Raw genomic sequence first — 119954 nt, 5'->3', positions numbered from 1 at the left:
TGTTCTGCATTTTTCATTGAGAGCATATGACGTAATTTAGATATATTTTTAAGATGAAAAAATGCGCAGATACTTGTAAAGACGAGGTTGAGGCAGTCGGATCCATCTGCAGAACTTTATTCAGACAGGTAACGAAACAAGGAATCACTGACATGAAACACAAGGAAACACGAAGAAACATGCAGCGTGGAAAAACAAGACTTCACAAAGGGTAATAGTGAGAGTGGGGTATAAATGTGTGTGGAGCTGTTAGTGGAACTAGATGCAGGTGTGAGGGTGATCAGTGGAAACAGGTGTGTGAGAAAATAGGTCCAGGGTGTGTGCGTGAACAGTCCAAGGGAAGGTAGTGCAGAGGTGGAGTGCAATCCAGCCGAACATCGTCACATAACCCCCCCCCTTAAGGAGCGGCTTCCAGACGCTCCAAAGAAGATCCAGGCGGTGGGCAGAGCGAAGACTATCATCCTGGGGGAGGGATGGAGGGCCAGGCCCGTGCAGGGGAACGGGACCAGGACACAGGCAAGGCGGGCCTGGGCCATGGAGCGTGGGTGACCAGGGCGGAGCTGGGCGTGCCGACGGCCAGGGCGGAGCAGGGCGTGCCGGCGGCCAGGGCGGAGCAGGGCGTGCCGACGGCCAGGGCGGAGCAGGGCGTGCCGACGGCCAGGGCGGAGCAGACACAGACGGGAGCATAGGGCTGGACAGGACCAGTGACCTGGAAAGCTAAGGCGAAGGTGGTCGTGCAAAGGACCATGTAGGCGCCGCCTCCATGGCCCTCACGGCTGGCGAAACTTCCGCTGTCTCTCAAGCAAAAGTCTCCATTTGATATTAAAGTAACCTAATTTTTGTCTAGGAGAAACGATTGAGATGTTAAAGAGATCTCATTTTAGATTTTTCTTTCCTCTGAGTGGTTCCAAAACAGTACGACAAAGTTATCCGGATTGTATACTAAAGAATCAGACACACTCGGTCAATTTAAATCTAGACTAAAAACAAATCTCTTTAAACCTAGCATACACATATATAACACATTATCAATTTGTATAATTCAATGTTAGGCTGCATAGATTAGGTCAGCCGGAACCGGGAACACTTCCCATAAATCCTGATGTACTCGTTACATCATAAAAAGAATAACATCTACGCTAATCTCTCTGTTTATGCCGAGGCTTACAGCAGTCAGCCGGATCCAGATCTGATGAAGGACCTGCGCCTGGACACGACAACAACGCAGTCCTGAAGTGTCAACTAGTCTCTCCCCTGTGAAGGCCTCCTTCCCTTCCATTTACCTCAGTACAGATAAAATATTGTCAAAATGATTCCAGTTCACATGGATACTTCTGTATTATGAATTTTTAAGGCCAGAGAGAAAATCTCAAAGTAATTTGTTGAGGTCAATTTGTAAAGAAAGACTACACACCTGCACACATATTTATTCAAACGCGCATACCTAAAGACTGAACACGTAATACGCATGTGCACGCCGTCAGCGTTTTCACAAATTCGTGTTTTTGAAGTTTATGCGGAGATGATAAAGTTTTTTTTTTCCCAAAATATTTCAGCGCTTGCACCTTGGAACCTATTTCAAGGTTTGCGTTCTCGAGCCGCACTGTTGTTGTGCGGATGAGCGGGCCGGAGCGCGTTAGGGGTTTTCTGTTAGAACGGTGTCGTGTTAGTGGCCCCTAAGTTAACTAATGATATTTGCAATGGAAGTGAATCAATCAAAACTCACTTTAGCTGGACAATAACTTTATTCTAGAGCTGCTGTAGAGCCAACTTTAATTTCCTATTATCACTGTAAAGCTGCTTTGAAACAATCTATATTGTTGAAAGCACTATATAAATGAAGGTGACTTGACTGTTACTTTTTTTCTTTTTCTGTGTGTTAACTTGCACTGATTAATTGTTCACCACAAGACTAGTAATGTGCGTTAACAAAGTAAATAGGCTAACATTTTGATATCATGATGACTTTAATGCTAAACATATTTTTAGAAAAAAGCAAAACCCAGTAACCTTGAATTGCTGTAACCCTGGTCTCCCATTCTTTCTATTACAATGTCTAAATAATATTTCAGAAATGTACTTACAGGAAGAGCAATATTAATGACAAGAAGCTTATGCTTGTAAGTACCTGCATCAGAGTTTATAAATAAATTAAACACAAGCGGTACAATAACATTTCATTAACCAGTGTTTATTTTCTAAATAATACATATCAGGAAAAATAACATTGATGTACTTACTGTTAATAATGCTTGAGGATTTCATGAAAATATACAGTACACTAGTCTGCTCTGTGACAAATAATATCACAATATTATATATATAAAAACATACAAACAAACAAAAACAACAGTGGCAAACTGCTCACATCCAAGATAATCATGAAAAATGACAAATGTACAAATCAATTGGTTATTAAAATAAGATTGTGGTAAGTGCCCAAAACAGTGCATTAAGTATATGGAGACCATCAGTGTAAGAGGTCAAGCCTTTTAGGGTTGTATTTAAGATACACCAGGAAAGAACAACAGGTTTGTCATCATGTCTGGTCTTGATTTTTATGTCAGTGCAGTCGCAGAATTATTAGCAAATTTGGAGACCAAACAATGACACAATATGTAGCAGGGCATTGAAAAGAAACATTCTCAGGAAAAAAAATAATATAAATATATTTCAAATAACATGTTACATAGTTGATTTAGATATGTAGGTTTTGAAAAGAACAATAAAAACACACAGAATGAATATTCAAATGACACATATGGGGTACGAAATTTCTCTTACTGCAATAAACTTCATGATAAATACATCTAAATTTCGCTATACTACTCTGATGAAAGTAGCACACAATCAAATTTTTACATCTCAGACTTTGGGAACACGGTTTAGATCATGCAACTGGGTATGAGATTTGAGAAAAACATGCTTGCTGAACTAGAGGAATATTGGCATCAAAAATGTGCAGTCATGTTACTGAGAGCCCTGTACGAAACCTACACAGCTGTGTGGAAATACAGAAGCTATAAAACGAAAAGTTAAATTACTGCAAAAGTCGAAGCTGCTAATCTCAGGATGCAAAGTGACTGTGGGGAGATTTTGCTCTACAAATAATATTATGCAATATACGCTGAAAATGGGTTATTCTTCAAGGAAACACAACACTAGGGAAATCTGAAATATCGCAAAATAGGACATTAATTTGCTGAGGTACAACTTTCTTTGTATTTATGGACATTAGGACGGGCCTCTTTCTGCGGTGAGGATGAAAATGTAGGGACACACATAGGATTATAGAAGGAATCTATACATGAGGCTTTCTATACGTGGCCAAACATCAGCAGCTGAGCCACCACAAGCAGTCTTTCAGTTTCTCTCACCTATTCTACTATTTACACAAAACCACACGAGCCCCGCGGCTCCAGACCGGTTCAATGTATCTACTCAGCAATTGGAAACGGAACCTCTCTGACCAATTTCCCTAAAATATACAAACATATGGAACCTAAAACATGGGTGGAAGTCAATATCGCAAAGGAACACTTTGTACGATTTTCCAAAGGTGACATTTCTATAACATGTTCCTTGTGCATTAGAGACTTTTATTTATTACTCATACAAATTGAGTGGCTGGGAAAACAGGTAATTTCTTACACCAGACCGTTGCTTTCTAACCAGAACAGAGGAACCGACAGAGAAATAAACAGTAGGGGGAAAAAAAAGACCTTTGATCACACCAAGTAACACTGGAGACATACAAAAATAATTTAGATGAACTGTGTAAATATAAATAAAAAAGACAACATTCTTAATAAATAATTATATTATTTACAACATTGTATATTGCTAAGAAATTTAAATTACTAAAATACTGAATAAGTAAGCAGCAAACATTACAGGCATGAGGTACAACAAACAAAAAAAGAAAAAAAGAAAAAGATCCTGTTGTGTTTACAGTAGACTGTTTCACCAAAATTCATTTGATTTGATTTTGTTTTTCATGGCTTCAGAAGAAAAAAGGTAACGTTAGAATGCATTGAGCTTTTCTTAACATTTCCAGAAAAAAAGGACTGTTTGTGTACAAAACCCCAAGATAGAACTGTATCTAAAGCTCAGTAATGGTCCATTTTCAGTGATGTCTGAAACCGGTCGTGATACTGGTTCATAAGATTGCACATATATTGGTATTTGTTCTAGGCACTCTTTCCAAGTGATAATTGAATAAAAGCAGCAGTATTTTAGCATTTACTATGCAATAATAACATACAGTTTAATACTAGGAACAAAGACGTCAATAGAGACTAAATATGACATGATCTTTACATCAAAAGAAATGACAACAGAGCTACTTGTGTACATGAATAATAAGTCATCAGTGACTGTGACGACATGCTCTGTCATCACGTTTATTGTTGCCATGTCTCTCGTAGGTTCGTTTTTTTCTTTTGGATATGCTTTGATGGTAGCTGTGTTTTTAACATCTGCATTTTTAATTGGACTACACACATCTCTCTTTTATTCTAAATGTCTCAACCAAAGACGTGAAAAGAGAAGAAAATAACAATACACAGTATAAAGTACTATTCAATGATGTCATACACTAAACGACTATTTAATTTAACAATTATGATAACCTGTCTGACCATAGCAGCTTTTTTATGGTAAACTTTTTTCTTTTCTTCCTTTTTTCTCTCCATTTCATCTACAAAAGAACGGTACAAAGACAAGTGCAGCAACTGTGGTCAAACATATTAATTGACAAGAGATACAGTTGAACAAAACCACCACATATAAATATACACACAAGGCCCTTCCTACCCTAAACTCTTCATTTCTGCAAAACATAATATTTATTTTCAGACATTAATGCCATAGAAATAACCTCTTATTACGGGCCGACACAACCATTGTTGGGATATCCTGGTTTGATAAGTAGCCTGCTAAAAGTTATCACAATAGTTGATGTTGTTGTTGTTGTTTCCATGCTACATCGCTAACGTAAGGAGAAAGATGCCATTTAGATATATTTTTGAAGAGCTCAGAGAGATTGTGAGGGTGGCTAAAATGCTTCAAAGTCATTTTGATGTTTCTTAGATGGCTATACTTTGCGGATATTAAAAGATCATGTGTTTTATGGGGTCATACTGACTGCCATAAACTACCACACCATGGACTATAATCTCCAGTTTTACACTGGTTTACATACAAATATAAAACTTAACAATGCCTGTTATTACACTTAATACAAAATAGCATATTTGGTATTGTGTTGAACTACAAGCCAGTCATTACATACACAGCTATTATCCACAAATGATGTTGTGATTTTTTTTTTTTTTTTTGCCCACAAAAATAATGAGCACCTCAAAAAAGGGGAGCACTGATGGCATAATCGCCAATTATATATTTCTGTTACAAAAAAACAAGAGGAAAATGGACTGGAGAGGAGGACTATTAATATATTTTCTACATAGCTTAACTGCACTTTTCTTGTCACATATATAATGCTAAACCAGATTGAGCTAGCACAAACACCTTGTGAATGCTAAATTCTTAATATTCAATAATGAAGCCTAAATTACATTCTTTGTGTCAATAAATAACTTTTTTTGTATTAACTTGGCAGTACTTTTGAATGGTTCTTCATCAACAAGCAAACTCAGACTGACTGTCCATTTTATTGGAATGATTAACTATGCCTGGTTAGGTTATGTGCCATGCCAGCCTGTACATAATTGTATTACTCTTTTAGTCAATCATTGCAGTGGCAATTGTGGTTCTAGTAGGGCTGTCAATCTATTAAAATGATTAATCTTATTATGTTTGTCATAGTTAAAATGCATAGCACTAAAGCATTCAGTTCCAAAGAATGTCTATTTGAGTTTGGCAATATGGATGGCGTATCAACATAATGACACCGGACAGAGCAAAATTTATGCAACCATGCTCCTTACTCGTCTCAAAACGAAATTCTATATTCAATCTAATGTTTAATGTTCATTATATTTAACAAACTGTAGTAAATGCGCAGACAGGAAATGCAAAACTGTGAAAATTGAATAGCACTTTATGGACTTAATCTTAATGGATACATTTCACTTTGCTAATAGCTAAATTTCACCGTGAATGCAAATTATATTGGTTAAACGCTCCTTCGGGATTGATAAATAAATTATCCATTAAGAATAATTATCCATCCTTTCATCATTTACTGATAAAAACATGCTCTGCTGGGAACCGCAATCCATTTCAATTAGCTCAGAATGATCCAAAGTTTTTTGAGAATCTCAAAGTACAGACTGAAACAGTTATGTAATTTAATGCATTAACTTTGACAGCCCTAATGTCTATAAAAAATAAAAATAAAATATGCAAGAGGGGAATCTGTTAGTAGATCTACATTCATAAATCTGTTTGCACGTATATGAATGTGTTTTCCTGTAAAGTTGGTCCAACTGCATTTTGACCAGAGGTCAAATCTATGGCAGACTGCACTTACATTAAACTACAAACTGTCCATAGACAGAATTGGCTTGTACGGCCACAGCAGCAAAACTAGCAGCAACAGCTGTGCTAACACAACTTCTTTCACAATCTCTCTCTCACTCTCTGCTGGGGATGTAACTCACTGATTCAACACCTCCTCTGATGATTTTCATCAGATTTGTGCATTTCTTACTGATATACAGGATTTTGTGATTTAGGGCCACAGCAGCTGCACTCGTACATCTTCCTATGCACTGTGAAACATTCCCATCATCCCTCGATGTTTCATGCAGGCGCTGAGGTCGTCAGCCAGATATATATATATATATATATATATATATATATATATATATATATATATATATATACATATATTAGTGAGTAAAAGCAGCTCAAACATTCAGAGGAGTTCAAGCCATCCGTGTGACAAATTTGGATTTGTTATTAAGGTCCATTTGTAGATTTTCTCTTTGATATTTGAATTGATAAATATAAGAACACAGTGAACATTTGATATATGAGGACACATTGAATGGCTAAACTGTCATTGAAACAGTCTTGGAGGTCAGACATGAAGGGGCATCATGAAAACATCAGCGATCCTCTCGTTCATCGATTCACTTTAGTTTGGTGGTCTTGATTTGACTCAATTTATCATCCCATTCTGACAACAGTCAAACATTAACAGCTGCATTTTTTCCTTTCCCCCTTTTTTCCTCTGGCTCTACATGGAAACAACATTGCCATGGTTGCGCTTTACAAATAATGATCAATGAAAGCAAACATAAAACAACAAAACTGTCAGTCCAGGCTTGTTTGAGCCTTAGTTTGACAACATCTATGGTTGCTATTGCCATAAATCATTCATAAAACTTCCACTTCATATCCTTTGCAAAACCTGTTGTTGATGTGTTTGGTTGGTTGTTTGTTTTTGAGTGTCATACCCTCTTAAGTTGTTGTTTGATGAGGAAACAAGGGCATGTCGGAGTGCGGTGTGAGTGGAAAGGCCCTCTTATAAGCAGCATGTAGAGAAGAATGGTTTCCCAGCAGGCCCCCTGGGTGCCACATGGGGTACAAAGCTCAGCCAATGGACCGGTGGCGGACTCCTTTGTTGTTCTCCTGGGCATCGGGGTCTCGGCATGCACAGTCTTCTCGAATGTCACATGACATCGGAAATGGAATCACCTGGTACAGACAAAATATCAAGTGAGTTGAGTTCAAGAGCTAGAGATGAGCACATTTGTCATAATACAACACCATCATGATGACAGAAGGTGTTTTATTAATTAAATTTCAGAGATTCTGATCCAAGAGTGGCTTTAAAGTGATAGTTCACCAAAAAATAACATGTTTTTTCATTCAGTCATCATTTATGACTTTCTTTCTTCTATGGAACATAAAATATGTTTTGAAGAATGTTTGGTCTAAACAACATTGGTCCCCATAGACAGAGTTATTATTTTGTGTGTGTGTTCCACAAGTCACACTAGTTTTGAATTACATGAGGGTGCAAATGATGACAGAATTTGAATTTTTTGGTGAACTATCCTATTAAGTCATTAAGACGCTGTATTTACAACCAAAGCATCTTCTCAATTCCAAAGCATTCTTTTCCAATTGAAAGCGTGCACCATCATCCATCAAAATCTCTGATGACAATATTTTTCAACAAGAATTATATAAATAATCTGTAAATGAGTAGATGGAAATGTCATCAAGGACTACAAACAGTTCAAACAACGAAAACAATGGAACATAAAATGATAATGGTAACATAATTCCTTACATTTGACCTTGGTTGATACTGTCGTGAGATATGTTATGTATCAGTTATCATTATTCTTGCAGTTTTGGCAAATTAGATACAGTGAAAGCTGAGTGCATGCGAGTGTTTAATGATTTGTAGCTGAATAAAGCACAATGTGTTTTCATTCTATAAAGAACATTGCTAGCCTTTTATTTTGTTCTAAATGTTCTACATTTGGGAAAACGAGGATGCGGAACACTGAAGCTGGAGCATACTTTTTTTGGTCAGAATGAATTCCTGTTTGTCAGTGAGAACACCCCATGTGTCCAAAAATATCTAAGGAATATAACTCATTTTTGAGAATCTGATCCACACCTGAGCTTGTATGAGTCAATGTATGCTCATCTCAGTTTGGTTTTACCTTGCTGTCAAACAGAAAGTGCAGTGTTTTCATTCCCTGATGTTAACTATATGTGTGCACTGTCAGATCAGTGTGAGCGCACTGGGATTGTGCGAACGCAGAGTGAAAAAAGAGAAAATGCTAGAGCATATATGCATACAGAGGAACAAGGGATCTCTTGTGTTTGGAGCACTGAGGGAAGGAATGCCCTCTCATTGCCCCTGTGAAATACACAGGCCTTTCCTTTTGGTGTCCCCATCCACTGTAGGGGATTTTCCCAACTGTAAATCTAGTCCATTCATAGTGCCCACAAACTCTGGCTGACAACATTCCCTCCATTGCCACACTCCACATTACAACCAACCAACACTTATCCAGTTGTTAAGTGTGCGTGTGTATGTGTCTTCAAAATGTTTTCGTTGCCCTTAGCCATCCCTGAATTGTTTCCAGGGAAAACAAACAAAACACTGCAAAACAAAAATCTTTCGTGAAAATACTGCGCACCAACACTGCAGTGCAAACGCAAAATGTAGCCACTGAACATTTCATCAGAATTTAGTTATAGCTGAAATCACGTGTCTTGCAGTAGATCAGAGGATCCAAATGAGCAGGGTTATTATAGTTAACTAAAACTAAAACTATATATAAAAACTATATATAAAATATAAACTAATTTCAATATATATATATATATATATATATATATATATATATATATATATATATATAAAGATACTAAAATAAGACAGCAATGACCTTAGAATATGATTTCCTATGAATCTAGGGAACCCCTTCATAAAAAAGAATGGGAGCTCTATATTGTCATTTATAATAGTGCATGAGAAATATTCTGCAGATATTATTAAGAAACAACATAATACAACAAACCGTTAATATAATATTATTATAAACAACAACAATAAAAGCTTTTACAGTATATTTTAATTGTACTAAAGCCAAAAGAAGTAATTAAAATAATATCTGAAAAATATTTATTCATATGCTCTTAAATCCATTTCATTTTACTTTAACATTGTTTTAAACTATTTTTCTTTTTACACTATTTCTAAAATAGAAATATTAAACAAAAATAACATTAAGTCCACAAAAAGAATGTAATAGCACATCTCAACAAACTGCACACATCATTTAAAATCAGTGCAGGATGCAGATGTTTAATACTGAAGGTATCAGAGTACAAATTTGTCCAGCTACAGTTACAATGTTGTTTGCTTCCAAATAAATGACTTCTAAACTGACGTTAGGTGACGCCAATGCAAGCAAACTTACTTTTAATGTTCAGTTCATGCCCCTGAGACTATGACATCTGGATAGTATAAATATCAGCATTTCACGAGAGTCAGACAAACTCTGACATAAGCTTGAAAGAAGTGAGGTTGAGAAGTCTGCAGGAAGCTTTTGACAGTAAGCTGAGCTGTCAGTGCACTTTTACTTCAGCAAACCTTGCAACCGCTGAATGTTCTCACAACATCTGACCTTTTCTGTATTGATGTCATTGGGACGGTAGTAGAGGTACTGTGATTCCTCCAGTAGCCTCAGTAGGAATAAAAGCAGATTTGAGCCATCGCCCACAACTATGAAAGGAGACTCGGGATTGTTTGGTTACACAAACATGCCAGGCGGTACAACCATGAAGTTCAGTGGTTCTCAACTGATTTAGCTTCAAAAGAAAAAAATTGACACTAAATATGAACTAATATGTCAAATAAAAGTTGCAGTCACCGCCAACATTTTTGATAATTTTCTTTTTTTTATGAATATCTGAACATGTCACAGAACAGACCCTCTGCTTAAAAAAAAACAAAAAAAAAAACGTCTTATTCTGGCTTCATGCAATCTTTCTTCTCAACACTTGAATGTGGGTAAGTTTCATAAAAAAAAGCAACACTTTGAGCAAAAAGCTGAGAAAATTGCGTTTTTGTCAAAGACTACGTCTGGATCGGATTCAGAACTATGATCAAAACATAGATGGAGTAGATCACGTCCATCAACACTTCCAAAGCGTGCACAGTCCTATAGCTCGTCCTGGGTCGACATTTCATTCAGTAACATTCGGCAGTTTTGATTTATTTGCGGTTTAATGTTGATGATCAATTTATCTTACATATGCCTATGATTACACATGAGATCGCTTGTTTCTGCAACCTCTGAACGTGTTTTGATCAAGAGATTTCAGTAGTCTTTCAGAATATGCGTAATAGCACTGTTATGCACCCTACTGCATAACAGTGAAAACACGGAAAGCCGGAAGATTCTGTCAATGCTACCGAAATAGTTTGAGACACAAATGAAAACAGAAAATGGCTTTAGTTCACCCAAACATTTTTATTTAGTCATCATTTACTCTACTCACCCTCATGTTGTTCCAAACCTTTATGAGTTTCTTTCTTCTGTTGAACACAAAAGAAGATATTTGGTAACCAGACAGTTGACAGTAACCATTGACTTCCATAGCATTGTATTTACCCTTCTATGGAACTCAACGTGTGCTGTGAACTGTCTGGTTACCAAATATCTTGGAACAACCTGAGAGTGGATAAGTAATGACAACATTTTTGAGTGAACTATCCATTTAAAATCAAACACTGAAATATATTCCTATTCAACTGCACATTGACTTTATAGTTAGAATGTTTGGTTTATAAATTTCTTCTCTGCACAAACAAAGCATTTTTAACAAGTTAATGTAGTCTGCACTTGGGTTGTGACCCACCAGTTCAGATCCTACAACTGACCTACAACAATTTTCCCAAAATCCCATTTCCATATTGCTCATCTGTGCCCTTTACACAATGCAAACAAGGCAATGTAGTTTCACGTATAGGGTGCAATTTTGCAGTTAAGTTGAGGATTTAGATATATTGGGGCATGCATTAGATCTGCGTTTAACAGAAATCTGGAGAACTTTGGTAGAAAATTGTCTCCACTAAACACATCAACTGGGAGCAAATTTAGTTCTCCCGTCATGACCTCACCTTTAAAATGGAAGACCTCATCATTACAAGGCACGGATTCAAATCCTGGTCATCCTCAAGTCCAACAAACTAATAGGATGCTTTGTGTCAATGTTGCTTTTCTGTCTGCTTGTAGTACGTCAGAGGCCCGGGTTAGTTTTTCCTAATTGCTCTGTGGAGCTTGTGAGGGCAGTTATACTCTATTGATGATGCATTTTAGGGAGGAAAATACATTGGCTGACAAGAGCTCTGACAAATACAAGCAATGTATACTAGGAGCTATTGGAACACTGGATTGAAAAACACACAGTCCTTCCAAAAAAACAATGAAAACAGCCCAACAAAGACCCCCGAAAAAACACAAGTACACAGAATTCCAGTGGAAGCATCTCAGTAAGCATACCAAATGTTTTTGTTTTCTAAATCCAATGAACCACCAAAAGGGGGAAGGAAGTTAAAACATCATTACAGTGCTGTCTGTTATGACCTGATCTGCCCCAGATCTACAGATATTCTTTCAGGTCATTGTGCAAGATGATTTCTTTGTGGCCCCCACACAAAATAAAACCAAAATACAGCTACTGTATACAAAGAAGGAAAAAATAATAATATTTTTATGGTAACACTTTACAATAAGGTTCGTTAGTTAACATTAGTTAACTACATTAGTTAACATTAACTAATAATGAACTGCACGTATACAGCATTTATTAATCTTTGTTCATGTTAATTTCAACATTTACTAATACTTTATTAAAATCTTGTTAACATTAGTTCATGCACTGCAAACTAACATGAACTAACAATGAACAGCGGTATTTCTATTAACTAATGTTAACAAAGATGAACAAATACAGTAACAAATGTATTGCTCATGGTTAGTTAATGTTAGTTAATACATTAACTAAAAAACCTTATTGTAAAGTGTTACCATTTTTATTATTATACTAAACGTGTAAAAAGTGTAACTTTAGCACAGAATAGCCTAAACAAGGTGTATTGCTTTGAATATACAGTATTTATTGGAAGGTTTAAATATTCATTTTAAAAACACTACTGACCAGTCCTACCTTAACCATCTGCTACTTTCTCAGACAAGCTTAACTTTACTCTTTTCTAATGTACTGTACACTATTGTTAAAAATGTGGGGGCTGGTAAGATATGTTAATGTTTTTTAAAGAAGTCTCTTATGCCCACCAAGGCTGCATCTCATATGTCATCGACCAGGAAACTATCCACCTTATTCCTGACGATCTCACTGCGTTTTGAATTATGGGTGGCACTTCCGGTTTGGGGAACTTCCATTCAAAAAGGCTGAAACTAATCATTTCAAATCATAAGTTTGCCAAACAAATAAAGCTTATCTGTTAGTTTGATTGGATGAGCTGTCAATTTCCCTTCATGGTTTATTTTCAGGCATCATGAGAATAACATACACTTGGTATTTTAACGTGACATAACAAGAATATCTATGGCAAGAGTTGTTTTCAGTCGCTGCTTTCTTTTCCTCGTGATCATTTTCTTTTTTCCCTTTGCAATCCGCTGTAAAAGTATGAAAAAGGACAACATATACTGCACATTTATGGTCTGTTCTCCCAAATTAAACGGAACGATATATTCCATTAATAATTCACTGGAATGCGCAAATTATCTCTCTCGTTATTTTCATCAAATTCTCACGTCTCTTTCCAGGTTTGTTTTCACAGGTAAATGCGATTTATAATCTGTCAAAAAGACGGAAATCATATTGAAATAGTAACACGTAATGCTGAAGTTAATGAACATTTTTGATTAAGGCAACATAAGTTACGGATATATTACAGATATATATTTAACCAAAGACTCGCGCTTTTGGGGTTATTTGGTCAGTTGAAAGTACCTTGTTGATGCTTTTACATTTTTAAATTTCCTTTTAATGTTCGATGTTTGAACGGTGAGTAGATTAACGTCGTCTTATGGTGACACTTTCTTAAATTGCGTTCATAGAGCGAGCCTTTTCACTGATTGTTTACAGCTTAACGGAAGTTACACCCATAATTTGCGCAAAGCGTCATGGGGCGCAGGAATAGTGTGGATAAAGCATACCTGGGAAAAAAAACCTGGGAACTAATTTCTGAAGCAAGTCGATCACAGGCATGCAGGGAGTATGGCAGGGTGACGCAGCATCTCATTCCCTCTTCAGGGTTACAGTTGTAACCTGAGACGTTCCCTTTCAAGGGAACTCGAGTTAAGTCAAGACGCTGTAGGAATCTTATACCCACGCCGCTGTACCAGCAAGTGCCTGTCTGTGTGAAATCGTTGCGCACACTAAGACGAAAGCACCAAAGCACCTGGAGTGGAACTCAAATCCAGGTTATAAAACCTGACTAAAGTGTGTGGGGAGAACCAGCCTGCCACATCACAAATGTCATGAAGGAAAACTCTTTAGAAGCGACCATACTCCTGGTGGAGCATAGCCATAGGTGAAGGCAGACCTGCCGACTCATAAGCAAGTGAGACAGCCTCAACACTTACTCATCCTCTGCTTAGATGCTGGGAACCCTTTTTCCCCACATAGTGGGGACCTTAGTAACATAACCCGGCCTAGGGTGAAGAAAGGCTTTCACCATACCCAGTGCAAATTCCAGGCAAGAATGGGCTACCGGCAGGGCCTGTAGGTCTCCAATTCTCTTAAGAGACGAGAGAGCGAGAAGGAAGACCGTCTTAAGTGTGAGGAACTTTTCTGGAACCTCTTCAATAGGCTCAAAGGGAGCAGCAGCAAGGGGTTCCACCACGATGGCCAGATCCCATGCTGGTGCTCTCTTGCGCTGGACAGGTCTCAGTCTCAAGGTGCCACAGAGGAAACAAGTAACCAGTGGGTCTCCTTCTAAAGATACACAACACAAAGGAGTGTGGTAAGCACCGGTGGTCACAACATACACTTTCAAGGGGGATAACCCTGCTGTGAAATGCTGCTGCAGGAACTCCAACACTGTACCAACAGGGCAGTTAAATGGGTCGAGCTGGCGCTCTCCACTTCAGCGTAAAAACATTTCTTGTGCAGGGAGCTCTGTATTGGAGTGTGGTCTCAACAACCTCAGTTAAGAGACCTGAATCTATGAGCTGAGTCCCCTCAGGGGCCAGGCCCACAGTTTCCATAACTCCAGACGAGTGTGACAGATTGTGCCCCCTTCTTGGGACAACAGGTCCCTCATGACCAGAATCTTGGAAGCCGTCAAGGAGAGACACAAGGTCCGAGAACCATATTGGGCCAGCCAGAACAGGGCTACTAGCAGAAGACGGGCCCTCTCCAGAACTCCAAGGAGCAGTGTGAATGGGGGAAATGCAGGGATCGTCCATCTCCTTCAAATCATCCGCCTGGTAAGCTTGGAGGATGGCCATAGAAGGAGGGGGCGATATTTTCACGACGGAGCAGACGACGGAGAAAGGTGAGTAGCCAAAGTGTCCTCGACAGCTGGGATGGCGGAATAGCCCTGCTCCACAGAACCAACAAGGTTGGTGAAGTCGGCGCCTGCCGTATTTGTCAGACGAGCGGAAAAAGGCTGTTTCCATGATCTGGAGATCTCGTGATGCAGATCACTGAAAAAGGGTAGCTTTCTCCGCTCTGGCCTAGAATTAGGGCCACTTAAAAATCTTTTGTCGAGTTTAGACGATTGTGACTCGCAGGGCTAATCGGGCCAGTCGATAGCGAGCTTCTCTGTAGCGCGCGAAAGCACTTCAATAAGCTCCGTGTAGGCCGCAGTAGGCCGCGCTTCCTGTCCGCTAGGCGGGAGAACGTCATCAGCTAAAGCAGGCCCGAAACCCTCGGAGTCGGACGTTGCAATGTAAATCACATCTGCCACATCTGCAAAGAAACCGTCTCGCGTGCTCACGGGCTGGGGCATAAATAATCATGCGAAAACATTTCACACACTTACTGTGAGGGTCGTCATGGCGGTAGGCAACGATGAAACTCCATGGCACTTCACCGCAAGGAGAACTGAGTTCCACTATTCGCAGTCACTGAAGTGCAGATGAATAATGCTGATGATAAATCCAATATTTGGGCCAGAAAAACCGAGACTGAAGGGCTTAAAATGGCCGCTTGACCAAGAAATCTGAGGAGCAGATGGCGCGTGCGCCTATATAATGTGAAGACGTAAGAGCGTTGGGGCGGCGCCCGCGCCATCAGCCAATAAATTGCCGTGATTCTATAAGGGCTGCATACAATCGGTACACCCAGAGGGCGTTCCCACTGCGTCTTAACCCTCTGGGGTCGGCAATCACGCCGGCGTGATTTTTGCGATTTTATTTCACATAGCAGCTGAATATACTTAAAATACTCCGTCATTTATGGTCATACAGACTTAATAAATATGAAAAAATAATCTGTGAGATGGCTACATTTGTATGTGTCCACTTACAATCAAAACAAAACGTTGTGCTTTTGTAAAATAAAGAAATTAAACAGGGTGTGCTTTCTGCCTCTCCGTCTCGTGAACTTTTTTTTTTTGAGCACGTCTCTAAACATAAACGAAACTCAGCGAATACTTGTCACACATTTATGAGCTCTATATCTTTATAAACATTTAAGTGTGTAGTTTTAAATGATCTGATTAAAAACGAAAACAAATATTCTCTGTTTAAGTAATTTGTATAAAACCAACAAGATATCCAGTTTCTCTAACGCTTGCTCATTAGTTATAATGTGACCACACCCACACGCGCAAAAGATATTGACATGCAAATCGTCCACGCAAACGCGCTCATTACCTCATAAACAAAGCGACAAACTTCATCAGTCCTCTGCTGTTCGTCGAGTTTGGAAGACACGCTGTGAGCTTACATTGGATTTACATGAGAAGAAGAAGAATGCGATTTGAAGACAACAAAGATTTTAAGGTAAGAAATTATTCTGAATTATATTAGCCATTGAACTGTTGCTCGATGCTTCAGTAAATGTTCTCTGCACGTGCTGTGAGTTTGAGTCAGTCGCGCGACGTGCGTTTGAAAAGCAAAACGCACCAAACATTTTCATGGTTTTTACTCCAATCTCATTTCATAACGTCATATTGATTGTAAACATTTGAAGTAACATATGATAATCAATATATTTTTCTGTAGTGTAGTGTTACTGAAGTGTTCCTTTTTAACGAATAGTATCCTGCTATACTATTGTTATTATTATTTTATTCAGCCCTGCACGTACAAGGCACAACAAACCTGGTGTTCATTATATATATATATATATATATATATATATATATATATATATGTATATGTGTGTGTGTGTAAATCTAAAATATATTCCCAAAATCGTGCAGCCCTAGTTTCTCTTGATATCAGCATGTTCACAGGTTTTTTTTTATTTTATTTTTTTAGGTACCAGTCTTGCTGACTTCCACATGAGACATGGTAAAGTGAAAAATCAAACACCTTGGAAATGACAGGTATGTACTATGTAAATTTGGAATTGCACAAACAAAGGTGTGTGACTGGTTAAGTCTTTAGTTCAGTGTGTTAAATAATGTGACTTTTTTGCCATTTGTTGTGTATCTTTGGATTATGTTGTGTTGTAAATAAATCCAAACAATCAAAAAGCCATTATTTTTTAAATCTCCTCATTCTTTGTGCAAGGTTCCTCATAATTATAGGCCCTGAGAGCTCCTAATAGGGACATTATGGGAGGGTCTTTGTCTTTCTCAGGTATGAAACACTCAATATTCATGATGGTTTACGCACACTCGCTTAAAGCTTTCTTAAGACATGTCTTACCAATTTTAAATCAATATATTGGCTTATCTGAATGAGTAGTCAGGATGATTTTCACATAGTTTTGGAGCAAATATTCTAGGCTACGTGATACAATTTTCAAAAGTCTTGTGAATAAATAATCAGTTTGGGTTTCCCAAGCAGCTTTTTTTTGTGTCATTTTCACAAACCACGCATACATGTTATTATCTCAAAACTACAAAATTTTACATACATGCTGCTGACATATTATTGTAGTAGAGTTTGTGCTGAATACAGTGCAATAAGACTTCAGCCATGAAAATGTCACAAGTAACAGAAATAAGCACAAATGTTAGAGCATGTCAGAACACCTCCAGGACCCAGAAAACCCCTCAGACCCCAGAGGGTGAAGCTACGCAGCGTTGAGTGAACCTATGAAAGAGAACAGTCCTTTCAAATAGTCAGAAAAAAGGTGGAACTAAAGTGTTAGACTTTAGACTGAATCATATCTTTACAAAAATACGTGGCCTTCTCTTTATATTAAAATGTAATTACTTGCCTAATAGATTGCCTAAATGTCATCAGCAGGCTCTTCTTGCCTGGAACTTACTGTATGTTTCACAATCTTTCAAACTTTTCTATGGAAAACAAAAATGTATATAATGATTCCGAATAATATTTTTTTTTCTCTCTACATGGTTTAACATGAATATAATAGGAATTCTTAAAATGTTTGATAAATCTGGTAAAATGTTGTCTTATGAAAAATGTATGTTTGTTCATAATTTCCCCTTTAAAGAATATAATGCAGTGCTCAAAGCAGTTCCTTCCTTCTAGTCTAAGTAAACTTGTAAAATGTCATTTAATTTTAGTAAGAGTAACACCAAAGAACCTGATTTTATCTTAGATGGAATAGGTAAATTTAACAAAAAAAGCAGCATATTCTACAAATTCTTCAGAAAAAAAAAAACTGTTCCTTAAAGCAAATTTTACTGGGCATCTCTTATTTTAGTTTATAGACTGGAAGAAGCCTGGTTGTTAAGTATTGCATTCCCGATAAGATGAAAGAAGTGAATTTTAATATCTTAGATAAAATATTGCATGTGAATAATACTGTGGCAAAATATATGGATGTTGACTGTTCTTGCTAATTTTGTGGGAATAAGAATGAAACACTGATCCATTTATTTGTTCAATATAAAAAGATTTCACATAGGTAAACACCTTGATACTTCCAGATCCTTTTAGTTAAAATATATAATCTGTTACAATAAAGTTACAACTAAGAATTACATTGTTAATTTTTTATTTTGTTTGAAATTTTTTATTCATAAGCAAAAACTCTCACAGCCTACTTTTTCACATTTTTTTATTGAAATTAAAGCTTTAAAAAAAAAAAAAAAAAAAAAACTCTTAGGTTGTTTAAACCGAGAAAAGTGACAGATTCTTGAAATAATATAATAATTGTTGGTAATGCACTTATGCAGAATGGTTTCCTCTGTATATGTTTATAATGTTCTTTTTTTGTGTCAAACTTTACATGAGTATTTTTTTTTGTAATTTAATTCCTGTAGAGGTTCTATCTGTTCTGTCTTTTCTGTTTGTTTATTGTTTGATGCATTATAATAATAATAATAATAAAAATCCAATCAATTTGAACCATTTCATGCATTTTACTGAAAATCAAGCCATTAACAAATCTCCGAAAAGCTTGTCTGAGTTAGCGACAGTAGCCAAGAGATGTGGAGCTTAGTGCAGGGTAATCTGGATAGATGTGATAGCCATTTATTTAGATAATGAAAGAATTGACATTATTATCCCCTAAAACTCTTTAAAATGACATGACAAAGATGAAAATTATGCATTTATTGGCTCTTTAAATACAAAAATTACACCGGGTAGAAGCACTTACCCTGTGGAAGAGCAATTTAGTCAATTATTTGCTTTTGGCAGCTACCTTTCAGAATTCATACAAGAATATTGTAAAAGTTTCTTTTGTTCTCAACTTACAAAGAAGCTGAAACTCCTTTTTTACAGCCCCTTATTAACACAATTCAGGATTGACAATGTATTGGTCAGCAGCTCAGTCTCCAAGAGGAGGATGAGCAGTTTGTTTTATTATTTGCTTGGGTAATCCTCTGGCGTGACAAAGCAAACGGCCCCCTGAATTTATATGTTTCTATATGATTTACAGCTGTATTTAAATGTTAAGAGTCCAGTTCCAACTGCCGTTTCTAAACCTTTCACAACAAGTTGTGTATTCTGCCGGGAAATGCGTCATCACGCTTGCCAATTATTTTTTTTTTTTGGCACTGTGTGTGGGTACAGCGATCCAGAGTTCGCTGTTGTAACTTTGGAGAAGTTACTTCATTCTTTGTCTGTCAAAAGAGAAGTTCACTTTCTCTGGCAGCCAGGAAAACTTGCTCAAGGAAAAAGCAAGGGAGGATCAAGTGAAAGAGGATGACAAGTTCATTGGAAAAAGAACAGTACACAAGCATGCAGAAAAAGCCTTTCTAGGGCTATTTACCACCCTCGAGATTAAACTCACGAATCTTTGTCTTTGTTGGAAAGTGAGGTGAACGTCCATATGGAAATGCTATATGCAACCGTTTGTTGCCATGGCTTTGGAAAAACACCCAAACATATATGTGCGTGCTTCACGTGTCTACAATGCATTGTGGATAGAGTTCACAGAGTTTCCCTCACTTGTGTGGGTGTCCTTAAAATTTTCCCTCCAAGGAGATAATTATTACAACGCAAGCCATATTTGCCCTGTCTGAATATGTAGTAACAATGCAGATTACACACTTTACAACTTATTTATGCACTGTACTAGTTCTTAAAGCACAAACAAGGTACTGTATTGAACTAATTAAATGTCTAATGTCTAAGAATAATAATAAAAAACATACCTTTTTGGTTTTAACAGTAGAATGACAGCAGTCTCCACCATCGTAGCTGCAAAACGCTCGGTTGTTGATGGCATCGCAGTAATTATCACCAATGAATGGCTGGTGGAAAACAGATTAAAAACTGCTTAATAACATGAATTAACTAAATATATAAGCACCAATAACATCAGTGATGAACATAATGTTATATAAATAAACTTTTCATTTGGTCATCAAATAATAGGTGGTCATTCCACCTCCACATCAATAAAATTAACTTTTAAGAAGAAAGAAAGAAAGAAAGAAAGAAAGAAAGAAAGAAAGAAAGAAAGAAAGAAAGAAAGAAAGAAAAAGACAGTCATTCACACTTGCATACATCCACAACTGTGTAAAAATAGACACACAGACTTGAGTCTGTTGCAATTATGTTGCCCTGGAAAAATTGAGTTAGTATTCCCGGGCTTGTGGATGGTGGAGGCCACTTTTAATGGGGAAACTGAAGCCCTATTAAACTTATATGTGTCTCCCTTGGGAGTTACTACACATTTCCATCTTGACAGGCACAAAAGGTTGCCCAACACACCTGTGACCTTTTCCAGTTTGGAATCATCTCTCTGACCCAACCCAAAAGCTTTCAGGGGGCTGCTAATTAACACCCATTGAAACTGGGTCAGGATGAGTTGGGTTCAAAAGTCTGCAGCTCTGACCCGAATAAAAAATGGACTGGTCATATCACTGCGACATTAGAGCAATGAGAGACTTGATATAAATGAGAGCGAGGTGCAGATTAATCGCACATCTTCATACTGAGCTGGGGAACACTTTCAGAGTAGCAGTGCAGTCTTTGGCAAGTAAAGTCAAACAAATATGTAGAAATCTGGTTCACTCTTTTCAATGTCAAGTTAGTTTTCAACAGCTCTTTCACCAAGAAGACAAAGTACTGTATCTGTTTTTTTAATTTTCACTCAGTGATTTGAGGAAGTTGGGAACATGATACCCTCTAAATGAGGTTTCCAGGTTCTTCTAAAATGCAAAAAGAAAACAAATTGCCCTCAAAAACAAAGGTGGTAACAAATCCCTCTTGTCTGTTTTTGTTGGCCCTGTTAAACCTGACTCAGATTAGACTAGACTGGCCCAAAGAGAAAAGGAGAGGAAGACACTATAAGCACAGCATGTTTATTTATGTATTAGACTTCAAAGAGCGTGAGAAGATGGCAGAAACAACTGTTCAAGGCCAGGCTCCAGAGAACAGACCTCCGTGACTGTATAGAGCTTAAAGCTGTGGCTGGGAGATTACCTTGAAATAACTAACATGGGCATAATGTTGTTATCATGCAAACTTACAACAGAGTTCAGCTATGGCGAACAGACACTTAATTGAATAATTAAAATAAATTCAATAAAAACAAATAAATATAATAACAAACAGACATACTAATTAAATGATAAAAATACATACAAATATTGAAAATAAACAATAATATCTTTAATTAAATAATTAAATAATAATAGAAAACTATGTAGAAAAAAGTGAGGTAGGTCTTACCTCGCATCCCTTTATGCAATGGAGGGCCTCTGGGTTAGGGTACCACTTGAGTCCCATGGTGCATACAATATTCTGTAGAAGAGAAAATGACAGAATAACAAAGTTAACAACATTCAACCGTTTCAGATCCACTACTTACATTAGAGTGAATTAACTAAACAAAAAGCAGCCAATGTGGAGATGATATTTTACAACAAGATGGCAAGAGCTAGATGGCAGCCTAAAGAACAACTAATAAACTAGAGTAGACTAGGAACTACAATACATTTTAAACATTATTAAAGACAAGTACACAGTCAGAAATAATCCAATTAGCAATAGTGCAAATATATACAACTGAACAGAAATTAAAATAAAATGTAAAATAACACTGCATTGTTATATTTTTGTCTTCTGTTGCTTTAATGGTTTAAAACCACATTAAAATGTGCACACAGGCATCGATAAGCAGAATCAAAATTTTTATTTTATAACAAGTTCCTGACCTTAAGTATCCGATGTCAGACCTCCAAGTCTCTAAATCTCTACATTTTAATGTACATCTATTGGATTTTTTTCACGCGTTTTAGTATCCAGCAAGGCAAAAGCTTACGTTTTTGAAAAGAAAAGTAACAGCACAGCTTCCTTTAAAAAGCCTCATGATTTGAGGTATCACGGATGTCTATAGCACGTTCAGGATGAGTTACGCGCTAAGGTTCAGCCCACTGGGTCAGGGGTTTGTTCAAATCCTTAGCAAGAATCAATAATAAGCCTTCAGGCTGGCAAGGATTTCAGTTTGAATGTGGAGAACCTTTGCTCTGTTTGTTGACAGATTTCTTTGCCTAACACACAGAACACAAACAAATAAAATCCTCTATGAGCCCAGTGTTCCGGTGGTGATGCTTAAATCAGCTCGGAATCAATGAAAGAGCTCGGCTTGAAGGATTACAGTCTTAAGAGTTTGGCTAAGTAGGGGACTCATTAAACTCCATGAGTGCTACCCAGCTCCCACCCCTGCTGAGGAGAGCGAAAGGGAGGCGGCGGACCCCGGCAGCTCAGCCTCCTGGGTCAGCACAGGTAGAAAGGATGTTTGGAGAGGTGAAATGACGTGGTCTGGGGGAACTCCAGATGCAATGAGGAATGGAAAGGGTGAGCGTAAACAGAACATTTCCAAGAAAGCAAGCGTTCGCCCTGCTGGCCAACTGTGGCCATCCACACACACACATACTTACACACGCTTAGTATTCAGTGTCACACCAAAGACCCAAGCAGCTTGTTTACTCAAGGCTTAATTTAAACCGTCTGCTCCTGAACTTGTGCTTGTTTTTATAGTTTCTCCACAGGCCCAAGCTACATGAGTGCTACCTGCCTTTTATTAAATAGACTTTGTATCAGAGACTGCTTTAAATTTTTTCAGACCTTTCATATTTTCTGCTCTATATGGTCAAGGCAACGTTTCTTGATGGCTCTCAAACTTATAACACCACAATAAACATGAAGTGAAATCGAAGAGCAAATTTGGTGTGACGTCATTTCAAACAAAATCGGGCCAAATCTCAGTTCGTTTGGAGTTCAAACCGCTTGCCAAAGCGACATTTCCAGAAAAGTTTGCTTCGGCTGGTAAACACCTTTGAAGGACCATTGGTCCGAGGCAATTATGCTATAGGTAGGTGTGTTCTGAGCCTCCACCTTCTTTGACATGGAAAACTTCTCAGGTTAATTTCTTCTGTTCAGTACGTCAAGGTCAGACGCAAATAAAAACATTAACACACTGGAAAGCTGACATGTTTAATACTGTAAAGCTGCTTGCTTTAAAGCAATCTATTGTATAAAGTGCTAAATAAATAAACGTGACAACTTGACTGGAGTGGCAAATTGCAGAGCTCCATGATCAGGTACTTTCTTAACTGTTGTTCTCCCAATACTGTAATTTCTGTTGTGTGAATATTTTGTTATTAAGAGGAAAGCAGCACATATTAACATATTCATTTCTAAATGCATATTGTATTATATTAAATACATATTTATTCATACAGCTGCTGAGGTTATTCAAACTTCTTGTTATGCCTAAGTGAAGAATGAAAAAGAACTTTGCCATGAGTATATCGGTGCCGTTAGGAGGACGAGATGTGTACATACAGCAGGATTTTATTCCAAGTCTCATAAAAAAATATTAACATTGATGGAAATAAACTGCTCAGGTTCGATCTCCATCAAATTCCATGAATAAACTCAAAAGACCTTGTCGGGTCAATCCCCCTGCAAGGCTGATTTATCCTCAAGAAAACCTATAATGTGGAGGATTAGGCGCTGGAGGAAGCTATAGCAGCGCTCTCGGATGTGAGCGGTAAATTTGTTTGTCCTTCCTAAAGCTCCACTACAGCTTAAACAATCAAGTAAAGAACCACATGGCACATACCACATCGAAAAAGAATGAAAAGCATGACCACACCAAAGAACATCCACTATAGTACAGAGGAGGAAATGCAAATATGGAATGAATACTCCAGACAACCTCATAACCACTGGCGGGCATGACGTCACCCAAAAATGTCATTCAGTAGTCCATATATAAATGAATGACATAGTAAACGCGGAAATGGATATTCCTTGAGATCTGTCTGGCCTCTGTGACCCTAGCCGCAGCTATTGATATACCATCGAATGAAATCACTGGTTTCCATAAAGATATAGAAAAATAAGCCACAGTTTTGACTCTTTCCATGACGAGTCAACGAGTCGCAAGCTGTTTTGTGGTCGCCGTCTGTCAGTAAGACACAAAGCAAAGACCTTACTGTTGAGGTAAAATCACTTTCTTTCTCATCGTACAGACTCGGAGGACTGTGAGAGCAAGTGTTGGTGAAAGAAAAGACTCATTCAAATGTTACAACTCACCGCCATCTGGAATATGACAATGGTTTACAGTCACCATGTCGTAAAGGTTAAGCAATTTTTGGTCACCACTGACCACAGTTTAAGGTGTGGAGAATAACATTTGGTTTGCCTTTTCCTCATACTCATTGTTTACTCCAGGTCTAGTCTGCAATGCTCTCAGGAAATCAGTAAAAGGAAATATGCGTTATTACTGTCTAAAGCTTTTGTTTGTCTCTACTACATTTTTTGTGACAAAAGCTTTCTGAGGGGAAGTGCCCGAGTATTAGCGATGTCCAAACACATTCATGCATTCATATGGTCATGCTGTTATTGTACAGGTGGGATATTTTATTTGTGAGTCTGTCAATTATTTGCTTTGGAGCAGAATCTCCATCTTTCATTTCTTCCTCCAGTCATGGTGTATTCAAGAAATCAGGTTATCCGGGTCAGGTAACAGAAATCAGGTAACATGCAACCTTTGGTTACAAAACCTGAGGAAACTTTTATATTATTATATTCTAATTGTTTTTGGCTTCCTAAAACACCAGTGTTAATGTAATGTAAACTGAGATACTATATGACAACTAAAAGGAGGGTTGAAGTCAACCCAGGTACAAGTCAATCCACCATAATAAATAATAAATCACCATTAAATCATAAAGAACTGTTTATTTTATTTGACTATAATTTTAGTTTATTTCATACAATGTGGATCTACATTGAAAAGGGCTTTTTTTCAGTGGGACATTTTCTATATAAAGATTTTCTATGATAAAAATACATATGCAATACAACAAATGTGGAAGGAAAATTACTAAAAAGCCATTATCACATTGCAAAGAATTAATATTATTGCAAATAATTCATCTTTAGTTACATTAATCTTTAGTTTTTATATATAATTTAGATATTTAGAATTAAACAAACAATATAATTAATGTTCACTGAAATAAAAATAGTTATTAAAGATTAAAAAATTATAGCAAAACCACCCAATAGGTGGCGATATGCACTAAGAATGTAAATCACCATTAAGCCAAAGAAGAAGAAATAAGAAATATGGTGATTTCTGAATATGGCACTCTGTTGAGAATGTTTTGTGTTCACTGTGAACACTAAGTTGACTGAACTTACTCCCGGCCATGTTTTTGGAACTGATAACCGATAAAGTAAGAAAGATTTGGGTTAATCAACTGAGAGCTCAGGGTTTATATTATAAGTTAGCCCTGCTTTCTGGAATACCCCCTTGCATTCTGAGGCACAGGGAAAAGGGCAAGTGTCACCACTGTAAATGAGCATGTGTGTGTGGTCCAGTCTATTTCAGTTAGGTAAACATAATGATGCATTGGATTTTATAACAGCATGGAGCAATTTATCATCCCCATTTTTGTTGTTAATGATCAATCTGAGCATTAATCTCAAAGCTTTAAGTAACAACTGCCGACCACGCTGGTATGCTTGCATATTAAGGTGTTTATTTTGACTACTTTTAGTGTTAGTTACAACTCTGCACTGACCTTTCACACAGCGGATTATTTCTGAGAAGTTACGTTATAATCGTGTGTTAAACCGCACTGCATGGTGTTAAATAATGTTACTGAATTACAGACATGTTTGAAGCTTCAGCTTCTATTATGACCAGGTCTCAAACATTTACCAATCATATTCAGTGTAACATTAATCGAAAAGATGGCAAAGTTTGAAATCTGAGATAAAACTAAGAAGACAAAACATTTATAAGAGTTAAGTAAAGTGAGCCCACCCAAATCTTACAACGTCTGTGCTCTCACCTTAACTTTGGGTGGGTTCCACCAGTGGTCGTTCATCACAGCTGCAACGCTCATGTTGCTGGGCAAGAAGACCACACGGTTAATTTCAGCGCTGCAGGTCACCTCACACTCCTTTCCTGTTGGGCATCACAAAGAGGTGTTATTTATCAAAACAAACCTTCAAATTCCTATCCCATTTTATTCAGGTACACCACCCTTTTAAGTTTGTGGTCTTCATTGAAAATACAGTATAGAATATATTATAAATATTACAATTTAAAACAACTGTCTTCCAATTTAATATATTTTTTAAATGAAATTTATTTCTGTGATGGCAACGCTGAATTTTCAGCAGCCATTACTCATGTCTTCAGTGTCACAGGATCCTTCAGAAATTATTCTAATAGGCTGATTTGGTGTTCAAGAAATATTTCTTATTGTTATTGATGCTGAAAACAGTTGTGCTGCTTAATATTTTTGGGGAAACCGTGAAACATTTTACATACAGAGATGCACAGAGATCTTTTGTAACATTATACATGTCTTTACTGTCACTTTTGATAATTTTAATGCACCCTTACTGAATAAAAGTATTCATTTCACAAAAAATGTTTTACTGACCCCAAACTTTTGAACAGTGTTGAATAGCTAGCTACTAATATGCGGACATAACTTGGTCAGATTCTCTACAAACCCAAGACAGTAGCTGACCTGAATGATGAAATTTACTATATTAGAATGCAGTTTATGTAAATGGTTACATAATACAGGCCCAAAAAGGCTATTTTTCATTAAATACATATTTAGTCAAAGCTAAGTTATTACAAAAATCTCTCCTAGACTACGTGACAGACTGGTTTAACTATATAATTCTCTGATTCAGAGACAAGAGAATGTGAAAATACATATGAAATAAATCAAAATCCAATTAAATACATGTTGTAGTTTCAGTGGCCCTTGTGGCAATTTTGAGAATGCAGTGCATACGTGTGTGCAATGAATGTTTGGGGCCTAAGAAGAGAAAAGCAGAAAGGCAGAGACCTATGCCATGTCCATCCTTGCAGCTGAGAACGATATTTGGGCTGAGATTCTGCGGGAGGGAACACTGGCCTGTCAGGTTGGGGCATAGACGGAAGGAGCCGGTCCAATTCCCGTCCTTTCTGCATCGGATTACATTGGTGGAAAGACCCTGAAGCAAAGACCAACATTTCTATTAATCGTCATAAAGGAAGCTCACTAACCATCACAGCAAACAAATGTGGTTTCATGAAAGGGTGAAGGCCAAGGATAGGCATGACCTTACGGTTCTGTTTGTCCAAGTATTAGAAGCTGTGAAACTGATGAATGAAACAAAGCAAATGTAAGATCTGTCAGTCTACCAGTCATGCTGCTGATGAACAGCCAGAGGGACGACACAGAAATATTGCAATGCTTAAAAGTGATTGATAGGGTGCGCATGATGAATGGAAAGTGCCGCAGACAGTAATGGGAGGTGATGGACTGAGACGTCGACGGAAGAGAAGAGAAAACGAGGAGAAGAGAGAAAGAGCACGACAGACCTGCTTGCAGCGGCTGTGCTGTCTCACCGTGTGGTTAGCCCTGTTGCAGTCGATCCAGCAGTCGCTGTTGAACTGAAAGCCATTTGTGCACTTGTAGGTACCGTGGAAAATGGGAGGAGGTGGCTCACATGTGACTGCCACACACTCACCCGACTGCCAGGTTCCATCCTCCGTACACTGCCGCTTAAACGCACGTCTGTGGTAAGTCACAGGCACTGACCTGCGGACACATTCATTAACACAAAGATGCATAGATTCACCAGAATTCTGTGCCATATTTTTTGAAAGTGTAAAAGCTGGAATACACTACAAGACTTTTGCCAAGTTTTTTAGCCAGTCTGTAGATGATGGGCACATGTTTCTGCAAGAGTTTGTTGTGTTCGGAAGACTTGAAAGTCTGGTAGTGTGTGACAGTGTTATATTAGGATCACTGAGATACTATTAGAGTTTTTATAATTACTTTGAATTTGTTTTTATTTTTAAATCTTCTGTTTTCATGTTCATTTTAGATTTTTGTTAGTTTATGTTTCTTTTAAAAATGCCCAGTTTTTCTCTGTAACTATTCACTAAGTCGGCAAGTGTATGATGCCTACCCCCGGTTTCACAGACAAGACTTAAGCCTAGTTCCAGACTAAAATGCATGTTTGAGCTGTTTCAACTGAAAGCAACTTGGACTGGCATTTCTTAAAATATGTCAGTGCCATTGTTTTGTCTCAAGATGTACACCAATAATTCCCCCAAGATGCACACCTATAATTAAAATCTGTTCAGATTTTAAAAGTTGTAGTGCAGGGTTCCTTAAATCTTGCCCTGGAAGGCCAATGCACTGCAGAGTGCCAATGCACTCCAACCCTGATCAAACTCACCTAGGCAAGCTAAACAAGTTCTTCAGGGTCACTAGAAAATTGCAGGTTGGTGAGTTTGATCAGAGTTTGAGCTAAACTCTTCAGGGCAGTGGTCCTCCAGGACTGGATTTGAGAAACCAGTGTTGTAGTGTATTCCAGCCATAAAACAGCTTATAATAATTGACTGTTCTCAGAATGAAAGGTTTATGGACTGCACATAAAACTGGATAAAACAGGATTTCATCAGTCTGTCCAGGAATAAAGTTCTTTTGTTTTGACCAAGTAAATATCCATCCATCCATCCATCCATCCATCCATCCATCCATCCATCCATCCATCCATCCATCCATCCAAACATCCAAACATCCAAACATCCAAACATCTTGTCCTATATAGTGTCGCAGGCCATAAATATCCAAAGTAAAATATATAATGACTGTATGTTACACTCTTCTGAATTAAATATTTGGTATTTATTACTTTTGAACGGATAGAAATTCTCATCATAAAGTCAAATATTTTTCTGAGTAAAATAACATGTAAAAAACAAACTAATTATGGTTGGTTTCTTTACACGTTGATAACACACTCGCTTCCTGTCTAAATTGGTTGTTTTTGGCCAGATTAGTCTGAATTTGACATTTAAAGTGGACCAGATTTATGACTATAGTCTAATATCTGGCTACACATGGCTATGTGGGTAATTGACCAGCAGGGTAAATGGCTACAAATTCTACATATCCAGCCCTGAGTATTCAATTGCCACAACATGATTAACTAAATCTGCAATGCAATGAAGTTAATGGTAACACTTAACAATACGGTTATATTTGTTAACATTAGTTAACTACATATAGCTAACATGAACTAACAATTAAAAATACTTCTAAAGTAATCTTAGTTAATGTTCATTTTAACATTTACTGATACATAATTAAAATTAAAAGTTGTATCTGTTAATATTACTTAATGGACTTGAACTAACACAAAACTAACAATGAATAGTTAACTAATGTTAACAACGATTACTAAATACAGTAACAAATGTATTGCTCATTGTTAATGTGAGTTTATGCATTAAATGATGTAATGAAACGGGATCTTATTGGAAACGTTACTAAGTTATTTAGTCATAATTATGCATCCAAGTTGGTTTAGTGGTCTCTCACCTTTTAAGCTTGTCTATGTGGGGCACATGGTAGCCAGGCTTGCACTTGTACTTGCAGAAAGACCCAACTTTGAGGCCTGTTGCATTGCAGCGTTTGGTCTGCAGGACAGCGTTGGGTACTGGAGGAGGGACCGGACAGCGCAGCTCACACAAAGCTTCGGGGAAAGACCACATGCCATCCTCCATACACGTCAGCACGTTATTACCGCCTGCGGAGATGAAAGGACAAAGGTACAGGACAAGTTGACTTGTGAAGATCCAAAGTGAACCTACTTCAATTTGATGTCATATACAGCACTGTCATTTTTCAATGTGTATTGTTTTTTTTGTGGGGGGTTGGTGTCAAAACCACATTTGGCATTTTACACAGCTGACCTCTCAATCCCTAGGGCTTTTTGATTTAGGATCTGTCATGCTCTACCTACCCACAAGCTGAGCTGGCTCCCGGCACTGAAAAGTGCACTTCTTGCCGTAGGTGGTACCCTCAGAGAACTCAAAGACAGCCGGGTGCACATGGTACTTGTCAGGCCGCCCGCAGTCCACAGGTTCACAGGTCACCTGCTTATTCCATTTCCCATCCGCACAGGTGAGGGTCACCGTGGAATCAGACTGTTTAGAGGAAAAAGCATTAAGGCAAGAGTTTAGACATGGGAAAAGAACATTTTGTTTTCTCTGTTAATTCACTGTAACCGCAACTATCCATCAGACCAGACCAGACCATATCAAATAATACACATCTGTTTCAATAACACTTTACAAACTATACAGAGACAAAATAATACAGCTAAATTAAATATGTTTATGTATCTCTTGGTAATAGAAAGCAGTGGGAAGCTAACAGTCTGAGTTGGTGATAATAAATAGCTCAGGTATAGCATATAAAGCTGTCAGAACTGAAGGCAGGGTGAGTCAGAGGTCATTTCTGCTGTTTTACTAAGTCATGTCAGACCTGTGTGATGTCTGCAAATACATCTGTGCTAGTAGCAGAGCCACGAACCGCACACATCCCGGACCACCATAAGAACAAAACAATTAAACTTACAGGGCCGCGTTCTGTTTCAGAAAATTATGTCGATCACTGCCATGACAAAACGTGACTTTATTTAATGTTTCATTAGTGATTTCAAACTGATTTTCTGTCGAAAAAATACTGAACGCGTCCAAGTGCGCCAAGCCCAGCGCCATGAAAATGAGACTGACGAATCAGATCCTCGTTTTCACATGAGAGTAAAGTTACAAATAGTCATGAATTCATGATTGATCATACACTTACGGTAAATTACAATAACCTTTGTGCTGAGCGCTAACATTTATAACATACCAGCTGGTGTTTTTAAGGTAATGTTAGTAGTAGTAGTAGTATTTCCCGCTCCTGTTCATCCACTAGCAATTTTATTTGATCTATTACAAACAGGATAGATTAATTTATTCCAGCATGGGAAATGAACCAGCCATTCTGCATGGAGAGTATGCCTTTCTTCAAACCAAAATAGACACCACATATTTCAAAAGGTGCATGAGAACATGCAAAAAATTATGCAAACTTAGCAAGTGTGAGTCTTTCTTACTTATTCTCCTTTTCTCTGCAGAGGCAATGTCACTGTATCTCCTTTTACTATTTCCAAATGCAGTCCAACAATGAAGACTAGTCTGCCTATAGTTTATTTGGACTATTTGGTTATTCTTCTCTCTTGAGTAACATGAGGGGACATTTACTGACCTATTATTGACTCAATACATAAATCACTGCTTTTATGAATACAAAACGGTGCCTGCATACAAGCAACAAATCAAACTTTACTATGTACAAAGCAGAAATAACAGTCGTGAATTTGTCACCAGGAGTAAAACACTGTATTCTTCTTTTAGCTCCTCAATGAATCTTCAAACGTGTGAACCACGGAGAAGGGTTTATGCTTTTATGGCACGGCAGAATTTTCACAGCCAAAAATATTATTGCCATCTAACATGTGGGTTATAAAATTGTTGTACTTTTTGTGTGTGGTATTAAGTATGTATTAATGAAAAAAGTGATGTTTAACATGAACCATACCCAGCGGATTGGACACAGGCTGTAGGTGGGCATAGAATCCAGACTGTTTCAGTGAAGCACAGAGTAAAACATGCACTTCTCCAGAGTTTTCATTTTGTTTATGACAAGTGGTGAAAGCTGGTTGGTAAAAAAAAAAAAAAAGATGTCAGCTATGTTTATTGAAACAATTTCTGTGAAGCCAAACAGTTTTTGCTGGCAAGGCACAGATTATTGTGGCAAATGTTCTTTAACTTGCATCCACAAAACAAAACATCAAGATGTATGAACAGCGTTTTAGTTGTGTGACCCAGGCCACTTTTCTTCTCTCGTCTCCTTTCTCTTTATTTGAAATTGCAGATTTAAATGGGCTGGAATGTGGTGAGCTTATCTAATGTTCTGTACCCTCTCAGGAAATGTACCAGCACCTAAAACTGAGCAAAGCAGCGGGAAGCATTTGAAATGCAATCCAGACACAGTTACAAAACACTTTTTGCCCCCTTCTTTCCCTCTTCCTTTTTTTTTTTTTTTTTTTTTGTGCTGAAGCTCTTATTGAAAACAGCTCACCATGTAAGTGTGAGTCGTGAATATTTGAGGTGAATATCTGAAAAAAACAACAACAATTTTGTTGGGGGGGGGGGGGGGGGGTGCAAAAGATCAAAAACAAAACTAAAGTAAGCACAACAATAAAACTAAGCAAAACAAAACAAAGAAAAACTAAATTAAACTCAGCAAAGCTGAATTAAAATAAACTAAGCCAAGCAAAAGCTAAAATTAAACTACGCAAAATAAAGTAAAGGTAAAACAAAACTAAAAAAATTAAGCAAAAGCTAAAAGTAAAAAAAACTAAGTAAAAAGAACAAAAACTAAAAATGAAGCAGAAGCAAAAGATAAAAGTAAAAAGGCAGGCAAAACAAACAAAGCAAAATTAAGCAAAGCAAAAAAGTTAGTAAGTAAAAAACGTTAAAAACAAACAAACAAACAAACAAATAAACTAAAAAAAACAAACAAACTGAAAACAGAAAACTAACTAAACTTGAGTACAAGACAAAAGACAAAAATGGACAAAACTAAATTAAGTGAAGCAAAAGCTAACTAATCAAAATAAATGATAACAGAACAACTGTTTATTAAGGTCTCAATTTCACTTCTTCATGTGAGGGCAGCAGTGTAATAAAATACTCTTTTCTTTTTCTTTTTTTTTAACCTCATATCGCTGGCTCAATAAAATCTCAAACAGATCAGCAGTCACAATCTACTCAACATCTCCCCCTAGGGTCAGAGAGGCTGCCGTCTATAATGCCATAGAGCGTGTTAGTGCACATACCTGCCTTCTTTATAAAACCTGTGAGAGGCTACAGAAGTACATAAAAGCGTCATCTAATTTTCCCTGCCCAGACATCTCTGGCTCTCTCAAAGCCATTGCAAAGCTCAATAGCAGTTTAGACACAAGGTTTATTAGCCGACACTGGCTGCATTACAAGAGCAGTAAAAGAAATGACCACAGTCGCAGGGGCTGTGTGGGACGAAAAGGAAAACATAAACTGTTGTGGTTGAACTGAAGAAACACACATGCAGGGGGCTGTTTAAATGCCCACCTGTATGGCATATAATCCGTGTTACATGCACAAACGAAAACACACACAAATACACGTTGCTCCTGCTTGAAGTTATACCATGACAGGCCGTTCTGGTTTACATAGGGGAAGGGGACTGCCGTCACATTGGGGGGTGGCAAGTTGCGGAGGGGGGTGTCTGCGTGCGGAGTTTCCTTCTTTTAAAACTTTACAGCTGCTGATTCCTCCTCCACTGAGTATTTAACTACCACTGACTACTGTGCCTAATTCAACACAGATGCCTCTGTTGGCTTTTCTTCTACACCCCTGCCCCATCCTGTGTTTCTCGCTCCACGTGCGCACACACACGAATGCATAGTACACACGTAAGCAAACACGCTCGAAACACACATACGCACAAACATGCAGAAGCGCTGAAAAAAAAGAAAAAGAAAACAGGGGGTAAAGCAAACCTCAAGCTCTCCATTTCCCTTTGCACTGTTGAAATGTTGTTTGCCTAACAGTGATTTCAGGACATGCTCTGCTTTCAATAACACCTTGGCAAAAACAAGGGGCCGGCGGCCAGGAAGCTGCGGACACAAAGACATGACACTGTAGTGGTGGTTGTTGCTGTATTATCAGCTCACAAAACTGTCCTCCGTTCATGATGGGTTGCGAGATCGTAACCCTCGATGCTTGGCTTGGCTAACAATCTTATAAACACATCTATCTCTGTCTGTCTTTTTTTTTTTTCAATAGGACCATATTGGCATCCTCTTAATGATGTTACGGTAACAGGTTAATGATGAAATGGCTCATTTGTCTCTGACTAAAGCCTTTAGGAACACATATTATGAGCTCCTTGGAGATGACTGATAAGCTGTAATGACTTTCGCTCTGTAAAGGTACGAAGGCTTACACGCAAAGCTTAATATGGTCACATTTTGTAGGGTAAACACTGAAACTGTCATGACACAATTTTCTAAATGACCATTTACAATTAGACATTATTTAATATGCACACCCACACAGTATGTCCAGATCTTTATTATTATTATTTGTGTATTTATTTTTTGCACTGAAAATAGTTTGAAAGAAGCCAAAGCAGGATCAACTGTTGGTTGTCTATGAAATCAGCACTCCTGGAACGCTGCTCAGCCAATCTGATATAAAAACTGAATCTAAAATGTAAATAATAATACTCTTTAAAAGGTAAAATAAAAATAAGAATAAAGAATATATCTTTGACTGAAAGAATATATCTTTGACTGAAAGAGATATTTTATATGAGAGAAAGATAAATGTTTTTTTTTTTTTTACATTTGTACATAATGTATGTTTCCTTTGAATTTGAAGTGTGTGGGGATAAACATTTAAATATATGTAGTAAATTGAAAATAATGCATTAAGATAGGATTAAGATGATATAATTATGAAGCCAATCTGTTGATTATTAACGAGTAGTGGAGAACTGCATCTTCCTACTCCTTTTCGGACATGTACAAGATTATATTGTTTTGTTTTTTATTTTATTTAAAAAAAAAAATATTTGTTTTTGTCTATTAGCTTTTATTGTAGTATTTTTACATGTTCAAAATAAAGCCATTAATTCATTCATATACTATACAATGTTTTAATCTTCTAAAAATACATGTAATGAATGTATTATTATTAATTATAAAAAAATCTGGATAAATTATTCAGCTAATGTTTTTGTTTTTTTAAGCACTGAATGTTTGTCACATATACAGGTCCACGAAGAAGACTAGGATGAAATTAGCTAGTAAACAGCACAATAACTTTATTAAACCGCTATGAGTAGAATAATCAAATCCATAGAAGGCAAGGTAGTGTGCACAAACAACACCAGACAACGAACTGAGGAAACGGAAGGACTTAAATACACATGCTAATGAACTAAAAGGCCAACAGGTGTGATGTAATTATTAACACAATGAATCACCATAGCAACAAATGATGAATGGCAAGTTCGGAAAAGTCAAGACAAAGGAAGCAGGAAAACAAAGAGAAGCAAAATAAGTAATTGTCATTGAGTCATTGAAACCCGAAACAAAAACCAAGACACAATGAAACTGTGACATTGTTGGTACAATTTTTAGTGCAACATATCTACAAATATACATATAACTATACCATCACTGCAGAAGGGCATCAAATCAGTGTTGTTATCATTAACTAAAACAAAAACTATTACAAATATTTTTGTTAATTGAAATGAAGTCGAAATAAAAAAATATAAATATTAGTCGTCTCAGACGACTGTAACCCTGGTTCCCTGAGAAGGGAAATGAGATGTGGCGTCTGGAGTCGACGCTATGGGGTAAACCCTTAGCGTGATTGGTGTCTGAACACGTGTACTAAACACACCAATCTATTGACCAATGCCAGTCTATAATGTCATGAGTGGATTTCCCTCGAGTACAAGAGGGTGTCTGCAAAATATCTCATCAACTCTTTTGTCTGAAGCAGACGTGCAGGCAACCTGATGCATGCAACGAGATGCTGTGTCTTGATTCCCCTTCTTAGGGATCCAGGGTTACAGTCGTAACCTGAGATATTCCCTTTCGAAGTGGAACTTTGACGCGGCAGATTCCTGCCTCACTAGGCTGAGTATACAGACCATAGTGGATATTAAAATAATTTGACACTACAGGTCAATCAGATATAGTCAAGGCTTGTCAACCCCCAAGCGGTTTTGTTGCGGTGCCAACTCACACCAGGAGCATTTCAGAAGTGAAGCTTGCTTCGAACTGGATTCGCGAGACCATGAGATTTGCATGTCTGACGTTGTTTTTCTGAATTTTTTATTCTTCTTCATTTTTGGGGTTCTATCATGGTAAAGTTGGCTAAATACTGTAGTTATGTTTGTCCTGTTTAATTGTTTTTATTGTTATGTTTATTGCTATGTCCTACTTTGTTGTTAATACACTTAAAACTCCAGTTCAGTTATGAATGACAAGGATAGAAGATTTGTAGCTGTGTTTTGGTTGTTTAAAATACATCCTCAGTTATCTTTTATCTATATTTCACATACAGTGCCTGTGCGGCTTGGACGCGGCGTCTGTCAAAAATAGACCAGGCACTTATCTTTAGCCAAGCAGTGGGGAGAGCCGCTTCTGGGCTGTTTCTGAAACGTGCCGCGGTGCGGCTGTTATAAACACAAGTATTTACTTGAGCATTCACAATCAGCTCTGGATGTGCCACAGACATGTGCAGTGTAAATAAAGGGATAGACTGCTTAGTGATTCCACTCCCTAAGTTTTAATTTCTCTAATAGCATTAGAAAAATTCAGCTTCAATGCGCTATTGAAAGGGAAGTCCCGGCCTTATAACCTTTCCCTCCCTCGCAGGGCAGGTAAAACCTAAATGTACCAAGAGCAGAGCTCTAACGCTTATCCAAAGGGAGTACTTGACTACAACCTTTGATTCACCACTACTTCTCAGGGGGAGAAAAGGCTCTCACTTCATCAAAAGGGATGAGAATACAAAAGGTGCAGAGGAAGGGCTCTTGCCACTTCAACTCAATCCCCAATGAAACTGCAGGGGAGCTAAATATCTACTTATGTACCAAGTTGTCTCGTCGACCTGCTCAGAGACCTACAGTACAAGCACTAATTGAGCAACTGCTGTCATAAAAAGCCAGGAGCTATAGTATCTAGCGAACGTACCCGCAGCTCTAGAGATATCTGTTAGCAAGGAGCCACGTGCCAGTGCCCAGGAGGATGCAACGCCTCTCGTGGAGTGTGCATGCAACCTGAGCGGGCATTCACTATCCAAATGGCCATCCTCTGCTTGGTGACAGTCTTTCCCTTCTGCTGGCCTCCATAACAGACAAAGAGTTGGTCTGAGGTCGAGTTCTGTCCACCCTCTTGACAGAGGCTAGTGCAACCAGCAGCAAAGTCTTCATGGAGAGAAGCTTCAAGTCTGCTGATTGCATCAGCTCAAAGGAAGCATCCTGAAGGGCTTGAAGCACCAGGGAAAGGTCCCAGGAGGGAATGGAGGTGGGACCAGGAGGATTTAATCGTCTCACCCCCCCTAAGGAACCTAACGACCAGGTCATGCTTTCCTACTGTTTTGCCATCTATGTGGTCATGATAGGCTGAAATCAGCCTTGGCAGCATGTACTTTGAGGGTGGAGGGAGACAGCCTTCGCTCCAGCCCTTGCTGCAAGAAGGAAAGCACGGACCGTATCGAACATCTTCGGGGGTCTTCTCAGCGAGAAGAGCACCACTCGACGAACAGGTTCCACTTCAAGGCGTACACAGGTCTCGTGGTGGGCGCCATTGCAGAAGTGATGGTGTTAAGTACCTCTAGGGGTAAGTCACCTAGAACCTCCACGTCCCGTCCAGGGACCAGACATGGAGTTTCCAGAGTTCCGGACGCTTATCCAAAGGGAGTACTTGACTACAACCTTTGGATTCACCACTACTTCTCAGGGGGAGAAAAGGCTCTCATTTCATCAAAAGGGATGGGAATACAAGAGGTGCATAGAGGAAGGGCTCTTGCCATAGGGTAAGAATAGGGTCACCATAGGGTCAGAAGGTCCTTCCTCAGAGGAATGGGCCAGGGAGGGACTGTCACAAGGAGCATGAGTTCTGGGAACCATAGGCTCACTGGGGAAATGCATATTTGCGGAGGCCCCGGGGCCAGCTGTGTGCCAGTGCCTCCGTGCCGAGTGTTCCCTCGGTCAGGGTGTAAAAATGCTGGCAGTGGGAGGTAATGAGCGCTGAACGCCCGGTGATCGCCTGGATCTCACAACTCCGAAAACGTCATACATTTTTCAAATAGGCGCTATCTTTATAAATAAACCACAGATTTGAGCTTTAAAAAAACTACATTCTCGACTGAAACACTCTTAAAATTACATTTCGTGACACAATAACAGTAGTATTTTGATATTACGGGGGTTTTCTCCTCTGCTATTGACGCTTGCTGTTGGTGCGAGATGCATTCTGGGATACCTGTCTGTCTCAAGTCCGCACAAGTCACCTCTCGATGCATCCTCTGTAAAAGGGGCGGATCAAGAACACATCCGGGGATTTGAACTGGACTTGGCTAAATGTGAACTTTGAATTGGAACAGTACTTGGGCAGCGATTGATGACGTTTCACAAGTCCACAAGAACACAAGTACAGACAAGAATGTATATTGAGAAACAGTTGTTTCCCCGTTGTACGTGGCACCCCAGCCGGTAGCAGAGGCATCTGTGAATACCACAGCATGCTTGGACACCTGTTCCAAGGGGACTCCTGCCCGCAGGAACAAGGGGTCTGACCATGGGCTGAAGGTCTGGTGGCACGTCGGTGTGATTGTCACCCGGCGAGTGCCGCGATGCCGTCACACTTCTGTCACACCCGCACCAAAGTGGAGAGGTCCTGAAGAGGCTTGTCTCGTTTCACAAAGCTGACTTGACAGGTTTGAAGAAAGCATCAAAGTGCTTGGCTCCGAAGCAAAAAGCTGAAGTGCAATCACCCCAGCCGCTCGTTATATACCCGCGTTGCGAGGCTGAACAGCTGATGCAAATGATTGCACGATAATGTGTATTGGCTTGTTATAGTTTCAATTGAAGTAGATTGGCCTCTCTAGTGAGATTCCTATCAGTCGGCCACGACGTACAGTACGTTGAGACTGACTGAACGACAAGGGAAAGAGAGATTTTGAGAATACATTTTTGTTTACCTACAGATAAATCTTCTATAAATATTTGTGAGTCTTCATTTTCTTTAGTTTGCCTACTCCAGTACTTGTTAAAACTCACTAGATATATTTATTCAGTGCATTGGGCACTTTTTGTGTGAAATCATATTTATTTTGTCCATCAAAAGCATGCTTTCACTTTAATTGAGTGTGAGCAGCCCAGCAAAAATAGACTAAGCGCCGAAACCCCGCTTCACAGTTGCTCACACGACGCTCCTGATTAACGCTCACACGCTGCTCCTGCTCCCGGTGTGAATGCACTCATTGATTAACATGCACGGCAAAAAAAATATGCGCTGCTCACGTACCGCTTACGCTTGCGGTGTGAAACAGCCGTTGCAGGTAAAATTAAAGAATTGATCCTCAACTAGTTTTGTGGTGTTTCTACGTATTTTATAATGTTAACTTCAAATAATACTAATAGTAATTTAAAGATGAGGTAGCATTGGACCTGGACGGGAAGGATAACTTTGGGAGTTGGAAGGGGTGTGTCGTGACAAGGCCTTCTCACACCGCGACACAGGTTTGTGGATCTTTGTGGAGGTTTGTGGTATATATATATATATATATTTGTACATTTTAAATTGCAATTTTAACCAGAAAAATCTCAAATGTATTCCCAAAATCGTGCAGCCCAATAATTTCTCTTGATATCAGCATGTTTACAGTTGTTTTGTTTTTTGTTTTGTTTACAGGGACCAGATGCCACTGCTGAGCCCTGCTGACTTATGAACATGGTAAAAATTTTAAATAAAACACCTTGGAAATGACAGGTATGTACTATGTTTCAATGGCACAAAGGAGTGTGACTGTTCAAGGCTCTGTCTTTAGATGAGTGTGTTCAATAATGTGCTTTTTTCTCCTTTGTTGTGTATCTTTGGATTATGTTGTGTTGTAAATAAATCCAAACAATCAAAAGGCCATTCTTTTTTAACCCTGCAGGAACTACAGGGGAGTTAGGACTCTTCAAACCCTATTCAGAGCCAAAGTACCTTACTTGCGCTCATTTGGCAACTAAATGTGAATAGAGTGCTTCCCAAGAGAGATACTCTTGCTTCCAGACCCAAAAATGAACAGGGAAGGGAGATAAATGAGATTCAGGGAGTAAGGTGCCTTAGTCTCATTTAGCTTGCTCTTACTCTAAAGGTAGGCCCATATGCAACACTGACTGTGGAAGGCAAATGAAAGCAGCACATGTAAAGGTGTGCCCAAGCTAACATCACCTAGGCCTCTGAAGAGGATGCTTCTACAGAGCATTACCGGTCTGGCCTGCTGCCACATACGCCTTCCATACAAGCCACGCGGTGGTTTGGCACAGCTTCGAGGGCAAGGCTGGAGCTTTAAGTGAAGACGGCTAACTCAACCCTGGAAAGAAAAAGGCATGAGCCAAGTATGGTTTCTTCCAAGACTTCTCTACCTCAGTATGAAGGTCTGGCACCAGCAACATGCTTTCTGCGTGATCAGAAGAACCCACTGAGCGAGCTTCTAAATCAAGAAGATAGCTTGAACTCGCCTAACGAAAATGGTAAATATTCACTACTACCCCGATTTCCTCGGCCAGCTCAAATTGCAACACCTACGAGTGTAGTCGTCACGCTGCCTCAGCAGCAGCAGGGCCAGAGCAGCGTGGCACAGGCGATTGTTTACTTTAGGTACACTTTAAATATCTTGCATTTAAATTATACAGTGATTACACTATCCTTACTAATAGTGATATTTAAACACATAGGCTTAATATTAAGAAATATACATTGTGCAATAAAGAAGAACTCCAAATAAAGTTTAATTTTAATTGATCAGTAAGTCTCAAGCAATATGTCATTAAATATATGAATGGGTTTGTAGTATAGTTAGTATGAAATAAATGTAGGCCTATTTTAAATACATTTTGGCATAGGGTTTTCCCCCCACTAGGGCAGACTCTGCATGATTGCCTCTGACATGTTTTCTCATCGTCACGCACCTAACTCGGAAACTCTTAAGAACATCCAAAGTTACCAAAACTCATAATTACGAGTTGTGCTGATGTTCATGTGCATTTTATCACATACAATTTTAGAAACTGCTGGTAGGATACTCTAATTGGTCTATAATTGCTAATAGCCATGTGATCACCTGATTTGAACATTGCAGTTATTGCAGTTTTCCAAGCACTTAGAAACATTTATAGACCAATTAAAAAAACAAAACAAATGGGAGGAATGAGTGCTTCTTTATAGGTTTTAAAAAGCATTGTATCCATCCCATTTGAATCCTTTGCGCTTGAACTATTAAGAAACTAAATAATCATATGCACGTTAGAATTAGTCAGTTCTCTAAAATTCTAAATAGAAGCATTAAAATATATAGGTGTAACTCAATCATTTAAACCAGGTACTTTAGGAATCAAAGACTTATAATATATGAAATAACTTCTGCCACTTGTCAAATGTTTGACACTGATCAAGCTGAGGGCGTTCCCCATAGCGTCAAAGTTCCACTTCGAAAGGAAACTTAAAAAACGTGATTGAAAATTAGAAATGTTGTTTTGGCAACTAACTGAAAAAAAGTTTAAGTACTAAAATGACTAAAACTGAAATAAAAATAAATTAAAAAAATTATGAAAATATAGAAAATATATATAGGGATTATGGGTGCATTTTAAATAGATAAGTGATGGAGAAAGGAGTGCAATGTTATTTCAGGACTCGGTTTTTTCTTTTTCTTTTAATTTTACAGTGTAGTGTTGTAAATGTAGCACTACTGCAGTTCCTGTAACAGCCGTGGCCATCTTTATGAAAACTATCCCCTCTTACCTTACATAACCGGACTAGACATTTCCCCAATGGCCCCTGAAGCCCCCAGCCCTGGACCCCAATGTGCACCGCTGTTAAATAAGCTGAGCCCTCCCAAAAGCAGAGAAAAACTGCCTGCTGCCTTTCCTTCCAAATGCGTAATAACTCACAGGCCAAGCTTCTCAGTCGACTGCGGCTGCTGGCAAAAACCCACCCAACATACAGTAGAGCCCAAGTGCTTACAAAGAACACACAGCACTTTCTCGTCTTTTTTTTACGCTAGTATTTTCCCCTTTCTTTCTTCCCCTTGTTCTCCTTCTGTCAATATCTTAAGAGAACAAGCGCTGGAAAACAGAACAGAGTTGCTTGAGCTGCAAATGGCCCAAAACGTTCTTTGTGAATGGGTGGGGTGAAGGATGGCTGGGGGTTTGTGGAGTTAGTACAGCGCAAAACACTTGGCCAGGTGGAGTGGGGTAAAGAATTGCCATTGCCACCACTGGCCTTTTGTGTGGAAGACCGAGGTCAACGGGTTGCAGTAATCGCTGCCCGTTGCTTAGCAAGGGCGTACTGGGCCGGCAGATCTGCAGTGCCACTGATCCGTGCCTTAATTTAAACAAAGTCCTCGGGGAGTGTGGTGGCGGTTGAGCATGATGCTCCACTGTTTTGATGTCAAATAGACTTGAACAAATTGCATACTGACTGACTACACTCTGACACTTTCTTCACACATTCAAACAGCAGTGAACCAGAAAATGTAAGCTCAATTAACAGATGTGCAAGGCACACACGCAAGACACAAGCAGACCATCATCAACAGGTACGCAGAAACAAGGCAGAGCCTTATGAGACTTGTGAATGGACACCAATGATTTGCTAGACATTTTTATGACATCAGAAGACAAAAATAGTTAACTAGTAAACTGTTCTACGGAATCTGGTCTGGCAAAATATAATTTTTTTTGTGATTTAAACTGATTGTCCGCAACTCAATGAATCACACTTTCTGACTAATAAATTAGCTGAGAGGTCTGTGTTTAACAAGGATTTTCTGACTGGTATTACAGTACACAAGTGTTCAAATGTTTAGGGTCATTAAGATTTTTTTTTTATAGACATTAATACTTTTATACTTTTTTCAAAAATAACACATTACATTGATCAAAAGTGACTATACACTAGTAAATATATTTATGTTACAAAAAATATTTTTAAGTTAAAATAATTGTATTTGTAACACAATTATTTGTAAATGTAATATTACAAAGAACCAAACAGAAGAATCAAATTTGTTAGGAAATTTCCAAAAGCAAGAATAAACTCACTGATATGTAAGTACAAAAGGATGCAGCCATATGCTGAAGGGGGAAAAAAAGTAGTGTGTCTGTGTTAGCCAGACAGTGATTTCTGGAAGGAAACTTCCTTTCCATCACTCACAGATTACTTTTGAGGTTTCTGTTTAGTCAAATTGTTTCTCTAGCCTATTACAATAACAACAGCAAAACCAACAAAAAAACTTCCAGTCAGAGGGAAGGGAGAGAGTGAGAGTAATGTTTATGAAAAATCTACAGCTTCTTTTTTTATTTGAGCCACATGGGGAACACATCCAGCAGTTCCAGGCAGAGAGAAAGACATAAAAACAACATCAAGCCAATAACAAAGCCCACTGGCCTGAGCGCCAGCTATTGTGACCATTCACTTACCGTCTCACAGTTTGGTTAGCAAACCCTACGTGAGCCATAAATCTTTACTGCTACTTTCTCTGTATGTGGTCAGGGCATGAGTCAAAGATTATTGTTTAAATTAATATAAACCGCTGTGTGTGTACGAGTGTAGCTGTGTATGTTTGTGTTGTGTGCTTCTCTATGAAACCTGGTCAAAATACTCTGCAAAAAATGTAAGACATTTTATTGCAGGAAAAACACAGAGTGAGCACACACTTACACACACAGTGTACTGTAACATCCACAAATATAAAACAAGGAATTAACGAAACTGTATTACCTGTGTTTTGATGATATCATCATCACGGTGTATTTTCAGCGTATATCCTCGGTTGCAGGTGATGGTGCAGCGAGCTCCATTGAAGTATCCAGGATTGTTACACTTCATCTCTGCATTACTGACCATCGGCTTCTGACATTCAATGGCATCACACGAGTAATGAACGCAACTGAGGGATTACAGACATTAGCATGTATTATGAGGATATAAAGTTAAATTATCTTATCATTTTTACTGTGTAAAGGTAATTTCCTTTTACACCAATTATATATTTTACTTTAACCCTCTATTGCTTCTATTAAGGTGCGGCCACATTTACCATTATTCTGCAAATTTTTGTGGGGGAAATCCTGTCAATTCAAAAGGAATTGTACAAGCTGGTCACGTGACAGACAGAAAAGCTGCTTGGCGTCACAGGCTGGTTGTATTAATGAATTGCATCATGAAGGAGAATACACTGGAACAGGCTTTAATGATATACTGTATACAAGGTACACATGGAGAAACACAACAAAACTCATTTGTAAACGAAGACGGACATACACTAAGGTAGAACACAGGGTATAAATGCATTGATCAAACAAAGGGAACTAATGAGATAATTATTATGAGACAATACAACAATCAAAGGAAACAAACTAGAAACTGTGTCACATGAAAAAGTAAACTTTACACTTGGACTGCTTCCAAAATCACATACTCTCTTGAGTAAATACTTATTTTAAATAAGCAATTACTTCACAACTGCTAAAGAAGTATGTTCTATATAATGTGAATGTGTGTAGTATGAATGTAATCTGGACATACTACGTTCACCATGTTGTAATTATCATGTGACCTACCAGCGTCAGTTACGTTGCTTCACTGTCATGAATACATGACTTGACTGCCATTCATTCCCGTGGCCTTATGGGTAAAGTGTCCATTGTATGCACACTTTGCCTACTCTTTTATGAGTACTGTGAATTTGGACATATTCCTTTTGTCACATGCTGTTTTTCTACCTACTAGGGAAGTATGCGATTTCGGATGCAGCCTTGGTTTGAAAATGACTACTGTTGCTGCATACTGTTGACAGCATAACATTTTCGTCAATGTGACCGCACCTTTATGAAAGCAAAACTGTGCAACACTGGAAATGAATTAATCAAAACTTTACTAACTATTACATGACAGAAAATGGGGCCCTATCTTAAACTTTTTTGTTTTTAAATGTTACTTAAATGTTAAATGGATACAGCGTTTTACTGTGATCACCACTAATACAATAATATAGATAAAAATAAATAAATAATAATAAATAAATAAAATAGACCAACATTACTGCCATCCGTATCACTTCCACTGTTGCAAAAATTAATTATTTAACAAAAAAACACATTTTGCGATCTCGCATACCAAACAAATAATTTATATCACTATAAATGTGTTTAAATAAAGTTTGCTCATAACAAATGTGAATCATATTTTTAATGGGTGAAAAACAAAAAGCTTTGCTGATGACTGTCAGGATGTAGCGTGACCAAGAAAAAGCTTTCTATTGTTCAAAGTCATCCCTTTATTATTAATCATTTTATTGCCATCTTTCATTCAGCATGTGCTTGCAAAGTGAAGAAAATGTATTCATTACCACACATTGTGCAATAGAGGATTAAAAGAAAAGTGTCATCAACATATCTTCAGGAACTGTCACTATTGCATTAGACATATGTAATATCTGATCTTAGACCACATCTAAGCGCTAGTTAGATATGCTGATGATCTGGCAAAACATGTATTCTCTACACTGTCATGAGAGGGATCAATGGTAGATTATCTACTCACCTTTGGCCCATGGGGTTATAGATTTCATTGCTCTGGCAGCCGCTGATAGTGATGGGGTCAAAATATTGAAAGGAGCGCAGACCAACACCTGAGATGGCCACCAGAGGAGAGCCGAAGCTCACTATAATCGCTTTTGTCCGGTAGAAGGCAATGCTTAGGTCGTGACTCACAGGAATCACCATTGGATTGTTCCGGCAGCTCAGCCTCCAGTCCCCTACAACCATACAGCCAATTCACAATATACAAAACAAAATTCACCTTCCACATTTGTTTTCTAGAAACACTCCGCTTGGAATAGAAAGAGTGTTAACATTTTATTGAGATGAGGTGAGACTGACCAAGAGGGTGGGTTTGCTCCTTAGTGTCCACCAGCTGAACAGTAATGTTGTGTTGTCTCTGGTCGATATCAGCTGTTCCATCAGCGGCCAGATGGATAATGACAGCAGCAGCCACCATAGGATGAGCGTAATATGCCTTTTGAGAGATGAAAATATGCTCACTAACAGGCATTTATATTGCTTTATTGGTGATTGTGACTTGTAGCATTTGCTCCTGGATCAACATCTTTTATTGATTAAATAAGCCTATTCTTAACTCTAGTCTTAAGGCCAGTTCACACCAAGAACGATAACAATGAAGATGTAGATCTACATTTTTTTTTAAATATAAAAGAATAGCATAGTTCACCCCACAACTATAACTGTAAGGGAACAAGATGTTTGCGTTGGATGTTACACTGCTATGACCAGGAATCTATAATGCGCATCCGGACCAAACAATGTCAGCATCTGATTGGCCGAAGCAAGTCGATCACAGGCATGCATGCAGTGTCTCGTATCCTTTTCAGGGAACCATGGTTACAGTTGTAACCTGAGATGCTCCTTTTCAAGGGAACTCACACTGCATTGGAAGATAAGAAGCTATGGGAATGTTAATTCCTACTCCACAGTACTGAAAAGGGCCTGTCAAGTTTGAATCCTGGCAAGCACAATCTAGGACATGAGGACCCAAGACCCCGGTGTCCAAGTCTAGGTCGTAGAACCTCACAATATATGTGGAAATGACCAGCCTGCCACACCACAAACTTCTTGTAGAGATACCCCTGACAACAAGGCTTTGGAAGCTGCATACTTTAGTTTAAATGAGCTCTGACAGCTTTAGGGGAAGGCTGTCCATATGCCTCATATGCAAAAGAAATAGCCTTGACTATCCACTTGCACATCCGTTGCTGGGAGCCTCGTCTATGTAACCCGAAGCACACAAACAATTGATCAGACTTTCGCTACAGGGCAGCTCTGAGGATGCAAACATCCAATGCCCTGCCTGGGCATAATGAGTTTTGGTTCTCCTGGTCTCACGTCTAAAAGGAAGGAGGGCAAAAGGCCTGCGCCACATTAGTGGGGACCTTAGGCACGTACCCTGGTTTAGAGTGTAGAAAAGCTTTCACCATGCCAGGTGCAAACTCCAAACACAAACGGGCAACCAATAGGGCCTGAAGGTCTCCTTCATTCTTTAGGGATGTAATAGCCAGAAGAAAATGTTTTCAAGGTTAAACATTTCTCTGCAACGGCTTTAATGGGCTCAAAGGGAGCTGTCGACAGGCCTTCCACAACAATGGCCTGAGCCCTCCTGTGGCTTGCAGGCCCCAGTCTCAAAGGACCATGAAGGAAAAGTAACACCAACGGGTTTCTCCCCAATGACTCCCTACCCAAAGGGGCATGGTATGCAACTATGGCCACCACATAGACCTTTAGAGTGAATGGGGATAGCCCTGAGGAACCATTCACACAGTTAAACTGGGTCCAGCTGATGATTTTCACACCATGAAATGTGAACTGTCCACTTCAAGGTTTACAGTTTCCTCATGTAGGGAGCTCTAAAGTTAAGTGGCAAACCCACAAAGTTAAGTCGCAAACCCTAAGTTTCCACAATTCTGGTCGGGCTTATAAGATTGTGCCCCCTGCCTGAGACAGAAGGTCCCTCCTGAATGTAATCTCACGCAGAGAGCCATTGAGGAGAGACATCAGGTCTGAAAACCATACTCAGGCTAGCCAGAATGGTGCTATTATTTTTAGATGGACTCCGTCCCGACAGACCCTCCCTGGAACTCCCGGGAGCAGAGCGATCAAAGAAAAGGTATACAGATGCAGCCTTGGCCACGTCCGTCTGCACCATGGCATCCAACCCTAGTGGGGCTGGATGCATGAGGGAGAACCAGATCGGACAGTGGGTTGCTTCTTGAGACACAAACAGATCCACGTCCGCCTGACCAAACTCCCTCCAAAACCCCTTCCTCGACAGGATGTCTGGTCCCTGATTCAGGCACCCAGGGATGTTAGTGACAGCAGCTTGCCCTAGGACCACAATAGGATCTAGTGCACCAATTTGCAAAGGGGACCACAGACGTAGGCGACTACCGATGTGTTGTCTGTCCAGATAAGCACATAATTACCCCTGAGGTCTGGAAGGAAATGTTTCAAAGCCAGAAAAACAGCCATCATCTCCAGGAAATGTATGTGTCATGAGAGATGGCGATCCTCTATGATTGCTCCACAATTTGTGAGGGAAGCATCTGTCATAAAGAGTCTTGTGATGAAAAGGTACTCCCTACATGGGACCCTGGGATAAGAACCAAAGCTTCTTCCACATCACCAAGGTATGAAGGCCCTTGCATTTAACCTTGATCATGCAAAATGTGTTAACCCCTCCTGGTGGTCTTGAGCCACCACTGCTGTACAGCAGGCCAAATGGTATCGCGTTGGACGGAGCTGGCATCAAACCTAACAGTCTGTGATTGCGTTGCTTAGCTTTATCTTGTTTATGGCTAAAAGGATCGATTCGATACGAGCAGCAGACTTGCCTACATCATCGTCGAGTCCCAAACAACTCCTAGAAAAATGGTCCTCTGTAGGGCTTCAATGACGCATCGACGTAAACAATTATGTCGATTACTATGGGACAAACAAAACCAACTAGACAGCCAATTTTGAACACCGAGAGCTTGCTGAAGGCACAGAAGCTGACATTGTTTGGTTTCGGGTGTGCTTTATAGCTTCCTGGTCATGACGTCACATGCTATGGTATGATGTCCCTCCATTCCATTGGACTGATTACGTTCCCATAGTGCCTTAACTTCAGACACAACACGAGTTCCCTTGAAAGAGAACTGCAGCGCATGCTTAGAATAAACAGAATGATATTGTGCGTTGGTATGGACACTAATACAGTTATTGGTATCTCAGTTCATGTTCTTGGTGTGAACAAGCCTTTAGTCCTTACCATTAACTACTCTTACATTTGGAGATAAATTAATTCCTCATGACTCTTCCAGTCATTTGTGATTACAGTATACATATTTTTTAAAATATATATTTTTTTCTTAGAAATTGTGCTTATAAAGAGCAATTTCTCGCTAATGAAATAGAAGTTTTCCATGATTCCTATTGGAAACCTTTAGATTGATAATAATGTTGTATTAGTTTCAAACTCTAACCTGAAAATCTGATTGGTTTATAAGAATGTTGTTTCAGGAATATGTACTACTTGGTGAAATAAAGGAAAGTCACATTATCACACATTATGATTTATGTACTTGATGCGATATTACATAAATCGGTTCAACTGAAAGCAAAAACAGAATTACACCACAATTAGCCATCTCTTACCTTTAGCCAATATTGTGAAGTCCAGTTGTGGTGCTGAGACTGCTCACAAGGAAACCAAGCATACTGAGACACACCATGTGACAGGTCAAACACCTTCGACTGACAGCTCTGAGTGAACAAAGACAAGATATTTTTACTGTTTTTATCTTTCTTATTGAATGCGGCATTTAAATTGTTGAATATTTCACTTTTGGCAAATAACTGAGGACGTGATATGCGTCCTAATTGCATGTTTCCAATAGGAAACCTGTAAAAATGTATAACAGTTTCCACAAAAAGATTAGCAGCACACGCTGTTTTCAACATTGATATTAATAAGAAATATAAGTTTAGCAGCAAATCAGCATATTGAAATGATTTCTGGCTGATGAAAATTCAGCTTTGCCACCACAATATATTAAATAAGAAAACAGTTTCCACAAAAAGATTAGCAGCACACGCTGTTTTCAACATTGATATTAATAAGAAATATAAGTTTAGCAGCAAATCAGCATATTAAAATGATTTCTGGCTGATGAAAATTCAGCTTTGCCACCACAATATATTAAATAAGAAAACTGTATTTCATAATATTTTTGTTTTTACTGTTTTTTTGTATTAAATTGTATTTCATAAAATTTTTGTTTTTACTGTATTTTTGATCAAATAATTACCTAGTTCTGGCATGAAACTCTAGATGGCGCAGGCTGGTAGGTCTAACTCATTTGGTAGCGATCACATTTTTATCTACATAGCGCAGCTGATTGGTTGCTGTTGCATCAGTGACAGACCAGTGAGCTGTGGCTCAACATTCAAACAAATACCGGTAGTGTTGCTGTTAGCAATCTGTAGCGCACTTTCAGAAACCCTCCACCTTCCCCAAGCTCCACCTGTATAGATCTGCTACGGGTGTTAAAGGAGAACTCCGGTTTTTCAATTTTTAGTAAATTTGGAGTGCTGTCAATACAGAGAACAACGACAAAAATCGGTGTTGCCTACACCGTGTTATCCTATTTAAAAAATTTGCACCCTATTGACTTGAATGGGGCAAGTTTTAAACCTGCTTTTATTTCTCTTATCATCCTTGATGTGTCATGTGAAAGATATGAATAAAAATGATGTTATTTCAGCCAGCACACAGACCTGTATTTTCATCCTGTTTTCGGTCGAAGTCCAAAGTAGTCGATTGTCGAGGTCACGCGCATAGGTTTAGTTATGATCACGCGCGTGAACTCGACAATCGACTACTTTGGACTTCGACCGAAAACAGGATGAAAATACAGGTCTGTGCGCTGGCTGAAATAACATCATTTTTATTCATATCTTTCACATCTACTGCAGTCAGATTCACTCGTGTTCACTCTGAAGGAATCACTCAACATGGCTGGGCACTTGTATGACACATCAAGTATGATAAGAGAAATAAAAGCAGGTTTAAAATTTGCCCCATTCAAGTCAATAGGGTGCACATTTTAAAAAGAGGATAACACGGTGTAGGCAACACCGATTTTTGTCGTTGTTCTCTGTATTGACAGCACTCCAAATTTACTAAAAATTGAGCTCAATGTTAAAATTGACAGGAGTTCTCCTTTAATGTTACATGTGCAGCAGCAGCATGTCTAACATGCTCACAGCAATGTCTGTGAATGTATTGGCAGTAGCAAGCATCTGTACTTGCTCTGCAGCAGCAGTGTAGCAGATCTATTCCGCCAAGACCAAATACATTAACATTGCCATATCCATTACCACGCCAATTTCTATTACCATACCAATCTCCTGAGAGTTGTCATGACAGAAATACAATTATATGCTACTGCTTCTATGAAAAGGTCATTTAGACCATCTGAAAGTTTACAATTAGCCCCACAAGTGGCCAGGTTAAAGTGCCACTCCAGATCAGTCTGAAAGCCAGTGAAATCCGGGTGAACAGGGTGAACTGACCTACTACTCTCTTTTCTGAGAACTGTGAGGACACCGCAATATGATTAGAACTGGCCTGAACTCACTAGAGTTTCACGACTGTTTAGTTTCCTGAATTACCCACATGAACATTTTTGACTCTCTGTGCAAGAATTAAGTTCACCAATCATACAAGCTAACAGGGAGGGTTGGATCCAAATGAAAGTTCTGTACACTGCCGGTAACAGTTTTCTGACATTAAGGGCAACTCAGGACATTATATCAACAAAAAAGCTCAACATGACATATGTGTGTATATATTTTAGGGCAGAGCAAAAAAAGAAACTCAAGAAATAAACACCAGGTACTTCTATGCAACATTTGTTTATTGATTTCTTAATTTCCATTATGTCTTGATATAGATAAAAATTCACACATTTTCATGTACAAGCTGTTTTCTTTTATTACTGTAGCTCATTTTTAGATGAATACTGATCTAAATGCCTTTAGTGGCATTTTAACTGAACAGCTAATTCCTAGTTGAAGTCTTCTAAACTTTTCGCCCATGTTTCATGGTGAATTGTGTCGAGTGTATTTCATTTCACTAGAATAATGTGACAGAGAACCTCACTGAACCCCTTGAACCCAACTGTGGGGTGACAGTGTTGCAACGCTAGGTGACACTGGTGAGCTGCACGCTTCCTCACAGAGTGAATGGCACTAATGTTCGATGTCTGTGTATGTGCAACAGCAGCGGGAGCAGATCAGGGCAGCAGTGGTATCGCTTTGCTGTCTCCAACCACTGCACAATTTGACGTCCCCAGGATTTTTGGGGTAGTATATCCAGAGGGTGTTTTCTGCTTGTTCAGCAGTAAAGCTGTACTGGTAACTGTTTGGCCTATACATTGACCTCATTTCCCCTCCAAAAATGTATCTCCCTGTTTAACATCAACAATAACTTCAAACTTCAGGTTTTTAAATTCATTTAAACTTCTACACATACACTCTAAAAAATGCTGGGTTGTTTCAACCCAATTTTGGGTAAAATATGGACAAACCCAGCCGTTGGGTTAAATTTTTACATTACATTTTTAACCCAACGGCTGGGTTTGTCCATATTTTACCCAAAATTAGGTTGAAACAACCCAGCATTTTTTAGAGTGTATGACTCAAATTAAATACAGAATTTGTATTTGTTATTTTCTGTAAATAATTTGTCTGTTTTGCTTCATTAAATGAGAAATTATTTTTCTCTCCCCATAACAAACTTTTTTCCCCGTTTTAAGCATAAACTTCTCAACATTTTGATTATATATATTAGAAATATAGTTGATTTTTTTTTTTTTTGGTGATTTTCAGGTACATTGCAAATATAGATCTTTTTTTTTACTGAAAAATTTTGCAATGTAGGAAAACAATATTAATACAGGTCATTCTTTGTTAGTGTCATCGTTTAATTTTTTTTAACGATTTAAAACATTTCACCACCCGTTCTTACATTTCGTATTGACAATCTTTCTTGACAGAAATTAATTTGTCTCTCAAAGTGGAATCATCATACAGTTCACAGATCTAGAGGTGATGTAATATTACATCAATTAGATTGAGAGACCGGCAATTCACTTCATTCAATACTCTAAGACAGCTCTGCGGGGAGAGAGCTGACTGGAGCAGGGGGATTCATAACATCTTTTTCATCTCTAAATGCCTTATAAAATTTGAATGAAACCGTTACAAAATTAGCTGCAAAACTAGAGAATTCTGATGTAATGCTTAAAAGAGACTTAGAAAGGGAGAAATGGGGTGCAAAAAAGAGAATGAGAGGATATTCGTTTCTGCGCTCCTTGATTCTCTCTCTCTCTCTCTCTCCCCTTCTCTCTCAGTAACCTCAGTGACACTGTTCCCCATTCCACCACCACCCCTCCATTGATTCAAGTACACTACTGTACGCAGTCCGACGAGTCCGTACTGAAACTCTGTTGGCTGCTGTGCCACACAACAAGCGAAGAACATTGATCACCAACTGTTTCACTTAAGCTGCAAGTCTGTTTCCATCTCGAACAGATTTACATTCATATAAAATAAAAAAAACTTGCAAGACCATGAAGCGAAAGTACAAACTCCACACAAAAGGTTTATTGGCAAGACTAACTATTCAAAGTCATTGTAACCTGTGTGCCACCATATCCCATTATGAGCCACAATACGCATTTTCAAACAACAATGAGATTCAAGCTCAACTGTGAAAAATGGGCATTTCTCAGTGCCATAAATCCTTAGGTTGCGCACAGCGTGATAGGAATAGTTTTGTGACATGATTAATTCAGGAGCTTGCACGATTTCGGGCGCAAGAGACTCGCGCTCCACAAACATCATGAGAGGGGGGAGAGGAGGAGGAGAAGTGGCCAATAAAACTGTAAAATTACAAATGTATCATGTTGAAATATCCAGGGAGTAAAACAACACAGTTTTTTAGACGTCCCTCAGAAAGAGCCAATTCTTTAGTACTTCCATGTGTGAAGGTTTAGAGCTATATCTCAAATCTTTCCTTAACAGAATGTGCTTCTCAGCCATTTATTGTGAAAAACTGCACATTTCAATCTGACTTAATCGTCAATATAAACACAATATTTTAGTTCTGAGATTTTTCTGTTCACTACAGTTCATAAATAATAACTCCTCATTTCAATAAGGCACCATTTCTCCTTGAAAGAGCACATAAAATGTGGTCTGTTTTATGTGTTTATGTGTTTTCCTATTCAAATAGGAAGTTTGAATGAGACTTTTAAAAATATCAATTGGCCTTTAGTTTCATTGCAGCCATGCATAATGATTTGCTTCTTGCTATAGTCGATTACAGGTGATATTTTTGTGGGAGGGACATTCTCAATCTAGTGATTCTCAATTTAGTGGAAAATTATGCATATATTTAGTTTGAATTAATTCCAGTTGTATTTAATTTAATATATTGTTTTAAATATAGTTTTCGTTTTAGTTAACGATAATAAGTTAACTAAAACAAAAACTTTTTTGTTAAATGAAATACAACTAGAAAAAAAATAAACTTTATTTTAATAATATTAGACTTAAAAATGAGAAATGTTACTTTTGCAACTAACTGAAAAAAGTTTAGGTTTAATCATTAAAATACCAATTAGATAATACAAATGTAAAATAATAATATTAAAATAAATTATAAATAAAATAGTAAGATTTAAAAAGAACAAAACAAAATTGCTAAAAATCAATGTATTTTAATAAAAAATAAAAAAGAAGTCAATTCAAAATATTAAGAAAAACTACAGTAGTATACAAAATATACATACATAATACAAGAAAAAATACACTGACATGATGCCATCAACATTTTATGGGGTCTTCAACCCATCCTAGGGTGTACAGTATGTGCATATGTGAAGGTATGCTTGTAAAAGTTCATCCCACAGTTTCACAGACGCGTGGCTTAAGCCTGTCCCGGACAAGCAACTTGCACTGACACATCTTAAAATATGTCAGTGCCATTGTTTTGTCTCAAGATGCACACCAGTAATGTTTTTATCAAAGGCATGTTTATACAAGCTTAATGTACTTAAATGTCCAGGTTTTATATAATCCTGGTTTAATATAAACCCCGTCTGTGAAACCAGGCCAGTGTCTCTTTAAGCATACGCAGTGATATGTGGTCTCACCTTTGTCACTGCAGGATATCCAACAGCCACCTCTGCTGGACAGTGCATCTTCTCCTCATTGGACACCTGCACCTCAGTTGCCCATTGATCCAGGAAGCCGCTTGGGGTATAGAGACCACAGTCCCTTACACTCGCCTGTCGCTCAAAGTCCTCACACACACCATCACCGTCGTAGACGTAACACAGGCTGGGCTCATCTTCAGGGGAGAGAGGCAGAGATGAACGGGTATGAGAGCAATACTGAACCACTGCATAAAAATCCCATTTCAAATGCTTAGATAAGCAGACTGTTATAGCTAGTATATCAGTTAATCCCATCCTCAGCCTTAACCCAGTGGTTCTCAGACATGTTCAGGTGGCGGACGATTTGCAAAACAAAATTTTCAGACCACCTAAAACCCTCTACTCATCTGCCTTAAAACAATTATGTACAGTTTTATGTAATGAAATCTTGTTGTATACTACTTTAAAATAGTCTAGCTGCTTTTTTGTTTTGTTTTTTGAAACACTGACATTTGGTACACAGTCACTTGTTATTTTTTTATTGTTATCTGCCTGGGATTAAGATAGTATTTTACTTGGGAAAAAGGTTCTGAAATTATATGAAATTATATGTATTATATGCGTTGTAAGTTTAACAGTTTAAAATATTGATATAAAAAAATTCTGTTTTAAAATGATCTCACTTACTGTAGCCTACATGTTGTCATAAAAAAGATCTGAAAAATGTGCAAATAAATCATTTAGATAATAATCAATTATTGCAATGATAATAATAATAACAACTTTAAAGAAGTGACAATATAATAGGAAAATTTTTTTAGGATTAAAAAAACAGCTGATTTAAGTAAAGGACATTCTTTTTAGATTGTCATAAAGATTGTTTAGAGCACTTATTGTTTTACTTGGCATTACTTCACAGTATTAATTAATGCTCTATTTTTTACTGGCTTTCAAACAAGGACAGTCATAAATCATCATTAATGATGACAGATTGATTATATTTTATGTATTCATGTATCAGCAGCCTAGACACATTTCCAGCAAACTGATCCCCTCAATTAAAATCCCACTGCCATTATCAGGTGAAGGTCTTTTTGATAAGAGGTCTACCCTTTCAAAAATGAGTTTTTTGTTGTTTGTTCTTTGTTTTGTGCCCTGATATGTCCCATACCTGCCTTCGCCCAGGCCCTGAGGTGTCAGCAAAATTTGAACGAGTATAGCTGACACTAAGGGAACACGCTTTTAACTGCACCGTTCTGTCACCTGTTCAGTCCAGCAATCTTTGTAATCAACAGCTACTAGGTGTCAATCAATGCTAACAGCAGTCAGGAAACATGTTTGCAAGATGTTCACTTATCAAATCAAACACTCTTTCCCCAGCAGGCTCCAAAGAATATTAACAAGGACAGACTATGTAAAGTTATAGGCATCCTCAGGCGCACAGCAGCCACAGTACATCATTCAAAGGAAGCCACTATGTGTAAAGGGCAGTAAGATCCATGCTGCACCTTGTCACATCACTTCCTGTACTAAAAAAGAACTATAATAACAATGTGTTACTGCGTACGGTTCGCGTGACACATTAAAAACAATGCTGGAAAATATAAGCGTAAGGCTGACGTAACCATAGATCTTTGCCCTTCTGCTTGATCAGAGGTTTGTCTTGGGGTTCGTTCAACATAAATGCGAGTCGCATTAGCTGAGATAAGATATTTTATTTCTGTCAAGCCTTCTGCTATTTTGGACAAAGCAACCAACCAAAAATTGAGACGTTGTTGAAAGTGACATAGAGAGCTCCAACTTTCCACACAGAGATGTAGAAAAGCAAGTAGAATGTGCTGAAAGTCAGTGGCTATTATTTAAAGTGATAATTCAGCCAAAACCAAAAATTCTTCATTGACTCACCCTCATGCCGTTCCAAACATGTATAGCTATTTTTTTTTTTTTTAATGGAAAGCAAAAGTTTTTTTTGACAATGCACTGGTTGACCTACTACTAACGGCCAAGAAGTGTTCATACGATGGGCACTTTACTATCCCATGAGGCCACGGGAGAGGATTTGTGAATGGCAGTGAAGCAACTGGTAGTTCACATTACAGTGAAAACATGGAGAATTTAGTATGTTTGAATTACATTCAGAATACACACATTTATACTACATAGACTGTACCTTTCTAGCAGTTGCGAAGTAATTACTTATTTAAAACAAGTACCTATTTAGAGAGTATCCGAGAGTATCCAGCCAGGGTATATGGGGTCATTCAGTCAATAATTGTGTTTGGTTTAGTCGATTTTTGAAAAGTGAGTGACACTCAACAATATCATAGACAATACACATTTCATAGACTGAAGATTTCAAGCTTCAAAGTGTCATACAACGTATCCATGCCCTACTAAAAATCCAGCATTGCTGAAGATGGGTTTTGCATACTGGGACCAGCATGCGATTTTGCCAGCTCAGTTTTGCTGGAGAAATGCACGATTATGCTAGTCCTCCAGCTTGACCAGCACGATACCAGCTCTGACCAACATAAACCAGCCTGGACCCAGTGACACCTGCAGCAGTACGGCTGTTACGAGAGGGCGGTAATTAATGGCGTTTTAATTAATTGACATTACAGAGAGTTAATGTTTAAAACCAGGCTCAAATTAGTAAACGCCCTCGAAAAAAACTAAACTTGATTGAAACATTTACAAAAAGATCTAAAATGAAGCATCTTAAATCCTTGAAGCTTTTCTCTGATTGTTTCAGGAAAAGATTCGAAGCATCAAGAGTGTCGAAAACAGTGCCATGTAATTTATACCAGCCATAAACCCAAGAGCGCAACTCCGTTGTTTTATCCATTAAAAACAAATAAAAGCCTGACAATGCTAAATGTTACGTTTTCTGATAATATAATTCACATATTAATGTGTAGCAATAAATTAAATGTTAATTATAATAATACTATTTAGTTGTTTGAGGCAAGTAAACTGTGCTCTAATTATGCTATGGTTTTTATACGGTATACTGTTACTGATAATGTAATATAGGCGTATACAAATTTTTTTAGTAAATGGACTTGAAAATGTTAGTAAATGGACTTGAAAACTTCCATAAACCCAGTAGTGGTCTGGGTTCAAACAGGCAAAGTGAAGCATTCAAGTGATTGGAAAGAAAGTGAGGCTACGTTTTACTGAAAACAATACGCGCTCCAGGACAAAGCCTCGCAATGACTGGAGTAACGTAATTTTTTTTTTTTTTTACAAAGCATCTATCTCCACAATTAGAGTACAGATTACAGTGTAATAAAAGCACAGATTCATGCATCCGATTTTCGATTTCGCATCGATTTGCACCAAAGCAATAATTGATTAAATTGCTTTTAGAAGACAGCCGGGACTGGGGTGGGGAAAGGGGTTTGACTAATGAGCTTTATTTCAAGTTGAAGCCACGTGATATGACGAACAGACTAAAGCAGACTGAAAAGTCGTTATTCATGGAATATTTTCTAATCCAGTGAGCTGTTAACTGTTGCGATTGAGATGACTTCAAGAGCCGGATCAGTCTGCTTTAAAAACAAATCATTCAGACAATGTTTGTAAACATTATAAAATTATTAATTGAAAGATTGCAACTACAACAACATTAACTCATAAAATGTATGTCTCTGTAATTTTTTTTTTTTTTTTTTTTTTTTTGCATTTTATGTAAATTACAAAATTTCATTTTGTGTCAACTGTTTCTTTAAGGCAGCCAAAGATGTGAACTCATTGAACCTACATATCCCCCTAAAAAAAAAAAAAAAAACGGAACTGCCAATTAAGCACTGTCGGGTACTAGTGCAACCTCAGACTTCTAGAGGTGTCCTAGAGGTCAGACAAGACTTCAGCTAGATGAATGTTGGCTACATTCAACAGCAAACTTCAAAAGCCCTTCTTATCTGTCCTTCTTTGCCGTCTCTTTTCTTCTCTCTGTCTTTTTTTACTCCACTCCAGTTTTCTGTCCACACGTTTAGAAGAAAAGGGGATTGTTGCATTACTGCTAACAGGAAGTGCCACAAAGATCCGCTAGTGCTCGTTAGGCAGATCTTAGAGCTCTACAGCAAAGAGTAAAGTCTTTTGTGAGGGGACTTAAATGTCTGTAAGAGGGTCCAATTATGCGGCCAATTGTTTTGACAGAACTGATTAGCTCACAACTTAAAGCACTCCATTAACATCACAACCAGCTAACAAGTTTTGTGCTATAAAGAGAGTACGACAGAACTTCTTGGTCTTTCACACATTGTCAGTGTAGGACACTATGTGACACTGATGACAGGCTGAAGCCATGAGATTGATGGCAGGACACCCGGGTAGAACTGACATCAATAGAGCGCTGATAAGTAATGAGCAATACAGCTAAATGCTGCTGGAGCAAAACATCAATCAAACTGATGCTACGCTTTATATACTTTACTATACATCTACTTTATTGTACTTTCTTGTTGAAATAGTGATACATAAATAAGCATTAAAAGATTATTTAACCCCAGAATTAAAATTCTGTCATTTTATTTACTCCTAATGCCTTGTCATTCTCAACCCATATGTTTTTTTTTTTTTGTGATACACAAAATTAGGTATTTTGAAGAATCGTTATGTAGCTCTTTTCCATACAATGACAGTTATAGAACTGTCTGACCATGTCTGTCAAGTTCCTAAAACAAAGGGGAAAAAAACTAAAAGTGTTCTGAAGCCATAACTTCCCTTTCGAGGGAGCTCGAACTGCGTCGACTAAGACACTTTGGGGGAACGCCCTTAGCGTAACGCATTTGAAGTATGAATGAAACTAATCCAATCCTGATTGGTGCTGCGTCATGACGTAACATGTGACGGCATATACACGGAGGCAACAAAGGGACGCTGGCACACAACAGAGTTAGCTTTTTGCTCTTCAGCAAATTGTCTGTCCTATTTGGTGTTGTTTGTCCCATAAGAATTGTCCCAAATAAAGGTCTGCATTGCAATATGGAATCTAGTGGCTCGGATCTCGCGTTTGCCGAGGCAGCGTGTAGAGTACGGGTCTACTCTGCAATAAAAATTCTGTGTGGGTGCGAGGCATGCACAGTCAGCTCCTGTTGAGAAATATCTCGACGCGCACAGCCGTGCGTCATGTGTTTTAGACTCACGCCCGTTGACTTTCTACTCGAGAGATGAAAGCCAAATAGCTGACTATGGGACACACGCGATCTGTGAAATAATACTGTTTGGGTTACCTGCACAGTCAGCTCCTGAGGGTGCTGGCAGTGTTCATTGAGAAATATCTCGACACATACATCCGTGCGCTGTTAGATACTTTCTTCTCGAGGGATGAAAGCCAAATTTGTAAAGGCTTGCAGCCAGGCAGTGTTCGCGCCCGCACATCGGAAACTGTTTTCAATTATTCCCTGCTGGTCCTCCGCTTCAGGGTGTCGAGAACGAATCCGAAAGAGCCTCCTGTCTGGGGGTCCCTCAGGAAATCGATGTCTGTATCTCGCCGTTAAGTACGCTTCAGGACACATCAGTTTCCAGCGAACGCACGCTACTCTGTCTGCCCCACAGGCTTGCGGCCAGGCAGCACTCGCGTCCGCACATCAAGATTAATTTCGACCAAACCCTGCCGGAGAGCCGTTTCAGGGGATCGAGAACGAATCTCGAATATTACACGAAATCAGTCTCGAGAGGCTGGTTCCTTTAGTAGAATATTTAAAAGTATGGCAAGAAGACCTGCCAAATATTTCTCCTTGGGTCCTGCGCACAATAGAGAAGGGTTACAGGCTGCAGTTTGATTCCGCCCATCGAAATTCAACGGGTTGGTGTGGACTGCAGTTGACCCAGTGCAGGGTCGGGTATTGGAACAGGAAGTAAACTCCCTGCTGGTATAGAAGGCCATATAGCCTGTTCCTCTGCCGGACAGGGAGTCCGGGTTCTACAGCTGCTACTTCATAGTTCCCAAGAAGGATGGAGTGTTGCGCCAATTTTAGATCCAAGGCATTTGAATTGGTCTCTGAGGAGATTCAGCTTCAAGATGCTCACTATTCCCATCATCGTGAGTCAGATCAAATCTGAGGGATTGGTTTGTCACGATATATTTAAGGGACGCATACTTCCACATATCCATCCTTCCACCTCACAGGAAATTCCTGAAGTTTGCTTTCGGGGGCAAACGTTCCAATATTAGGTACTTCTGTTCGGCCTAGCTCTCTCCCCTTACACGTTTACCAAATGCATGGATGCAGCTCTAGCTCCGCTGAGGCTTTAAGGTATCAGGGTACTAAACTATATAGACGACTGGCTTATTATGGCCCAGTCACAAGAGCTGGCAGTTCGGCATCGAGATGTCGTCCTTGCCCACATCCAGAGCCTGGGGTGTTGAGACTCAACACGAAAAAAAGCGTGTTGGCACTAGCCCAGAGAACCACGTTCCTAGGAGTGGTGTGGCACAATTGTCTCCTGCACGGATCGAGTCCATCCTGGCCATGGTAACCAGTATAAAGCTAGGCCAAGCAATCACTGTAAAAAAATTTAAGAGAGTATTAGGGCTCATGGCAGCAGTGTCCAATGTCATTCCATTCGGCCTGCTGCACATGAGGGCCCTGCAGTGGTGGTTGAAAACCAAAGGGTTTTCCCAGAGGGGGAACCCATTCGGCATGATCAGGGTTACGCGGAGATGCCTTCGTTCCCTATCTATGTGGAAAAAAGCTTGGTTTCTGTCCCAAGGCCCAGTGTTTGGAGCGCCATGTCACCGGAAAGCTGTTTCGACAGACGCCTCCCTCATGGGCTGGGGCACGGTAATGGATGGCAGGGCTCTGAGGAGCTTCCTCCCAGACCTCAGGGGTCACCACACAGACAATGTCTCCTACTTGATTCATCAGGGGGTTCTGAGATTGTGCCCTCTATTCAGATTGGTTCATTGTGAGAGGTTCAGCCCAGTGGATGTGAATTTGTTAATGTCTCGAGGGATGTCCCACTGTCCACTGTGGTTTTCTCTCACCCATCCATTGGGGTTGAATGCCATGGTACAGACGTGGCCGAGGCTACTCCTGTACACTTTTCCCACGATCGCTCTGCTTCTGGGAGTTCAGGAGAGGGTCCGTCGAGACGGGATCAGCCTACTTCTAGTAGCCCCGAACTGGCCGGCCTGAGTTTGGTTTTCAGACATCATAACACTCATGGCAGGCCAGCCTTGGCAAATCCCTCTGAGGAGGGACCTGCTTCCACAGGCTGGGGGCTCAATATTCACCCTCGACCAGGCTAGTGGGAAACTTTGGGCCTGGCCCCTGAGGGAGCTCAGTACCTGGAGGCTGGCCTGTCAGCTGGAGTGGTTGAGACTATACTCAGTTCCAGAGCTCCTTCCACGAGGAGATTGTACGGCCTAAAGTGGAATGTGTTTCCACTTGGTGTAGAGAGCGTGAGGTGGACCCAGTTAACTGCCCAGTTGGCTTCAGTGCTGGAGCTCCTCCAAAATCGCTTCTTGGCTTGTTTTCCCCGTCCAAACTCAAGGTGTACGTGGCTGCCATTGCGGCTTTCCACGCTCCTCTAGGTGATGGGGCTCTGGGGAGACATCAGCTGGTCGTACGTTTCCTCCGTGGGGCTCGGAGGATGAGACTTGCGGCTCATACCAGAGTTCCCACATGGGACCTGGCAGTGGTTCTGAAAGGGCTGGTCGAGGCCCCCTTCGAACCTTTGGAGTCGGCTGAGGCCAAGAACCTCCCCTCAAGGTAGCTTTTTTTATTAGCCTTTACTTCTCTGAGGAAAGTAGGATATCTTCCTGTGCTCTCTACATTTCATGGGTGCCTGGAGTTTGCTCCAGGTGACATCAAGGCTATCTTGCATAACAGGCCTATGTGCCTAAATTGCCATCTAATGTGGCACGGCCTACGGTGCTGCAGGCTTTTCATCCTCCACCTCATGTGACGGCGGATGAAGAAAGACTTCATTTGCTTTGCCCTGTCAGAGCTCTCAAGATTTATGTCCAGAGGTCTTCTTCATGGCGGAAGTCAGACCAGTTGCTGGTGTGCTTCGGGTAGCCCAAGAAGAGGCTTCCCGCATCCAAACAGACCATCAGTAACTGGGTCGTTCATCAGGTGCGCAGCTTGCCTTCACCTTTGGCCGTGAGGGCTCATTCAACCAGAGGCATGGCGTCCTCTAGAGCCCTCCTTTCAGGGGCCCCGATCCAAGAAGTGTTCGATGCAGCAGGATGGGTCATACCTTTATCAAATTCTATGGACATTCCTTCTACGCCAGGCACTCTAGTGCTCTCGTCCTAAGTGTACCTGTGCACAGCTTAAAACTGGGACAGGCAGGGCTTGTTGTGGCATAGTGGGTACTCGTTCCCCAAAGTGTCGTAGTCGACGCAGTTTGAGTTCCCTCGAAAGGGAACGTCTCGGGTTACGACTGTAACCCTTGTTCCCTGAGAAGGGGACGAGACACTGCGTCCCTTCGCCACGCCTTCCCCTGCCTGGGAGCGACTTGCTTCATCGCAGAAGCTAACTCTGTTGTGTGTCGTCGTCCCTTTGTAACCTCCGTGTATGCCGTCACATGTTACGTTATGACGCAGCACCATTTAGGATTGGATTAGTTTCATTCATACTTCAGATGTGTTATGCTAAGGGTGTTCCCCAAAGTGTCGTAGTCGACGCAGTGTCTCGTTCCCTTCTCAGGGAACAAGGGCTACAGTCGTAACCCGAGACGCTTTGTTTGAGATACATACTGAAACCTGAACGTCTTTGAACGTCACTGAATAGAAAAAAAGAGCTGAGCAAAGACTTTTCACAAATTTTTTCTTTGTTTTCCCCAGAAAATAAATAAATAAATACATACATGGGTTGGAATGTCAAGAGGCTAAAAAATACAAAGTTTATGGACTATTCCTGTAACATTTCTACCTATAGTTGACGGTCACATACCAACACAGTTGAATAGCGGCTCTTTCTTGCACTGGTTTGAGCAGCCATCTCCATTAGCGAAGTTCATGTCATCACATTGCTCTCCAAGATATCTGAAAGGCAAACGCATTTAAGTTATTGAAAGAGTTATATCACACAATTAACATCACTGCTACATTGCAGCTAGTTGCAAAAAAAAAAATTATGTATATGTTCCTGCATAGACTTGAGGGGAACAAATTGTGTAAGCACTGCATTCAAGTTCATTGCATACAGTAAGCAGTGAGAGGAAACAGAGTGAACTGACTTTTGGATGAGTCCATCTCCACAGTAGGGTGAGCCCAGCTGGTGAGAGAGAGGTGGAGATGGTTCACTCTCTGCTCTTCTAGATACTGTCAGCACATGGTAGGTGTACGTTTCATCAGACTTTAAGTCCCTGGAACACATAAACAAGAGCTATTATTATGTTTTTAAACTTTGCAAATTATGGGGTGGTTTATGGAAGCCTGCATTCCTAAAAATGTAGTTGAATAAAATGTTGCGGAGCCTTATATATCCATTTTTGCATACAAATTTGAAACACTTTTATTCAGCTAGTTTTAATTTAACAAATTAAATTTGATTAAAAAAAACATTTATAAAACGTGTTTTAATATGTTTATAATGTTTTAAGGTTATCAAACCTTTAATAGCAATCTGGTTACCTTGACCTATGTTTGTTAAGATATTAACACTGTTTAAATATTTACAGCTGAGTGATGGAAAATTGCTTTTGAATAAGTGTTTATGGGACAGTTATAGTGTTTGCCATTATATAAGGCAATAAGCACACAGTCTATTTAATTTAAGGGATTTTGTGCAAAACAAACTGTCTCCTTTCATCCTCAAGCACCAACAATTAGATGCTAAGAAAGGATGGCTATTGTAATGTAACCCTAGTACAAAGCGTGCTGTACTCGGCACTCGTCATGACTGTAATACAACACTTCAGGTACATGAAGCGCAAGACTTAGCTGAAACAGCGCAAAGTAAAGCTCCAGTCATCATCTGTGCCGGGATCTACACTGATACATTTGAAAACATATTTTTCTCTACATTTTGGCCTTCTGTCCACACAGAGATGGCATTTTAGTCCAGCAAATACTGAATGTTTTGAAGAAGCCTTCCAAAGTGGATAAATTATAAAATGCTGTTTTCGCATTGTAGAATGGACTGTGAAAATTTAGTTTTTTTTAATACGATGATGCAGGTATAGTCATGTGACGATAGATGTCTACTGTATGTTTATGTGCCAGATATGTGCTAGTCACATTTAGCATTGTTAAAGGGGTGGTAAAATGCCATTTTCACAAGATGTAAAATAAATATCTGATCTCCCCAGAGTGTGTGTCAGTGTGAAGTTTTAGCACAAAATACCCCACAGATATTTTTATATAGCATGTTAAAGTTGTCACTTTTTGAGGGTTTGCAAAAACGCACCATTTTGTGCCTGGCCCTTTAAATGCAAATGAGCTGCTGCAGAGGGCGGTGTTTCAAGAGCTCATGTGTGTTAGCAGCTGCGATTACCTCACGCAGACACACTAAAATGACAGAAACTGTTCTGTCTTTAATGTTAAAACGGAGTCAGACAAAGATGGAGAGACTCAAAAAGAAGTGACAACATGTAGAATGCAACAGGACGTCTCTGAATGGTTAGTTGATGAATTTATGTTGCTGATGTGGAGTTAACTATCTTCAATTAGGATATTCTGTCATGGTAATCTATAAATCGCTCATATAGGAACTGTTGAGAACTGTGAGATGCACACAGAGTGACTTTCTATTGCATGTAAAAGGATGGATGCTAAAGTTTGAGCTGACTCACAAATGCACTCTTATACAACAACTCTTCCTCTTTTCAACATGGACTGCGTGTTCCCGGGGGCGGGGCAGGGTTTATGTACATTTTAGGGTTGCTGATGTCACTAACCCTGGAGGAATGTCGTGTAGTTCCTACCAGCCGTTTGTTGTAGTCCTTTTCTTTAAAAGCAAATATCTTCCTTTGCTTTAAACTTTGAGCGTTGTAACTTTGCAGATGTTGTTTACGCTCAAACAGCAACATTTCACACTAACTAAAGTTAGAAAAGTGAAATCATACTTTACCACCCCTTTAAAGATAAATGTTACTTTTTCCAATATTCATATTAGATTTCTCCAATTGCTGTCCTGCTGTAAAGCACGAGGGCAATTGCGTTTTACGCCATGCATGGAACGCCTATTGAGTGTGACCTGGACGCAGCAGTAAGTCATGGGATATTTAGCTAATAATTAATGGATAACTTTAATATGTCTGGTCTCTTGAAATCCTCTCAGTGAGTTTCTATTATGTTTTACACAATGAAAATGTAATTTTATATTAATGCAGGCGTAGCCTAAGCGCAACATAAAGCAGGGTAGGATTCGGCACACAGACCGCCCAAATATCCCAAGACCCCTCATCGCAAAAAATGCATTTCCTCTCTTAATCCATTTATCTTCATCTCACAATGAAATGCAAAGAATAGAGCAACGGAGACTGGCGGTTAAGAGAGCGCAGGATCAATTGGGCAGGCAGAGGGGGTGGTACAGTACTTTTCTCTCGGACAATACGCCCATGTGTCTGCATTACCAGTCCTTAAATCTTCCTGCTATCGACCTAGGGTCCCCATCGACTTATGGGACTCGGGTTAACGAAAACATTTTAATCGCGACTCAGATCAACCCTTAAACCTCTGTCTGCACATATGCTTCTCAGATCCTTTACACCGCTTTAACTTCCCGCCTGCAGGAACACAAACTTGGAGGGATTGCGCAGTGTGCGGAAAGCCTCACAGCTGGTTCAGGTATATTCGACTCAATCAGCTCCACCATGAGGCTCTAAAACCCCACAAGCTCCTCCAGCTGCAGACTTCCCAAACAGTCAAATATGGGTCAGAGAGCCTCAGTGGTGTGAGAACTGCCGAGTGCCAGAGGACACTTTGCTAGAACTGCACGCGGAGTCTGAGCCAACCCCCAAAGGCAGGAGCTGGAAGATCTTGGCCCGCAATGTGGTCTTGTGGCTGTGTTTTTCTAAGACATGTTTGTTGTGGAGAGGCAGAGCAAAGCTAAAAGAGTACTGCTGCTATCCTTAACAGCCACAGTGACTCCTGAGGTAGACCGTTGGCTTGGCTTCCACAACAGGGAAAGGATATTTTGCCCGTTAAATCGAGTAAGTATCAATTTAGCCATCAATATCTTGTGGCTACATTACGAACTTGCGGCGAGGCTGTTTGTTTGTGAAATCATAATAATTTATTTGAGCAACTGGAGCTTTTGTGCATCACTTAAAACACTCAGAGGAGATCATTCTTAAAAATAAACTTGTTTTATATCAAAGAGACAGTACATGAAATGTTGGAAATGAAATCAGCGTTCAAATGAAAAGTTATAGTCACAAGAGTAACAATTCAGATGTTGCAATCTGTCACAGCACCTTCCTGTTGTCGTGTTTAAGGACGATAACAACATTTTTCAAGCCTCTGTGCTGGAATTTGTGGTAGCTCATGACATCATCACTATTCCCATGCGGGATACCCCACAGTAGTGTGGGAAAACACTGTAGCTACGAGCCCTTCACTCTTAAGTCAATAGGGTGGGAGCGACTGACAATGTTCAGGAAGCACACTGGCAGTTAAACAAGACAGTAACCAGACACTAAAGCAGCTCAAACCTCTGGGTATAAATATGACCAGTTTCACTTCCTGAAATCATAATGGGTTAGTTTCTAACCTCGTAGGTTTTCATCTGTCCAGAGTTTTTTTTTCTTTTTTTCCCAAATTACCATTTGGGTTAGTGATATATAAAGGGCCATTCACAAAGAACACATTCAGTCATAAGCAGTGGAATGAAAAACAACAAAAACAACAAAAAACAAAAAAACCTGCAGAATCTCGAGACGTGTTTTTAAAAGTTTAACTTATTTTTAAAACAAATGTTTGAGATTTTACACATGTACTCTTTGTATTCATGGAATTTTCATTTTGGTTTTGAAACATGTTTATACTATTCTCGTGAAAAGTTGGTGACACTTCATTTTACAGTGTCATTGTTACATATGTTCCATACAGTTACTTTATTAATGACAATAAATTATGTATAAACCAAATCAAAAACTAATCCTAACCCTTTAATAAGTACATGCAGTAACTTAATATTACTCACAACTTAAATTAATGATTTCAGCAAAACAAAGACACCTTAAAATTAAGTTTAACTGAACAGTTTAATTTTAATGACTTTAAAAATGTCCTGTGGAGTAATCATCAAAGTAAAAATATAGGAAACACTTTGCAACTGTGTTTACTAATACTCGAATGAGAGTAAGTTGAAAATGTAGTTGCAAAATTACTATTAATAGAATGTCTAAAGTGAACCATCAAAATAAAGTGTAACCAAAATGAATAGTATTACATGAGAGTACACACATCTTGATCATTTTCAAATCAATTTTTTTTTTCAAATGATTAATTAATAAATATATAAACTATATACATAACATCTTACAAACTTAACTACCTTCAAAATATAATATTTAAAAAATAATTATATTATAAATAAAATATAAAATAAAATAAAATATATTTTATAAAATAAAAATATTGCTTTTTTTTCCTGAATATTTCTGTATGAGTTAGTTTGTTGGTTGTTTTTTCAAGTATTAATAAGTAAAGTATTTCAAATGTTTTTCTAAAAAATTATTTAAAAAAACTATGCCAAATTAATAATTTTAGAGTCTCCCACCCAAAAATCATAAAATGAACTTGAATTCAGAAATTAATAACAAGTGTATCTGGAGAGGTGTATAGTATTATTGTTATTTGTTATACTGTTATTGTTATACTGTGAAGCTGCTTTGATACAATCTGTATTGTGAAAAGCGCTATATAAATATTCTTGACTTGACTTGACTCTTGACTATTTAAAGTCAAAATTAAAGCCTGACTTTAAAGTCAGTTGTTGTTGTTTTCAACATGCTAATCTGAAGTGTGAATTATGAAAATGTCTTTGCACAGACTAAGAAAAGAAATGTCATCTATGGAATGAAAACTGGTATAATTTTTGTGCAATGTGGTCTGCACTTCAATGCAGCTGGACTTTGAAACAAGCTACGCAGAAGAGTGAGATATATAAGTCTGTCTTTTCTGTTGCTTGTAATTGAGCTCTATAGAGGAGCAAACACATACTCCTCAGTGAAACCAGTCTTTCTGAAGGTACTCCTCTCTTTCAGCCCAGATGCTGGAAAAATCATATTATAGTATTTGCTGTATACCTTCAAAAGAAATCAAAGAGATGCAACTCATAATGCTAAGCCCTCTGTGCAGCTGCTCGCTGCTGGAAGTGTTTAGGAGGAGAATGATGATCTAAAAACTTAATTACTTCAAAGGAGTGGAAATAATTTGTCATTTAAAATCAAAATCAGAGTTCACATGGCTAAATAAAACAACAACACAACCTCAATCGTATAATTTACCAAACCACAGCTGTTTGGTCATACCGCAACTCAACCCAAGAGATCCATCAAGTGGTGCTTACTATACGCTGTGTATCAATGAAAGAGAAACATGCTGCTGAAATCCATGACAGCTAAAAATGTGATATTCTTGCAATATTGACCTTCAAGTAGTTAAAACGCAATCTCTTCAGATTACTACAGGAAAACAACAAGACATGTCTTACACGAAATGTCTTGCTTGTGAATAGATACTTGATGAAAATCCCTATAGCTATTCTGAAGTGTCTGCTTTAGTGCCCTGTTAATTTCCACAGAAACTTCATGTATGCATGCAATAGCTTTTAAATCAATTATGCACAATATACAATTACGTTTGTCTGTACATCTACCTTTTCTGTCAAAGATATTAGAAAAGGCAGTATTCTCACAACTATGTTCCTTTTTAGAAAGAAATGGTATCTGCAAGGATTTTCAGTCAGGATTTAGACCGTACCATAGTACTGAGACCGCTATCATCAGTCACAAATGACTTGCTCTTATCATCCGATCGTGGTTGTATCTCTCTATTAGTGTTACTGGATCTTAGTGTTGCATTTGATACCATTGACCACAACATTCTTTTAAGTAGACTTGAAAATGATGTTGGTATTAGTGGAATTGCATTAGCATGGTTTAAATCATACTTGCAGTATCTGACCGTTATCAGTTTGTAGCAGTAAATGAAGAGATGTCTTATCGATCAAAAGTTCAGTATGGCGTACCACAAGGCTCAGTACTAGGACCGTTGCTGTTCACTCTGTACATGCTACCATTAGGATATATCATTAGGAAGCATGACATTAGTTTTTACTGTTATGCTGATGATACTCAGCTCTATATTTCTTCATGCCCTGACGAAACTTACCAATTCACAAAATTAACGGAATGCATAGCTAATATAAAAATCTGGATGACTAGTAATTTCCTACTACTTATTTCTGAAAAAAAACAGAGATTCTAATTATTGGACAAAAAACTTCCTCACGTGCTAACCTAGAATACTGTCTAACACTTGATGCCTGCTCTGTCAAAGTCTTCGTCATCGGTTAGGAACCTGGGTGTGCTCTTTGATACCAATCTTTCATTTGAAAGTCACGTGTCTAGTATCTGTAAAACTGCATTTTTGCATCTTAAAAGTATATCTAAATTGCGTCATATGCTCTCAATGACAAATTCAGAACATTTAGTTCAAGCATTCAAGACATCAAGGCTAGGTTATTATAATGCTATTATGGGTGGTTGTTCAAATCTAGACTAAAAACACATCTCTTTGACCTAGCATACACATAACTGTGTATATCGGAAGCGATAAAAAATTCGGCATTATACATTTTTCAAGGCTTGTACCTAGGAACCTATTTCATGATTTGCGTTCTCGAGCCACTGTTTTGTGCGGGTGCGCGGCCGGATCGCATTAAGGGTTTTCTGTTACTTTAATTTCCTATTATCACTGTAAAGCTGCTTTGAAACAATCTATATTGTTAAAAGCACTATATAAATGAAGGTGACTTGACGTGACATTTGCATATCCTGTACATTCTGAGAGAATGCAGGATACATTTTTAGGTCATGTGTTCTTTTACAACACTTTGTCTTGTTGCTGTGTGACAATCATATTGATAAAATTGAAAATGAACACAGTATGGAGGTTCTCCGAGGCCATGCTGTTTAATCACTATAGCAGCAGTGATCTATAGCGGCTGTTCTTTGGCTGAGATCAGATATTACAGCACATTCCCCTGCCACACTGTAGAGCTCTCATTAGGAAGCCTGCCTCTTTTAGCCAGACACCACTTTGATTGGGGCTGCTTTCACTGGTCACAATGAGTGATTGCCTGCCTCTATTGGAGCCAAACTATGCTTGCACCTGGAGGATGAAATGGCCATGTAATTTTGTGCCACTCTGGAGCTGATAAAACATTTTACAGCCCTTGTTTTCCTGGACGATATGAAAACGATCTCTAGTTAATTGTCACACAGCGATGAAGGATCAGGAGTGTGTGGACTCAGCAAAGGCCACCCATAGAGGGCGGAAAAAAAGAAGAAGGGTGAAAAACAGATAATGGACGATATCTGGGATGACAAGAACAATGGGACTGACAAGAATCATCAATGTAATAATGCTTTTCATTTCAGGTATAGCAAACTGTTTACTGATCAAGCAAACCTCATTAACCTCATACATAAAATGATTACTGTTAATTTAGTAATATTTGTCGTAAGTGTTTCGTAAACAACTCCCACCCTTCAACTAAAGTACATAACATGACAGTAATTATGAGTTTTTCTACTGTTTTTGTCCTGCCACCATTTTTACTGGCTCCGTAAAAATATGATATACATATATACATTGCTATATAACTTTTTAGCAATGTACTATATGTGAAATCAGAAATAATAATATTTAAATGAATAATATTTAAATTGTTCTATACCGTTCAGCCGTCTGGGGTCATTTAATTTTTAAAGAAATTAATACTTTTCTTCAGCAAGGATGCATTGATAATGTTACAAAAGTAAGTTTCTATTTCAAATAACTACTGTTCTTTTTAACTTTCTATTCATCACGGTTTCCACAAAAATATAAATAAGCGCAAACATTTTAAAATTTGTAAAAAAATTCTGGAAAATTGTATCACAGTTTTGACAAAAAACTTGTTAGTAAAGTAAATTATGTCACCTTGGTGACAAGTTAAAGTCACCAAGTCAAAACACATGTACAGTATAAGGTCAAATAATGTAAGATTTAGGATCAGCACAAAACTGTTTTTTCAACTCGACCCCGAGCCATCAGTCTAAACAGAACTTACTGTTGAGCACAGAATTACATGTTCATACCATCCAACTACTGCAGTGAATTCCTTTAGACTAGCCTTAGTGCAATAAAATATTAGTACTCAAGAAAAAAAAAAAAGGTAACTCATACCCATAAGGGGAATTTATACGAACTCGAGGAATCACTTGTTCTGGTACTGAATAATGAATTTGGCTTTTAGCTGAAGTGAAGGTCTTTCTGAAATATCCTGTATTACTCCTCAGAGCAGCTTTCTCAACAGCACTTTTGCTTTGTGTTTATGAATTTCAAATGAGGGGAGTTTTTAGCTGATCCCAGAGCGGTACAAGCCTGCTGATACACTGACTGGTGTACACACCATCTGGTGAATACTGTGCAGCATTAATATATAAAACAATCCTTTAAAAAAAACACATTACCCGAGTAGATTAAGCTGTTGGCTAATGAATTGGGATACCTTGCTAACACAACTTGGACTGTGCAACTACAAACTAAACACAGGTTTAATGTATGTTTGGATATGTCAGTATAAATACTACTTTTTAATTCTGCAACGATTTGTTAAGACTCTTTTCAATTCTAAATATTATTTATTTAAATATATATATATATATATATATATATATATATATATATATATATATATATATACACTGTATATAATATCTAGACATTTATTTGTTACGATGAAAAGACCTTGGCGTCTTTTCCTAATGTACTGCTGCTGCAGCTGTCACCGTCTTCACTGTAGTTTAACATGTCAGCCAACTTTTTGGAAACAAGAAAAGACACCCAAAACAGCCCAAAGTTAGGACAGTGAAGTTCAGCGGGTTCACGTTGGGTCTTGTTTATATGCACTGATTAGATTTTTTGTGAAAGCTAATGTACATTATTGGCAGCCTGCCGACTGAGGTGTGGTCTTGTTCTGCCGGAGAGGCCAGCATTCAGAAACAAAGAAGAAGAAGAAGAAAAAAGACAAACACAATAGATGCACAAAAAGAAACAGAGACAATGCCTGCCTACTAAATGACAAAAGTCTTCATTAATGTATTGTTAATAAGATGGTTTGCCAGAAAGGAATAATGGCCTTATAAATTGGATCCATGTTTCATGTTTATAATTATTTCAAGAAAGTATCCCAAATTCATTGCAGACAAAATACCCTTGCATACTGCACACAACCCATCCATCCATCCATCCATTCATCAATCTATCTGAGGTGGTATCTATCTGTCAGCCTGTCAAACTGTCGGCCTGTTTCTGCTGTCATCAAAGAGGCAGAGGCTCTTCAAACGCTCTCCAACTGTTTTGAGGTCACTCCGAATTTATGAGTATCCCATGAAGTTAAACTGCCTGGGAGCACTTCAGCATGTATCTCTCAGAAGACAACAAGCTGGCTGTGAAATTCTTTGAGCTGACCTGAACCCCCAGCCCAAGGAGTAAAGGCTATGCCTGAAGACCTCACACAAAGTACCTAAGATGTCCATACAACGGCAAAGCACATCAACACATGGCTTAAGCAAAGAAACCATGTGCTAGTGTTCCTAGAAATGTCTTGAATAGTGTAGTGTCATTCAGTCATCTTTTGTTTATGTTGCCACTGTCATGTTGACACACAAAAAGGAAACAAGAGTTCCCCTTTAAGAGTTCATGCATCCAAGTTTGCCATTACAATTGTATCAATACATCAATTAAATGACTAACGATATGTATTGATATAATGCATAAGAATATATATTTTTATACACCTTTAGATGCACCTTTTTTGAAATTTACATTCTACATATTTACTTCATAGCCCGCATTTTCTTCTAAATTCTACAGGCAGAAGAGGATCATGCAGCAACAAAGCGGCACAGTCATAAACGGCAGCCAAAAGAAATGAAGACAATGTATTCTGTTCTGAATTTAAGTCATGGGAAGCGCAGAAGACTGAAAGGTTTTCTTGACTGTTGTCATTGCATTTCTCATTGCACTACCCAGTGATGAGCTGTCATCAAACAATTGATGATCTAATGTGCAACTTGATCCTTTTTATAATTTATTTTTCTAAGGTGTATTTTTTGTGATGCATGTTATGTATATGGGACGCATGATTTACAATTTTCAGAGAGTTATTTACAATTTTGAGAGAATTCAATGAAATGGTCATATTATATTTTGGTTGCATTTTTGAGTTGAAAAACTTGAAGGATGAAAAACTTATTTCAGTTAGTTGTCAAGGCAACATTTCTAATTTTGGTTAGACTAAAAATGAGCACTAAAGTTATTAACTAGAAATTAAATAAATAAAAGCTAAAACTGAAATGAAAACACGAAACTGTCCAAATGCTAAAATGAAACCGTCTCAGGTTACGTCTGTAACCCTAGTTCGCTGAGAAGGGAACGAGACGATGTGTCGATGACGCTTTGGGAACGCCTCTGCGTGATTACGTCTGAAGCACGTATGTCAACTTGTCCAATGGAAAGAATGAGCGTCACGGGCGGGTGACGTCATGACCAGAAAGAGATAAAAGCACATCTGGTTGCATTACTCGCGTTAGCTTCGAGAGCCGGAGCAAAGTCGATCGCAGGGATGCAGGAAGTATGGCGGGGGGCGACGCATCGTCTCGTCCCTTCTCAGGGAACTAGGGTTACAGTCGTAACCTGAGACGTTCCCTTTCGAGGGAACACGCGATGCGTCGATGATGCTTTGGGAACGAGAATACCCATACTTACAAAATGCCAGATGACAAAACTGTCGGCAATCTAAGTAAGAAGCACCTGGGACCCTGGGGCAGCGTCCAGGTCCAGGCTATAAAACCTCCAACTCAAACTCCACATAATAATAAAAAACTAAAAAAAGCATGCGCACGAGCACTCGTTGTAAACGTATTGGTTGCAATCTGAAACATCACCGCTAGATGCCGCTGAAAAACTCCACATAGCCCCTTTAAGGTAGATGGACATAAACCTGATGAAAAGCGATACTGGAGAAACTCAAGTACTGTGTTAACTGGATCCCACTGATGCTGGTGACACCAAGACGTGAAAACTCTCCACTTAAGTCCATATAATTTCCTCGTAGCTGGAGCTCTGGAGCTAAGAATGGTCTCCACAACCTCAGTTGAGAGACCACTCAGAGGCCAAACCCATTGTTTCCAAATCTCTGGCCGGGGGTAAAATATTGTGCCCCCTGCCTGAGACAGAAGGTCTCTCTTGATCGGGATCTCCAAGGGAGGGCCGTCGAGGAGATGAATAAGGTCCGCAAACCAAATTCGACTCAGCCAGCGTGGTGCTACTAGCAGTAGACTTATTCCGTCCTAGCGGACTCTCTCCAGAACTCCTGGGAGCAGAGCAACAGGGGGAAAGGCGTACAGACGTAGGGGCCCAAAGGGGCTGGGTGAGTGAGGGAGAACCATAGTGGACAGTGCGTCGTGTACTGAGACACGAACAGATCTATTTCTGCTTGTCCGAAGAATTCCCATATTTGCTCCACCGCCTCGGGGTGCAGTCTCCAATCCCCTGGCCTCAGCCCCTGCCTCGACAGGGTGGCTGTTCCTATATTCTGGCACCCAGGGATATGCACTGCCCTCAGAGAGAGTATCTTCCCTAGGGAACACAATAGGATCTGGTGCGCCAGTTTGCAGAGTGGACGCGAACGCAGAACCCCCTGACGATTTATGTAAGAAACCACCAATGTGTTGTCTGTGCGGACGAGCACATGATGGCCCATCAGGTCTGGAAGGAAATGTTTCAACGCATTGAAGACAGCCACCAGGCAAGTGCCAAGAGAGATGATGACTCCTCCACAGACCCTGAGCTGAGCGGCCTTCCATTACCGCTCCCCAGCCGGTGAGGAAAGCATCTGTCGAGATCGCAACTCGATGGCAAAGAGCTCCCAACACCGGACCCTGGGATAGGAACCAGTGTTTCCTCCATATAACCAAGGCACTGAGGCACCGCCGTGTGATCTTGATCATACGAAGTGGGTTTCCCCTCAGGGAGAACCCTATGGTTCTGAGCCACCACTGCAAGGGTCTCATGTACAGTAGGCCAAAGGGGATCACATTGGATGCTGCTGCCATGAGACCCAACAGTCTCTCGAACTGTTTCACAGTGCGTGACTGGCCTAGCTTCAACTCTTTTGTGGCTGTGAGGATAGGAGCTACATGAACGGGCAATAGTGTGGCCCGCATCGTGACTGAATCCCATACCACACCAAGGAAAGTGGTTCTCTGTAATGGAGAAAGCACACTCTTCTTGGTATTGAGTCTCAAACCCAATTTCTTCATGTGAGCGAGGAAGACATCTTGATGCCGAACCGCTAACTGTTCCTATTCCGCCAGAATCAGCCAGTCGTCGATGTAGTTCAGAATGCGTATACCCTGCAACCTGAGATGGGGCCAGAGCTGCATCTACACACTTCGTGAAAGTGCGGGGTGATAGAGCTAGACAGAATGGAAGCACTAGATATTGGTATTCTTTGCCCCCGAAATAAAACCTCAGGAACTTCCTGTGTTGAGGGAGGATGGAGACTTGGAAGTAAGCGTCCTTTAAATCTATCGTGACAAACCAGTCCTCGGATCGGATTTGAGTCACGATCTGTTTGAGTGTGAGCATCTTGAACTTGAGTTTCATGACTGCACGATTCAACAGACGAAGATCTAAAATGGGACGCAACCCCCCATCCTTTTTTGGAACAATAAAGTAGCGGCTGTAAAACCCTGATTCTCTGTCAGGCGAGTACATCTGCTCAATAGCTCCTTTCGCTAAGAAAGACTCTACTTCTTGCTCCATTACCAGAGCCTGATCGGGATGTACTAGCGTGAGTAACACCCCATCGTAACAAGGTGGAGGAGAACCACACTGGATTATGTAACCTTTCTCTATTATCTGCAGGACCCATGGAGATATGTGACCCGCCACGGAAACCAGGGACACAAGTCGGCAGCACAACTTACGAGCAAAATGAGAAAGAAGCGTTTTTTTTCAAAACTGGTGATTTTCGCTTTTTTGCAGAATCTGTTAGTTGAGATCACGAAGAAGCCTCTCCATGTTTTAGATATCAATATTGGTATATTCAAAATCGTACATTTTTAGGTTGAAATCGGCTTGTTTTGTGAGATTCTAGCTCGCAGTAGGGGCGTGTCATTGTCTGTGTGTATTTCCATACTGGATAAGCCGGCTTTTGTTTCTTTTGTTATTGCCCCCGCCCTCCAAGGGAACAGCGTGGTAGGACTGGGCGATATATATTGATATATTTTTTAAATGGGATATGGAATTAGACCATATCGCATCGATATAGTTCAAAGTTGCGCTGTGATCCTTGCTGCAAAGCTGCTGCGTGCTTTTGTAGCAGTCTGCGTCTCAACAGCCCAGTGTACAACGCGACAAATACTCACATTAAATGTTTACGCAGAGGAACAGGACACTGCAGTTCTCAAAAGTTCATTATTTGAATGTGCTTTAACGCCTTTCTATGCATGGGGCCACCGGTGATCCTGCATTCGTGTTTTGTTAATTTCATTACTAGTTAAAACATCACACTCTTACTTAATCTGGACAATATTAGCTTTTTTAGGAAGGTTTAAAACTCCAGTTTCGATATTTGACCACTGTTTATGATTAAACTGGTTTGCAGTGACATTATTTCTTAATTTATGCCAGCTAGTGCAAAATAATTAATCTGTAACGTTCGTTATTTTGAATAGAAATCATTACTCATAAAACATTCATTCTCGTTTGCTCCGGTTTATTTGTGTTCAAATACATAAAATCTAAAGAATCCGCCAGGGCAATTATTAGAATGGTGCGCATATTTGGAGAAATAATGAATAATTATCACAATCTAGTAATCTATTTATTCATACAGAATACAAATTTCTATTCAGTTTCCAGTGATTTAAGCGATCTAAAGTGCCAAACTGCGAACGGAGCTAGATATGTGTCTCCTCTTCCTGGATCGCGTGAGATTTGACCTCGGAGCGCTATGATTTGCTGAACAGCTGTCAATCATCTCCACGTGTTCACCTGACCTCTTCTGCATGACGCGTCCTGGACGCGTCCTGTCTATACTTCCTCATTCTGGATATCCATGATAAACAAAACGAAAGTGACATTTCTTCACCGAAACAAGAAGCTATTAAATGCACGATTGAAGTATATGTGTTTTGTGTGTTGTTTTCGTGCGTTTCGGGGTATTTTTATATGAATAAAAAATAAAGGTGAGGCTAAGCATAGCTCATAGCTTCATATAAAATGCTAAAAATGACATATTTCAAAATCTTTTTTTGACTTGAAACCATTTTAAACCGCGACCGGAATATGATACAAATACTCGATGGTGTTTTAAAGTGAGCTTTAAATAAAAGTGTAATATTAATAAATTAAATTGTGTCATGTAGCTGGAGGCTAACGTTAGCTACTTGTTGTGTTGCACCTGCTACACGAGCTTTCTATTCCTTATATGTATATATTTTTTAAAGAATTCGCATTTAAAGTAATAATATATTTTTGGTGTTGTTTGTTTCCTAACAAGAGTAAAGTTAATGGGTGGATTATTCGTGCACATTAGGTGTCAATGGCCAAGCATTATGCCAGAAGAACGGCTATAATCTGGCTGGATTCAAACAAAAGAATAAGGACAAAAGAATAATGAAGATTAAGTCTCATACCGGCAGAGGTGTGAAAGGTTGGTCGATTTAAATGAAAAGAACATGAATGGGGCCAGTTCTCCTCGCCAGACATTAGTCAGAGACTGTAAATGAGTGTTTATTACAGGCAATACATATTTGATGAGAATCTTTTAGCCTTCTCCAAAGTCTCCCCTGATATGGTCTCACAATAGGCTTCACAAAATGCATAATTTTAGATATATCATTCTCAGATTTGAAATGAAGCATGACCACAGTTGTGGCTACACTTTAGTTGTGGTAATAAGTTGCTATCTTAAATTCACATAATATTTTTATACATTTAATAAATATATTCTTAATATTTGTTGTTTTTGTTTTATGTTTGAGCTTATATATCTCAATATTAATAACAGTCTGGTTAATTTTGAGTCTTGAACTGTAAACTCTCAAGGGTTGGCTTTCTAAATATATGTTGGTTATGTGTCTATTCAGAATGACTTCAGAAGCTGCAACCTTTTTATTCTGGGTATGTCATGTATGCATGTATGCCAAAATTGGGGGTGCTGAGGAAGGGAAAGCCTTGCTGGTTAAACATGTCATTCGCTGCTGAAGCGCTGTTCTAATGCGCTTTTCTGAGCACAAACAGCCGACGCGCGCATGCACTAAAAGCCTGTCTAACAGCGCCTGGATACTGGACTAAGTTATCTTTCGAGTCTTTTTGAGCTAATACTGTCAAATACACTCAAGGTTTACATAAAGAAAGTTGGTTATGTCTAAACTGAAAGCAAACCGAGAAAATTGAGAGAAATCTGCGTGTCATATTATGCGTACATATTAGACGCGTTGCTTTCAGGTCTTAAAGAGACAGTAGCCCTGCTAATAGTAACACGCTGCCGCTTGTCCTTAAAGGGATTGTTCACCCAAAAATAAACATTTTGTCATTCTTTACTCACTCTAATGTTGTTCCAAACCTGTATTTATTTATTTATTGTGCTGAACACAAAATAAGATATTTGGAAGAATGAACCAGACAGTTGCTGGTCCCCATTGACTACCATAGGAAATACATATAGAAGTCACTGGGGAACATCAACTGTTTGGTTACCCACATTCTTCTAAATAACTTCAACAGAAGAAAGAAACTTATTCAGGTTTAAAACAACTTGAGAGAGTAAATGATGACAATTAAACATTTGGGGAGAACTATCCATTTAATGTTAATAAAACAACATCACACTCTGCTCTTGACTGAGAACTTTAATAGTAACTTTAATAAGAATCAATGTATAATTTATACAGTGAAGTCCATATTTGGCTTTGACTTTCACTGAACATTTGCTCTCACTTTGAGTAAAAAATATCGGTATATATATCATATATCGATTATTCAGCCTAAATATATCGGGATAAGACTTTTGGTCCATATCGCCCAGCCCTACAGCGTGGTTACTTATTATGCAGCGCTCTAGCGGCTCTATCTGATATCAAAAGAGTTGCCTATACAGTTTTATCGGTAGATGCTAAGAGACATTTATTTATATATTACCTGTTTGTAAACTTTTTTTTTTTCTTTGATGGCACATTTTCCTGACCTTTTTGCTCCCCCATGTGCTTTACAGGGGGTATGGCTTATCTAAATGAGATGTAAATGAGCCCTATTGTCACTCCCAGCAGCAGAGAGAGGCGAGAACTGCTCAATCTTTAGAGGCAGATTTCTCCACTTTTAATTTTTTTGGGTGCCTACCTTCAAATGGCCACAACTTCTCCAAATATTATCAGATTTCCATGTGTTACACATCGTTGGAAAGCTTGGAGACTACACTTTCAGAATCTGTGAATAACTCAAAATGCCCCAGAACCGACATGTGTCCTTACTTTCCGTGACCGGTCACATATATTCAGCAGATTCTTCCACTCTGTCAGAAAATCTACTAAGGGTACCAGTCTCTCGAGACTGGTCTCTGGTGTTATCGGAACAGCCACTTCGGTGACCTGAAGCATACTGGCAGGAAACAACCGAACTGACTTTTTTTTAAACCCCTCAGGGGAGTTAAAAAACGCAATATCGAGTTGACACTGAGCCAAGAGCTCGCTGGAGACCGCTGCGCCCTGAGGCACCAAGGGTGGGAGGGTTGGCAGAACGGTTGCCTGATGACCCCGAAGTGGAACGGGCACCATATAATGAGGTGAACACCACTCCACCCCGGCTGAGGCTGATCTCTTTTGAGCCCGAAAGCCTTCTTCGCCATAAGAACGGTCCTCAGATCTGGCTTAGACTTAGAGGACTTCGGCTGAGAGTGTTGGCTCGGCCCCCATGATTTAGTAGGAGGAGCACGAGATGCAAAACTAACTTTCTGTTGCACACGGTGCGAGGAGCTTGGCTGGGGATGCTCACGCCCAGCATCCCCAGGGGGCTGGACTCGGCGAGGGAGGAATTTTTTTAAAGCCTCTGATTATTTCTTAGTTTATTGAAACTTCTCAACAACTGTGTTCGCAGAGTCACCGAAAAGACCAGAGGGATAAATAGGGGCATCCAAGAGAAAAGCCTGATTTTTTTTTTAATCAGCTAAGGTATCTCTCAGTAGCTACGAGGGCTGCCATAGACCGCCCAATAGCACGAGCGGTCTCCTTCGTAGCCCTGAGAGAAAGATCTGTGGCCCAATGAAGTTCTCACATTTCGTCGGGACTAACTCCCTCACTCTTATCGATATCCCTCAACAGGTCTGCCTGGTAGGCTTGGAGCACTGCCATCGTGTGCAGACAGGCTCCAGCTTGACCTGCTGCAGTATATGCTTTGCCAACTAAATTAGATGTAGTATTTAGGGGTTTATTGGGCAACACGGGAGCCTTCAGGGACGATGCTGACCCAGGAGATAGATAGCTGGCGAGCGTCTGTTCCGCCGGGGGCATCGACCCGTAACCATATTCCTTCAGTCCCCTTATATCTGAATATGTATGCACTTGGGGACTGAAGAGACGTGAAGAATATGGTTTATTCCATGATCTACATAGCTCACTATATAGATCAGGAAAAAAAATAGGGGCCCATGATGGAGATGATAAATTTGACGTTAAAAAGCACTCATCTAACTTGCATTTAGGATGAGCATCTTTTCTCTCTGCTGGCCAGTCAATATTTAATTTGTCAACAGCACGAGTTATCACCTCCACAAGCTCCTCATATGCAGGGGAAATAGATGATGAATCCTCTCCCCTATTTGTGTTTGTGTCACTTTCATCAACACTCAGTAACTCTACCTTCTCAGAGCTAGAGCACCGAAGCATCGGGCACTCTTCCCGGGCGGAAGAAGCCGCTGTGCGGCACCGACACCAGCAAGAGAGCAATGGATCCTTCAGGGAAAGGAGGAGATAAGGCAGAGCCCGTCTCCAACCCCGCCGAGAGATCCATTTGCGAACCCCAGGTGAGCCTTCTCTGTGCTGCCTCGGCAGCAGTGGGTCCAGTGCCCTGAGGTTCGCGAGCCTGTCCATCATCCACGAATGTGGAGCATGCAGAGCGGGAGATGCTCGCAATGATGACAGTCAGTCCCTTCGAAGGCTGACATAGCATGCTCCACTCCCAAACAAACTACACAAAGATCATGTGTATCCCCACTCGTAAGGAAACGAGGGCAGGGAGAAGCACAAGACTTGAAGACTTAGCTGTTTCGCCATGATATATATATATATATATATATATATATAGAGAGAGAGAGAGAGAGAGAGTGACAGACAACAACAAATAAACAGACAGTTTTGACACAGAGCGCTTTTGCTGAGGCACAAAAAAGCTAACGTGAGAAAATGCACCGGATGTGCTTTTATCTCTTCCTGGTCATGACGTCACCCGCTCATTCTTTCCATTGGACTAGTTGACATGCGTGCTTCAGACGTAATCACGCGGAGGCGTTCCCAAAGCGGCATTGACGCATCGCGAGTTCCCCTGAAAGGGAACTTAAAGTATAAAAATAAAAGCTAATTCAAAATATATTTAAAAACGGTAACACTTTACAATAAGGTTCATTAGTGAACTATTAGTTAAAGTATTAACTAACATGAACCAACAATGAGAAAAATATTTGTTACAATAAGTTTGTTAATATCTTTGTTAATGTTAGTTAATAAAAATACAGCTGTTCGTTGTTTGTTTATGTTAGTTCACAGTGAATTAACTAATGTTAACAAATTCAACCTTTGATTTTAATAACGTATTCGTTAATGTTGAAATTAATATTAACTAAGATTAACAAATGCTGAAGTATTGTTCATTCTTAGTTCATGTTAACTTATGTAGTTAACTAATGTTAACTAATGAACCTTATTGTAAATTCTTACCATAAAAACTATAATAGTATATAATTATTACTAAAATAACACTGTATTGTAATGAAACATTAGATTCACACTCTTAATCCTTACCTGTCCACGTATTTCAGAGTAGGTTCCTGAAGGATCAACCCGTGTGGTGAGTGTGTAAACGGTGGCTGGCGAATCAGTCTATAGTGTAGAGGATGACACGACCGGCACAAAGGATTGTCTGGCTTTGAGGCGAGCAATGTGGCGTCGATTTCCAAGTGCTGCTCCATGGTGAAGAACTGCACTCCATACACCTCCTCCTTCACATCTAGCTTCAGCGTTAATGGTGTGTCACAGAATGCATACTGTGGACCCAGCGAGATGTTGTTACCACTAAGGGTCAGCAGAAGGATTTCGTGGATTGCAGGCAGTCCAGTATCCTCCAGGGAGAAGGTTACCCAAACAATGAGGGAATCAGGTACTAGTGGATAGGCAAACTCGAGCTGGAGCATACAGCCTTGGGGTGGGCAGGACGCTGAACCAACACTACTCGAGTCTAAGCCAGCGTTTGGGCTCCAAGTGCTGACACTCGCTTCACAGGCTTGCTCTACATCTGGTGGACCTAAGGACGAAAGCAAAGGATGAAAACCAAGAACATGTCTCAAACTTGGTAGCATACAAAAACAAAAAAATCATTTTCTTTGCCCTTTTATCAAGTTAATCAAATTTATGGTAAAAAAAAAGTCAGCTGTGGTTGCCAGAACTTTACCGTAAAAAAATATGGTAGCAACATTTTAGGTTTCACGGAACTGAACCTAAATGTACGGTAAAAACCCTGTATATCATTAACTGTTTTAACAACTACTTTACCTACCACCCTACTAACTTTAGCTAGACAATAATTTTATTCTAGAGCTGTTGTAAAGCCAAAACAATCTGTTACTTTAATTTCCTATTATCACTGTAAAGCTGCTTTGAAACAATCTATATTATATAAATGAAGGTGACTTGACTTGACACTCTGTTTTGTACATGTACAATATACTGATAACCAACTCAATAATACAGGTGGTAAAATAAATGATGAGTATATTGTATATTTTTATATATTATTTTAAAAGTGTATTTTGTGTTGTGAAGGTCCCAATTGGGACCATTTTTTAAAGTAATTTTCATGTCAAAGTCAAATCTGTGGATTAATAATTGTTTTTAACTGGTTGTGTAAAATAGGCACATACTATTGTAATTCACTAACAAGGTGCACAGTGTCATACACACAAATACAAAACAGTACAACACATGACACTAAAATATTGTAATAAACATTAATTAAATAACATAAGATGTGACATAAAACCAGAATGTCCCATAACTGATAACAAAAACTAACAAGAAACATAATTATTAAAACAATATACAATCAAACATAAAGTCTCATGCAGGGGAAATCAGTTATGGATTATTTGTTTTTAATTCCAAAGTCTGAACATTATTTTACTGTGAATCTACTAAAAATGTCCTGTTAAATCTATTAAAAGTGTTTACCGTATAAGGGAACTTTTACAGTAGCATTTTTTTTTCAGTATTTTGCTGGTCAATTTTTTTTTTTTTTTTACGCTGTAGCGTGCTTGCCAGGGAATTGCTATGGGGATGAAAACCCTTAAACCTAAGAATAACCAATAGTAATACTGATGTTTGCCTTAACAAGAACCGCTAATTATTTACAGATGAACATAAAAGTCTGTAGAAACAATCCTGAAATGAGATCAATTGCACTGCGTTCTGTTATTACATATGATTATTTGGTTCTTGGATTAATGAATGACATTTCAAAAACAAACAAACAGTTTCTAAGACGGCCAAATGATGTTCTTCGGTGAGATGGCAGGCGGTCATGGGGAGAATTCTGGCCCTGGGCCCAGTTTTTCCTTTTTAGAAACTGTCAAGAGGTCATTGTGAGGCATCTGAAGGGGGAGGGGACCGGAGAGGGGGTGAGCTTGACAGGGAGGCCCCACTGAAGCTCTGAAGGAAAATGTGCTTAAAACGGGACCTACAGCAGTGGTTAACAGCTACAAGCTGGCTGTTAAACTAAGTAAAGATAATAATTTTTTTATATAAAAATGATGAGTTTCTGTGGATCATTATTTATTTGATTCCAGCTACCTTTGTTGGCATGCAGAACAAAGTCACTGTGGACAGCTTAAATACTCAAGCAGATGAGAATGGTCCTTCATCCTACATGGGTTGTGTCAGAAAACCTAGGCAACTGGCTTGTTGTCTTACTGCTGTATCAGTGAGACATGTGAATATTTAATTACTACAATAGTGCTTTCTCATTAGAAATGACATCAAAAGTGGAAAACATTGGTAAAAAAAGTACATTTGGTCAAAAATTTACATTTACAAAGAAACTGATCACCAACCGCAACTTTATTTTTATAGCTCAACTGTCACACAATGGAAGACACAGGATTATGGGAAATCAAAGGCAGAGAAGGATACATCTATGCTGCCTTCAAAAATGTATCAGGTTGATCAATCGATCGGTTGTGTCTTTATGCCTTATCCAAATGCAGCTTTTTTAAGCTTTCAGATGCAGCCATGGATTTGTAAAACACCACTAAAAAGATGCAAAAATAACTTTCAATAACTTTTATGCAGTGTGTAATATCAGAACAGCATATAAACTCAAAAAGTATTTGGTTGCATTGGAAATGAAAATGCCAAACCAATTGGCATATGTAAATAAAAATGATGCTAGCCTTCCCTGAAACTTTTTGACCAACTGGTGTTGCATTGATTTTAGTGGACGTATGAAGTTAGTTCTTAGTTCATGTTTCCCAGCAGAGTAACCACAGGTTTAGTGGTTTAGGTCACATCCAGAAAGTTTCCAGATGCTTTTTTACCCTAATATTGAACAGCACATCTAGGTTTTATTATTATTATTTTTTTTTTCTTTTTACTTTTTATTGTTAACTAAACCCAATTAACTAAAGTGTGGATGAATCAGGCTAATATTCTCAAATATTCTCTCGAATTTCCCTGTGGGGAATTCCTGAAGATGCCCAGTGACTCATATTATGTATACCTTTGTATTTTATACCCGAGCTGCTTTTAAAAAAAAATATATATATATTTTTATTTATTTATTTAGTTAGTTAGTTAGTTAGTTAGTTAGTTAGTTAGTTAGTTAGTTAGTTAGTTAGTTAAACCATTCCCTGTTTCTGTCTATTGTAATCAGTTGAGTGTAATCTTTATCATTGTGCATCTTGTGATTAGAAAAATATATAAAAACTAAATAAAATTAAAAAACTACAACCACATTTTTTTCTTGTTTTGTGATTCACGTTGATATTTTAATAATTGTATTTATTTTCATGACATTTATAGATTTTTAAGTGTGGCTTAAGCATCCCATTTTGGGGCCACTGTTGCTTTTATAATTTTGTTTTTTGATCTGACTAGTTCCATGACGAATGGAAGAAAGGTGAGGTAAACGCTTCTTTAGCGTTTATTTTGGTTGACCTCAGTCAAGCAACATTTGCAGTCTGACTACTAAGTTAAATGACAAATGGAAAAACAGTTGGGCAAAATTTTTGTAAATGTTTATTTGGTTGACCTCAGCCAAGCATCTAGGTAACCTCCCTCGCACGTCTGACTCTGATATCACCATTTTTCTAAGGTTGGTATTTGTTGCTCAGTTAGGGCCAAAACAAACTGGAATGTTCTGAAACTAGATGCATTTTCGTAGTATCAAATGCACAAATCCTTGCAAAATGTCTCCCACATAGGTCCCCCATGTACCTCAGCTGCTGATCAAGGGAATATTAGAAGAAATATTAGATGGACATGGGAGAAAGGACAAAGCCAGAAATAGTGCAAGCCATCAAGCAGAACTAGACTTTCCAAAACAAACCAATAAGTTATAATCACAAACAATTGGTTTGTTTGAAAAGTCACATCAAACAAACCAAACATTTGCATCATCTTCAAAAAAAAAAAAAAAAAATCCACTTGAAGATTATGATAGACATACTGGAAACATTTGCCGATCATTAAAGCTTACTGACATTAGCAGTATCTTAGCAATGGAGACACAGCAGACAAATTAAGCATTGAGGTAAGAGTGGGACGGAGAAACAAGTAATTCCTAGCATTCCTTGGTTTTGTGCCTCACTTTCATTCTCGTCTTCTTCATGTTTTCAGTCAACTCATGAGCCTTCTCATGAGCACTAGAAACCACAGTGTAAATATGCATACCAAATCAAGTTGACTTTGCACAGCACTCATCCATCTATTTATTGTGCCAGTGTTGTTCTTTTCTTGAATTCCAGCAACACGATAAGGGCAACCCTGCCATAATGCGTGTTTCCAGAAAGTCAACTAAGGACACTTGAACAGGGGGAAATGGCTTTTTTAACCTAGATGATTGAGGACAGGGGGCATGCATTAGATGAGGTGTGCAATGCAGGTGATTTTCTGAGAGCGGTAAAGGGCAGAGGTTCAAGCCAGCTGCAGGTCGTCAAAGTCAGGTTTTTTATCCGATTGTAAACAGTGGAAAGATGGCAAGGGCAATAGAGTACATCGGGGAATCCATCCAAGTGCAAAGCATAGTTAAAGCGATGTGGCCATGGCAAGCCTGGGCATGCCTTCTCAGCTGACTGCGTGTAGCCACTGCTGGGCCAACTTGGCTTTGAGGGATACAAGCATGCACTTACGGCCGTACCCGCCACAAGTCTGACTCACCCATTTTTAAAAGTAACCCAAATGAAGTGATTAAGTAATTAAACAAAAAAACAGCCGGCCTCTGGAATGTAGGTCTCTGAAGTTGTTTTCAACATTTCAATGTCAAGACCAATTCACTTTTTTTCAAGAGCTTTTGCGGTTCGAGCTAAAATAGTGGGCATATGTCATGGCTGTTAAGCCCTAGAGCTTTTCCTGATTGCTTAGGTAAGTTACACAGATATTTTAAACCTATAATAAAATACAAAAATAACAACCAAATAAAAAAAAAATCCTCAGAATTCAGATAAGAATAGCCTGACTGCCATAAGAATATGGCAGTTTGGCTTCGTTATGTGATACCGGATCAAAGGTTGAACTACGAGGGCAAGATCATTGATACAGCACAGGAAAACATGACTCATTCCCCGTGGTAAAAAACATTCATTTATGTGCACAAAGCTCTATGGACCAATTCTTCCATATGTCCACATTTTTCTAGCCTTAAAATAAACACATGAGAAAATCGAAATTTATGACAACCCCTATGACTAATTTTTTCCACACTTTTTAGTTCTTCTCCTCATAGATTACTTTGCTGTTCCATCCAATATTGGCCTCACTTGGCATTGTGCATTGGGCGCAATGCTTTAATCATTTATCCCACTCAATAAAACTGCACATTAATGGATCTGAACGGCACTCACCAATTAAACACAATTTCCAAGTGTCAATAGAAACAGGTTCCTTTCACTTTGCCAAAGCAGTCAGCTGAAATCCAAACAGGAATCCTCCTAAAATAATTCAAGTAGGCCACTAACAAAACCATTAAATGGCCTGTAAGTCTCCTCATATGCAATGTGAATTAGTATGGCTTAATGTCATAGTAAATTCAACCATTAAAATCTTATTATGCTATTGTTATGTTCCAAAGCATCTTGTGGACAGCACTCAAATAAAATGATAAAAACCAGTTAAATCAATAAAGCAATGGTTCTTAAAAAAAGAAAAAAGATTCTACCTTTGATCTTCCTGGACTGGTAAAAAGTTTTTTTTTAAGGTTTCTGCCTTCAAAAAGTCTGATTTAAAACTGCATATCAGTCAAACCAAGAAGGCATCCGTTGGAAGGCTTTTGGATAATATTTTAGTCTAAAGATTCATTAGTGTTACTGAGTCTTACCTTCGGCTTCACGGGGACTCCAGTGGCCGGAGGGGCCGCAGGGTCTGGGAGAGGACGAGTTCGAGGCATACTGAAGGAGCACCCCAACTTCAGTACATCTGTCACAAACTGATCCCACTTCTCTAGGAAATCAACAGACAGCCAAAGTAGCAACTTAGACACAGCAACACCACAACTTTTTTATAGCCTCTTGATGCCTTTAAGGGTGTTCACACTTGTTGTTTGGTTCTCTTTGTTCTACTGGTCTGGACCAAAAACTAACACATGTGGTTGGCTTAGCATTCACACTGTCACCGAACCTAAAGTAAAAAAAAGGCTTTTATGACGTACATTTTGCGACAGGAACATCCAAAACAATTCTGTGAGCTGGGCTAAATGCGCTCACTATATGTGCACACATATGATAGGACAGTTTTGGTCAGAATTATTGGCACCCCAGGTAAATATGATCAAAGATGACAATAAAAATAAACCTGCATTTTTTGCTGGAGGTCCTGTACATCTTGTTTAGATACATGGTATCATGGATTCTAGCAAATACCAACAGATAAAAAAAAAAAAAAACCTGACGGCCTCTGCTATAATTCTTATAATGGGCCGTGGTTGGATCGTCCATCAGGACAATGATCCAAAACAATGTGTCACTGAGCACAAAATGAAGCTTCTTCCATGACCATCCTAGTTCCCTGACGTGAACCCTATAGAAAGTGAGTGGGTGAACTGAAGAGAAGAAGCACCAACATGGATCTGGGAATCTAAAGGATCTGGAAAGATTCTGTATGGAGGAGTGGTCTCGGATCTCTTGTCAGGTGTTCTCCAAACTCATCAGGCATTATAGGGGAAAACTCAGAGCTGTTATCTTGACAAAAGGAGGTTACCAAAACTATTTAATAAAAGGGTGCACATAATTGTGGACAACGTATTTTCGAGAAAAACATTTATTTCATAATGTGATTTCCCCCCACTTTCAATTATTTTACTTAAATGAAAGGTTAGAGTTTTGCTATTTTTTTAAATAAAAGATCAAAGGGATAAACAAAGGAGATTTATTTTTACAGCCAGCTTTGGTCATATTTACCAGGGGTGCCAATAATTCTAACCACAACTGTATATGATGGAACGGGCAACTTGTGAAGAGATTATAAAACGTGTTAAGGAGTCAAAACAGTGGCAGGAATCCCTCTGTCACACACACAAATAAAGATCTGCTGCGAGGAGATGTGGTTCTGATGCCTGTACCGAACTGTGATGAGAAAAAACAGGTATTCATGAGCATTCTGTCATTTTTGGGTCGCACCATGTCCTGTTTTTGGTATGTTTACATGTCTTTGGTCCATATTGCATTCATATTTCATTCGAAACCCATCTTTTCATCGGTCTCTGTCCGCTTCTTTGGTGCGCACGAGCGTTTCGGATGGCAGCATTCACACTTATTCAAATGAACCGGACTAACAGAGCAATCACACCAAAGTTAGTTTTAATCGAACCAAACATACCAAGTGTGAACACACTCTAAAAATCACTAAAACTGTTGAAAGAAATGCTTTGGTGATGGGAGAGAAATTGGTACATGACTCAAACCTCTCCATCAGCCCACTACAACTTCAATATTTTGATGGCACGTACATTACTGCACTACATAAACTTTAATCGTTATTGACATGATTGACCTTGACTTGTTTAGTATCTCTCCAACAATTTTTTTATTGGGGAACTTACACAATATATTAATTTCTGGAATGAACTAATAAAACCTAACGAAACTCATAAAAAATGTACTATCGAAACAAGTCTTGGAGACACTCAAAACATCACTATCTCATTGTAGTGTACATAACTTTGTATCAGGTTTCTCCTCTCTACAGTGATTATCATTTGTTTAATATTAGGCACTTTCTATTGTACAGGGCGTGAAACTCTTAAATTTTTTTTCTTCCCCTTTTCAATGAATGTCCATGGAAGGAGGTGCTTAACCTTCATTCAATGCTGATTTTCAAGGAGGTCAATATAACTAAATGTTATATATTTTGATTTATTTTCATTTTCTTTGAGATTTATACGAGTACGTTTTTGTCGGGACGTTTTTATATACAGTTTAAAACTTTTTTTTGTTTTGTGATTTTCTAGAAATAAACATTAATATTCAAAATTATGCTAATATTTTTTTAAAAATAAAAAACATAATTAAATAATAAAGTATTTTTTAAAACACCAGAATGGGTAACAGGTTTTTCAAATTTAAACTAAATTAAGATATAAATCAGTAGTAGCTAGCTTTTCAACATCAAACTAAATGTTGTAAACACAAATATTTTCCTAAAATGTTTTTTTTCAGGATAATTGTTTTCTTAATACATTTATAACTTCTCAGTATGTTCCTACACAAAAAAAGTTACTTCTTGGGTTTCACAATTTTAAGAAATGTTAAATTTTTCATAATGGGGAAAATTATGCATTAACATTTTAATACATGTTTTAATAGTTCTTTTCACCTGTCTAAGTAATGGCCAGTGAGGGCAGGGAACCATTCCAGGGTAAGGGAGTCTTGGTCCTGCGCTGTTACTCGAGGAGGTAGAGGAACGGGAGCTGGTTTACTGCCTGGTCTCCAAGACTGGTAGATCAGATCTAGGTAACAGTGCATCCGAGCCACCTGGTTCAGCGTGAAGGAATCTGTGCAATCGTCATCTTTATGGGAACAAAACATAGAAAATCATAGGCAAAGAAATCACAGACAGTACACTAATTTTAAATCCATTTAACAAATTTCCTGTCAGAATCAGCCCAGAAAATGCTAAAAAATACTACAGAAAATCTTTAACTCAACAGACATTGAGGTCCCTATTTGAACGATCTCAGCGCATGGTCTTAAAGCGCAAGTGCACTTAGGGCGAGTCAGAATCCACTTTTGCTAGTTTAACGACTGTAAAAATGGTCAGCGCATGGTCTAAAAGGGTTGTCTCTATTCTCTTAATGAGTAATGGGGGTGTTTTGGGCGTAACGTGCAAGAGTGTAATTTCCCATTCCCTTTAAAAGCCAGTTGCGCTCGCGCCATGGCGGATTCGCTATTTATATAACGGAATTTGCAAGCGGAAAGACTGAGTGCTTCTCCAGAGCGCAAACGGATCTGCTCGTGCGCAAGGTTAAAGCGCGCAAGCAGACCATCTATTCTACGGGACAAAAAATCCACCATATCTTTATGTATACAATATTCATCTTTTACATTGTTATCCTTTTATTTTTAATATTTTTCTAGTTTGTGGGCCCTGTGTGTGTAATAAGCAGAGTGTACGCGCATTGTGGACCCGCCTATATGCGCATATTACTAACACGCTCTTTAAATAACAAAAAACTATTGCACCATTGACTTAAGACCAGGTTTCAGTTGGTCAATGGCGCAATCTATTTCAGTTGCCTCAAAATAGCAATGTGCCAACAATGCGACTGAACACACCACTTTTTTAGACCAGCACGCCCATGGGCGCAAATGTATTTGCTATTTAAACAACGTGGCGCAGGACGTGAAAATGATAACTGTGTCCAGGTGAAACTAGCAAAAAACATTTGTGTCGCGCTTGGCGCTGCATTGCGCCGGGTGTATGATTGGGCCCCGAGAGTTAATATATATGTCTTACCAGCATAGCTCATGTAATTGTTGAAAGGTGTTTTTTTGAAATGACGTCTGCCGCAGGTATCATTGCATGGCTCAGGATCTCTGCAGTACTTGTACTTGGGTGTGGGATTGGTATCTGCACACAGATCTCCAGTTTCAAGAGAGGGCTCAGTCTCCAAGCAGGCATCGTTACAGGACTCCACCTCTGAGACTCCCCTGAAGACATGGTACAGTCCGAGGCTGTGGCCAATCTCATGGATCATGGTGTGAGTGTGGCCAAACGTACCATAAAATGAAGGGTTTAATACAATCCCACCTCAAAAAAGACAGAGCAAGAACAGGTATCATAAGCATCATCTTTTTTGGTACCTGTTCATTTTGGAACGTTTTCTGATGACAATAAACATTGATAGGAAATTACATTTCAGACTCAAACCTGCTTCCCTGTGGGAACACTGCAGCCTTTATACAGTATGTCATGACGATGTGTGCAACCATTGTGCCATAGCTCTGAAATCTTTTGCTGATCTTTTTTGGTCAGTGCTCTTTAAAGTGCCCCTATTATGCTTTTTTGAATATTACCTTTTAATGCAGTGTGTAATATAGCTATTTGTGAATGTAAAATGTCTGCAAACTTTAAAAGATCAAAGTGCACGACAAACTAATTTATTGTCTCCTAAAAAAAATAATCGATTTTGAACTGCCAAAACGAGTCGTCCAGTCTCACTTCATGTTATATACCTACGCTACGTAACAATGTAACAAATTTGCATAATTCCAGCCTATATGGTCATCATTGGCTGCCCGTGAACAACATCTACTTTGACCTGCCCTCACAAATTGTTGTTGTAGCTGAGGCCTGGAAGAGTTTGGTTTGGGTTGTTGACATAGAGAATACACTGTTTTCAGCACTGCAAATCCACTTTGTATGCACTTCAGAAGGATGAGGACTTGTGCTGCAGTTGATACAGAAAAAACTACAGCATCATTACCGTTCATATCACTGTGTATCAAGCGCTGAGGAAGCCTCCAGAGCTGAGATATGATAATAGGCATTTCGTTTCCGACACGCGTTGTAAGCCTCTAGACCAGAGGTCTTCAATCCTGCTCCTAGAGGGCCACTTTCCTGCAGACTTTAATTCCAATCTGCTTCAGCACACCTGTCTTTGTATTTTCAAGCAATCCTGGAGAGCTTGATGAGCTGATTAATGTGTGTTTGATTAGGGTTGGAACTAACCTAAGCAGGACAGTGGCCCTCCTGGAGCAGGATTGAAGACCTCTGCTCTAGACTAATCACAACAAGACTGGGTCATCTGACCAATCAGAGCAGAGTAGGCTCGCAGAAAGGAGGGGTTTAGAGAGACTGAATCTTCAGGGAAAAATAATAATATATTTTTAAACCCTTTGAGAAATTAAGTGATGTGCGTTGTATATTAAGTGATGTGTGTTTGTAATACTATTGTAGGAGTCCTCCAAAAAAAGAAAAGAAACCTTTAATATAGCATAACAGGGGCACTTTAAAATGCTTAAAAACTGCTAAATATATGATGCTGATCCAATTGTTGTTATCTATTTATTAGTGGTCCATGTATTTACCCAAATGTGTTAAAGCTTCTTTATCCCAGGGCCAAGTGCCCACACCAGCCACGTCTTCATCAGATGAGTTAGCAAAGAATATGTTCAAGTGTGTGGATCCATCCAAATTCAAAACCTCTTTCAGCTCCTTCACGTTCATGTAAGCCCTGTTGAAAAAAAAAAACAGAAAAAACATCTCAAAATCAATGGGATGTACGATATCACGATTTTAGATTGTGAATGATTCAAATGCTAAATAAAATACACATTCGATCAGTTGCAGTTCTTGCGCCCCCAGATACAGTCCCTAGTATAGGTAGGTTTATTATTAGGTGTGGGGGTGGGGTTGGGATTAGGCAATTAGGTATTGGCTTCCACAAGGGGGATAATAATTTGGATAAACCGCTCAATTCATATGGATTAGATTTACGATCCCTTTATAAACTTTTTGAGGCATCAAAGTGGTTGTTGCGCAGCTGTCAATGGAGGGACAGAAAGCTCTCAGATTTCATCAAAAAGATCTCCCCCGAAGATGAACGAAAGTCTTACAGTTTTGAAACTACATGAGGGTGACTAAATAAAGACAGGGGTTTCATTTTTGGATGAACTAACGCCTTAAATTGTTGAATACACACAGTCATGTATAATTTAAATGAATGTAAACAGGTCAGATGTGTATCAGTATTTTAGATCCATGCATTCGGTCTTAAAGTGACAGCACCCTAATAAACCTGCTGCCATCTCTCATTAATGTTAATCAAACAACAAAAGACAAAGAGAAAATATCTCACTGCTATTTACAGAAAAACTTCAGCAGCTTTAATAAGAATCTGTGTATATTTAATTCATACAGAAGTTTGAAAAGAAGTCATTCAAAAGTTTGGGGTCAGTACCATTTTTTTATTTATTTTTTTAAGACATGTATTGTTCAGCAAGGATCCATTACATTGATCAAAAGTGACAAAAACATTATGTTACAAAAGGTTCTATTTTAAATAAAGACTATTCATCTATTCATCAAAGCATGCTGAAACAATGTACACAACTGTTTTCAACACTGATAATAATAATAATTAAAAAATAATAATAAAGGTTTATTGAGCAGTAAATCAGCATATTAGAATGATTTCTGAAGGATCATGTGACACTGAAGACTGGAGTAATGAAAATTCAGCTTTGCCATCACAGGAATAAATTACATTTTAAAATATATTCAAAAAGAAAACAGTTCACAATAGTACTTCTTTCTTTTCCCATTTTTAATCAAATAAATGCAGCCTTGGTGAGCATAAGAGACATCTTTTAAAACACTAAAAAACCTTACTGATCTCAAACTGAGTGTTTGGCTATCTAAATGTCCAATTAAAGGGTAAATATAATTACCACATTTTGAGGATTTTTTTATTATTGAAATACAACAGTCTCAGGACAGATGGGAAAGCCCATTCAGAAAATACACGAAGAGCACGTGTGTGTAAATGTTTGTCAAGAGAAGCAGTGCTCTGTAATTTAATGGCCCTAGTGAGGCTGTCACACAGAGTTTGTATTTGGAAGGAAACCTGAGCCCCGCTCTGCAGCCAGCGCTGAGGTCAGAGGTCATTGGCCCTGTCTAGTTAGGAATGCATTGTGTCATTTGGATAGTTCCAAAGACGGCCCCCTTAAAATGCTTATTATTTCACCTCAAACACACTGGGTATGTTATTCCCATGCAAGCCTTTCCCCTGCAGTGATAACTGTCCTGCAAGTCAAACAAAGACAAGCCTCTCTGGAGTGATGAATGCTGGCTTGCTGGAGACATACATTTCCATAAGTACAACAGCATGTAACCATGCATATATTCATATTTGAGTAGACGTATAGTATTTCATATCGCCTCTCTGCTAACCTCCTCTGTCTTTATGGGAGGCCCTGTTTAATCCTCTTTTGAAAAATGCTGGAACAAAAATGAATACAAGCGGTGCTGAGCTCCTACCGCCAACACTTTTAAATGTAGTAAACACCCACCTCCACTATTCAATAGGGGGGAAAACCCCACCAGGTCTCATTCCTCATCTTAAGATCAACATCTGCTAGCCAGTTCACCGTGAGGACCAATCAAACTCAGTATCTGTTGTCATGCTGCTAAACCCAGGGTTAGCCTAGACATTATGAAAATGAATGTATTACTTTGTAGTGCTTTTTGATGTATTAACCTTCTAAGGAAGACACAGGCTTAGGAGACAGGATGACCATTTCCTGGTATTTATTTTCTCGTAAGCCTTATACCATGGCACTATGTCTTGTAAAGTCATCACTCACTGTCATAAAAGAGAAACACTATAAGCCTCATGACAGTTCAAAAGAAAAGTAAGTCTAGTAAACACACGTTTGCATTTAAGTACTAGACCACATTTTCAATCAAAAACCGAATCTACTTATAAAGCACGTTGGTTATTGTACATCCCATTTTTAAAAAGGACAACACTTATCAGGCACAATATGCTCAGTCCGAATCATTTTGGGGGAATAACATTTTATTTCATTGACCCATCTAATACCCCTTCTGTGTGAGTGAATGGAAAGGACAGAGGCGTGATAATGTTGCACAAAATTGAACAACCAAGGCAGAGGGTGTGATGTTCTCTAGGCAGAACATTGATGATTAGTTGTGGTGGTGACGTTACAAGCCAACACAGCTGCCAATGAGATGCAGCACAGCGTGGAAACATCTTGTGTGGTACAAGTCTCAAATAACCTGCCTCATTCCACACATATTCAGAAAACAACTCAAAACAGAATAGAACATTACAAGGAACATTACTGTGTTAATCATTTCAACTTGTTATGGGTAAAGAATGAGCACTTTGACTCTCTTATGAGAAATTTGACAAGTACATCACTGGTTTATCTTGATCTAGAGTCTAGTTTATCTAAACTAGTGAGCTATGGATTAAAAACCCCAAACAAAACAGAATTCATATTTTATTTATCTTATTATTTTAGTGTAGAACGAATAAAGATGTTTGTTGTTAGGATGACAAAGTTTTAAAAGTAAAAATTTTAGGCTGCTCTGCCTCAGCTGTCTTAGTGTTTGTCAATTTCAAAATGATCGAGATTGCCAATCAAATCAAAGAAGGCGGGTCTTACCGTCACAACGCAGCGAGAGTTTGTGGAAAGATGCAATAGATGTAAGTATTAGATAACTGTTTTACAATAGAAATGTTCTGCGACCGACAGTAATAGCCGATCTAGTGTACTATAGTACTCGACGTTCTATGAAATTTCGTCATTTTGAATTGAAAATATGCTGTCATGGTTCATGTAATTAATAACTGAATGTGATGAGACAAAAAAACTTTTGCATTTTCGACATATTAGACATAGGAATAAGAGTGAATGTGTGCATATTTTAAAATAAAGTATTATTTGCAAATTGTTTCAATTGATTACTTCATAACTGCAGTTGAATTAGACCTAGATCTACTTTTACAATAATTTTTTTTTAAATCCATTTAATCCTTAGTTATTTCATTACTTTATTATTTAATAATACATAATAAATCCCTGCAAGCATAAAAGTGAAACTCTGCCTATGAGTAAACCTAAATATTGCAATAAATAGATGTCATCCTTTAGATAAAAAGGTATTAGAAAAAGAAAAGAAACTCCACGGCGTAGCTACGCCATCACTCCTACGGCGTCGTGGCCGTTTTATGGTTCTGCGATGGGTTGCGAACGCTAGGGGGGGGGGGGGTCGGGGGGGGGGGGGGGTGTGTGTGGTTTGCGAATCTCTTTGCTAGTTTGTATTGGTTCCGTGCGCCGGTTCTGCTTTTTGCTTTTAGCGGAGACAAACAAATTTGTCCCACTGGTTTTTCCACCGCTTCATGCAGTCGGTGACGTCCAAGCCAACATTTTGGGCAATCTCTTTCCATGAGTTGTTTGCCATCTGGCAGTCTTTGTAGTGCGCTGAAGAGAAATTGTACAGATGGTCGTAGTTTCATACTTCCTTGATCAAACTTTCCTCAACTTGATCCATCGTTGAAACAAACAGTGCAGTGGTCACTTTAAAAATGGCGGTATAGCGGGAGGGGGAAACCGGAAAAGCTATAATAGTATAATCTGACCAATCACAGCCCTTGCGGTCTGTGTCGCCTCGACGCGTAGTTACAATTTTTTGGAGGTGCACGTCAAGCTACGGCGGAGGGGTCGGAGAGGGGTTCGCGGAGACGCAGAGGGTCTGCAGAGGTATGCCGTCGATTCGACACAGAAGCATAAAACAGGCTTTAGGCATGACAGTTCAAAAGAAGGAAATCAAGTCTAGTAAACACACTTTTGTGTTTAAGTACTGCATACATTTCCAAACAAACATTCAATCGCGCATAAACGTGCATGCTGTCACCTTTTTCACAGATTCACGTTTTTTGAAGTTTACACAGATATGATAACGGTATTGCTTTCAAACCTCGTTTTCAAAAACTTGCACTTTAAAACCTGTTTAAAATGTTGCATTCTCAGGCCACCAAAACGCTGTTGTTGTGTAAAGGAATGGCCAGAATGCATTATACGTTTTTTGATCTCAGTTGAAAACGGTGTCGTGTAAGCAGCCCCTAAGTAAGTGGCTCCCCAGCCACTGTGGCTAGTTTCCAAAGTGGCAATTTTACTGGTTGACAGATACCATGGGGAAAATCTGCCATATAGATATTTTTAATATTATCTTATAATTTGGCAGAAGGTACATTAGGCTGTTGTCACTTTAAGACCTGACACACGGATCCATTATACTGTTACACATGCATTTTCTTCCTTAACCGTTTACGTTCACTTAAAACTGACTGTTTAAGTGAATTCTCGCCAAGTCATCATTTTGACATTATTTTGTGTGTATGTGACTGTTTAAGCACAATAAGCAGCAAAAAATAACTCAATTTAGCACTGAGAGGCTGCTTTATGTACACACACTTTGGGTGTGAGCACAAAATCTGTGGGAATTAGTAAAAATTATGCGCAATACGCAAAAAGTTCAAGCCCTGTAACACCAACAATATTCATCCAGAGAAAATTAAACGAGTGGATGAGGGGAGGTGGATTTATGTGTCAACTCGCTGTCGAAGAGATGAGACAGAGAAAGCGCACCTAGTATCGTGTATCTATTCTGTGGAAAATGAGTATTGATAGCGATTCAGAAATTTCAGTATCGATATATCGACATTTTTGACAACACTACATTAGGCCTACACTTACCGGTAGTTTACTATTTCAGATGCCTATTTAAAAGATACAGTTGAAAAGATTATATATATCTTAAATTTAACCCTGCAAAATGGCTCCGTGGAGGGACTGCATTACATGGCACTACTAAAATCCACCCATATTTGGCAGGTGTTAATGTCCAGCCCTGTATGTATATGTATATGCTGTATGCATATGTGTGTATATAAACCTAATACTTAGAATGACGTCATCCTTTAGAAGAAAAAAACAAGAAAGAAAAAGAAATCAAAAGGCGGCAGAGGTTCGCTTGTGAAACCGTGGAAGTCAGCTCAGGAGAACAGATGATATAAGGTTTCCCTCCTAATAATTTCAGGAATTTCATTATTTCCTATGAAAATATTTGGCTGGCTTTTTGGCTGTACAGAAGGGGGAAAGGGGGTCAGGGAGTTTCATGATGAGATGAATAAGTCAGCTATAGAGTAAGTGCAAAAAGAGCTTGTTTTTTAAAACGCAGGCCTCTGCTTTAATAAAAGTTCCACTACTGTAGGTCAAAGCCACCTAATCTGAGTTCAATTAAGTTTAATCCACTGGCTCACTAACAAAAACACAACACGAATCAGATGTGGACGTAGGCCTACTACATAAACAGCAGGCCAAAGTATGCATATGTCCAGCCAAAGTATGCAGGCATCAGTGGTCATGTATTGCACAATGCTGCTCAGGATCATTTGAGGGTTTTTTGCTGAGTAGGGAAGTGGGTGACACTGGCAGTACAACGTTTGAAGCCACATAATGAATCACTAGACTGACATTAGTGGTGATCACCTTCATGAATGCCAGAATAGTCTGGTGCCAATCTCACAGGGCAGAACGTCTTAAAAGAGGTCAGTCCATTCACATTTATATATCAACATGTACAGTACAGGCTTGTATCATGGGAATGCTGTCCATTATACGAGCAAAAAAAGGGGGGGGGAAAGCGCAAAAGTCACTGCTGATCAGTTCCGCCTGGCTACACTCAGAGTGCTCCAAGTGGTGTGTTGACGCATTTATATTTAATGCCTATTAAATGCGTGATTATGGCTTCATCCATTTACACCCATGTATTATTCATCTGAATCAGTAAAGACTGCCTTACATCCAGATGTACTGAGTGTGGTTTTGCGTAGAGCTGCTCGGGGCGGGTTGGCATGGCAGTGTTCACCAGTTGGCTGAGAGGGCTATAATTTTCTCAGCCTTTCATGGATCTTTTCATCAGCTCCAAGTACATAAGAGGAGTGATCAATCATCTATACAATTAGCATCATGCACAACCAGGCGTGAAGTTCACAGGCTCGTGGGATAATTTGTAGCTGACCTCTACAGGAATAATATAATTCACAGACAGTTACCATAAAAGGGACTAGAAGAGAGGAGGACTCGTTTATGCAAGGTCTATCAAAAACGGGGGCTGTTTTATATATGAAGAAAAGAGAACTGAAGTAGATAAAACATGAGAAATATTGGATGAAAAGAATACAGTAAACACTGTAGCCTCACAGAAGAATGAGCGCAATGTAGAACTTTGGATATTCCTATGTATGTCTGAGTCTGTTTTCCACAGGAAACACCTGCACAAAGTATTTAAAAACATATTTTTTGGGGGAATAAAATTCAATCAACATCTGGTTCAATAACATACTGTATTAGAGTGTGCAGTGCACGATCTGTGTGTGTGTGCCTGTGTGTGTGTATATATATATATATATATATATATATATATATATATATATATATATATATATATATATATAGACACATGTGTGTCTATATTCCGAAATCCTCCATTACTACTGTCATTTGTCATACTACTTGCACAATTTTTCACTCGCAGAAATATGCCTAATTTAGAACAAACAACAGATTTACATTTTTTTAAGCATTTTACTAAATGTAATAAAATGACAAATAATAAAATAAAATAACATTATTTTTTTTAAAGAAATTCTGCTGAGGCTTTAATAAACATAAAATTATTTTCTGCGAATCAGTTCAAATGGTCCATATGATGAATCACCATAAATCATCTCAATATTTCCGATTTATCACGCAAAACTTTTGCATTTAGTGTTTTTGCGAATAGTCCCAAAGCTTCTTCCACACAAACTTCACTTTCACAAGAGAATGCAAAAGTTTGGTGAGCGAATGCAAAAGCACTGTAATATATTTTTTCATCCCATCTATTTTTTCCCCACCTCCAAGTTCCCCTTAAAAGCTCAGAAAAATACACTGTGAAAAATATTTCTTGGTTATTTTTAATCAGATATTCTGTACTATACATTAAACATTGCAAACGTATGTGGCGACAGTAGCAGTTTCAAAACTATTGTTCTTCTGATAAAAAAAAAAAAACAGCCCTTTGAGCCATTTCAGAGCAAATGCATACATAAAAAGATATGTATCGACTATTAAAGGCTGAGAAACATTGCGAGCTGTATCCTCAGGACTACATTCATGCTGACTCAACATGAGTTGTGTACCATCACATTTGATGCGGACAGCCAGACACACAAACACCGACGCTGCAACAAAGCATCAGCATTATTTGGTTCTCATGAATTCCTCGCTTTATTTTAGGAGACAAATATGTTCGAAATACGATTGAAACCATCTCTTTGAAATTGAATAAGGTTGTGTGTGTCCAGTGATGCTAATGTGGTGGAGTGGAAGTCCCCAGTGAAAAGGCCTCCTCACACAAATGAATCAGCTGGTCTCACAGTGGCATGTTAAAGGACTACTTAATTGCTGCAGTTTAAAAAGAGGAAATCCTTCTGTCCCCAGGGCTTAACTCTTTATCCAAACCTACTTCTGAACACTAGGGGTTGGACCTTGTGGTTGTGTGCCTATGTGTGTGGGATTGCATGCGATGAATAGGGAGACAGATCTCAATCTCTTTTTTTAGGTTGCCACTTCTGTAGGCTTGTGGTTTCTCAAGCCTCCAGAGGAAAAAAAAAAAGGTGCTAAGAGCGTCCAAATCCTTGATAAGGTAACCAGCTATTAGCCAGCTTAGTTTACAAGCCAAGTGACTTAGATTATGTCACAGAATGACATAAGATCCTCTTATGTTTTGAGTTGGATCCCCTTTTCAAGGACAAAGCAGGGGCAAAGAGAGTGCACAGCGGTACAACATACCTTTGACTACTCTGAGACAAACAAGTATGTACTTGAGATATGCTGTATGGAAAGCTATGCATTTTCTTTCCTCTCTTGAAGTTGTTGTGACCTTTGAATCACCAGTGATCAGCGAAAGCCCTGCCCTGAAGCTAAATACTGTCATCACTGCCAGACTGAGCACTTAATCCAGTTCCATACAGATAGTTCAGTTATTTATGAGAGTGGCAAACACAATTCAATTGATTTTACTCCTGAAACATTCCGGTTTTTATCAAATCGACATACGGCCTATGGAACGGAAACAGAACAGCTAGCTATTAAAGCACTGATGATGTCACTATCTTTTTGACACTGAGAGCTCATCTCAAGTGCTTGAAAATGAGCCAAGTACTGGTCTTGACTCATGCAATTACACTGACTTGACTCATTTTTATACCGTCTTGTTTTTTTATACTGACTTGTCTATAGTTTCTCACCAGGCCAGCAGTCTTAGGGTGACCCTATATCATGTCACTCACATTATATAATCATATACATACAGGTGAGACTCGAAACATTAGAATATCGTGCAAAAGTTCATTTATTTCAGTAATTCAACTTAAAAGGTAAAACTAATATATCATATAGACACTGCAAAATGAGATATTTCAAGCCTTTATTTGTTATAATTTTTATGATTATGGCTTACAGCTTATGCAAACCCCAAATTCAAAATTAGAATATTGTGAAAAGGTTTTCATAAGCTGTAAGCTATAATGATCAAAATTATAACAAATAAAGGCTTGAAATATCTCACTTTTTCGAGTTTCAACTGTATATGCATCAGCTTAAAGTGCATAATTAAAGTGCTAGTTTTGCTATTAATTGCAAAGCAATTGTCGATTTTGTTACACTGCTGCCATCCATTTTTGTTTAAAGCCACAACACGTTGTGGTTATTTAATCATGCACTACTGTTTTTAATTAAATTAATATTTTTATTCTGCAATGGTAAAGGGATGTGTAATATAACAATGCTGTTCTTCTGAACTTTCGATTCATCAAAGAATCCTGGAAAAAAAAACTATCATGGTTTTCACAAAAATATTAAGCAGCACAACCTCTTTCTATCTCTCTCATAGACACATTAAGAGAGAGAAAAGATGCATATACGACAAAAAGATTGATAAAACATAGGTTTAAAGGCCAAATGAGCCATGCAGCTATACAGCGCAGTATAGCTAGTTACACCCTCAGAAAAAAAGGTGCAAAATATGTCACTGGGGCAGTACCATTTCAAAAAGTTCACCTTTGTACCTAGAGTGCATATTAGTACCTCAAATGTACATTTCGGTACAAAAGGTGTATATATTAGTACCTAAATGGTACATATTAGAACCTTTTTCATATGGATACCATCCCAGTGACTTTTTTTCTGAGAGTGCATGCATGTGTGTTAATGTGACTAACCTTTGTGGATACAATGTCTCATGAAAATTGACGGTGTCGACTCTTATGACATTTTGGAGTTTACGTGCAGTACACATACGTAATCAAATTCTATTACAAGGGTCCGATCTACATGACACGTAAGGAAATATATATGTAGTAGTAGTTAATGATAAAACACTTGAGTTGTTTTTAAATTTTTCGCGTCGAGTGAAGTCTGAGGTCATTTCAGGTCGAGTCTGAGTCAAGTCTGAAATCTATTAAAATGCGACTTGAGTCCGAGTCACTAACTTGAACACTACGTTATAATAGCAACCTCCAACTGAGAATTCTTTTTTGTTTGTTTTAAGATAAAAGCAATGTTATTATTAGCTAAATCCCAAGTCAATTTATCATATATTACAGAAAGAATACAGATATGAAAAAACAGGATTTAAAACCCTGATGTTTTTAAACTTATTAATAAAAAGGACTGTTGAAAATGGCAGATTTTAAAGTTGACATCTGCATGATTCGCAGAAACATAGCCTATTCGCCACAGCATTTGATTTCATTGTTCTGTTCTTGCACAACTCTTTGTTCATGCATTCTTGTACAATCAAAAAGGAATGTCAAATCACTTCGTTATGCAGCCTTCGGCAAAGCTCTCCAGACATACCATAATCAAATCAAAACAAGCAACAAACAAGTTGGAGTGCTCTCCGCTTGACCACAGGCTCTGGTCACATCTCACACACAAACATCAACAGGACAAACTGCAATTACAGCAACCAAAAAACAACTACAGTGAACTAAGGATCTGTAACCACAGACGGACAGGAAGCAATATGATTATGTAATTTGTGAGCGGTTCCACAATGCAATGAGGTTATGAACCTGGAACCAATAGGCTATTTAATTTATAGAACATCTAAAAGGTAAGTGATGCCTTTTATATTTAATTCGTTCCGATTTACAGATATTAAATATGCAATCATTCAACCCTATTCAGTTACTGTTTCCAGAGAATAAAACTTTCATCTTGGACTTGGACCTTGACATGACTTACTTTCTTTTTTTTTAAATCTGGCACAGATCCCTAGTTGTCCTTAAATGTCCTTGTTTATTCTGATTAAATACACTAAACTGCACTAAATGATAATCATCAGCGGTTTTGCTTTCAAGAATATTTAGCAGACATAAAGTGGGTTTCAAAAGAGTCCACCTGTGAAAATGCTTCATTTATTACATTTATAACAAATGAGGTATATTATCAGCATGATTTGATTGAAAAGTTGTATTGAAAAAGTAAGATTAATTTCAGAAGGTTTTAGTATTGTCCCTTTTGCTTTATTGACAGCACTTCCAGATGATCATGTTCTTCAGTCTGATTTGAGTCACATGATCAATTACTTATTGTATTGGTGAATCTTAAATATTTATATTTACTATAACATTTAATCATAATGTTTCTTTGTTTGCTTTTTTCAAAATTCTAAAGCTTTGTTTATTTCCAGATTTAACTCCAATTTTGAATCCCAGATTGCCATCATAATCCCAGACTTTTAAACCTCAATGTATGTCACAAAACAGTTACAGGAACCTTTGCTGAGAAAGGAGAAGAGCGGAAAATAGATCTTTGGTTTGTCCCACCATCCAGAGAACAAATACAGTGCTTTACCCCAACAGTATCCAGTGCCCCCACAACCTCAACATATTTCTGGAAGGTTCTTTTTCCTGAGCAGGACTCCCAGAAGAGTCTCTAATGCTGTAAGTAATAGTGTTGGAGATTCTGCTTTAAGCTGTGATTGGCTCCCCTGCTTGTCCAGGGGGACATAGTTTCCATTCCCACTTACTCTCTATCAAATCACTTTTATAAGCTTACAAAAAAGGAGAACTATGTCTAGAATCTCCTCAGTCTTCACATCTGGTCACCACGAGAGTAGTTCATTTCACCCACAGAGTAAAACGTGATTGGTTGCTGAGCTCTGAATCAGTGCCAAAACGGACCCCGGGGATACATGAAACACAAAAGCACAGGCCTGAAACTCACTAGTACAGACACACCAAACGGTGCGCACCAAACCATAGGGCAGAGACTCATCCTTCATGGTGTTTTATTGTCCCTCAAACTGCATTCATCCCTGTATACGTTGATTCATGCTCCAGAACTCATGACTCCGGTTAAACAGTAAGATGTTTTCAAGACGTCACGCCATAATGCATTGATGGAACGGAATTAAAATAGCCGAAAGCTTCACACATAGAAATGAAAATTATAGTGCCCTGGAGTTCCCTTCCAAAATCTTTAAACAGGTATGAACTTCTAACCTTGAGCTTCAAAAGAAGAAGAAAGAAATGTTGTACAAGGTTCAATGACAAATAAGAGTGTCTAAGATAAAGAAAGGGACAAATCCAGTTGTGCCAATTATGTTGAATTCATATGGTTTTTAAAATAACATTTATTACATTACATGAAAATGTAATGTGGTGTAACTATCAAGTAAAAAGTAACATTTTCCGTACACCTTGAATACATTTGACATTCATATTTTCAAAAAGATTTGTAAATATTTTTTTTTCAAGAAAAAGGAGTCACACCACATGACATTTTACAACATAAAAAGGTAATTCCACTGTATTTATTTTAATGAGGCCTTTTTTTCTTTATAATGATATGCTCTCATTAGTATAACTCTCAAATGTTTTACTTTATCCCTAAAAAAAGTAAAGAAAAGTAAAAAAAAATCTAAATTCATTAAAAACATGCTCATCATAGAAGAGGTAATCACTGTATGTATGAATTGCATTTTAAAGGTTTTTTTGTTTATTAATAGATGTTGGTGAAAGATGATGGTTAAAAAAATGCCTACAGTAAAGCCTACAGGATCAATTTGAAACACAAATTTCTCAAGCCTCTAAATCGGAATCAAATCTGCTGAAAAACCTGTTGTACACAATCTACTACACAGATTACAGACACTCTGTCATCTGATTGACCGTTTATATTTTTAGCTAATTTTAGTACAATTCTAAAAATGTCCCCCTTCTGGTCATGGTATGCATACATACTACAGAGCTTGGATCATAAAAGTAAGCAGTTAAATATCATCCTACTAAGAAATAATAATTGGCAGATATAAAGTGATAACTGACATTTATATGCATTTTATGTTAGTAGTCTGCAATACTGTTATAAAGATCTCACTGATTTACATTACAACATTACATCATACTTTTTAGCTATATCAGCAACTGCTCCAAAATTGCTTAATTTTCTCAGTTTTGACCCCTGAATAAATTTGTTTATTTTTCCCCCCTCCTCGATTATAGCTCCATATTCTTCTAAATCATACTATATGAGCCATAAAAGCCTTATGTACTAAATACGGTTAAGGTTCCATAATCAGAAAATAAATAAATATTTCTGACTATTATTTCATATGTCATCCTTAACAGGGTTGATTTTAGCCCATGATTTAGGGCCAGATTTACTAAACCAGGCAAATTAGTGTGAGCGCAATTCCAAAAAAAGCGCAGATGGAAGTGGAAAGTTCTGCACATGATCTACTGATGACATGAACATTAAAGAGCACATATGCAGCCGGTCATTTCCATAATGAGCAACGCAATCTACTAAGAGCAGCGCAAATTAACATCTGGTTAAAGACCGGTGCTTAAAATGCTTATTTGGCAGTTAAATAATGCTGCAAGTACCAGCAAATTGACTAGCGCAAACCTTAGTAAATCACCTTGCATGATTCATTAAACATTCTCCTATAAATTGTGCATCTAAAAGGGAAAATCCAACAAATGCATATGCAATAAGGTGAGATGCAAAAATAACTGTTTCACTGGGTGTCTTTAGTAAATCCTGACACTAGTTTTTTAATGCCAAAAGAGGGTTTGCGTTGGCGCATAGTCTAATATTTGCATGATTAATGCATAATGTAACTAATTCATCTGTATGCAATATTCTGTGTTTGTCACTAAATAGGTTTGAAATAGCAGTTTGTGAATTACCTGAGGGGTGACGCAGGATTAAAGCAGGTCTTCGTGACATCAGTGGTGTTAGGGTTGCAGCAGTCCCCATGATCGTAATAGAAATTGTCCCAGTTACACTCTGGGTCACAAACACCATTCCCCTGCTTGTATTCGGGACAGCGAGCGATTTGCCTCTTACAGTATCCGGCATCGAATCCCGTAAGGGTGTGGTTACATTCTGGATCACACTCTTCATCGCCCACTTTGCTGATATCACAGTTGGCCAGTATCAGGCGGTTACGTAAGGACGAGTTGTAGACGTTGTGAATGGTTCGCTCCCAGGAAATGTTGTAGACGCGAAAAGCATTGTTCAAGTGCTGGTGCTGAAGGTTGATCTGGTGTTCGGTAATCGTCGGCCAGCGTCCGTCATCATCGTAAACGTTTATCACTCGATAGCGCACAGTCTTGGGCTTGCGAAAGCTCCAGAGCTGGTAGTAGTTTGTAATCACCTCCACGTTGTCACACACAGTCTGTCCGCAAGGTGGAGGTTTCAGTGCGGAGTCACTGAGGTCAACCGCCAGGCTTCGGTCCGAGTGCTCCAACCGGGGGAAGCTACCATCTTTCACAGTGAGCCACCTTCTTGACATGTTCTCAAAGTTCTCATGGATGACTAGCTGAGAGAGGTCACTAAACTGCCCCAAACCGTGATCCATGTATCTAATGATCTCACGTTGAGTCAGAGCCCGATGCCACAAGCTCAAGCGCTCCATTGTACCCCTAATGTTGTGGTTCAGCGCATTGCCACCGATCATTAGCACCTTGCACTTCTTGGTAAGTGGGCTGAAAATTTCACCGGATTGGTCTCGGCTTACAGCAACCTGCGCCCCGTTAACGTACAGCTTCATAAAGAGACCGTTGTAGGTCACTGCGACGTGTGACCATTGGTTGGGAGTGTAAGGTGCATTGGAGGTAATCGTGGTGAGCTTGTGGGCTCGGTCCGTCTTGAGGGAGAAGAAGAAGCGAGGGTCACGGTTGGCTTGGTCACTGACTGCTTTGATGCCAAACAACCATCCTCTATCACTGGATGCGTAGAAACATTTATCATAGAGACCTGCAATAAAATGACATGCATTAGATAGGTTCATGAATAAGCAGATTAAGTACAGTGGGGTCCAATTTTTTATTATTTATTTAACACAATTTTTCCATAACATATATTTTCAGCAAAACTATGAGTGAAAATGGGAAAATTAAAGATTTCAGAATGTCTCAGTAATTATTTTGTTTATTATGCTTTAAAGGGTAACTCTAGCCAAAATTGAACCTTGGCTCTTTTTGTTAATCTACCCGAGTCAAACCTTCGTGTAAAAGCATAGTTAGAATGGAAACGCCACTTTTAAGACTGACCGTATTTTCGTTTTAGGTCAAAATGCCTTTTGAATGGAAATGCTAGGGGCACTTCTATGATAGCATGAAAATCGCTATTTTTAAAACACTAGGAATAAGGCTCGACACAACATAAAACTGTGTTCGAAGTATTACCAGGGGCTCTACACATGAACTTGAGCATTGACTACATTGTCGTCTACATTGTCATGGCTGGAATTTTGTCAGTCAAAAGTAGTCAATCTCCGAATGTAACGTAACATGAGGAGAGTAAAGATGGAAAGCTCCTAAAGCTTGTTTCCATATAAATTGCCATGAGCTAAGTGTCTAAGTTACCATGTTTTTTATTGGAATTACAAGTTCAAGACATTTCCTCATATGGAGTCAGTTCATTACGTTGCATTCGGAGATCGACTACTTTTGACTGACAAAATTCCAGCCACCGGAAACACTAACTGATAAAGTGAGTCGTACAAAACCTTTCTTTTTAGTAAACTTTGTGTGCACAAACAATGTAGTCAATGCTTGAGTTCATGTGTAGAGCCCCTGGTGATACTTCAAGCACAGTTTAATGTTGTGTCGAGCCTCCTTAGTGTTTTAAAAATAGCGTTAACAATATCATTGTAGTGCCTCTAGCACTCCCATTCAAAAGGCATTTTGATCGAAAACGAAAATACGGTCAATCTTAAAAGTGGCGTTTCCATTCTAGTTATGCTTTGACACGAATGTTTGACTCGGGTAGATTAACAAAAATAGCCTAGGTTGCAATTTAGCAAGAGTTACCCTTTTAATGACAGTACTCAAGCTGCATGAACTCCATAAGTTTGTGTAAAACCTGATGATCATGTTCTCATGCACATGATCAATGCCACTAATTTGATTAGTAAGTGACCTAAAAAATAGAGCAGAATTTTACATAATTTAGTATTAATTTTCATAATTTTGTTACTTTATTTCAAGACTTTATTTCAAAATTTGTTTACAATTTTTTTTTTGTAAACAAAAATCATTCTAATATACTGGTTTGTTCTCAAGAAACATTTCTTATAATTATCAATGTTGAAAACAACTGCTTAATTTTGTGGAACATTTTTTTTTTTAGGATTCTTTGTTTAAAAAAAGAACAGCATTTATTTGAAATATAAATGTTTGTAACAAATTAAAAGTCTTTACAGTTACTTTTGACCAATTGAATGCATGCTTGCTGAATAATGTCAGTCTTTCCAATTTGTTTATTTTTTATTTTTTTCAATTTCCCTAAATACTAAAACTTTTTCTTTAGATATAAATTAGCTTTTCAATTGCATGTTCTTTTAGAATTGTATCTTTTATCAGTACTGATATTTACTGGCCAAGAGACACAATTAGCAGATATTGATTTATCCTGAAGTATAATAAAATGTGCACAGTTAGTAATTCAGCAAACTGACTGACGCATCAACACGTAAGTTACCGCAGCCTGATGCGGAGAGTGACGAAAAACGATGTGTTTGTCCAGAAAAGCGGGGAACACAAAGTGGTTCCCATGATCAAATCGTTGCAACAGTCCAGTCCAAGGACTACAGGCCTACGAGGAAGCATCTGCTAGCAATCAGGCCCAGACAGTGTGGTCTTGTATCAACAGAGCAAAGGTTACTTGAATTTTCAGTCTATTTTCTTGAAATGTGCCTCAACAGTAGGGATGTTTGAAATCAAAAATGGCCCTTTTTTCGGCACAGTCCGTATTATGATTGGGGCTCTAAAACCCTTTCTTTCCTGTTTCATTTGGAAACCATATGCTGAGCTCCAGAAGGAAACGTATTCTTACATTTAATGGGTGCGCGTCCTTCATAATCATCCAGAGTGCGTAAAAGAGGATTTAATTTGAATCATTGTACTTCAACACTGCAGAAATCAGATACAGTGCATATTCTAAAGTTTTAACTCTAAAATTTAAACAAAAAGCCCTACAGATCCAAACAGCAGTGCTGCTTAATCCAGTAAGTTTGCTGAGCAATGAAACCTGAAGTCAAAGACAGAAAGTGAAGATCTAGTGACCCTCGTTAAGTCTTCATCATGAGGAAATCTCTCATCTCCCACAGCGGTGTTTGTTAGAGGTAATTGGTGAAACTCAGTTAGGGCGAATAAGCGGTAAAGCGTTACCATGGTAGCGGAGGAAAATATTACTATACCACATTACTACTTCAGTAAACACAATATGTAACATAACTCCACATTTACACATGCCTCTGCAACAGGGAAATGCATTTGGACGGAACTGCTTAAAGCCCCTTAAGTGAAGCTGAAAGCAAGAGGATCTTTTGACCGCTGGGATTGACCACTTTAAAGAGATCATTCATTCGGTAGCGCCTTACTAAAGAGCAGACAGGAGCATGTAGTTCCCTCTCACTTCTAGGCTGCCAGCAGAACCACTGCCAGCATCTATAAAAATAAATTGTGCCATAAAACTGAGGAAATTACAATCTGTGAAATCCTGGAATGAGACCACTAAGTGGGAAATAACAAACAGGTACGATTCTTGCCAGCCCCGAACTTTAGACATGCAAGGGGCTCATGTAGGGAGAGGAATGAGGGTTCAATGAATAGATGGGTGGATGGACACTCTAGAGAATGCTAATTTTATATTGATCACCATAGAGATGTCATTAAAAACAACAGTCTGCAGCTTTAAATAGTTTAAAGAGAATGCATTAAATACTAATGTATGATAAACAGAGTGGAGGAAAAGTCCTGCACGTAAATATAATGTTGCTTGCTTTGCGAATTAACTTTATGAAATCAATCCAGCCATTGAACTAAGAACATGCTGAAGTTGAAAAATGTAATTTTGGAAATGAATGCAGTTGGCTCCTTGTGCCGAATATGGCGTGCCTTGTAATCCTTTCCAATATTTCATGAAAGCATCCATTTTGAGTTCATTCAATCTCAGTATCCAGCACCATGGACAGAGCACTACAAAGTGAGCATTACGAAATGAAAGACACAAGCGCAGCAACTGTTTAGAAAAGTTTACCTGTACGGTCTATAGACCTTTATTGAAACATCTAAGGCTATAATTAATTTTAGACTAGTGTTCAGTTGGCAATGGGGTCAGTATATCCTTCTCAAGTAAAATAAACAAAATAGATTGCATTTTTTTTCCATTATATTTTACCTCATGCATTATAATTAAGACAAACTGTTATTTATCAGTACATGCATGATTTTTTAAATTATAATATTATTATTATTATTATATATTTATTAGTTATATATATATATATATATATATATATATATATATATATATATATATATATATATATATATATATTAATTAATTTATATCTTTGTAAACCTCCTAAACAATCTATTACCATTACAGAAACATAAAATACCTGTTAACAACAACATTAGCCAAACATAAATCATCCTGTTTGTTAACATGATAATTGAATATTTAAATTTTTATGGACATCATTACAAACCTCTAAGTGGTGCTATTGACAGTTTTATGAGGTGCTTATTAATTTACTGTAATGTGCCATAAAATATCCCATCCACTGTGTACTATAAGACCTCAAAGACAACAATGAAAGAAAAAGTTAAGTGTAAACATTTCTATTTAAAATCAGACTGCGTAAAATTTCAGATGAACAGTTGCCGCCGCCTAACGTCAGCAGACAAGCTGTAAAACTTCTAGTAAAAAAGTCTCAGTGCCTCTCTGTGCGCTCTGCGTTCTTGCGTCTTCTGAGGATCTGATTGACTGCACTGCCGAGTCTATTCCATGATGTTTTGTGGCCAGGACTGTAATATCTTTACAAGAAGAAGGAATAACAAAACCACTTGAAGAAAGGATGTACAAGGCACTAATTTTATAGCTTCCTCCATCTGGACTGACACTTAAAGCATTCCCTTCTCTTATTCCTATACCTGATGACTCCTGATTACAAAAAAAAGAGCATATTTGTGGGTTGAAACCAGACACGCACAGTCAATATGAGGGCCACAACTTAGTTGCATGGACCACAAACATGTAATGCTTTGTTTAAAGCGAAATTTGCTGAACATCTGTATTTGATGCGCAGTAGGAGAAGCTATATAAACTCTGCCAGCGCCCCCTCGTTGCTTCTTAATGTTACTGTGACTAAGATCATTGTGAGGACAGAGGAGTGGACTAATTTTAGATGACTCACTGACAAGATGTATTCAATCAATCCATTAGCATGCAGCTCTCTTGAGATATAAAGCTTATTTAAAGACAATGTACCCAACTGTATGTAATGACATTGATTTTTGGTGTCCTGAGTCTATGATTTGCAATTTAAATGCATCTTGAAATCTACCACTGAATTGCATGTACATGTCTCATTAATTAAGAATTTCATTATTTATACAATTTTAATCGTGTAATGTTTTTTTATTTATTTATTTAACTTTTTAAATGTAATTTATATATGCACAAACATGTGGTGTTTGTAAAAATACAGACTAAGCACTGTGGTTCTGTTGTAGATTTCTAATGGCATTTTTAAAAAACTATTGGAGACCAGGGAGCCTGGTAATTACAGCTAACGCATAAATTAATTTACATACATTTTCAACAACTAACTACACGTGGCTTTGCTTTTTATTTAGACTTTGTGACCCCCACGCATTTTAGAGAGATAATAAAAATGATTTGATTTGTGTCATTACAGTACATTTTCGTTTATGTTCCCACAAGACTGCGGGCTATAGGGGTTCATAGGGTGCACGCGGGATTCACAAACCGACTCCACGGGTATTACGCTCTCTGTTGGCTGGAGAAGGGATGAGGGTGAAAAAGAAATTACATTTGTTTGAGGAAGAAAAAAATACAACCGAGCAACTAACACGCCCACCTATGCTCCATCCTCATAAGAATAATGCGTAATGTGCTAAGTATATATTTTTAAAGAAAAATAAATGTACGAATTTTGTTATTCGATTATAAACATAAGCGCTTCGTTAGTGGGACATAAATACTTGAAAAACACATTTTTTAAATAAAACACACAATTAAGAAATAAGCACATGCCTACATTATGACTAAAGAAAAATAAGAATCCGCTATAATGTCAGTTTGTATAGGGTGTATATGTAGTAGCCTATTAGTGCAGAGCAGCGCACGTAAGAAGCACAGTAGCCTATGCATCAAAGGGATGACGTATTTGTTTAAGCGATTTCTTCTGACACAGACATTTAATCATACAGCATCATAGAGAAAAATCTACAGACTACGCCGCTATCGGAAATTTCTCGCAGACACTTTGCAGTTTTAAAGATGTAAAAAAAATAAAAAATTAAAATAAACAAATACAATTCTTAAAACGCCATTCGTTACAGACTTAAACATCAAACTAACATATTGGGGTATTGCAATTGCTTCTCTCGATATTAGCCTACAACGAACCGTCCAAAGATTAATAACAAGAAACGCAATTTAAATCAGCAACGTTAAAACTATACAAGATGCTACCAAAAGTTGGGTGGCGATAACCTGCCAATCGCATGCAAAAACCCAAGAGAGTTTTTGCTAGTAAACAACAGCAAAGGCGCATCTCCATATGCCGTCTTTGGAGAGGTCAGTTATTGTGAACTATTCTCAGTAGGCTACATGCTCATAAATAGTCAAAGTGATATGAAGAAGTGTTAGTGGCAAGTGTTTATGCAACTATTCGAAAGCTGGATGTGATTTATGAAGCGCAGGCATGCTACAGTTACACTATGAAATGATGTCTGCAGTGAATATAATGCAAGTCATAATTAAGCAAATCAAACCTCCGATAACAGCTGGAGAGCGCTGCCCACCCTCAGGTTTTATCCACATTTCCAGGGTGAAATTACCCCTTGGCACCTCAGCATTGGGTTTCAGACGCAGTTGGTCTCCTCGACCGGTAAAGTAAACAGCCCTCCGCCGACCTGGGCTGTTTTCCCCCGCCTGTGACAGGCGAGGGGAGCGCCGATCTATCCCGGGAAGTGAGCGTTTGCCCCGAGGCAGGCGTGTGGCACAAGCTCCTGGGAAGGTACTTCTGGCTTCCCTGATGCGTACCAAGTCTCTTTTAGACCTTGCAATTCGCCGTGGAGTCCCACACTCAGATCCCAAGCACACGATAAAAAGCAAAAGGCATATGAGCCAAGAGTAAATGGGCAAAAGTTTCATTTTCAAGTGGAGAGAAGAGATTTTTTGTCAATGGATAGGGGATTTGATTATTTCAAAATACTAAATACCGCTCGTCTTTGGAGATCTTTCCCGGTCTTTTGCTTTTACAAAAGCCTGTCAAGACGCGTATTCAACACCAACCAAGACGGCAATGCTGTCTTATTTTTTTCCTTTATAATGTTAAGCCACGACCCCCTTTCCTTGCCCCTTTCAAAGACACTTCAACACAGATTGAGGGGGGAAAGGAATATGTTAATTCATCCAAGTGCTCCACCTTCCCAATTGAATGGATCCCATTAAACTGCATGGATGACTGAGTAATCAATCAGTGTGGAGAGGTCAAAATCATTTCCCTTTCACTTTTTTCCTCATCCGCATTTCAAATAAACTTGGTAAAAACGCGTTTCTTAAACATATCACATGCACAACTCTATACGCGTATAGCCTACATGTGTGAGTATTTGAACGGGGTCACTGGCAAGACCGCCCGGCATGAATTTCTTCAGAGGAATTCGCGTAGCCTAAGTTGAAATAACACATAATATTCCCGGTCTTAGTCGCCTCGTACGAATGGAAATGAAAAAATATGATTTGTCAAACATAATAGCCTACTACATGTTTCAGGCAACTCGTCGTAACGTCACACTGTTTTTATTTGGCCGAAGGCATATAGCCTAGTGCGAATAGCCGGGTTCATTTTGACAGGAGTCGAAGGTAACCTGCTCTGCTCGCTGTTGTGTTTCTCAGTGCTTATCTGAACCGGGACGGTGTTTTTATTTTGCGCACCGCTGCGTTGAGAACCCTCTAGCGGCTACACGGTGAACTCTCAATAAAACCACAAGAAAACACAAAAATATGGTCAGGCACATTAAATGTTGTTATTGTTCTTTCCTTTGTCCACAACGACCTATTAACGCGCGCAGCGCTGGCTGGGGAAGCAGACTGACAGAAAGACAAACACAGGCTGCTGATCGGGAGAACGAGACAAGCCGACAAGATGATCAAGATTTCAAGAAAAGGTTTCTTTTTGTGTGCATCATAAATATATAGGCCTATGTGTGAATTAAGCTGACACTAAAGGGAAAAGACGACATCCATCAAAATAATAATAATAAATGGTAGTTAATTTGTTTTTGTTTCTTTCTCCGTGATGCCTTTTTGACCAGTCCCCAGTACATATTTTCTATTAACTTCCCCTATATATTTGGTATATGATCTACATTTTAAATAAACAAACAAAAAAATATATATAATCCTTTCATGATGAACTCTGAAGGACAAGCACATTTCTTTTTAATTAATTATATTTTCTCGTTCTAAAAACCTTGTTGTGACCTTAAAAAACAAGGATAATAATGGATAAATGAACAATAAAACGTCTTTAACTCTCTTACTTAAAAAAAAAAATCATAGCATTAACACTTAACACACAGCAAGACATTCTTTGTCTGACTGAATAAATTAAATGTAAGGACAAAAAAATGAAGCATTTTGTGAAATGACACTTTTATGAATACACAGACAAATTTAGGGATCATATATAGCGCTGATGAATAATAGGAAGCACATACAGTAGGGAAAAGAGTGACAGATGTGAATACATATGTGGCACCTATAACAAAGTATCAAAGCATTTCCAGCCAGAGTCCTGCTGCACCCTCTTATTGCTTTTCCTTATTGAATGTCAGCAGCAGAGGGAGCCTGGAAAATGACTAAATGCACTTCCTACATCGTCTGCTCCTGATCTCAGTGTTCTGGTTCTCTCAGCTGCAGAGGGACTCCTTGCAAACATGTGACGTCAATACTGCTGAATATCAATGGGCACTGGTGCTAAAGGACCAGCGGGAAACCTGGGGTGAGCCACTTTAGAGCCCCTCATTCGGCAGGTTCTTACCTCAAAGTTACTTTCAACCATTCTTATTCAGCAGGATGTCCAAATCACTTTAAGCTCTTTTCTCAGGAAGGTTTTACAATGACACTCCAAAATACCTTATCTCTTATCACTTGAAATGGATGCAGCAATAAAACTCATTAAAATGATCAGGAGGCGCAGCACTTAATTACAAAGATATTTTAAATATCTTGCATACAGTATAAGCACATTACTTCCTGCCTAAATTACAGTATAAATTGTTACACTGTAAAAAAAATATATGATCAATAAGTTATATGACAACATGTTCATGTACTTTTTTATGTTATACAAGATTCAATTCATTTTTAAAGTCAGTTTAATGTAATTTAAGTTGAAATGACTTAAGAAAATGAAGGAAGCTACTTTTTTTTACCTGTCCAAAACTATTTAATAGTTCATTCAATGGTTTCATAATTCTTTAATTTATTTTCCCTGCTATAACTGATCTTATATAAAACAACCTACTGGGCAGAAAGAAACTGCATTTATTGTTCATTATTTGCTCTTTAACATCAACAACAAATAAAGGGCAGCAGGAACAAAATGTTCAGACTAATAAGAGTGTGTTACTGAGTTTAGAGTGTTAATATTTGCTAATGATACATGCACATAAAAACATAATATGAGTCACGGGTGCTAACACAGGATTTTATCACATCTAAACAATTGTAAAAACTATTGAATATCCAAAATATGTAAAGAAAAATATTCCTTAATTCTTTGTGATTAGTCATATCAGTTGATCAGTAAAATATTTAGGTCATTTGAAAAACTTGATGTAGATCCCTGTTATACTTTTGCTTTAAATGCATAATATTCCATATTCCTTATTAAAGCAGAGATGAGCAATGATATTATTTTTTTGTGTCCCCTTATGTGAGATGCGGTGGGTTCATATTTTTTGTTAATTGACTTCCTGACTGTATTAAATTCACTATTATGTCTTTTGCATTGTAAATATTTAGTGCTACTATTACAGTTGAGAAATATATATGTTTATGTGTCACCAAAAGATGGCATATTTTGTGGTGGTCTTGCGAAAGGATTTGTGCAGTCAATTATTATGTTATCATTTATCTGCTTTAGTTTTGCGTTTGGACTGTAGAGCACTGAGTCACGGCTTTACATTCAGCATTTTTAGTAGGGTGCTCACTGCATTAAATAAATTAAACTTTGCAAATCATTCAAAGATATCATTAAGAGAGCTCTGCGCTGGTCCTGTATTGTGATTAACAGCAGGTTGCGTAGACTGAAGATGTCATCAATGACGTACATATCCCAGTTTTTACTCTCTGCTTACTCTCTCATCTGCAATCAGGAAATGCAAGTCAGTTAATTTGAATTGATCTTGGCTTGTCTCCTACCTGGAGACCTACTACAACTAAAAGTCTAAGAGCAATTAACCAAACACTTAATCTTTCTGCTGATGCTGAACATAACGATTCCGTAATGTATTTGATGCCCACTCAACACTGGAATTTTTACTTTTATACAAGACCTTGATTTTCTCTTTTTTGGCTTTGCCTTCACTGCAAATACATATGAATCATCTTCGTGGAATTTTCCAGCACCTGCACAAAGGGCTGGCTCAGATAGAAGCTTAAACATTGTATTGTGTAATACAAATTACTTTCATTTTTGTACTTATGGACCATTACAAGTTATAATATTCATAGGCAGTATAAAACACAGCTTGTCCACATAAAAGCAAAATGCACATGCATTTTTGAACAAGCACATGTGTGAACAAGCGCGTGTGGTAACAAATGTTTGTGTGTGTAGTAGGGGAAATTCCACCTGGTGTTTATTGTACCCATCTTTCAAAAGATAACAATCACAAAAATGGGGTGGGATGCATGTTCTGACATATTGTATCTGAACCAATAAAGGAATATGGGCATTCTCATTCATTCCAGAGATCAAGGTGTTCCCCCAACGGAAAAGATCAATTTGTAGTTAGGGAGACTCTGGAAAAACCCTGTACTCAGTCCAATGCAACATAGTGAGTGATGGAACAGCATATTAATTTAATCTCAGCTGCATGAAGTGGTTGTCACTGGAATGGTGTTGGCAAAATAACCAAAATGAATGGTACGGTCATGAAATTGGTATTTGTTGGCAAACTTCGTTTATATTACCTAAATGGATTATTATTATATAACCAGGCCCAGACTGAATCTGTGATTTATTTACTTATTTAACATTTTGCATTTTCTGCATTGTGTTGGAAAATGTGGAATTTTGCAAAAAAAGGATTTGAACATGAACATGTTAAAAAAACATCTTAAACAGCTGAAAGCTACTACACTCATCGGTTTCCATAAGCATAGCCAAAATTTGCAAAAAAAAAAAAAAAAACATACACAAAGGGTACGAGATGTGTGTAGAATTTTGTGAAACCCATTTATGTGGAGCTTTCCATGGAGCTTTTACAGCTGTAGATT

General features: G+C 38.5%; 1 protein-coding gene across 1 annotated transcript; it reads right to left on the bottom strand.

The window, feature by feature from the left end:
- Positions 1-7198: 7198 nt before the first annotated feature.
- pappab (pregnancy-associated plasma protein A, pappalysin 1b) lies at positions 7199-115595 on the bottom strand (the record flags this gene model as incomplete). Its single annotated transcript, XM_079606501.1, has 22 exons — positions 7199-7668; positions 20231-20329; positions 21756-21827; positions 26399-26514; positions 27419-27566; positions 27937-28156; positions 29951-30158; positions 30375-30558; positions 44028-44196; positions 45852-46065; positions 46190-46325; positions 49517-49624; positions 55084-55280; positions 63996-64087; positions 64282-64410; positions 83350-83848; positions 89129-89250; positions 91621-91813; positions 92761-93054; positions 94335-94480; positions 108086-109157; positions 115214-115595. 22 exons carry the CDS (start codon positions 115593-115595, stop codon positions 7564-7566), a joined length of 4905 nt encoding a protein of 1634 aa, XP_079462627.1. The 3' UTR covers positions 7199-7563.
- Between the last annotated feature and the right edge of the window lie 4359 nt (positions 115596-119954).

This window comes from Phoxinus phoxinus (assembly GCF_949152265.1).
Source record: "Phoxinus phoxinus genome assembly, chromosome: 3".
NCBI classification, from domain to species: Eukaryota; Metazoa; Chordata; class Actinopteri; order Cypriniformes; family Leuciscidae; genus Phoxinus; species Phoxinus phoxinus.
The sequence above is the reverse complement of the archived record's forward strand: the minus strand, read 5'-3'. Positions and strand labels throughout refer to the sequence as shown.